The 116,225-nt window shown below is 39.6% G+C and overlaps 1 protein-coding gene across 4 annotated transcripts; it reads left to right on the top strand.

Moving 5' to 3' along the window:
• The first annotated feature begins 39,154 nt into the window (after positions 1-39,154).
• SLC7A2 (solute carrier family 7 member 2) lies at positions 39,155-113,232 on the top strand. Of its 4 annotated transcripts, none has more exons than XM_033848837.2 (12): positions 39,155-39,310; positions 82,648-83,038; positions 83,518-83,673; positions 86,878-87,043; positions 88,202-88,335; positions 89,602-89,824; positions 91,694-91,833; positions 100,982-101,084; positions 103,617-103,822; positions 104,844-105,010; positions 105,736-105,844; positions 107,971-113,232. In XM_033848837.2, the coding sequence occupies exons 2-12, from the start codon at positions 82,663-82,665 to the stop codon at positions 108,165-108,167; spliced, it is 1,977 nt and encodes a 658-aa protein (XP_033704728.1). In that variant the 5' UTR covers positions 39,155-39,310; positions 82,648-82,662; the 3' UTR covers positions 108,168-113,232. The 4 variants fall into 4 exon arrangements, with proteins under 4 accessions (XP_033704728.1, XP_019777190.1, XP_033704730.1 ...); XM_019921631.3 differs by having other exon boundaries at positions 39,159-39,788; XM_033848839.2 differs by lacking the exons at positions 39,155-39,310; positions 91,694-91,833 and adding an exon at positions 92,082-92,218.
• The last annotated feature ends 2,993 nt before the right edge of the window (positions 113,233-116,225 follow it).

Genomic DNA, 116,225 nt, shown 5'->3' with positions numbered 1-116,225 from the left:
TCAAGCAGATTACTCTCCGTAATGTGGGTGGGTCCATCCAATTAATTGAAAGCCTTCAGAGGAAAGACTGAGGTCCCTAAAGAGGAAGGAATTCTGCCTCCAGGCTGTCTTTGAACTCAAGACTGCAAAGACTCCTGCTGGAATTTACAGCCTGCTGGCCTGCCCTGCAGATTTCGGACTTCTAGCCCCCATGATCACATGAGCCAATTCCTCAAAATAAATCAATCCATATCTAGATCTAAAAATAGAGAGAAGATAGATATAGATATGAAAGATAAATAGACTACATATAGGATAGTAGAATGTCCTAACAGGATAATAGGACAGAGGATAATAGAATATATATAGGATATTAGGATGATAAAATAAATATATAATTATAGATCTATATAGTCTATGATGTCTTCTATATATTTTCTGTATATATCTCCTATTGATTCGGTTTCTCTGAAGAACCGTGACTAATACACTTAGCAGCTTACAGACAACCCAAAAGTACTTGATCATAGCAACTTAAACAGATGCTCAGAGAGAGACAGCACCTGCTCGCAAGGTCAGCAAACCAGCATGGATCGATGACCATGCTAAGGTCCTCTGGAACACTATTTTATGTGGTAGGTAATGATTTGTAGGAGATACAAGGTGGGTTAGGGTATTAGTCTCAGTTTCTCTCACCTAGGACTCTAAACAAGCTAAGGGGATACCCACTGCTTTGACCTTGCACCGTGTTGTTCTTTCCCCACCCAACTGGCACAGGGGTATCTGCTTCTTCAAGAACATTCCTACCACCACGATTTCTAATTCCACCACAACTGTAATTAGGTAACCTTTACTGACTGTTTCCTCTTTCACCCAGATGTCAGCTGGGACATACTCACTCTCTGAGATGAAATTAGCTTAAACCCACAGTCCAGGCCCCATGAAAGTCCACATTTCTGCAGAGTTTTACATGAGGAGGAAAGTCAACACAGGTTCTAGGGTCCTGTTGCCTCTCTTCCATGGTTTGTCACCTTAGACTTACAACTCAGTTTTTCCTGTATTTCTACATAAAACAACTCAAACCAAATATTTGAGAAAATGTAGATAATACTGAAGATATATTTTTTTTAATTTTTAGGATTGCTTATGTCACATCACCCAGCACAGTACTACCAATTTGAAAACACCTATTAGTGTAGTGAATATTATTTGAAATATGAATCGAAGTTCCCTTTCCTTACATTTCCTTTTACCATTATCTTTCTTCCAACTACTCAGGCAGCTATAATATCTTTTATGTGCTCTTAAGAGGAGGTCAGATAAAAGCTAGACCCCAAAAGCCCTTGCGTAGCAGAGAGTTGAGCTGAGAGCCACAATACCTGGGAAAAAAATGTTTTCTCAATTCCAAAAACTTAGCTTTAATTGTTAAGATCCAAAGCCTGAGGGAGGAAGACATAAAGTTTACCCTCAAACAATATATGGGGAGAAGAAAGATGCAGAGTCCGTATTCAGCCACACAAGAAGAGGATGAAAGACTTTTCTTGTCGAGGGAAAGAACTTCAAAGGGGAGAGAAGAGCGGGAGTGTGAGTTTGTGAGTATTTGGTGCTCCTGGACCCTGGCCTCACTCCCTGCCTAGGCTGAGTCCAGGTGGCGAAGACAACTGGAAATCCAAGATGGGTTTAGAGAACCCAAGGCAGGAAAGGACTAGACCTTCCCTCTCAAAGCATACTATGGGAAGTCTGCGAGTCTCTTAGAGAAACTGGCACCAGCAAAATCTGAAAAATGCCCAGACAGCTGGCCCAAGGGCAGCCTCAGGGGCCGCCAGGGTGATATGGGGACAACAACACAAATTTACTGTAGCCCCTGAAAGGGGGGTGGGAGTGACACTCAGGTCAGGGGGCGTGGACGAATCTGGGATCTACGCCCCAGTGAGCAGGACCCGGAGTGGCCTGCATTGAACAGATCATCAGGAGGGTTATTGGGAGGACAGTGGTCACTTCAGCACAAGCAGTAGAAGGTGCATCCGGAGGCTGGTGGGAGAAGGTGCAGCTCAGGGGCTGCCAGAGATGGATACGGGATGATTGAGGACCAGACATCCTCTTCCCCTGACCTGGATGATTGTTAAAGTCACTTCATTCTGGAACTTAGCTTACCTCCTGGGCAGAAAGGAGGAAAGAGTTGAGGAAGAATAGGAAATGATTGAAGTGACAGCCGTAATCTATGGAGTTTCAACCCTAAGTATCTGAGCTAACACTAAATCAGAAGATTATCTTGTCGCTATCCATTAAAAAGGGGACTCAAAATTTAGTTCAGGTATAGAGAAATGAAGAAAGTTCCAATTTTGCGTATCTGTGCAATATATGAGGAAGGTGTATACAATTTTTACTCAAAACATCAGGCATTCCTGCTGTTGAAGTACCACGGCATTCACTCTGGGGTTTCACTGGCCCTTCACCCAGTCTTTCTTCTTCCTTCTGGATTTCTCTACTCACCTTCACTTCTCTGTTCCTTTCCACCCAGTTTGCCTTGGGAACTCCAAGTTCTGCTTCCGCAACGCGCAGAGCAAGTCAACACCAGCTCCTAATCTCATCACACACAAGCCAGTTAAGTCTCAGGTAACATGAAGCATCTTTCCATGGAGCAAAATCCGTCCCTAGAAGTCACCTAGGTTATGAATGGCATCTTTCTCCTTTTACAACTATGTACCAGTAACGAGCTCGTTGCCTTATGTATGTCACCCAACGATAACACAAGAAAACTGAAGGAGGCCCCGAAAGAAAATAGAAGGAAACATAGGTCGGAAACTGTACGGGCAATATTTGCACCCTGCTTCCCTGTTCTGAAATCCTGCCATTGTATTGCCAATATTCCTAGTCTTTGCTTAAGAAGTTGCTTAACTTCCTTGAGGATGAAGTCTTGATCACGCCATTGCTTCCAAAGGCTTGGATTCCTTCCAGCCTGCCCCACCTGATTTACTGGTTAATGAAACGGCAGATGGGCTCTGTGTCTCCAGCCAGAGGCTCATTATCTGCCTTCTCACTGTGGCAACTTGCTCAGTGGTACAATCAACCTCACTGCCTTTGAGGCCTGAGGGAATCTTTTAATTCCCCTCTAATGGGAACAGTCATTTCCTGCTCTGAGTTTCAAGTGAAATTTGATCAGGAACATTTCCTGTGCATCTCTCTGGGAGCAGTAGCTGATGGGTGGTATTATTGTTTAATTCTTTCATGTTCCCCCTCTGTGGACTACCAGGGTCACCCGGAGCAGTGTTCCTGCAACCTCCTCTGAGAAAAATGACTCCAAAAGGGAGTTGATTTATGATAGTTCCCAACCAATGTTCTCACAAAATAGAGAGGGGGAAAGAGAGTTGTGTAAATGGATGGAACCACACAAAACACTTCACCCTACACTGAAAAATAATGTGTTTGGAAATGCCTAACAGCTCATGAAAAGTAGACACTTTGAATATTTTCTCATTTCTAAAAAGACTAAAGAATAGAACACATTGCATTTAATCTTGGTAATCCAATTAGCATTACAAATTTTATCTATTTCAAGATTATTTCACTCTGAAAATTAACAATTTTTGAGAGTTTTTGAACACAATCATAAAGACTAAAGATGGCTTCCCTGGTGGCACAGTGGTTGAGAGTCCGCCTGCCGATGCAGGGGACACGGGTTCGTGCCCCGGTTCGGGAAGATCCCATATGCCGCGGAGTGGCTGGGCCTGTGAGCCATGGCCGCTGAGCCTGCACGTCCGGAGACTGTGCTCCGCGACAGGAGAGGCCTCAACAGTGAGAGACCCACGTAACGCAAAAAAAAAAGATGCCCAGATTGAAAAGGAAGAAGTTAACTTATTTATTTGCAACCAACATGATTTTATACACAGAAAATCCTATGGAACCTACAAAAAACTATAAGAACTAACAAGTAAGCTTAGCAATTATGCTAAGGGTACTTAGTACAAGTATCCTTAGCAAGGATAGAAGATCAATACAAAAATCAATTGTATTTCTACATGCTAGCAACCAATAATTGGAAATTAAAAATAATACCATTTAAAATACATTTAAAATGTTAAATAGGGATAAATCTAACCAAAAAAATGTGCAACCCCTGTACACTGTGAACTATAAACATTGCTGAAGGAAATTAAAGAAGACCTAGATAAATGGAGGGTTATACTGTCTTCATGGATTGGAGGACTTGATATTATTATAATGTTTCTCCCCAAATGTATTTACAGGTTCAGAGCAATCCCAGTCAAAATTCTAGCAGGTTGTTTTTGTATAATTCACAAACTGCTTTTACAATTTACATGGAAATGCAAAGGACCTAGAGCAGCCAAAACAATTTTAAAAAATAAGAACCAGTTTGGAGGATTTATAGTATTTAACTTCAAAATTGTAAAACCGCAAGTAATCAAAACAATGTATCAGTTTAAGAATAGACAAATAGAGTAAACAAAATACAGGGTCCAGAAATAGACCCACACATATATAGTCAGTTGATTTTCAACAAAAGAACAAAATTCTGTGGCGAAAGGATAATCTTCAACAAATGGTGCTAGAAAAATTGGATATCCACATGCAAAAATAAACTGATTCATATTTCACATCATTCACCTCAAAATGGATCGTAGATTTAAATGTAAAACGTAAAACTATAAAACTTCTAGTAGAAAACATAGGAGAAAATCTTTGTGACCTCAGGTTGAGCAAAAGTTTTCTTACAGATAACACCAAAAGCACAACAATCCATTAAAAAAAAAACAAACATAAATTGGACTTTATCAAAAATCAAGAAACTTCTGCTCATTGAAAGACATCTCAAGAGGGTGAAAAGACAAGCCACTGACTGGAAGAAAATATTTACAAATCATATATCTGATAAAGGATTTGTATCTAGGACTTCTATATAAGACACTCTCAAAACTCAGTATTATGAAAACAAACCAAGCAATGTTTTAAAATGGGCAAACAAGACATGGAAACAACCTAAATGTCCATTCATAAATGAATAGGTAAAGAAAACGTGGTACATAGACACAGTAGAATATTACTCATCCATAATAAAGAAGGAAATCCTGCCATTTGAGACAACATAGATGGACCTTGAGGGCATTGTAGTAAGTGAAATAAGTCAGACAGAAAAAGACAAATACTGTATGATCTCACTTCTTTGTGAAATCAAAAACATCAAACTCATAGAAACACTGAGTAGTTGCCAGAAGCTGAAGGGTGGAGAAATGGGGAGATGTTAGTCAAACGGCACATACTTCTGGTTATAAGACGAGCAAGTTCTGTGTGTCTAAGTTACAGCTTGGTAGCTACAGCTAACAGCACTGTATTGTATACTTGAAAGTTGCTGTGAGAGGAGAGCTTTAATACTCTCACCGTGACAACAAGATGGTAACTATGTGAGGTAAAGAATATGTTAACTATCCTTATAATGGTAAGCATTTCACAATATAGGCATGGAGCGAACCATCACATTGAACACCTTAAACTTACACAATGTTGTATGTAAATTATATCTCAATAAAAAAGAAAAAGATTCAATGGGAAGGCTGGCCATGGGGTCAGTGGGAAGGAGCAAACTGCTTTGGCTCCAGCCAGACATGTGCAAGAGGGCGGCTGCAGCCAGCACACGAGTAACTGCACTGAGGCTGAGGGCATGCTCTATTCCAGTAGGAGACGGAGCTGACTGAATACTGACTACTCACTGGAGACTCTACGGTCTAGCCACGAAGGACTCAACTGTCGCACTGGGATGGGACAGTTAACAATAGCCACTGAAGGGCATCCAGCCAACCTCATAAAACTGGGAGTCATCTAGACATTAAGGACAGAAAGGTGAAAGGCATGAGGCGTTCTTTGTAACTCCCTCAGAATTTGCTTTTACCTGTCTAATTAAGTTTTCCTATGTGAGATGGTTTCAAAAATCTGATCTGTGATAAAATTCTGGAAATAAATATCATAGTTTAAATCATTGCTGCACATAGAATGTCCTGCCACCATGGAAATAGTCTTCATCTGCACTGTCCAACCTGTTAGCCATACGTGACCACTGAACACCTGCACTGTGACAAATGTGAATGTTATTGAACTTTTAACTGTATTTAATTTTAATTCGAATAGTAACATGTGGCTAATGGCTATGGTATCAAATTTTTTTTAACCTATCCTGAAACAATCTGCATTTCCATTGGTGGTAGTGTTTTGCCCTGACTGAAGTTTAAGAAACAAATTAAATTGCTACAAAAAGAAGCACCAATAGTTTTGTATTCTGTATTTGAGAGCATCTCAAAACTGGCACATTTTTTTTTATTCCTGTTGTGGGATTTTTTTGGTGAGGACTAAGACAAAATTTAGAAAAGAAAATTCTTTTTAAAGGAAATCAATTAATTTCATTATATTAGAGATTCGTTTCTATCAACTTTTATATAGTGAGCAAGAAAGTTACAGCCGATATATGTTCTTTTGTTACTCAACATTCACTTACTTTTGTCCTGGTAACAGAACAATGGTTTGTTTTTCTGTCAACACCGCCCTAACCCATCCACTTTCATCCTGTCCCATCACTCATACATGGGGCGGGAGGTTGGGTGGGGGAGTAGAAACTTTCTCATCAGCCAATCAGAACCAACTAAGTGAAATAAGATTTTTGTAGGGACTGTAGAGAAAAGACTGCTAAGGTCAGCAGGACTGCTGGGAAATTAGAATAATGTGAACCTGGAGGGTCCATGTGAGGCCCAAGGGAGTCACCAACGAAAAAGAAGTCTGGACCCTGACTTAATAACTTATAGAAATTAGCGACTCATCTACAGATGGGCTGAAGATTTTTACATTTTATTGACTCTAGATGTACTGTTAGCCTTCGTGACTAACTACTGTTAGCCTTAGTTCATTTCACATGGTGGCTGCCTCGTAAATGTTTGTTGAATTAACCAATTACACAAATCACCAAATATTTACCGAACTCAACTCTGTAAAGACACCAAGAAGAAAAGGTCTCTGTCCTCAAGGAACAATGATTTTGTTGAGGAGGTTAGGCACAAACACCTGCTCCTACTGAGAGTCAACAATACGAGATTCAGGATAATAATGGGATTATCCTAAATTAGCATGGTTGCTTGTTTAGCTAGCAGGGGATTAATTGGCAGTTAAGTGATGGGTAATAGGTTGTGAAGAATTTCTGAGCAGAAAGCAACTATTCAAGCAGAGATGATCAAATGGACATTTTACAGGGGAGATGGTTTGAATTTGATCTTAAAAGTGGCTAAGCTTTGGGTGGATGAAGATGTGAAGGAAGGCTTCTCTGAAAGGCATGAGAACAGGGAAATGCAAAGGTTTCCTGTCTGAGAGTACAAGCATATTGGGGCCAAGCTACTTATGTCAGAGCAATCAGTAGTCTTTAACTACCAATCTCAAAGTAGCAAAACAGCTCAAGTACTCTTTAGGACTTTGGATATTAAAATAAAAGAAATTAGCTAAAATTCAAGCTTTAAAAAAATCAGAATATTTTTTTCTGATTTCCTTTACTTGTAAAACTACACTCTCAGAGAGTATCATTTGGAGAAGTAATCATCCTTTCCTAGTGTTTAAATTTAAACTAAGTCTCTGTGTTCTTGAGTTAAATTTCAGTTATTTAAATAAACAACACATTCATTTCTTTCCCCATGAATATAAATGCTCATGGTAATTTTCAATAGAATGTGTGAGGAAAATCCCATGTCTTTGTCTTTTATAAGACACCTTATTTTTTCAACTTCTATGTTTTTAATTGAGATTATGTACCACATGGGAAATAGTTTTCTGTTTCTCTTTCATTTGTCAACAGCCCATCAGGTTTACAGGTTGTTTCTCTCATCCCAGTAACCTGAGGTTCAGTTTTGGTGTCTGAAGTCTGCAAAGAACACCATTACAGGGCAGCTCTGCCCAGAACTTAGACCCTGGTTCCCTGCACATGTGCCTATCTGTAAATGACAACAAACTGGTTCTTAGACATAGATTGCCTAGTTTTAAAATACATGCTTTTCTGTCTAAGAACAAGACCAGGACAAAAACTTTCCATTTGCCGAGGGAGTCTAATAAAAGAAAATGAAAAAAGAAGTATTTGTTATTGGGAAGAAAAATTGTCATCTTCTTTCCAAATAGTGCTAGAGGCACATGTCAAAATGTACTAAGAATAGAAAAAAAAGTCTTTTTTTTCCTTTTTTCTCTTTATTCAGTGTAACTTGTGTGAAGCAGCTGCAAATCTTCACTTTCATAGAAACAATCCCACACCCTTGTTCACCCCCAAGCTCTTTTTTCCAACTCAGATCAGAATTTTTTCCCTTTCATAGGATCATAAAATTTTGAACCTTAAGGATCATTCAGTCTTATTTTATAAAGTGAATGAACAGGCAAGGATGATACAGGAAAACCATGGGAGAATTTACCCATGTGTCCTATACCCTGCCCTTGTACTCATGTACAAGCTCAAAACACTCTAGCAACATTCAGCTTTCTTAAAAGAGCTGCTAAATTTAGGACTCTGCATCTTGGTACAGGCAGTTCCCTTGCCTGGAATGACCAGCTCCTCCCACGTCAGAAACACACCTGCTCATCCTCCAAGACCCAACTCAGAGGTCACCTCATCCTTGAAGCCTTTCCCAGTTCTTTGAGGCAATCGCTGTCTTATGACCCCCATGTTTTCTTAGAACGCCCAGCACTTAGAGTGACATGGCCCTTGTCATGGTATATTACAATAATCTATTACACATTCAGATACTCACTGGACCATGAGTGACTCAGTTTTTTTTTTTGTTTTTTTTTTTTAGTGACTCAGTTTTGATTCTTCATTTCTATATATCCATTGCCTAGCATGGTACTTGCCATAGAAATAGATAACTAATAGCTGATGATCGAATGATTGGCCGGAACTTCTGTGCAGCTCCCTTCACCTCTAGTAGATGGGTTACACATTCTCAGATCTGATTCTTAGCTAAATTGAAAGCATTACTTGAATACTGAACCCCACACTTTTTGGATAATAAACTAAATTAGCATGGTTGCTTGTTTTCAAACTTCTTTGATATATTTGTTGAATAAATTATTAACCATAACATACTATTCATTGACTTCAAGAAGTAAAGGGTCTTTTTGACTTCTCCCTAGAAAAATTGCATCACTGGACTCAGCAAATTTAAAATAAAATAAAATTAGAGCTTGATTATTTTTGCCTTTTCGTAAGAAATTTCTTTGTCCTCCATTAACTAGATATGATTAGGCTTCATAATCAAGTTTTTGTAATCTCTTATCCTCATGCTTGGCCCTGGGGAGTTTTCTTTTACTCGTAAGATCTCTCCCTACCCCAAGTATTTTAGGGACTAGGAAGAATAAAGTTTAATATATATGTATTTCTAAGATATTACCAAATAAAAGATGTCAGAAATTTTAAACTTAATTTTTTTTTTAAAGACAGCTCTATCCTTATCTTCTAGTCCAGTGGTAAAATGGAAATCATTTACCCTGGGAACTCTGACTGCCTTACTGATGAATCATTCCTGCTGTGACATGAGGTCCCAGCACTGGGTTCCTGTGTATTGTCTCCATTACCATCATTGGTTTTATATGTTTATTTAAAATGAGCCAAATTGGTGCAAACATTTCAGCCCCTATAGAAAGGCCACTAACCTGCCTGAAAAGGAAGCTCATTAGGGGTGTTGAACAAATCTTTTGGATAAAAATCAAAGGCTACATAAAACTTGGTATAAGCAAACTCTGTAAGCATGGAGACAAAAATAAATGTTGTATATTGGCAAAGGCTCAGCACTCAGAAGTTGGGCTTTGAAACTTCTAGTATAAGTTTCGAACTTTCCCTGTAAACTGCAAATATTAGTATTTGTAATTTTCTATAGTTCTAAGCATTTGCTCCCTACTACAGAAAAATACAGAAATTTAAAATGTTACTACAGAAAAATACAGAAATTTAAAATGTTATTTTTATCTACTTTTTCCTCTATTAAGCCAGTTGATATATTTGGGTTTTGGGTACAGAGGAAAAATAGTCTTTAAAATTTGCCTTATAATTTCCTATAGAGAATTTTACTAAAGATAAAATCATATTTCCTCATACATTGTGCTACCACATTTTTCTCCTGAAACACAAAAAAGGATTGTAGCACTTGTGTATCTATGTCTCTGAACACCAGAACGCCATGTCTTGCTCTCTTATTTTTCATAAACAAACAAGTAAATATGTGTGTGTTTGTGTGTATATGTATATATGTGTGTTTATATATGTATATATATATTTGTGTGTGTAAATACACACATACATATATATGTAGAAATATAGACATAAGTAGCGAGATTAAAATTACATTTTAAACAAATTACCAGATAGATCTTATTGACTACTAAAGACCTATGATAGAAGCTATGGAAACAATCCTCCATTAATAAAATATGTGAAATATGTTTTCTCATTTTGCATTCTGATCACATCTACACATCCCATTTCACCTGGAAACAAAAGTGGAGACATACTGGGAAAAGATATTTATACATGTACATCCTGATTAGAGCAGGAAGTAACTCTGAAAAATCTCGTGAGAGCCTTTCTTGCGACCAAGCCAGGCCAGTTTGGGAGATTCCAGATGTTTATGAACTTACCATGAACTTTGAAATATTATCTGAACCCTGACACTAAGCATGGACTCACCGTTATTTCATGCCTCCCCACCCCCACCCGCTAAGATTTGAGATAATGTGTCTTTATACCTTGAACTTAAAAAAGCGCGGGGGAGGGGGTCGGGGGGCCTGTTACCCCAGCAAAACCCTTAACCAACACCCTCCCGTCAATCTCCTCACCTTCTCTCTAAACCACCAAAGGAAGGCACCAGATCACTTTCTAAAGCTTTCAGAATGTAAACCCTCGTTTTCAAATATTATGTCGCTATGAATTCAGCTCTTTGGGGAATTGCTTTTATTATTAGAGCACTGATTTATTTTCTCTCCGGGACAGAACACTAGGGCTGAGGGAAAACACCAGGAACCAGGCTCTGTATTATCTACGTCAGATCCCTAGCCTTCCGCTGCTCTAGCTCCCTTAACCCAGGCTACCACAGTGGGCAACAGCAATTAAATATTTTCCAAATTATCTGAGTAAGAGAAGGAGATACAGATATAGATTTGGTTTTGCAAGTAAAAGAGAAATTCTTTTTCAACCGGAGGTGTTCTTTGGGTAACTTTGAATACAAGGAGGCAGGTAGACAGGAAAATAGTGCCTGGAGATAAAACACCATTTGGCAATTGGCATAAGTTTGTCCCCTTCCTTTGATGACAATGACACACCTTGTCTGGACATAGCCTAATCTTCCTCTCCCTCTGTGAAGTCACCACCTAGCTGGTGTGTCATTCCAGTCACGTGAGTCAGTTACTTTACCATGTGTGGAACGTTGCCTACCATCAGATGGTTTTGTTTCAAGAGGAGATTTCACTTTATTGATTTCCATGGCCAAGGCCACTGAAAGTGCATCATTAGCAAACCTTTTTAGGGTATTTGTATCACAAGATGTTTGACATCGTTAAGTAGAGTTTGCAACGATGACTCAAACCCAGTCAAGTCACATGGAAAATCAGCAGCCATGCATCCATAACCCAGTTTTCTGGGGGCAAATTCTTGGGGGACATGAATTGCTTTATAAGACTAAAACTTCACTTTGCATTATTAAATAAAATGGTGTGCTTCATTAATAACATTTCATAAATAAAATGAGTATCCTTTCACTTTCAGAACTGGTCATTTTCTAATGATCATAGACTAACAACAAGTCATAGGTGGATCTAATCCTTGTGGCACGATACTAGCTTTTAGGAAAAATTGGTTGCAGTTGTGTTTTTTGCCTCCCAATCAACGATTTCCCCCAAATCAAGGTTCTTTTACCCCTTGGGAAGCTATTTTTTAAAGCTTAAAAAATGGTGATTTTTGATCTGCTACAATGTTATTTATGACTCTTGTTATGTGAAGTCAAGCGAAACCACATTAAAGACCGTCACTCTTAATGGAAGGGTCTTCCTTCCGGAACTCATCTAATAGAATCATCTGAATTCTGGGGTGGGAGGAGCCTGGTTACCGTGGCAGCAGCAGTAACCAATAATACAGAGAAGGAATCTGAGACTAGGAAAGGCACCCTTTGTGTCTTAAAGTGGGTAGACTTACTAGCACTTATAGCCATTCACTGCTTTAGAAGGCAGGGATCAAGAAAAAATATTCGGATAAAGTTTTTTTTTTTTCCAAAGAGCAGGGACTTGCATTTATTTATTATTTATTTCTTTACATCCTTGGCTGCGTTGTGTCTCCGTTGCTGCACGCGGGCCCTCCCCAGCCGTGGTGAACCGTGGCCTCTCCCGCTGCGGAGCACGGGCTCCAGGCGCCCGGGCTTCAGCAGCTGTGGCGCTCGGGCCCAGCCGTCCCGCGGCATGCGGGATCCCCCCGGACCGGGGATCAAACCTGCGTCCCCTACACCGGCAGGCAGATCCCCAACCACTGCGCCACCAGGGAAGCCCCTCGGATACAGATTTTTAAAAATTCTAACATTAGAAAATATTCTAAGAAAGCGGGAAGCAGAATTTAAATCACTATGTAAGGTTTACCCGCAAATATGAAGTTGCTTAAGTTTTTTCAGACTTATTGAGATATGATGGACATATGACAGTGTATAAATTTAAGGTGTACAGCATGAAGATTTGACTTACATATTCTATGAAATGATCACCACAATAGTTTTCATTAACATCCATTACCTCATATTGTTACCAAAAAAAAGGTTTTCTTTCCTTGTCCTGAGAACTTTTAAGGTCTACTCTCTTAGCAACTTTCAAATATGCCATATAGCAGGGTTAACTAAGATGAACCTTGGGGGCATTATGCTTAGTGAAATAAGTCAGACAGAGAAAGACAAATACTGTATGATCTCACTTACATATGGACTCTTAAAAAAAACAAAACAACCGGTTTGCAGGGCAGAAATAGAGACACAGATGTAGAGAACAAATGTATGGACACCAAGGGGGGAAAGCGGTGGGGGAGGGGTGGGGGGGATGAATTGAGAGATTGGGATTGACATGTAGACACTGATGTGTATAAAATGGATAACGAATAAGAACCTGCTGTATAAAAATTAAATTAAATTTAAAAATTCAAAACAATGAAAAAAGATACCACCTGTGATGGTCAATAAATAAATAAATAAAATTGGGGGGAAAAAAACAAAACAAAGCAAAAAACAAAACCCAGAAAAAGAGACCAAATTTGTGGTTACCTGAGGTAGAGGGTGGAGGAATTTGATGAAGGTGGTCAAATGTACAAACTTCTAGTTATAAGATAAATAAGGACTGGGGAAGTTGATTAAGTTTTGTGGTGATTTTCATTTTGTCCTCTCTCCTGTGTCTCATTTCACTAAGCTTTAAATCAGAGACTATCTTGTGAAATGCAGTGAATAAAATTAATGCAACAGCAGCCAATCACAGGACTAAATAAAAAAGTAAATAAAAACCAATTCAATAACATCTGTTCCCAGACATCCAAACCTGAGTAGCTCCTACCAGCTTGATCGATTGTGGTTATCCAAAGAAGCTGTTTGGTTTATCCCACAGGAAGGAAACCAGCACGTCCAGAGGGAACTTCTCTGGTGCTGAGTTTACATGAGGCTGAGCACTGTGGGTGGATAGCAGCCAATCAGGTGGTGAGAAGGAAGAGCTGCAGAGAATCAAGGAGTGGAAAGCAACGCGGCAGGAATCAGATGAAATATCAGAGGAGACTGGTTCAGGGACCTTGCAAAATTTGTAGAGAATAGAGACAAATTTTCAAATGAGTTGCAGTACAATTGAAACATGAAGAATAGAGTCCAATAAAGCGTGGAAACTAAGAGGAAAATGAGGGTGACACAGGTGTTGGGTTAACACAACAATGCAAGTCAGGGTAGTGGTGGTTGAGCTCCAGTGGTGGAAATCATAATTTGGGTATGCAGTGTTTATTATAAGTTGGCTCTGGATTCAAAGGTATTAGGAGTTGGTAAAGAGCCTTTGGGCCAAGGAGCTGAGGTCCTCAAAAATTAGAGATTAAAGAATACAGAGCCACATCTATCAAAGAGATTGCTATTTGAGTTTGGGTCTAAGCTGTTGGTGGTTCTCCAACTTTTATACGTACTAGAGTCAAAGTGGTGGGAAGTGGGGGAGCTTGTTTAAAATACAACCCAATCCAGAGATCCTTTTTCAATAGGTATTAGGTAAGAATCCAGGAATCTGTATATATAACCAGCGTTCTCGGCCATTCTGATGAGAGTCAGCTGCTAGCACAGGTGCAATGTGGTGCCAATTAGAAAAATCGCCTCCTCTGGGGGGACAAATTTAACAAGCTCTCCTTTCTCAGATCCCACACATTCCTGCCAGAGAGCGCCTCCTAGCCAGCAGGGCTGGTGGAGAACAAATTGCACAGCCTCCTTCAGTGGCCCTGATTCTTTAAAGGGGGTCCTTGAAATGCAATGTTAAAAAAAACCTACTTTAATTCAACATTTCCTAAACTGCCCTGATAGTAACAGCGTCCTGGGAACTTATTAAAATGAGAGCTCCCTGGGTCCCACCCTAAGCCTACTGAATTAGACTCTTCAAAGGCAAAGGTTGAGAATTAGTGTTTTTAACAAGTGCCTTGGTCATTGTTATCCTCATAGACGTTGGGAAGCACTGATTTAGGGGAAAATAAAACACCAGAACAACCTTTGTCATTGGCGTGTTCTCTCACCTGGGGAAATCAGAGGCATCTTTCCACTCCACATCTTATTGCTTCTCAGAATGAAATAGAAAGGCATCACAATATGGACAGAAGGGCAGACTTGAAAAAGGTTCGGGAAGTTCAAAATGAAGGATGATAACAAGCTACATGTTTTCATGGAAGAAGAAATTGGGACCATTTCCTTGTAGTTTGGGGCTTAAGCAGCTGTAATCATGGGGTTTGCTCCCACCCACAATGTTTCTTTCCAGTTTTCATATTCTGCAAAATGAAGTGAATGCAATGTTATCATGTCATCACTCCTACATATTTTTAATACTTTAAGTTGTTGTAAGCTTATTTGATAAAATTTATTCATAAAATTAGATGACATATGTCTCACTGTTTTCACTTTCATTTTATAAAACAATACCAAAATACAGGCAGGCATACCTCAGAGATATTGTGGGTTCATTCAGTTCCAGGCTACCGCAATAAAGCGAGTCCCATGAATTTTTGGTTTCCCAGTTCATATAAAAGTTATGTTTACACTATACGGTAGTCTATTAAGTATGCAATAGCATTGTCTAAAAAAACAATGTGCATTCTTTAATTTAAAAAATACTTTGTTGCTAAAAAATGCTATCATCTGAGCCTTCAGTGAGTCATAATCTTTTTGCAATAGTAACATCAAAGATCACTGATCACAGATCATTATAAAAAATATAATAACAATGAAAAAGTTTGAAATAGTGCAAGAATTACCAAAATGTTACACAGAGACATGAAGTGAGCAAGGGCTATTGAAAAGATGGCACTGATAGACATGCTTGACTCAGGGTTGCCACTAGACTTGAATTTCTAAAAAAAAAAGAAAAGAAAAAAGCAATATCTGTGAAACACAGTAAAGCAAAGTACAATAAAATGAGGTATGCCTGTAATCCGTCTGTCCAGAAAAGAACAAAAGATTGTCTAAATAAAAATGTTAGAAGTGAATCTCTGATTTAAGTATTCTTATTTCTTAAATATTTTAAATACAACAGCAGATATGTAAATAAAATACGTGCTTTAAGAGACCGGTAATTTTCATATGGTGACCAAATCCCTATAGTGTGAAACTTTATAGGATAAAAATCCTACAATGTGTGTAGTCTGGAGTTACAGTACTCATCAGTGTCTTATTCTTCTGAAACTGAAAAAATAAATCTCCACTATGGTGACCTAGGAAAGTTAGAGTCTGTCCTTAAAGATATTCTGGCCAAGAACTGGATTAGTAATGGGTAGATGGTTGTAACATGAGTCAGGATAACTTTGGGATGTTTCTGGCTTCTATTTGTGATCATAGGGTCCCTGATTATTTGATGGTCTAATGACCACTCCTAACCAGGCCTGGGGATTTGGTTAACATCCTCAGGTCTTGTGTCCTTCCAGCAGACTTAACAAATTGATTCCTCGTGAATGTAGATGTTCAGATCTGTTTTTGAAGGGGGTACCCATGCTGTGACTATTTGCTAAAAAGTGATAAACACGAAAATCCAACATGAAAAGACCATCCTAAGTCAACAGATGTGCTTTTCAAAAAGACAGAATTCTTTGTGAGCAGCCAATAGCAACCTTGCCAACTATATGATTAAAAAGCCACAGGTTTGAGTGACTAAACTCTGTTTCTAGAATACGGGTGCCATAGAGACTGGAGACATTGGAAAAACCTCAGTCATGGTTCCTAGGGCGTGGTGCTAAGAAACTTGTCCACGATCTCTGACACAGCTGGAAGGAGGAAACAGAACAGGGACTTGCTTCTCCCCATACTCAGCAGCAGTTTCCTTAACATTTAGATCAGTTTCTCTGAGAAATAAATTTAAACCTTTTTTCTTTTTTTTTCATAATCAATATTCTCAAATTGAAAATAAAGAGCATTTACGCTAGAGTTGGTTTTTAAGGCATGTATTTGTTTCAAAGGCACTTGGGGGTGCTCTACCTTAACTCATTGTGTCGCAGGGGCTTGGGTGTTCTGTCACTGCCCCGTGTCTGTATATGACTCAGTTTACATGTGCCTTGGAGTGTGTACTGCCACAAAACCAGTAGTGGGCCTGAATCAGCACATATTATACTTGTAAAAATGGAGACTGACTTCTGAACTACACATAGAGACGAATAGCTACTGTCACAGTTACCGCTCTAAACAAGTTGCATATGCTGTTAAAACAATAAATCAAAGCTGGATCCTTTAGAAAGTCTGTGAGCTTTGGAGCTCTATTAGTGAGAAAAGTAACAAGTAGTATCTGTTAGGGAGTATTTAGGTTTGGGCTGACTTTTAGGTGTAGTTTGCCTTACATTGTGGGAACACAGTGTTTACCCAAATACTTTCCCCTTCCCCGTTTTACGCACTCCACAAACTACCAAAATTCACGCAAGACGAAACAGGTAACCTGAATAATGCTGTAAGTATTCAAGAAAGTGAATTGGTAACTTTCATCCTCCTGAGAAAGAACTATCCAGACCCAGATATTTTCACTGTAAAATTTTACCAAACATTCAAATAATGAACACTGACTTTATACAATCTCTTTCAGAAAGAGGAGGGAATACTTCCCAATTCCTTTTACAAGGCCATTATTACTCTGATGCTCAAACCAGATAAAGACAACACACACACACACAACTGCAGACAAATAGTTCTTATGCAGTTAGATGCAAAAATCCTCATCATAATTTTAGCAATTCAACAAGGTATAAAAAGACTAACACACCAAGACTAAGTAGAATTAATTCCAAGAACATAAAGCTGGTTCAATATTTGAAAATCAATCAATGTAACCTACCATATCAATAAGCTAAAGAAGAAAAATCATATGGTCATATCAATTGATGCAAAAAAAAATCACTTGAGAAAATTCAACTTTGACTCATGGTAAAAACTCTCAGTACAATGAGAATAGAGGGAAACGTCCTCAACCTCATAAGGAGCCTCTGCAAGAAATCTACAGCTAACATTATATTTAATGATGAAAGACCTATTGCTTTCCCTATAAGATCAAGAACTGGCAAGGATGCACACTCTCACATTGTTACTCCACATTGTACTGGAAGTTCTAGCTATGATAATAATACAAGTAAGAGGAATAAAAAGCAAGCAGATTAGAAGCGAAGAAATGAAACTATCTCTATTTGTAGACAACAGAATTGTCTACATAGAAAATGCCAAGGAATCTACAAAAAAACTCCTAGAACTTAAAAGTGAGTTAAGTAGAGTCACATGATACAAATCAACATACAGAAATTGTTTCTATACACTAAGAACAAACAAGTGAAAACTAAACTAAAAAATGCAATACCGTTTACAATTGCACCCCCCAAAATGAAATACTTAGGTATAAGTCTAAGAAAACATGTATTAGATCTAGATAATGAAAATTACAAAATGCTGAATAAAGAAATCAAAGGAGACTTCAGTACTTGGAGAGACATACATGTTCAAAGATTGGAAGACTCAAAGTAATAAAGATGTCAATTCTTACAAATGGACCTATAGGTTCAACACAACTCCTATCAAAATCTCAGCAAGGTTTCTTATAGACACAGAGAAGCTTATTCTAAAATTTACATGGAAAGGGGAAAAGCCCTAGAATGGCCAAAACAATTTTGAGAAAGAACATATTGGGAAAAATAACTTCCCAAGATTAAGGCTGACTACATAGCTACAGTAACCAAGACTGTGGTACTGGCAGATACAAAGACACATATAAATCAGTGCAACAGAATAGGGACCCAGAAATAGATCTACACAAATATGGATTCAATTTATTTTTGACAAAGGGGCAAGAACAATTCAATGGAGGAGATACAGCCTTCTCAATAAATGGTACTGGAGCAGTTGGACACTCATAGGCAAAAAAACAAAACAAATGAAAAAACCTATATCTTAAACCTCACACCTTATACAGAATTTGACTCAATATGAATCCTGGAGTTAAATGTAAAATGTAAAACTATAACACTTCCAAGGGGGAGAAAAGGCAAACTTTGGGAATGAGGACTAGATGAAGAGTTCTAGACTAAATAATAAATGCATAATTCATAAAAGGAAAATTAATAAGTTGGACCTCATCAAAATTAAAATGTTTTCTTCTGTGACAGATTCTGTTAAAAAGATGAGAAATAAAAATTATCAACTAGAGAAAATATTTCTAATCACACATCCAACAAAGGACTTGCATCTAGAATAAATAACTCTCAAAACTGAACATTAAAAAAATCCAATTAGAAAATGGGCAAAAGAAATAACTAGACATTTCACCAAAGAGGATATACAGATGGCAAATAAGAACATGAAAAGATGTTCAATATTATTACTTATTAGAAAAATGCAAAGTAAAACCATAATGAGATATCACTTATCAGAAAGGCTAAAAGTTTTCAATGGTGATAACACAAAATTCTGGAGAGGACGCAGAGACACTGTATCACTCGTACATTGATTGCTGATGGAAAAGTTAAATGCCACAGCCACTCTGGAAAACAGTTTGTCAGTGTTTTATAAAACTAATCATGCAAATACCCTGCAGGCCAGCAATTATTCTCAAGAACAGAAACTTATTTTCACGAAGAACTTCAAACATGTTTACAGCAGTTTTATTCATAGTAGTCAAAAGCTGGAAATTAACCAAATGTCCTTCACTGACTGAATGGGTAAACAAACTGGTGCATGCATGCCATGAAATAAAAGTTATAAACTATTGATACATGAAGTAAGTTGGACGAACTTCAAAGAAGTTTTGCAGAGTGGAAGAAAATCTCAAAAGGATACATATTGTAAGATACTGTTTATGTAACATTGGGGAAATAATATAACTGTAGGGATGGAGAACAAATTTGGAGTCACCAGGGATTAGGGATGGGGGAGGAAAGATAGGTGTGGCCATAAAGGGGTAATATAAGGGAGTCTTGTGGTGATAGTAAAGTATCTTCTTCCCCTCCCCTCCCCCTCCCAAAGAGTATGCATTACATTTATGCAAAAAAGAGGAAATGGAAATATAGAAGAATGATATATATGTTGGTATGATGAAAATTTGGGACTTCTTGCTTTTCTGTATTTTCTATGCTTTTAAAATACAGTTTTATTTTTTAACTCAAAATAAACAAATAAAATTTCACCCCACCCCCAATTTTTAGACTATTTATCACTTAGAGCAAGCTCAAGGGCGTAGTTTTTGGATAACACCACGGCTCTGGGCTTGGTAGGAGGAGTAGAGGGGGCAAGCTGGAAAGTGCACCTTTCACAGTTGCCTGTTTTTAAATTTGGTCTGGGATCAGACCTACATCAGAAGGAAGATGCTATCTTCTACTTCTCATTTCACAGGGCTCAGACTCAATTTACAGCTATTAAAAATCATGATTCAGCTATGCAATGGGTAATCTATGCCATGTGAGCTGTTCTGGGTCCCTCATCATCACTCATTACATTGTTTCTGAATTCTAAATCACTGTCAACAAAATCGGAAAGAATCTTTGTGACCCTGTTGATGGGAATGTAAAATGGTGCAACCACTATGGAAAACAGTATGGAGCTTCCTCAAAAAATTGAAAATAGAACTACCACATGATCCAGCAATCCCACTTCTGGGTATATATCCTAAGGAGATGATTCACTATCTCGAAGGTATATCTACATCCCCATGTTCACTGCAGCATTTTTTACAATAGCAAAGATATGGAAACAACCCAAATATCCCTCAACAGATGAATAGATAGGGAAATGGTATATACATACAACGGAATCTTATTCAACCTTAAAAAAGGAAATCCTACCATTTGCAACAGCATGGAGGACATTAAGCTAAGTGAAATAAGTCAGTCACAGAAAGACAAATACTGATAATGCCACTATATGAGGTATCTAAATAGTCAAATTCATGGAAGCAGAGAATAAAAAGGCGGTGGGGTGGGGAGGGGAAATGGAAAGTTGTTCAAACTTTTGGTTACATTAAGATGAATAGGGCTTCCCTGGTGGCGCAGTGGTTGAGAGTCTGCCTGCTGATGCAGGGGACACGGGTTCGTGCCCCGGTCCGGGAAGATCCCACATGCCGCAGAGCGGCTGGGCCCGTGAGCCATGGCCGCTGAGCCTGCGCGTCCGGAGCCTGTGCTCTGCAACAGGAGAGGCCGCAACAGTGAGAGGCCCGCGTAACGCAAAAAAAAAAAAAAAAAAAAGATGAATAAATTCTGGAGATCCGCTGTACAACCTAGTGCCTATGCTTAACATGTGGTGCTGTGCACTTAGAAACTTATCAAGAAGGCAGATCTCTTGCTAAGTGTTCTTGCTACCACGAAACAAAACAAAATGAAACAAACAAAAAACAAGCAAGGGGACACAAGAAAACTTTTGGAGGTGATGGCTATGTTTATTATCTTGATTGTAGTGATGGTATCACAGATGTATGCATATGTCCAAACTCATCAAAATGTATACATTAAATATGTGCACTTTTTAATATGTAAAGTAACCTCAAGAAATTGAAAAAAGAAGAATAGAGCACTCCCTTTCCTGGGCAATAACATATGATGGCTACTTTCTGTTCTATGTTGGCAATAAGAATCTTGCCTATAGGATATCGCTAGTGTAAGCAGATGTGTCATACAGTCTTCCGGATGCAAATCTACTGATGATTTATAATAAATAAACATTAATGATAATGTTAGCCTCTCTTTATATTAATGCTTTAACATGAATCCCACACTCTTTTTTATGTGTTTTTATATGTCTGATAAACACAAGTATTGATCCCTCCCAACGCTATAAAAATCAAATACGGGGCTTCCCTGGTGGCGCAGTGGTTGAGAGTCCGCCTGCCGATGCAGGAGACATGGGTTCGTGACCCGGTCCGGGAAGATCCCACGTGCCACAGAGCGGCTGGGCCCGAGAGCCATGGCCACTGAGCCTGTGCGTCCGGAGCCTGTGCTCCACAACGGGAGAGGCCACAACAGTGAGAGGCCCGCCTATCGCCAAAAAAAAAAAAAAAAAAAAATCTAATACGATTGGAAAGCATCACATGTGACTGCAGCTAGGACCATGAAAATTCACTGGGTGTTATAAATCTCGATATTTGCCTGGAAACAAGTCAGTTGAGTAGGAGTGGATGCCTGGCAGCATCAGTGCCTACAGTACTCTACTTTTGCTTCACAGAATGTTGCAATTTGTAAATACATCTTCATTTGTGTAATTGTTTAATGTCTCCCTCCCACTCAATTTGAAACCCCAAGAGGACATGGTCACATCCCTTTCCTTCACTCCAATGGCCAAGTTACTTAACAGACTGCCTGGCTCATGGTACCTGATGAATATGAGCTGAAATAATAAGTGTGAGGGTACAAGTAGGCATGATATTCTTCAGGCTATCAGAGTAGAGAGGAAAAAAAGAATATTTATAAGAACCAGTCATGTGCTAGGCACTGTGTATAATTCTTATTACAATCCTCAAGCTAGTTATTATAATTGCTTTTGAAATAACCAAACTGGAGCTCAGAGAGGTTGAACCACTTACCCAGGGTTACACAGCTTAAGGTTTGTTGACCTTAAATACTTTTTTTTTCTATATCTCACTGCCTTCTTAAGCCCTGCTGAGAGGAGAGGATGTAATGACAAAATCCCCTTTAGAAGGGACTGGAAAATAATTGCAGGGTCATCTGTGGAATAAGCTTAATGGAGAAAAGAGACCAACCTAGTAAATATATATTTTACGAATTCCTTGCCTACAAGGTCCACGTATCAGGGGAGCAATTGCTGTGTTGAGGCTGGACTCCAACCCCACCAGGTAGGTGAAGAAGTGACAGAGAAACCCATAGCCTTAGAAGCACTGTCTCTGGAGAAGACCTTCTCTCATGGGGTAGCATGGAATGTTACTGACCCCACAGTAAAGTTGTTCACTGGATTTTTTGTTTGGTGACTCTCCTGAATCCCATTTTGGTTATAACATAGCAGCTTTAAAGGCTGCCTGAGGAATTCTTGATGATCTGAGCAGCTAAAATATTTCAAATCTTCTGTAAAACCCAATATCAGATTTACTGTTACATCTCTATATTATCCCCAAGCACATCTACTTAAAATAAATTGATTGTAGTGCCACTTATATTCTATTAAGGAACAAGGAACAAAGGACCAGTCGCCTCGACAAGACCTGCCATGATCATTCCTTCAACCAAGTCTTCTGTGCCAGGTGTTGTGCCAGATGTGGGAACGCAAGGCTAAAGAACACAGTCACTGTCTTTGTGGAGCTAACACTTCAAGTCGTTATAAACAATAATCAAACTCTGATCAAAATTCTCTGAATAAAAGTCCAACCAAGAGGGCTTCCCTGGTGGCGCAGTGGTTAAGAATCTGCCTGCCAATGCAGGGGACTTGGGTTCGAGCCCTGGTCCAGGAAGATCCCACATGCCACGGAGCCACTAACCGAGTGCACCACAACTACTGACCCTGTGCTCCAGAGCCCACGAGCCACAACTATTGAGCCCAAAGTGCTGCAACTTCTGAAGCCTCCCACCTAAAGCCCGTGCTCCACAACAAAAGAAGCCACCGCAATGAGAAGCCTGAGCACCACAATGAAGACTAGCCCCCGCTCGCCGCAACTAGAGAAAGCCCGCTCGCAGCAACGAAGACCAAGCGCAGCCAAAAATAAATAAATATTAAAAAAAAAAAAAAAAGTCCAACCAAGAACTAGGAATGAGAATTACTTAACTCCATAGTTGACAAACTTTTTTTTTTTTTTTTTTTTTGGCTGTGCTGTGTCATCGTTGCAGTGAGAGTGCTCTTCATTGCAGCGCATGGGTTTCTCTAACTGTGGCTTAGTTGCCCCTTGGCATGTGGGATCTGAGTTCCCCGACCAGGGGTCGAACCCTTATGCCCTGCATTGGAAGGCGGATTCTTAACCACTGGACCACCATGGAAGTCCTTTTTCTTTTTTTTTTTTTTTCGTTATTGTTTACATGAAGAATTAGAGAGAAGATTAATAGAATATATTATGTTCCTTGAGGAGAGAACAGATTTCTCTTGGCAGGCTAAATTCCTTCTGTTTCCCTTGAAAACCAATGGAAGCAAAAAGGCAATGGGAAGAAGGGATAATAAGGATTTATTTGGCTAAACATCCTGTACTGCTTGTTCATTTCCAAGAGATAGCACAATATGTATTAAACCACATGGGTTGAACAAAATTCCTCAGATAGTTTTTAGATAATTATATGTTAAATGCAAACCAATTCTGTCTTTGAGTTCTATTTCATAAGGGCAAAGTATGGTTTATAAGCTGCTCAGACATCAAGAAGCTCCTACAACTACATTTTGATGAGTTGAGTGTAAGTGAATCAGAAACATATGGATTTCATTTGCTTTGTAATGCATATGAGCTCAAAAACCAAGTGCGACCATGGTTGTCAAAACATGTTCTGGGAAGAACTTGGTACAGTGTTTCTCTCAACCAAACCCGGTGAAATTCTTTTCATTTGTATTCTTAATGACTTCTACTAAAAACGTGGCACAGCACTGACTTTTATTTTCCCCTTTTTAATGTCTCGTTTGAGGATATCCCTTATTTTAAACTTCGGGCTTTATGGATGACGATTGCATTGCTTATGATTTTCTACTGAATACATGAAACTAAAAAACAGATTCTGTGTTCAGATTTGCTAATTTATGTGGAAGTGAAGTTGACTATATTTCATTTAGGGGTTAATGGGTGGGTGGGAAAATAAAATTTTATTTATATAAAAGCAACTATTGTGTTGAAAAAAGGAGGTTCAATAATGTGGATTTTGCTCTATTATCCCTAAGTTTGCTATACACTTACATATCTGAATTTTTCCTACATATTGATTTAATTGACTATTCTTTCCAACTGAAAGCTCTTGGAGAGCAGACTGTGTACATTTTATCTGCTTATATGGTGTTTAAAAAGCTCCATATTTCTCTGTGAACTGGCTGATGACCAATGCAATTGTATTAAGAGAATTTTCAAAGCATTATAAGGCTTACTGAAGGAAAAAAAACCCTCGAAGCTCAAATAATTATTCATTTATTACAAAGTTAGTTTTATTAAGTGCCAAATATATGTCAGCTGTGCTTCAAATTGCATAGCATTACTCCTTTTTATTAACTGAAAGGAAAAAAATTTGCCTGTGTGTATATCCTTTATTATTTTTAGAAAGGTCTACTTTTTTCCCAGAGAAGTGTAAAAACACAATGTTCTTTTTTTTTCAGTTTTATTGAGATATAATTGACATTCAGTGCTATATAAATTTAAGGTGTACAGCACAATGATCTGATTTACATACATCATAAAGTGATTATCACAATAAATCTAGTGAATACCCATCATCTCATATAGGTTCTAAATTAAAGAAATAGAATTTTTTTTTCTGTGATGAAAACTCAGGATTTACTAGTCTCAACTTCCATATGTAACATACAGCTGTATTAATTATATTTGTACATTACATCACAACACAATGCCCTTGAAATGATTTTTATAGCTAAATCTATGGTAACAGCAGATTAAACATAATTTTTATATTCAAACCCATGTAGAGGTGTCATAGCATTCCCTTTTGCACTCACAAAATCAAGTTACCACTATTAAGATTTAATTTAAGGAAAGTGGTTTAGCCCCTTATATATTTCCCTAGAAACATTATTTAATGTTAGCCTAACATTTATTTTCAGGATCTCATTAAACTAGAGCTAACGGTGTAAAGGAGAGAATTTGTCATCGGTGGGTCTCTGAATAAGAAAGCATGTATCACCCTGCACCACCACATCTTGACCATCTGCTGGGATGAAGTGTATACTGTACATGGAGCAAAACCAGATTAGCCTCTGGGCATTCCAGCTAGTGGGTATTTACAGTCTGTTTTTCACTTACGTGTTTGCCTAAGAGCAGAAGCTTGAACTAAGTTATCACAAGAATTGCCCAACATATCAAGCATGTCAACCAGTTTTTGACACCTACGTCAACACCAGAGAGAAAGCAATGATTGCAGCTTTCCAGCTACACCCCTCCACACACCCCTCCACACACCCCCTCCACACACCCCTTGATACCACTAATCACAGGGCTGCCAGATGGGAAAGACAAGCCAACAATTCAGCCTTGCTTCATTTTCACTTAAGTTTTATTAAAAACTTTGCCTTTTGTATAATATTCTCTATTAACCTCACCTAACCATAGAGACATAACCTAACCTCTCCCAACCACTGAGAAGACATCGTTTTAATCCCTTAGAGAAAAATTAAGCGGTACATTGGAGATGGATAAAGCAATGTTTGAAAATTGGTCTTTTCTAATAACGTACCCCATGTACTTTATCTTTTGTGTTTGTACAGGTTTTTGATACATTTCATTTAGTTGACAGATGGTTTTAGCAAATGCCTAGTCATTGTCTTTCTGTCTCTCTACCTACACTTCCACTCACATCTCTGTTTGAAATCACAAGGTTACAGGACAAGTTGTCCTAAGTATTGAAATCCTGTATTTGTCTAGTGGTGAAGCGTGTTTGAGGCAAGTACTACTCTCCTGCCAAGTGCTTCAGCCTTGACCCCAGGACACCTGCCCCCTTTATTACGAGAGCAGTGATGCATTGGTGGTGGACCTCTCCTGACATTTGCATTCTTCCCTGAAGTCAAGACGTCCAGTTGACTGGGGAAATTCCAGAGAATTTTCCTACATTACTTATAGGCACCGTCATGGGATTTGCTTTGAGAAGCAAAATGATAGCGAAAAAATTATAACATTCAGTTTGGGTATCTCCCCACCCCCAGCTCTACCACTAACTAGGGCTATGAGTTTAGGAAAAGACATTTAAATTACCTAGGTCCCCACTTTCGTGAAGAATGGAATAGCTGTGCTGGGTCATGCCAGAAACCCACTTCAACTCTAGCTTTCAATGGTTCTATGACGACAGTATAATTTACCAATGAACAGCAAAAATATAAATCCCAGGTTCTCCACTGTCCTGTAATACATTTGGTTGCATTTGCTTTCTTTTCCTGGAGGTAATAGTAGAACCACAGCATAAAAATAATCTTAAGATGTTATCTAACTCATGCTTGGGAATATCCACTCACCTTCTCGCATACTTGTAAGCACATTGAAAATGCTGCAGATTTCATTTGTTTTATCACCAGTGAAGTTCTATGGGAGAGTATGGGTCAGATAAAAATGTGCATATAGGCTTTTCTCCTTTGATCATTTTATTTCTTCTTACAATCAATCCTAAAAATTGATTGACTGCCCAAGAATGATTTATTTTAAAATAAAATAAGCAAAACATCTAATTGCAAGCCATATGTGTAGAAAGGGAACACAACACATGAACATGAATATAGAATATCAACCAGTATGTGTTGGAACAAATGAATCTGAAAGGTGATTTTGTATAAGCAGCTACAAAAGAGAAGGAAATAAGAAAGATACTGAAGAATATCTGAAAATGCTTTTATTAGACCAGCAATCCCATCACCACTAGTGCCCAGGACACTGTTTATCAGAAAACATTGCCAAAGAGTAAAAGAAAGCCATGGAAGCTCTCACATCATTAAAAAGAAAAAAAAAAAAGAAAAAGTGCAATAACACTTCTGGTGAACCTATTTCCAGAACAAGCACAAAATAATACCTTCTAGTATAAAATTGATTCATTTTATTGCTAAAGACAGAGAAGAGAACAAAATAAAAAATATTAAAAGTTGTACTTCTTAGAGAGAAAAAAATAGGCAAGCCTCAGAGATATGTCAACAAGCTTAGCAAACCAGCTACAAAATTGGAAGTAAATATTACACTCAAAGAGAAAACAGAATTAGCTCCTCCCCAAATCTCTTTACTAAATGACACCAGTGAAGGGCAGACATTACAAGGGACTGTATCTTATTCAGGGGTTAGATTAAATAGGGTAGCGTGAAGGCAAAGGAAAAGCATGACCCTTGGAAATCTCTTAGGATGGTGGTGGATGCCAAGAGTCACCTCATATGAGACAAACTATCTCTTACTTATTTCACGATTGGTTTTCCTCCAGCACTGGAACAGATCGCTACTTTGCTTGGCATTGGATGAGTTACGGATTGCATTTAGAGACCATGTCGTACAAAGCATATGTACCTTCAAATCACAGAGTCGTAACTGGTGCAGTGGAACGACAGATAACGTGGGATCTGAAAGCAGCTAAGGAATGACAAACAGACTCACAGTCCCTGTCTCATGCTTAATTGGGGGCATAAACACACTGAATGGAAGAATAGATGGAACTGTACTGTGTACTCCTATATTTCCTCAGCAGAATTAAGTTCCAGTTGTGAGATGCAGGATACTCATCCTGGTGGCTGTAAGCCAACCCCGTGGCCCCTTTTTAGAGTGGGGGCTACTCAGAGGCTAGAGAATAAATGGAGTCTGGAGTCCTGGCCCAAGTTCATCTGACAAGAGATCCAGTGCATCTATGGACACCCAGGTAGAAATGTCTGTGTTGCCCAAGGGCATAATCAAAATGACTATGCTTAGAGCTGGCAAAACCTCACCCCGCACAGGTTCTTTGACCTGCAGAGTAAATCATCTGTTAAGAAAGGCCAAATGGAAGTCTCCTAAAGGTGCCTCTACTGGCCATGGTAAGAAATCAAGAACAATGTCATGTCTTGAACAGAACTGTAGGATGCAGGGGCTGTGAGCTCTGATATACCCTAATTTAATTTAACAAGTTAGCCTGCAGCAGGGTTCATGTTTAAAATACATGGGTCAGGGAATGACTTGGAAATTTGTGCTTCCCATTCCCTCCACTTTGCCTATGCTGGGTCCTGGTTCCTGGGAGGGAGAGGGATCCTTCTATAAGGGGACAGAGCAAGTTTCCACTGAACCTTAAGTTACATCTTCTCCCTTGGCATTTTCAGCTTCTTATTCCAGGTGACCAATAAGCAAAGAAAGAAGTTCTGATTAACATGAGGATCCAGGGCTGCTATGACATATTGAGGACGGAGATGACAAGGTCCTTCATGTGCCTTTGTAGGGCTTCCTCTGGCTAGTTCAGCCTGTTTGTCCATGTTCGAGGAGAGTTAATAGCCCCCAGGAGAAGCCCTGCATCAAAGGTGATGGAATTGATGTGTAAGTGTCCGATTTCCCTCTCCCTCAATGAGAATTCTGAGACACAACATCTACACTGTCTCCCAAAGGGTTAAGCGCCACTTGTCAACATGCTTTTGATAACACCCTTTATTAGTTTACTTCCCTCCCCCATCTTAATTCCCTATTTCCTTATTCCTCTCATATAAATTTCTTGCAGTCAAATCCTTGTCTCATGTTGGTTTCTGGGGAAATCCAAGCTAAGATAGAGTCCTTGAATATTGTCTTTTCTTTAAAGACATATTCATAACATTTTAAAAATACTATGCACACTTCAAAACCACGGGGGTAACACACATTACAAACAGTGTTCTCATTATTTGCACCCTCATAATCGTGACCCAAAGGTACAAGAAAATTTCATCTGCATCATCTCTTTAAGGATCCAGGAAGTTGTACACTGATTTAAAAAAACCATTTAAAGTGCTTATTTACAATTATGTACATACACACAGATGTTTTTTGTTTGTTTGTTTGTTTTTGCGGTACGCGGGCCTCTCACCGTTGTGGCCTCTCCTGTTGCGGAGCACAGGCTCCAGACGCGCAGGCTCCGGACGCGCAGGCTCAGCGGCCATGGCTCACGGGCCCAGCCGCTCTGCGGCATGTGGAATCCTCCCGGACAGAGGCACGAACCCGTGTCACGCTGCATCGGCAGGCGGACTCTCAACCACTGCGCCACCAGGGAAGCCTCACACAGATGTTTTAAATTTGGGTACTTAAGTGGACAAATTTCTGCTCTTTGAGAAACATGCCTATGCAGAACAGCTTGTTTATCCCTTGAGTCTTCAGTGAGGTTGCTTTAAGGCTGTGTACATTGTACTTTGCCTGAATCCCAGGAATGCTTTTCACATTGTTGTCCATAAGAATGGCACCTCCTGGGGTCATGCAGGGCACAACCGGCTGGAACTTAAGGGTATAAAACATACAGTTGTAAAATGAATGTTTACCCCCTTGGATATTACTGTCAAACTTTCATAAAAATAAAATGATGTGAAACAGCCTATCAAATTGAACCCCTCCCCCCAAAAAGGAAACGTTACACTGTGGGTGTTGAAGTTACTTTTATTCAATGCAGGGTTCATTGTCCTGAGTTGCTTTATCTAATGCTGGAATGTACTCATTGCACCATATTTTAAAGCAGTATCCTCTATGATTCTATATGCACCCCATAGTCTAATCACATTGGAACTAGATAAAGGGGCACTGTCAAATTCAATTTAGCCAAGATTGCCTCCTCAACAATTCTTCAAAGATTTTATTCACATAATTCATACAGGAGGATTAGAATATGCACTCAGTTCAAAATGATTACTTTGCTATTCTGATGATCATGCACAATTTATTGCTAATAAACTCCTTTGTATAGTTTCCCACACGAACAAGTGGAGTTTCTCATGGGAAATATGCTTATGTAACTTTTTGAAAGAAATTTACACTAAATTTTGTATTTCCTTAAAAAAAAATGTGAAACTGTACCTTAAAGGGAATAACGTACTAGAATCGTACAGACAATTAAATATCCACTATGCCTATAGTGAATGTGGTTTAAAAAATAATTTTAATAAATAATTTCAGTTGACTGCACGGTTATATGAGTAACCTTTTAGAACAGATGTGGAAAATTGGCATCCCTGCCTGGGAACTAATTCAGCCTGTATTTGTGTGTTGCCTATCTGGCTCAGTGTTTAAATTTTTGTATTTCAATGTTTTCTCAGTTCTATAGCCTCCTTCCCCCCACCCCACTATCGTCTGATGCCCAGCTAGCCTCAAAGTTTGATGTTACCTGCCTGGCCTTGCTGGGAGGTTGAGATTGCAGCGTTAGAAGTGGGGCCCCAGTAGATTTTCCTAAGACTCATCCTTAGATGCATTTAATAATAAATGGGAACGTATTTTTGTATACTTTTAATGATTATCACTTACCTACATAGGCTGTGAAATGACTGAGAATTTAAAATTAAAATGTTGTAATTTCAAGATTTTTTTTCTTCTCTCCTATTTTTCTTCTGCTCATTATTTTTTGCTCTAAGTTTCCCTGAACTGTAAGAAGGCTAGAAAGAAGGTCAACACAGGGGCCAACAGAAGGGAAAGCAGTATGACCATCAGGCTGAGGTCCTTTCGGCCAGTTAACAGGTCATGGGTCACACTCTGGCGATGACTGCTGCTGACACAGGCAAGATGACCCCAAAGATAGAACTATTGTTGGAAGATTGCTTGGACAGATCAACCTGGCTTAAAAGTATCAGTTATTTAAAACTTTATTTGTTTCAATGTAATGTTAAAGATAATGCTACATTATGTGGTTTACATGCACAGCCTGAGAAATGAGTTAGATTTTTAACTTGAAATTGTATTTGGAACTGAATTTTAGACTGATGGGGTATGAACCATGCCAAACCTTAATGAGTGACTTAACTGGTTCGCAGTGTTTTTGCTTACCTGTGTATCACTCTCACAATCTTTTGGAGAAGTTAAAGGGAGTATTATTATCCTCACTTCACAGGAAAAAGAAAGTGAAAAAAATGCAGTTGAGAACTTTTTGCTCAAAATCATACATTTAGCTAACTTAGCAACCAGTAGGATTAGTTTGTGTTTTTTACTGCACATCTGAATGTAATTATATCTTTTTAGTTCATGATTTCTTCCCCAGAATTAAATTTTGGGAAAGATGAAAATGAAAACCCAGGCAGAACTGAAGTGCCTTCCAAATTAGGCCAGGATCCTACTCAGGTTTAGCCTGGCTGTACAAGCTCTCTCCCCAGATGCAGAAGCACAAAAGCGCAATTTCCCCTAAAGCTTCTGGAGAAAATGCACACAGTTTCTAGTGCGGTCAGATTTGACAGTAGAGACTAGGGAACAAGCCACATGAGAGCCAGCACTCTGAACTCTTCTATGTAACCGAGGAAGAACTCAGGTGTTCTCCCTGGGACGGAGTAAACCAACATTGACTTGTATGAAGAAACTCGGCGTACCAGACTGCTCGTCATTAAAACAGACTCTGCCTCTCTGTCTAGGATACAAAAGGCACAAAAGACTGCTTAATTTGCTGAGAGGCATCAATTCGTGCCAATCCAAATATAAAAGTAAAAGAGGTGGGAGCTTTAAAAGTATATTCTCTGGGGCTTCCCTGGTGGCGCCGTGGTTGAGAGTCCGCCTGCCGATGCAGGGGACACGGGTTCGTGCCCCGGTCCGGGAAGATCCCATATGCCGCGGGGCGGCTGGGCCCGTGAGCCATGGCCGCTGAGCCTGCGCGTCCGGAGCCTGTGCTCCGCAACGGGAGAGGCCGCAAGAGTGAGAGGCCAGCGTACCGCAAAAAAAAAAAAAAAAAAAAATGTATACTCTCTGAAGCTCTCATCCCCTGAGGTCCTTAAGGACAGGTTACCAACTCAGAGCTTTTTAAGGGAAGGATCTTTTAAGGGATGGAGCCCAAGCCAGACAGTAAAACATCAAAGTCATGCTAAACAAGGAACCAACTGTCCCTCTCCCTTCCCCCCACCACCAGAGGTTAATTTGCTTTTCATTGTTTGACCTCCAAGTATTTAATTTTTTGATGAGGCTACACAGAAGCCCTGGAAGGTGGTAGACAGTAACATTTTCCACATGAGCATTTTCAGACCGAAGTTTTGCAACTTGGAATTCACAGCGCCGTGCAAGAGGTGGTTGCTAAGTGGAAATTGGGATTTGGATATTTTTTCAGACTTGTGCAAGAACTTTTGGGTAAGTGATTCTACTGCGGCTAAGCTTTATGAATATATGGTGTTGATGATCTGAAAGGTTTCAGGTCAGTATCTTAAAAGTCCAAACCTATCACCTACCCATTCACCATTGCTGCTTCATTCCTTTGGGACCAGGAGACTTCTTAAATCAGGTAAGCCTTTTCCTGCCAGAACTTGGAATTGCATTTGCTTCTCGAATTTCTCATCTAGGTGTTTTCTCTTCATATTGATGACGTCCTTTAGCTATCAGGCCTTGAGAACAAGAATGGGACTTACAAGAGGAGCGGGACTTCCCAGGGCCCAGAAAGAGGCTCAGGAGGAAGTAACAGGGAACTGACGGGGATGATTAGGCTCCAATGAAGAGGTAAGGTTACTTGCAGGTAGGATTCTGTCTATTCCCACTTTTGGGAACTGAAGTATCCCCCTTCTATTTGATTGGGTGTATCCAGTGACACATTTTTAAAATGGAAGTTGAATGAATTTAACATGAAGAATTGTGACCCCCCCAGGACATCACAAAACCAAGGCTGAGAAAAAATGCTGTCAAGTCAGCACTGCTGTGACCAGAGAAAGCAACCACACTCCTTTTCAACACAATTGTACTATCTGTCATTTTGTCTTAGAAATCACAGTAGTGACTAAAAAGGAAAAACAAAGTCAGAACCTGGAACATGGCAGAGTAAGTAAAATGAACCAACCATCCCAGTTTCCCTGGGACTGAAGGGTTTCCTGGGTCCTGGGGCTTTTAGTGCTAAAACTGGAACACTCCTGGGCAAATCAGAATGGTTGGCCAACGTAGATAGGAGGCAATTTAAATAAACACTGAGTTCTGTTCTTTATTTGGGTCAGACCCTCCATTCAAAGGTTTCCCCAGTGCGGGAGAACATTTCCTCAGCAAAAACACCATGCGGTGTCACTGTCTGGGAGCATACATTGGATCACGCTTTCTGGAAACTTCGTCAGAAGCAGGGCTGGCAACGTGCATGTAACTTTTATCCTAGCTTCAGGTCCTGGATATGGTAAAGCCTGGAAGGAAGCAATGGGACAGAGAATGATGAGAAAAGTAGGCAAGAGGTCATCCTAGAGGTGAATGAGCACATAGAGGCACGGGAGATGCGTCGACCTGAGTCCCTTCCAGCGCATGGCACTCACCCCAGCCAATGGTCTACACGTCTACCCCAAGCCTCCTCAGTGCTTTCCCACCTCCTGTGTCCCAGAATGGCTTTATCTTTCTTCCACAGCTGCAGAAAAGCAAGCTATCTGTCCTTCAAGGATCTTTTGAAATGCCACTTCTTCAGGAAAGGCTTCCTGACCACTTCTCTCCTTTAAGCTTCCACAGGGCTAATTTTCTTCTTCAGTCGTTTGGCGTTTTCCTACCGTGGTGTCAATAATTGATTTTCAATGTCTTATCCCCCTAGCTGGGTTGTGAAGGGGTGGATCATTCGTGCTTTTTAAAAAATTTGTTGCATCTTGCTTAGCCCAGGACAGGCTTGTTGATTGTCTAAAGCAGCGCTGTCCAGTAAAATACAAGGTGAGCCACGTTTGTAACTTAACATTCTCTAGCAGTCACATAGAAAAAGAAGTCAAAAGAAACAGGTGAAAATAATTCCAATGATGTAGATGGCCTAGCCCAAACATTACTTCAACATGTAATCCATGTGAAAGAATTATTAGTGAGCCATTTTTACATGACTTTGATTGTATGGTCTTTGAAATTCAGGGTATATTTTACTCTTCAGCACATCTCCGTTCAGGTTAGTCATGAATCAAACGCTCAAGAGGTGCACGTGACAAGTGGCTACCATCTTGGACACATGATAAGTCAAGAAGATATACTGATGGGGTCTGTACAAGATAGGAGTTTAGTTTGATTCTATAATCGATGAGAAGACACCATGAGTTGTTGAGAAGACTGCAGTAACTTGTCTTAACATGATAAGGATAATATGGAATCTAAAAAAAAGAAAAAGGTTCTGAAGAACCTAGGGGCAGGACAGGAGAAAAGACACAGATGTAGAGAATGGACTTGAGGACGTGGGGAGGGGGGAGGGGAAGCTGGGACGAAGTGAGAGAGTGACATGGACATATATACGCTACCAAATGTAAAATAGATAGCTAGTGGGAAGCAGCTGCATAGCACAGGGAGATCAGCTCGGTGCTCTGTGACCACCTAGAAGGGTGGGATAGGAGGGCGGGTGGGAGGGAGACGTAAGAGTGAGGGGATATGGGGATATAGGTATAGGTATAGCTGATTCACTTTGTTATACGGCAGAAACTAACACACCATTGTAAAGCAATTATACTCCAATAAAGATGTTAAAAAAAAAACATGATCAGGATAGAGATTAGGGAGACAGAGATTAGAAATCAAGAGAAAAAATTGTTTCTGTAATACAGAATCAACGGAGGAAGAGTAGCAGCACTTCGTGACTGATGGAACATAAAAAAAAGTAAAGGAGGGCTTCCCTGGTGGCAGTGGTTGAGAGTCCGCCTGCCGATGCAGGGGACACGGGTTCGTGCCCCGGTCTGGGAAGATCGCACATGCCGTGGAGCGGCTGGGCCCGTGAGCCATAGCCGCAGAGCCTGCGCGTCCAGAGCCTGTGCTCCGCAACGGGAGAGGCCACAACAGTGAGAGGCCCGCGTACCGCAAAAAAAAAAAAAAAGTAAAGGAGAGAGCTGTAAATAACAATTTAAGGTTATTACCAGGAGAATGTATAACTTAAAGAGTACCAGAAAAATAGTAAGAAGAAAGCTGGAGAGAGATATCAGTCTAAGGAAGAGATGGATTTTTCTTCAATCATATAATTTCAAGTACTTGCAAGTTTATCTCCCCAGAGACACAGTTTGGAGCAAAGACAAGGTCTAACAAAGTAGTTTTGGGAGAGATGCCATCAAGTTGGCTGAGCCTTAGGGATGGATAACAGCTAAGATTGTGAAGGTGGATGAAGATAAAATGATTCAAGAATTTATTCTTAGGAGTTCCATAGTTAGCAAGGAGGACAAAAAGTTGTCAGGATGGTAGGAAGAAAATGAAGAGATCACGAAAGCCAAGGGGGAAAACAATTTCCAGACAAAAGGATAGAAAGCCGGAGAGAATTTGAGGCAGTTGAAGACTGAGAAAAGTCCACTGGACATGGTTAGGAAGCCATCGCCGGAGCAGTGAGAACCTTTGACAAGGTGGAGGGACAGAGAAGGATTTACATCAGCTGAGCTCTCTCCTGACCCCCTCCCTGGTTTTCAGTCCTTAGAGCAACAGGCTGACTGAAGATGTTTGGATTGAGAAGGCTGACTTTTTTCAGCAGATACAGTCCCAGCAGGAATCCTGGCCGAAGGAAACAGAGACCAGCACGGAACGGGTGGAGCTCTGGGCGATTCTTGATTAATGGCCAATGTAAAGAAAACCCAGAAACTAGCTGAGTGGCAGGATGTAGGGAAATTCATAGGGAGAGCAGTGCAGAACTGAAAACCATTGCGAAACCATTATTTGGTCTTTGTTAAAAGACAAGTCGAAAAATACAAATTTAAAAGATAATTTGTCTTATAAGCGCTTATTGTATTTTTTTCAATATTTTATTGTTTATCTTAAGGGATGGGTAAATATGGAATGTGTGGAAAATCACCTTTCATTTTTTACATGTTTTTGAAAGGGAAATGGAGAACAACAGTGGCCTGAAAGCACTTGAAACTCTAGTGGTCTGAACTCTGATCCAAGACTTTTTTCTCCTTCAAGCCTATTTATTCAACTATAAAACAAGCTTCAATATCTAGTATCCAACCATTTAAAAAAAACTGGTGGATTTTAGCTTTGTCTTTGCTGAAATAGCTTGGGGATAATAGAGTCAAAATTAGAACTAATAAGAATCAACTCATTCAGCCTTGATAGTTAAAGTAAGTCCCTTATTCGTGGATATGAGACTTACTCTGGGTTGTGTTTGGCAAGTGTAGGATACAGGGTGTGTAATTTATTGAGCTACAAAAGTCCCTTGAACTTTCCTGTAATTTCATAAAACCTTAGGAGTTCAGACATGCACAAATGTTTCTGAAATCTTTGGAAGACAACAACCTAGATTACTCCTTCTGCTGAAAATGACTAACTTGGATTTTCTGTTTCATTTCTAAGCAGGAAGTTTGACAGATGAAAATGAAAAGTGATTACTGTACAGTACTCCACACAGGAGAGGCAGAGGTGGATGAAAGGATTAATCAAATAGGGAGAAGACAATAATTCTGTTTCTGTAGCAGGAATAGAGTAGTGCTAAAGGAAATGCAAATGAAGATGTCAAAATAGCTTAGTCCATGTCAAACATTTTACTTCTAAATATTCTATTCTAATATCCTTTGTCTCTCAGAGTCAGTCTTAAAGACTCATACTAGATCTGTGGATCTTCTATTCTTTCTACATCTAAATACATTTTAACATTTGAGAGATAACCAAAGATGAGATACGGGGTTCACAGTTAACAAATAATTGCAAACAGGAAAAGGAATCTATAAATCAAAACTTTTAGTGTGGGACTTTCTTGGTGGCACAGTTGTTAAGAATCCGCCTGCCAATGCGGGGGACATTGGTTCGATCCCTGGTCCAGGAGGATCCCACATGCCGTGGGGCAACTAAGCACGTGCACCACAACTACTGAGCCTGTGCTCTAGAGCCCGCGAGCCACAACTACTGAGCCCACGAGCCACAACTACTGAAGCCCACGCGCCTAGAGCCCGTGCTCCACAACAAGAGAAGCCACCGCAATGAGAAGCCCGTGCACCACAACGAAGAGTAGCCCCTGCTCGCTGCAACTAGAGAAAGCCCGCGCGCAGCAGCGAAGACCCAACGCAGACAAAAATAAAATAAATTAATTAAAAAAAAAACCTTCTACTGTGTCAAGATATTCATCAAACATTGTGCTTGTTGGAAAGGACTTGTTCGTTTTTGCTTAGAGATGAAATAGCTTTTATTATTGACACACATGGACACATGTATTGTTTCAGGAAGTACCAAAATCAGATGGGCAGATTACTAGATAAACTCAAAGATTGGTATTTTGACTAAATTGGCAGTTTCTAAATGTCAAATAGATTAGTTTATCCCCAATCATTGTTCTGCAACCTAATAACAGACTGTCCCTTCACGATGTTTAAATAAAAATATGCGGGGAAATAATCTCATAAATTAAAAAATAGCAATCTCTATTAAAGAAAAAAAAACAGGTAAAAACATTTAGATTGTGTTCTTAACCTTTAGAAGTTAGACAAATACTCTTGCGTCTTGAGTCTTCACCCCCCTGTACAATGCCTCTTAGCCTTTGCGGGACTGAATGAATTTGGTGTCAGAGTCTATACGTATCATTTTCCTCAATGTCATTAATAATTATTTGCATAAGGAATCTGTTTTATACTATAAAAGTAAGTTTATATTAACAGTGTCTCTATTACTTAGGACATTTACTGGAACAGATAATACTCTTGTAGCCATGTTGCTATTTAGATTTCCAGTTCTTTAATGGGGTTCTTAACGGCTTCATGAGGTACATGGGCTTCTGAAATAGTCATTGAGATTTTGTACATGGACCAGTTTCTGGAGTGAAGCCCTAGATCTTTAATCAGATTCTCTTGGGAACACATGTCTTAGAGAAGTTAAGAATGATTTAGAACATCACATGAAAAATGTACATATAATTCTTCAATATGAATTTGGCGCTTTGCCAAAGAGACGAGCATTACTGGTAGATGAATAAAGATGTTTACCACAACACTAAACAAAATAAGGTAGATCTTTCCAGCAAACAAAAACAATAATATACACTCACTGCTCAATTCAGTGCCAGCGTTGGCCTCCTTTTGGATTAAAATGAACAGTTTCATATTGTGTCTTTAATCTTATCAGAGACCCCTAAAGTAAACAACAGCACAGCATGAGAAACCTTGGTCATGTAACTCTTACTACTCTCTCAGAAACAGCAAATGTCACTTTCTTATAAGCCCACCCCTAAATCATCAGGACTACCTATTCACATTACCGGGATTTTCAAACTAGCAACTAAACATTGTAACAAACGGTTTACGGTTTTTACTGGTGAAGTAGTACTATTTGACAAAGCACGCCCATCTGGGTTCTATTTATTACGGTCCTTGACATATTTTATTATCATTACTTTCTTACTTGCAAATTCTTCTCAGAATAAAAAATAAATCGGGGACAAAAATCCCACTTAGAGGAACTCTACTTAGAAGCAGCCTCGGAGATGCGCCTGAGGCTGGGACCTCCAGGGAGAGCAAGAATTCGCCGCCCGGCAGAGCTCGGCCTCCCCGCCCGCCGGCGCCCACGGGCCTAGCCCCGGCCGAGCGCACGGCCAAGTGCACCGGGCCGTAGACAGACTCCGCGGCGCTGCAGCCCGACCCTCCTACCCCGAGGGCTGGCAGAGTGGCCTGGACTGTCGGGGCGGGAGGCGGGCTCGGGTGGGGGGTCGGCGAGCGCGGGGGCCGGAGGGGGAGGAAGGGGGGAGGGGGAGGCGGTGCCCCCCGGCCAGGCCCCGCCCCCGGCGCGGCTACACAAGCTGCGCCCACCTGCCCAGCCCGCCTTCTGCAGCGCGGCGGCCCCGGCGCTAGTCTCGGCGCGGACCAGCGAGGCGGCGGCCGCTCCAGCAGCCTCCCCGAGCCGCGAGCCCTGACACTCTCCTGCCACTCGCCTATCCCCGGCCCCTCGTCGCGGCCCTCGCGCTGCCCCAGTAAGTTGCCGAGGGTCGGGCGGCGCGGAGGGGCCGCAGGCGAGGGGCGGCCTGGGCGCCGAGCCGGAGGGATAGGGCTGGGGCGGAGGCGCCCGGGGCCGCGTCCAGCTGCGCGCAGCTGCCCGGAGGCCGCGCTCCGGCCCCTCGGAGACGGAGAGTCCCGGGGCCGCACTCCGGGCTTCGCCTCGCCCCGTGCGGCCCCCAGGGCGTCGGGATCCGCGGCCGCCGTGCGGGTCGTGGGGGCCGGTAGGCGGCCTGGCACGGCGACGCCGCGGTTCCCTTTGGCCGCCCTGGTCCCGAGGGGCCCTGGGCACCCTCGTGCGGGAGGACCGGCCGGGCCTCCCCACCCCGCCCTGCGCACTGGCGGGTCCCCGAAGTCGCCTGCCGCTCGCTTGAGGCTGTTGGGTTACATATAGGACACCGCTCGGAGCTCTGGAAGTCTTTTCACACCCCGACCTGCCCGGGACTGGTAGGACAGGTAAAATGGCTCGTCGTGCTGTCTGTTTGGGGTATTTTTTAAGTAATGGGGTGCAGTTTTAAACCCTTTTGAGATGGGCTATATACTCTTCTAAGCCTATTTCATGCCGCCTTCAACCTTGAACTCCAAATACCATTCTTGACGTTTAGGAACTCTGCCGGTCAACCCCAGAGTACCCGTTCCTCCGGAGAGCTTTGCAAGTTCTGGGTATGCGTATATCCAATCCAAGGACTAACATTTTCAGAGATTGTATCTTAAAGATATTGAAAAGAAATCCGCTCACAGAGTTATATAAGTCTTTTGAAGTGCAAACAGTACCCAGATTTCAGGAGTAAAAATGTTCAAATATTCAAACTCTCAAATATTTATGCAGAACTGCCTAAAAAAGCAGTTTTTAGACTGGGGATAAGATTTATCTAGTCGTTTCTACAGAAACACTCATCCTTTTAACTAGGGGATATCGTCAGATTTTATTCAAGTAGAGCTATCTGAATCCCGGCGGGACTTGAGATACGAAGTCAGTGTGTCTGTGGCTTCCCACTTGATGCTTTTTTACTCTTGCCCTAGGCAGTCTTTAGAACCTCTGTCACTTCTCTTCCCCCTCAGCATTAATAATAATTATTTCCTCAGGAAATTGCAAACATTTGTGCTTGTGATCTTCTTCTAGAAGATGTACAGGGTAAGAATATGCTAATTATATGTTTATGGTTGCTTTTTCCTTTTTGTAATATTAAATCCTTTTTTTCTTTTAATCTCACTAAAGCTGGACATGGAATGATTTCTCAGTGAAATAGAACATATGCATTTTTATTTCTCCCTGAAAAGCTGCTAGTTAGCTACTCTGGATGACTCTGGAAGCCACATTATTTATTAGGAGTTTTCAGGTTTCCTCCCTTGCCCCTCATTTGGTTTCTGCACTGTGCCTTGATTAGGGGAATGTCATTTACCTTACTTAGTCTTTTTGGGTGTGCCGTGGCCTTGGAAACCAGAGTAAAACTCTGCATGGTATCTGCAAGGATTCAATTCACAGAATCCTTGGCCTCGTTTAGCTTAACCTGTTACTAAAGCCCTTTTGATTCCAAAGTCTCTAATCATTATCCCTGGATTTAGAGGCTGGAAGGGAAGACATGGTACCTGTTGGAGTTTTAAAAGTCTGAAAATACTCTGGAGTTTTTCGTCTTGTACACTCATATGTTTTTGTCATTGGGACATATGTGTCCGAAGGATTTTAAAGTTCATGTTTCTTGCTTTCTACTGCAAACCTGCTCACCTTCTCAGAGTGGAGGTGCCTAGTCTCCTTTCTAGGTGGCCTACCTTGTTCTCTTCTCAGGCTGCCTTGCGTAATTTATCATTGGTTCGCCTGGCTCTTCTGGCCAGACCTGGAGCACTTGTCTGTGGCCATTTCTTCTCTTTTTTGGCCCTACTTTTTCAAATGGACTCTCCCTCATAGTTTTTCTTTGTGATTTCTCTATTTAGCTTAGTTTCTGTCTTCCCTTCTGTTTTGTTATATTTGCTTGCTGCTCCATATATCCATATCTGTCTCTCTATACATGTATGTATTTTTTAAGTGTTCAGAGCCATCTGCTTGTTTTCTTTTGATGCCCTTCAGTGACCAACTTTCAAAACAGAACCTTGAAGATACTGGTAGGTTGCTGTTTGTTTTATTATTTCCCCAAACAGGATATGAACACATCGATTTCATGGACTGGCTTCTTGTAGACTTACTGCATGTCAGACATTTAGAACAAAAGCAACATTTTCAGTTGAGTATATTTCTGAATATTCACATACTTAGTAACATGTGCCCATTTGGATGTTTTGTCACCCAACTGAACACTGAAAAGCTCAGTTAACTAAGATTTCAGTTACATGATACCTCTTGTCTAAATGATTTTGAGGACTTAAGTGGTTAACTTATTCCTACACCTTTATCTGAATATTCAAAACCGTGTAAATATAGCCTGGATAAGAAAAAAAAAATAATGATATTGTTCTTTTCATTGTTTTCTGTTTTAATAGCTTTTCATTCTACAGGCTAACACAATGTCTGGCACATAACATGTGCTCCTTATTGTTGAGTGAACGCCACTGATTTTAATACTTTAAGAAAGGGTGTATGTCTGTCTTCAAAGGTATATTCCTTCATTGGAAAGTACTGAGTCCCTACTCTGTACTCAGCATTAGACATCGAAAAGTAGTGTGCAGCTCCAATTTTGGAGAGATTCTACAATTATTTTTATATTCCGGAAACCCTCCATTGATGGATTTTAAGAGTAGTTATTTATTTTGTTGTAATTTTATGTAAAGTAACAACACCTATAAACAGATGACTTCAGTACTCTCTACACCAGGAAGCAAACAAGGAACACATTCTCTGAAATGTGAAGATGATGTTACTTTCTGTTCCATCATCAAAAGCACATGTGCTTTGGCATTTCTGTTTTACTGGTAGTAACAAATTTGTCCTGACTCTTATATTTTCCTTTCATTGCATTTCTGGCTATTTTCTAAGAAGTGGTGTCTGTGGAAATGCTGTAGATGCTATGGACAAACCCAAAGCAACGACTGGGGGTTCATTTCCACCGGACTCTAACTAGTTGATCAGGCTCTAACTAGCTGAGTTAAGATAATCAGAGCATGATTTACCTACTAATTTTTTTTGTCCAATTTGGTAAAAGTAACTGTTATATATTAATCTGTGGAAACAAGCAGTATGCTATTATTTTTCAAGTGCTTGTGGACTCTTTTAAACCTTAAATGTTTCTGAGAATGGCCTCTGCTGCCATTGTTAACCTTCTCATTGGTAAGTACAATTAGTGTTGACTTAAGATTTGAGTTAATGTGGTTTTTGTTTAAAAGTCTGGATTTGAATATGTGGGTCACATCTCTTCTATTCATATTTAGACTTTTACTTCCAATATCTCTCCTCCGAAAAGTCTGTGGTTCTCGGTTTTTCTGGGTGTGTACGAACATGAATGGTTTGTTGAAAATCTTGAAGTTTCTTACATCCAAGATTGAAACATCAGCTGGGTGTCCTATGTGATGACTTAGTACTGCAAATGTCATGTATTGAATTTTATGTCTTCTCCTTATCCCACTACAAAAATAAAATAAAAAATACAAAAATAAAACCCATACGTTCACACCTATTCTAGTACTGCATACTAACTAGCGCCTCTGTTCAGAACTTGTATCATCTGGGATTCGGCAGTGAGGTGGATGAGATAAGAATATTTCATAACCTTTCTTCTAGGAGTTTAAAAAAGAAAAAAAGCCCTGACTATGTTATATTCATTTTTGGAATATTTTATGAACAATACACAACAAAGAATTTTTATGTTCCTTGTTGATTCTTGCTAGTTTTTCCCACAGTTGTGGGGAAAATTCTTTTCTTTCCTTCGCCCACTCTGGTTTCATCAAAGGCTTTTAAGTGTTCATACAGTCATACCTAATACAATGCTGTTTATGCCATCAAAGCCCACTTCCTTCCAGTGGAGACCTAGTGATCACCGTGGATAGAGCTTGATGTCGCCAGGGATGCTGAACAGTACTGTAATTAAGATGCTCATTTTATGCTTCTACTGTTGCCCATCTTTTTTTTGATTTTAATGGATCTTGCCATTTAAAAACAGATGCTTGTCTTTTCAAAAAGTCAAGTTTAACATAAACCTTCAAGCTCACTTCTTATTCATTCTACTCCTTTGTGGGCAGGGAGATGTTATCTGAGTTGGTAACTTATAATTAGAAGATAAAAGTTGACGGGTTAGGCTCTTTTCTTCACTTGGCTCTGGATATCCAGCTGTCATCTGGTAAACGATGATAATGGTGATAGTTACTAGTGGAATTAACAGTCATTATATATTGAACCGTAAGGAAAAAATTGGTTCTCTTTGCATGTTCAGCCTTATTTGTTTACTTCCTCAATGTGAACTCGGGGAAGATTTTTCAGAATGCAATTCGATTTCTACTTTAAAAAAATCACACTAAAATCTCTAGAATTTGAAATATATTTGAGTGGTGGGGTGGGAAGTCATCTCTGTATCACATGCAAATTGTATTTTTCCAAAGTATCTGTATCCTTTGGATTTTCTCCCTCACCAGCCCCCATTCATCCTGCTGGTTTCTTAAAAAAAAAAAAAAAAAAAAAATGCATCCATTTGGTGGAAACAGCTGAATTTGATTTTTGTGAAACTAGCATGCGAAATCATAGTTTTTAGCAATTGTATGTACAAACAAATTACTGAAATACTGTTTTGATACATTGGGATTCCCTTGGAATAGGAAATATGACTTTGATTCTAAGAATATCCTAGGAGATGATCCATTTGGAGTCTTCCATGATCGGAGGTTAGCTAATCCATTTTGGATGAATATGTGTTATAAATATATACAGCCCAGATCGAGAGTCTGTAGAGAAGCGAAGAATAAATCAATGACTTTGTCTCTGTGGGCTTTGACCACCAGTGAAGGAGTTAACGAGTACACACACAGTAGGAAGAGAATGATAAAGCTGCCATTTGATTGAGCCATACACAAAGCTGAAGGTATCAGAAGGAGAAGTAACAGTCTGTTCTAAACTTTTTTTTTTGCGGTACGTGGGCCTCTCACTGTTGTGGCCTCTCCCATTGCGGAGCACAGGTTCCGGACGCACAGGCTCAGCGGCCATGGCTGACAAGCCCAGCCGCTCTGCGGCATGTGGGACCTTCCCGAACCTGGGCACGAACCCGTGTCCCCTGCATCGGCAGGCGGACTCCCAACCACTGTGCCACCAGGGAAGCCCTAAACTTCTCTTTTTATAATGTGTGTTGTGTTCCTGACATAGACTAAATGCTCCATCAATTTAAGGTACTGTTGTCATCACCATTACAGTTACTATTATTGGTGTTAAAACCACTATCACTCTTCCTCCTCCAGTTGCTCTTTGGTGAAACTTGGGTCACTTAGACTTGAGTTCTGACTGAGCATTTATTCACAAAAATTTGCATTTGGGAGGGGGCAGTAATACTTATTAATCATTTGGCAGAACTGTCTGCCATTTATTACCCTGACACTCAAGAAAATTATGATGTTTAACTGAGAATTCAAACTATTCTGAAAGGTCTTAGAGGAAAGTTAAAACACATTAGGAGATTATATTTTAGGTGGAAAGTTTGAAGAATAAAGTCATTCCAAAAGTGCAGTCAAATTAAGAACATGAGATTATCTTAACTTCTCACTCTGACAGTTGAGTGTTATGTTGGTTAAGTTTAGTGCATTCATACAAACTTAGTGCGTTTAAAACCCATAAGGGACCTTGTCAGGAATGTAAAAATCGTAAGAGGTCTTCAGCCGTCCCTCCCACTTTTGCTTCTCCTGCAGGAGTCCCTCTGAAATCCAGGAAAGCAGTCCCCAGCTACAGTTTAGTGTTGGTTCTAGTCTTGGCTTTCAGTTTAGAATGGACAAAGGACTAATAAAAAAAATGCTGGTTGCTGAAGAGATACTTTTCTGTTACTTGTTAGAGAGGGGAAAGTTCTTTTGTTAGAAGGAAACACATTTGGTTCAGTTCCTACCATTGACCTAGAAGAAGAAAAAAATGTTCTAAAATAAATTATTTAACCAAAAATATATTTACTGTCATATTCAACATAGCTCTTCTATTGTACAAGGAGGGTTTTTAATGAAGACATGCAACTGGGTACCACTGCTTCACCTTCCAGGTTTCAGGCTCTTGTGAATGTACCTTTAAAAAAAAAAATCTGATAATTGTTCCCAAGAGGTGGTGTGTGTGTGGGGGAACAGGGAATTGATTTACATTCTCAGTGTAATAGGCAAATCTTTATTTAAAGGACTCCTGGGGTGAATCCATTTCTACTAGGTAAAAATCACTTCATAGGGTTTTTGTTTAATGGACCTCAGATGCTCAGAATTCCTTTAATCATAATTCTTTGTTTGCAGTACACTTTGTCATGCCATTATTGGCTCATGTATGGCCAATAAATATTACCCATTTTAGATTCTTGGGTTGGGTGGTGGGTGGATATTCACTATATTATGATTTTAAAATGATATATGAATAAATAAAATTTTAAATTTCCCCTAAATAAATTAGTAAATAAAATTTTCACAAATGTCTCCTTTGTGTTTTTCCTTCAAGTAGAGAACATCTGTACTGAATGAAATTTTCCTTTCGTTCAGAAGGACAGCTTTCTTTAGACAGTGATTTTTTTTCCTCCTAAAATTCCTTTATATTCACTTCCATAACATTCCTGGTATCTTTTTTTTTTTTTGGCGGTACGCGGGCCTCTCACTGTTGTGGCCTCTCCCGTTGCAGAGCACAGGCTGCGGACGCGCAGGCTCAGCGGCCACGGCTCACGGGCCCAGCCGCTCTGTGGCATGTGGGATCTTCCCGGACCGGGGCACGAACCCGTGTCCCCTGCATCGGCAGGCAGACTCTCAACCACTGTGCCACCAGGGAAGCCCCATTCCTGGTATCTTGAAGCAAAGGATACTTATTATTTTTCAATGGGGCTCATAGTACACAGGATATTTGCAATTTGCTTAGGTGCTTGTCCTGATAAAAATCCAAATGAAAACTTCCTTGTAGTTTGTATCAACTTGGACATGAATAACTCTGGGAAAAGCCTGTGTCCAAAAAAATTCAGGCTACTCTGTATAGATTTTTTATGTGCTTTAATTATCATGTTAAACAACACAATTTTATACTTGTATTTCAATCCAACACAAAGATTTAAGTGGTTTATTTAATTCCGTTGTAATCTGAGCAATTGTTTGGGAGATATTTTCGTGAGACTTAGAAGGAGCCTGGGGTGAGCTTTGACACTCCATCCTAAGGGCTTAATAACATTCTGGAGTGTTTCGGCGACATTAGGAATTTACCTTTGTTCCAAGGCAGCCCATGCTAGAAAACGAAGTCAAATTGACTATGATTAATCAGGCGAAGTGAGATTGCTGTTTCAGCTTTTAGTTTTTGACATTTTGCAGCGATCTGGACTTTCAGGAAGGAGTTGACAGAAGGACTAACAACCTTCATCCAAGTGTAAAACTTACTGAGAGTTCAGTTTTTTCATCCCTTTGAAATTAGAGGGCACTGCTGAGTTTTTAGTGCATCTCAGCACTTGGAGTAAGTATTGAGCACCAGCTCCGTGCCGTGTGAGCATGTGTCTGAAGAGGTGAATGAGAGAGGCCGGTGGGGCTCCCGCTTTAGTCTCTATGGAGCTTCATGGTGTTCAGAGTGAATAGTTTCCTCTCTTTGGCTTTTTAACCTATACTATGAATTTACATAGACACATTTGGAGCAGAAATTCAAGGTCATATTCTTTTTCGTAGAATCATATTAATGTTTACAACATGGGGTCCATGCTGTTTAAGCAGTCTGTGAAATGTAACTGTGTATCTCCTAAAAGACTGGACAAGTGAATCAGGTGGGAGAACTAAAGAGATTCAGGTTGAAAAAGAAAAGATTACATTGACGTATGTCTTTTCTAACGAAAGGCTTCATGACAAGTTTCATACAGTTTTGATCAACTGTATTTGAACTAATGGCACTTAACAGTTCTTTGGTATAAGTCCTGTAGTACTTAGAATTCTTTGATATACAAAGATATCAAAGATGTCAAATTCTTTTGATTCTAATAATGTCTATACTTAAATAGAAGAAAGAAGAACCACACATATGCATGTAAAATGCCCCTACCCCATGGGAGTTCAAGAATCCCTGAATTCCAACCAGTGGACACCTAGGGTCTCTGGAACCCAGAATAAGAAAGAACCCTGCAACTCAGAAGCCATTTCAACCTGTGGGAAAACTGTCTTAGGAGAGAACACTTTGGGGCAGGATGGGGCCGTCCCGGTCATACGTCCTTTCCCCTTGTTGATATAACATTGCTTGTGGCCTCCGAGGACGACGAGCTGAGGATGGGCTCAGAGGCGGGTGGGGCAGTGGGGGGCTCCGAGTTAAAGAGCCCGGACAATGACGCAGTGATGACCATTCCCGTTTGTGCCATGGTGGAAGCAGTTCCCTGGCCTTGAAGGGATACTTTGGACTTTAATTGTCACCAGCATCAAATTCCTCCAAAATTCTCAGAATTCTTTCCTCCAAATTCTGAGATTCACAGATGTCTATGTCTACCTGTGGGCCAGGAAATAAATTTGATTCTAAGTTAAACTGAGATCATTGAGTATGTATACACAATGGGAAGTATACACAAATGGGAAGAAAAAGAAAGAATGGATAAGAATAATCAGTGCTCTCTTTTCTTATCTAAAATTGGAATACCTTTCGAGTGACATTAGAAATCCAACCTTATGGCTCAATGTCAGTCTGACATGGATCTTCTTGTAGAAATCTCTGAAATGTAATAAACTTATAGTTTAATAGAACTAAAGAGGTCATAATAAAGACGTAAGCATCACCGCAGAGCCTTGTCAGTTTTCAAAGTATAAAATAACTAACTGAAGGCTTCCCTGGTGGCGCAGTGGTTGGGAGTCCGCCTGCCGATGCAGGGGACACGGGTTTATGCCCTGGTCCAGGAAGACCCCACATGCCGTAGGGCGGCTGGGCCCGTGAGCCATGGCCGCTGAGCCTGCGCGTCCGGAGCCTGTGCTCCGCAACGGGAGAGGCCACAACAGTGAGAGGCCCGCGTACTGCAAAAAAATAAAATAAAATAACTAACTGAAAGCTTTTCCTTTTACTTGTCATGTTTGTTTAATAGCATGCCTAATGAATAATAGCAAAGCAGAGTGAAGAATTTTTAAGTTGGTTTCTCTACTGAAATTCTTATCCATTGCCAAACTTGTTTGGTAAGTGGTTAAGATCTGTAAGGTTTTGTTGCAAAAAGGCCCTCTTTTACATGCATTACATTTGTGACATGGTGGTTGTGTAGGTGGAGTCGGGTCTGTGTGCAGTATTCATCAAGAAAACAGCACAAAGCGCATTTGCAGGCCGTGGAGAAACAACAGTGGGTGTTGATAAAATTTGTAGTACTAGAGCTTCGAAAACGTGCCTGTTGTAAACTCTCCTGAAGCTTAGAGTTCCACCTTTAAAACAAAATCATTTTTTCATTAGATGATAGTACATGAATAAGGCACTGCATCCTGGAAGTTTGGTTCTACCGTTGTAAGGATGGTGACACACTGTCGTGCCGGCAGGTTTTGTATTCCATTCCCTAAGCTTAACAATATACCGAAAGCTGTCTTGTGGGCAGTTTCTCAAGTTTGGAAGCTTTCACCTCCAGCCCCCGTGGTCATGGACAGTTACTGAGTTCTTGGCTCTAAGTGTACCAAGCACGGTGCTAGGCAGGTTTGTAAAGGAAGTAGCCTCCTGAGAATGACATTTTAGAGCTCTCTTTTAACAGTTAAGAAAGTGAGATCTTAAGAGCTGTAACTCATCTGAGGTCAGGACAGCTAGGAGCAGAGTGAAGACGTGATTTCAAGCTTTTTGACTTAGCAAAAGCGCTCATTTATACCAGGCCATTCCGTTTGTGTAAAAGCAAATCCTAATCACTATAATACACTACTTAGGTGGTAGGAATTTTATAAGTGGGGATCAAAAGACAATTTTAACGTGAAAGTTTTTCATCTTAAAATTTCTTGGAAATTAACATATTTGAATAAGACATTTTAGTAATAGCGACAAGCTCGTGATGTGAACAGTTTTTATTAAATAGCATATTTTAGCCCCCAAAATGGAAAAATGTAATCTTAACCTAAAAATAAAAAGACTTTACACATGGATTCTAAGCCATCTAAAGTCATTAGGATTTATACCTCGTAAGTGGTGCTTTTAAACAAGTTCTGTTTGGAGTGCTGTTGTGCTATCTTTCAAAAAAAAACCTGTTTGAATTTTTGCTTTTTCTGATTATCATAGCTAACAGATGGTTTGCACTTAGTTCAGTGAACCAAACAAAAAAAGAACAGACTTTGCATAAAATTTCTGTTGATGGTGCATTTTATCTCACTGAAATGGATCACATGAACTTTCTGAATAATGAATAGCATATTTACATTATTCTGATCTTTTTTGCTACAGAGTAAGAAAGAAATGTGAAGGACAAACAGCCTAGTATTATCATTTTAAAAGTTATTCTGGTGAATTAAAGTATTTTTCTATTCTTGACTGCATTGCTAATGCTGGGTATGTTCCATGAGCTGCTTGCAAAAAAATTGTTCCAGTGACTTTGAAAACATAAGGAACTGTTTATCTCATTGAACTACTAGAACTGGTAGTAAATTAATTTTTATAAGGATTTTAAGCCTTAAAGTTTCAAGAACCCACATCATTTTGCTAATCCCAATTTTGAAAGAATTTAGTAGAGTTGCAATCCAATATTTGTCTTTGTATTGATTCACCATCACCGCCTGTTCATAGTTGTTGGTCGATGCTTGTGTGTGGTGGGAAATGTGTACATGATGGTGGCCTAAGGTGGGCAGGATGGTATTACCGAAGTGGAGGTAACTTGACTAGTGAGGAGTGCAGGTAGCAGCTTAGTAGTTGGTACCAATGGTAATTGAAAATTCAAGAGTCTTGTTTTAGGAATGGGGCTTTACTTCATCACATACAATTTTAATTCATTACATATTAGACCAGAGAAATCAGTAAAGTGGAGCTATATAATTTCACTTCTAATTTTGTATACATGAATCAGAATTCAGACTGTTTTCAAGAATTGGAAGAAAGGTGCTCATTTTATTGAACTAAGTATAATTTCTGTTGAGTGAAATAAAAGGGGAAAAAAGAATGCAAAAATCTTGATTTTTTTGCCCTCCCCAAAATGATGTATGTAGAATAATATTTGTTTGTTTTTTGTGGTACACGGGCCTCTCACTGTTGTGGCCTCTCCCGTTGCAGAGCACAGGCTCCAGACGTGCAGGCTCAGCGGCCATGGCTCACGGGCCCAGCCGCTTCACGGCATGTGGGATCTTCCCGGACCGGGACACGAACCCATGTCCCCTGCATTGGCAGGCAGACTCTCTACCACTGCGCCACCAGTGAAGCCCTAGAATAATGTTTTAAGGCAGAGAAAGTAATGTTTCTCTAGTATTCTTGTCAACAGAACTTCTACTGCAATTATTTTCTGAATTGGATTTTCCATGTCTTTAAAGGCATAATATATGCATTGCTAGTTTAATAAATCATGAGATTCTAGGCTCAGAAGAAGCCTATACATTTCATTTTAAGCAGAACCATGCCTAACCATTCCTCATAGGCGTGTGGACTATGTAAGAGTGAGCTGGAGATTGTACATGTGCAGACATAGCTGCAGGAGGGTCAAAATTTCCTAACTAGTATCATAAATAATAATATTTTCATATTTAAAAACAAAATGTTGAGACTATCTATAACTGAAGAAAACAATCAGCATTTTGTCCTTAATTTCTTAATCCCCCAAACGTCTATGTAACAGTGTAGGTCAAAAAGGAAAATCCTGGGCTTCCCTCAACCCACAAACAGCATGTAAATATCAAAGGCACGTAATAATCTTGATTCTTCCCTGCAAGAGTCCATGCTCTGCCCTTACAGGATTGCTTGGGAGCAAAGTAGCTGAGCACATTCATGAGGCTTCCTTTACCTCACAGAGTCTCCCGTTGATTTGCTCCCAATTCCCTGGGTACAGGCATGTGATACAAATGAGTGAAACAGGTTAGTGCAAAATAGTAAGGAATGGTTGGGAACTGTGAACCAGAGAGCAATCCATTTTAAAATACCATGTGTCCCAAAAACATACACTGGGAGTTGGGAAGAGTGACTGATGAAAGATTTACACAGAACCAAGCAGAGTTCCTGACATTCTGAGAATGTCGCATTGTGGAATGAGACTGCAGCCCAGAAAACCCATATGTGTATCCTAGATCCCTTTAAATATGTCAGAACACACTGGCAAATGAAGCAATTCCAAATCTATTTTCCTTTCTTAAAAAGACACATAGAAAGAAAGAGGTTGGGAAATATCCATATAGTAGCTATTGATGGGAGTTGACGCCCATCAATTTTCAGGTTTTCCGGATTTCCCTATTCTCTTAAGGATACTCTGAGTGGAAGCAAAATTCAATCTTGGCAGAATGTCCTCTCCCTGCTTCTTAGAGCTCGTATTTGTCTCGTAGGCTAGCTTCGTTATCCTTTCATTCAGCCAAAAATGTTCTCTTGTAAAAATGGTCAACTAAAGCCTCATCTCCAAACAGATTCTACTTTTTCAAATTGTGAATCACAACTTCTGTAGGTCTTGGAAGCATTCAGTAGTGAGGATAAAGGCAGTGGAGACTGATAAGTTTTGCTGAAATGAGAAAGGTAAAATCTCCTGATTGTGTATGATCTGAATATTCCCAGCATTTAATATTGTGATTTTCTAGGCTATGTGGGTGAATGATAGAGCTTTTCTTTTCTGGTCTTGTAGAAGATTGTTTCATGTGTGATAGGTAGGTACATTGGTAGAGGTTTTTATTACCCGCTACTCAGAGTTAAATATTCCATACAGGGGTACATGGGGAAGGGGAGAGACAGAGGAATTACAGTTGCGAATACTAAAATAGGCTTGTTGCATAAGGTGAACCTTTAAACTTGAGAAAGGTTTACCAAATCAATATCTATTTGATCTGAATAGGGGATATGTAATGGTGTAATACCTTGTGGGTTTTTAAAATTTTCTAGTCACCGTGAACTTACGTGATTATCACTTTTTTGGGAAGATGAGGATGTTGAGTGGGGTGGGAGGTTTTTGGCAATATGGACTTTGGTGTAAACGAACTACCTGTTCTCTGACTATTGGTTTATATCTGCAGAGAATCATGACAAACTTAGTTTATCAGCCACAAAAAAGAAGTTGTATCATTAAATCATAGAATCTGAGCTGGCAGATAATTTAGCTAATAATCTTTTTTTTTTTTTTTTTTTTTTGCGGTACGCGGGCCTCTCACTGTTGCGGCCTTTCCCGTTGCGGAGCACAGGCTCCGGACGCGCAGGCCCAGCGACCACGGCTCACGCGCCCAGCCGCTCCGTGGCACGCGGGATCCTCCCGGACCGGGGCACGAACCCGCGTCCCTTGCCTCGGCAGGCGGACTCTCAACCACTACGCCACCAGGGAAGCCCGCTAATACCCTTTTAACTAGACCTGGTTCCTCACATTTCTGAATCATTCTGAATCACCTGTCCTCTCTTTAAAATGACAGAAATCTGACACCTTTCTTGGAAGGCAGCTTCTAATGGACAGGAACACTCTTTATTAGGGTGTGATGCATTGTACTGGGTCAGTGTCTTACTCTTTTTTATATTATATCCTTTTTTTGTAGTTTTATCTTCTAGTATAATATGGAGTCATTGTCGTCTTACACATTGCCATTCACATATTTAAAGAAAGCTATCATCTCTTCGCTAAGGCTTTCCCCCACCCCAAGAGTGAAAAGAAGCAAAATGTAGAAATATGAGCAACTTGTCTTTCTAAAGCTCTTTGCCCAGCACTTTTCTTGTTCACTTAACCCTTATATCACTTCTGTAACATCTCTTTCCAAGATGGGAAGACTGAGAGTCCAGTGACTTGCCCAGACACATGGCCGGTAACTCTCAGAGCTGATTGGCTAGACTCAGAGCAGGGTTCCCTCTCTGGGGCCCAGCTGCCTCCCTGCTTATCGTACCTGAACACCTGCATTGTCTTTAATTGCCTTCAAGTAATGACGTGGCTTCCAGACCCCTCACCCTACCCTGGTCACTCTTTACTGGACATACTTGGTCAGCATTTAAGAAAAAGACGGCAGCTACAGCCAAGCATCCATCCATGCAGGAGATATTTGAGTGGCTGCTATGTGCCAGACATTCTCTAGGTATTTGGGATATACCAGTAAACAAAGCAGTCAAACGAAGTTCTTGCCCTCATGAAGCTTACATTCGGAGGGTTTCCAACAGGGCTCAGACCCCTTCCCCCACAGCAACACCCAAGAGGAGTTTGAAACAGGGGACTGAAGAATTGGAGTAGCGGGTTCTGTGCTCTTAAGAAGTTAAGATGGGGGACTTCCCTGGTGGCACAGTGGATAAGACTCTGCGCTCCCAGTGCAGGGGGCCCGGGTTCTATCCCTGGTCAGGGAACTAGATCCCACATGCATGCCACGACTAAGAGTTCCCATGCCACAACTAAGGAGCCCGCCTGCCACAGCTAAGACCTGGTACAACCAAAAGAAAAAAAAAAGTTAAGATGGGAATTCTATATGGAAACTTAAAATAATGTATTAAAAAATATAATATCTCTGCTCATTTCCCCCTTTTCATCCCTTCAAACAGATTCCTTCTCTGGATTGAGAGAATAATGCTGACTTCTATTGAATTATACCAATTTATTTCCGGGCACAAAATGAGGCCACAGAAAAACTTTTGGTAATAGAAGAGAAAGGTCTCTGATATTATCAGAAGCCATTTGAAATAAAATCTAAGCAAAATGAAAGCATGTAACATGTGATTTGCTGGGCCCAAGACTTTATTTGTTCTGGGGTATGTTCTGAATTCAGACATGTGGGGAGGACTAAGAATACGAGATATTTGAGAACCCAAGAGATGGATAAGGAATGAACTAGATAAATTGTAAATTGAATACAGTGTTTCAGAAAATGGTATATGTTTTTGTAAAAGTAGTAAAAGTCTTCAGTTTTTTATTGCAGGAAGCCTTTTATGAAATTCTTTGAAATTTTTGTAGCTAGAAGAAATGAGTTTTAATATATGTTAGAATTTTTAATACAGACATCAGTTATGATACTTATCTAGTTAATCAATTGGTCCTTAAAAATTTTTCCCCATTGCCTATATATATATATATATATATATATATATATATATTTTTTTTTTTGCGATACGCAGGCCTCTCACTGCTGTGGCCTCTCCCGTTGCAGCGCACAGGCTCCGGACGCGCAGGCACAGCGGCCATGGCTCACGGGCCCAGCCGCTCCGCGGCATGTGGGATCTTCCCAGACCGGGGCACGAACCCGTGTCCCCTGCATCGGCAGGCGGACTCTCAACCACTGCGCCACCAGGGAAGTCCCTCCATTGCTTATATTTTAATAACTATTATACTTTCAATCTTAAGGTAATAGTGGTTCATGAGTTTGGAAGGTTAGACTCTGTTGGAGATGAGGTTTTAAAGTTCCAAAGTCTGCCGAATATATTTTTGGTGTCTGGGTGATGCCTTTCATCATCAGCTGGGTCTTAGATGGGCTGCCAGGAGCCTGGGAACAGCTAGAATTCTGCATTTCTTTGTGCTGAAATGGTTATGTGGCATAGAGGAAAGGGCATGGACTTTGAAGCTACACAGACCTTGGGTTCAAATCTAGGTCTGTGATTTTGGGCAAGTTCCCTAACATCCTTGAGCCTCAGTTTTGTCAACTGAGGATTGGACAACATTTCCGCTGAGGTGTGTGAGGAGTAAATAATGTATATCAAGTGCCCAGAACATAATACAAGAGCAGTGAATGACCCCAATGATTACTTTTTATTTTCATATCCCTAAGCCTGTGGTAAGTGGCCTTGCTTATGAATGGAATCCTTTCAGTTTTTTTCTCCCCAGAGGATAGTCTCAAGTATTTATAACTTTTTTCTTTCTTTCCTTTTCCCCCCCACCATATCCAAAACTAAAGGAACAGTACCCTGCAGCTCCGTTGGTTCTGAGTTTCTCTTCAGCAAGCTATCTTGAGCTCCATGACGTAATTGTTAGCTAACATTGGCTTTGAACCAAGCTGTGGCGACAAGTTTCTTTCCTTAAGGCATGCTCTGGATAGTATTTCATCTCAGTTTAGAATCTGTACTTCATAACCGGACTATTTATTGGCAAAGGAGTGCCTGTGCTTCACTTGCAGGACGTGGTGGTGAGCGCTTTGCTCGTCCCAGCGCTGTCCCCTTGGTCCAGGGTTCATCATGGGAACGCTGACCTCTGAAAGACACACTTCATGCTTGTATCTTTAGGTGGCACAAACCAGTAAAAACCTTCAGTGACTGTAACCAAATAGAAACATTGTGAGACTTCACTCCATTGCTTCCACGAGGTCAATAACAGTATCATATCTTACTGTGGTGAGTCAGACTTGATTTTGTGTCCTGACTTTGATGCATACTAGCTAATACTTCACCTCTCTAAGCTTTGGTTTTCTCATGTGTAGGCTAGGGATAGGGATAGTACGTACCTAATTGGGTTGTTGGGTAATTTAGTTGGGTTAACATATGTAATGCACTTAGCCTACCTCCTAAAACCTAGGGTGTTTTGATAAACGTTAGCTCTCAGTAGTAGCAGCAGAAGAAAAAGTCTTAGTGGTGTCAGTTTGTGTATATTTTATGAACATATCTCATTTCAGGAATTCCCAGAACTCTCCTTAAGTTTTAAATTGATGGTCGAATTGTCTTTAAGCAATATCTTAAAGAAATATCTTTAAGAAAGTCTCGCTCTTCTTTTTTATAATGCTGCGTTTTTCCTTCCCTGGATAATTCCAAGTTGCCTGTCTCTGAATCCTGTCTCCTCCAGCTCTGTGCCCCCAGGCCAGCCTCCATGGAGGATGTGGAGTTATGGGCTCTTCTTTTGCCTCTGACACCGCCTTGTATGTAAGTGCTTGTTTCCGATTGCCTTGTGGATTTCTCATCTCTGCTCCATACCCTTCACCCTGTTTCTCTTACTTTTCCCTCTGCAGCTCCATCTTGTCCCCTTCATTCATTCAAACGTCACTTATATAAAGAAGATGTGAGTTTCTCAGTTCTTCTGAATAGGGGTGGCCAGGTTCCTAAAACCAGCGTTCACACTTACTTTGCCAAGCTGACTCTTTCTGATTGCTTAAAATATTCTCTTCTCCCTCTTCTCTATAAGGCCTTCTAGACTGATCCAGGAAGAGCACCCTGCTTCTTCTATGAACCTTGGTAATGGATCCATCGTCACTGTCTACCAGCAGAGCAGTTGATAGATTGAAATGTCTTATTCTCCAACAGTGAATAGGGGAAAAGAAGAGTTTTCTATAAGAAGGAATTATTAATGATTATTCTAGTGAAACACATATATTAAAGCTGTAGTATATTTAGTTTTGAATGCTATTTGGCACTGATTTTAGAATTTGGGACATTCTGAGACTATGATAAATGACAAATATGTTTCAAATGTTAAACACATTTTGTGTAAAAAATAGTAAATGTGTTTTAGCAAAGAATCATCAGTAGTAGAAAGTTTCTTCTTGTGGCATACATTCCATCAAAATATATTTCAAAGCCGAGTCATATCAAGCTTAGGGATTTATGAGAATGTATTTTTGGCTCTAATAGATAATACACACACACACACACACACACACACACACACACACACATCCTTTAGTTCTTTAAGTAAAAAGGCCAGTACTTTTTCAACACAAAAATTACTTTCACCTCAAAAAATTAAACACATTTTAGCGTCTTGTTCAGTTCAAGGGTGTGTGGTTATTTCCAAAGGGGTTAGATGATGACACATAGAACAGAGTTTCTGCCTTGCAGCTTATCAGATAGATCTGTACTGGGGACGGGGTGATAAGGCAAATATATGTGATGCTCCAGTCCAGGGCACAGGTGATGAATGCCGTCCAGGGATGTGGGTTCTGTTTGAGGGATCATGCGGAAGTTTCATGGAGAAGGTGGGATTTGAAAAGGATCTTGAAAAAGGAGTAAAGAGGTATCTACAAATAGAGGTTGAGGTTTAAAAGACATTCTTGATGGGGAAACAGTGTGAGCAAAGGACCCTGAAAAGTATGAGACCTGTTGGCAAAAGAGCACACGCTTCTCTTTGACCAAAGTAAGGTGGAATGTAAGGGAATTGGAGGGAGGGGAAGGGAAGGGGAAGAGAAGAGGAATAATAGTAAGAGCTAATGTTTGTGGAGTACCTACTATGTGCCAGGCATTGTTTTAAGCACTTTACTTGCATTGACTGATTTAATCCTAAGGAAGAGAAGGCCGGAGGCACAGATTGGCTCAGTTCAGACTTTGGATAATGAGGTAATGAGTGTGTCATTCGGTTGGCAGTGAGGAGTCTGAATTGCCACAAGGAATAACTGAGCTCCTGTGAAGTGAGGACCATGGATGAACTGAGGTTACAGCAATAAAAAGGGTGTTCACAGGAAGTTTTAACCCAGGTAACTGGGCATATTAGAAGTTCCCCTGCCCCTGCACACACACACACACAAACAATGAAGTCCCCATGGGCAGCAGTGTTAGTGTTTTCATATTTGCAAATTCCAAGTCTTCAAAAAAAGAGAATATTTTTTTTAGTAGAGTAGGATGTTAGTTTATTTTATACTCCATTATTGATTTGTGACCACAGAACTGCTATTTGTATCTTAAAAGCAAATCAATTCTGTTACCTGCCTTAAGGTTACTTACATTTTTAACCTTGAGCTAAAATGCATGTTACTGAAATGATCTTCTGTAAACCTATTTCAGGCTTGGCGTTTTTCAGATACAGTTTGATTTTGAAAGAAAACACATAGTACCATAATGATATTTACTCTCGCTGGTTTGTTGACATTATTGATTAGGCTAATATATGCCAGGTGACTACATTTTTTCCCCTATTCATCTTTTTTGTACTCTTTGAGCTTTTACAGTACTTGCCTTCTAGGAAAACTATATTCCAAAGATGAAATTGTATATTTTGATAGAGGGAGGTCAAAGATATGTTTACACTTCAGAAAAGTGCAGAGAAATCCCCTTAGAATTTAGGCAACATTTGGCATGCTTTGTGTTTTTCCCACACACAAAAGAGCTTGTAAAATGGCCTGTGTTTGTTCTTTGTGATTGATGGGAAAGGGATAGTGTAGGACTGGAATAATTTATATCAGATTAATTTGGCAGGATGCCGATAGTTTCTTGATGTTTAATTCTAGGCACATTGTTTCCATCCTGTTCGTTTGGGTAACCTTCTTGGTTAAGGACTCACACCGAGGGAATTCTGCTGTCTGACCCACACGGAATTGCCATCCATCCAGTGTTTCTGGAATCCTGGGTCAGACCTTGCTCGCTGTGAAGACAGCCATGGCAAAACCCAGCCCAGAGGTGGTGCCGGTAGGAAGAAGTGGCCTCTCTTTGGCTTTCTGGCAGCATGTCTCTCATTAGCACAGGGCGCTAAGGAGGAGCACTTGAGGAGAAGCCTTGAAGAAAGCCTCGCTTTTTACTTGTGTCCCTGCCCGGAATGATGCACTGCTAGCATGTAGCCAGTTGTGAAAGGGAGAAATCAAACCCGAACGTGAGGGCAAGTTTCTTAATGCTTTCATTTCCCACTTTAAAATTTTCTGTCAGGCAACTTCTTTAGGGAGATAGGACCCAGTGGCCATGCTTAGGAAACTGTATTTGGAATTTCTTCTAACTGAAGCCTCAGAATATCATTGAGACTGTGCCTTAAAGACTATCATGGCTGCAGCAACACAACCTCTCAGGCAAGGGGAGGAAAATGATCCAGGATACACTTGGGGCCTAAGAGACTAAAAACCTTACTGGCCACAGAGAAGCAGGGCTGAGCACGTGGCCTGGGACCCAAGTGTACTGTGCACTCATTTGACCCCCCTGGTAGCTGGCCGAGAGGACTGGGCAGGATTCTTCCTATATCTTGTCACATTTTCTCAGATGTTTGTCCTCAACATCTACTTCCCATACATGGACCCGTACATGAACACCTGAAATAAAGACTATGTTCTCAGCTTCTCTTGAAGCATTCTGTGGTGTTGGACTAATTCTAGCTAATATCAAGTAAGGAAAAGTGACCTCTGTGACTTCTAGGAAGTATCCTTTAAAAAAGGGTTCTCTCTTCACCCCTTCTGCTATGGACAGTGTTTGTGCCCCCCCACCAAAATTCATATGTTGAGAACCTAACCCTCAAGGTGATGGTATTAGGAAGTGGGCCTTTGGAAGGTGATGAGGTCATGCAGATGGAATCTTTATGAATGGGATTAATGCCCTTATAGAAGAGTTTCCAGAGAGCTCCCTTGTCCCTTCTGCCATGTGAGGGCAAGAAGATGGCCATGGATGAACCAGAAGGCTGGAATCCCTCTCCAGACACCGAATCTGCAGGCACCTTGATCTTAGACCTCCCAGCCTCCAGACTGTGAGAAAGAAATGTTTGTTGTGTAAGCCATCCAGTCTATGGTATTTTTGGTATGCAGCCCAAGCTGACTGGGACACTTCCCACTTCCTACTTCTCACTGACTAGAAGGCAGATGTGGCGGCTGGAGTTTGATGATCGCCTTTAGACCATGAGGTGAATGCTGTATAGCAAGGATGCCAGGGGAACAAGCTAGAAGCAGCTTGTGCCCTTGATCCAGTGGGGCCCAGGCAGTCAGCCTGTAGACCTACTATACACAACAGTGAAATGAGCTTCCGGTCCAAACCATTGTTATCTGGGGTTTTCTGTCAGTGCCAGCTGAACCTAAATCATAATGAATACAGGGACTTTGTGGTAGTAGGAGTAGAAATGAAGACAGGCAAAAGAGATTTAAAATTTCAACATAGGATAGTTTTTTTTTTTTTTTTAAATGGTGAAGAGTGTTATAAAAACAGAATAAAACCTAGAAGGAACTGATAAGTTCTGGGATGAAGATATTTTAAAATTCAGTCCAGTTATACTAGAGTAGCTTATATGTAGTTCTTTTGCATAAAAATGGGACATTTGATAGTTGCAAGATTTTTCTAAACCTGTAGTTCTATGAAAGCTATAAAGTTTTATTCTAAATTTCTTCAGTATACTGTTAAATTTCATAAGCTTTGGTTTTGAAATGGCTTTGTGATTGATTTAACTGACCAATCTGCGTTGTGGTCGGACTTGTATGATTTGGTTTTCTTTGAAATTTGTTGAGATTTACTTCAGGGTCTAAGTTATATCAGTTTTTATATATGTTTCTTATGGACTTGAAAAGAGTGTGGATTCTCTACTTGTTAGATGGAGTGTTCTGTGTGTGTGAGTACCCTACATTTCTTTCTGTATTTTTTATTGTTTGTCTCCCCATCTAAGTTGTGCTTTCCATTAGGGTAAGGACTGTATTCTGTTCATGGCTCTTTCTCCGGTGCCTGGAACAGTGGCTGACACTTAACAGATTCTGATTACAGTTTATATGTTAATTAAGTCAAATTAATTGTGATGTTCAAATCACTTGTAGTAATGATCATTTTTTTTGTATATCTAACGTCAATAATTGAGGGAGGTAAGTTGAAATCTCCTACCAAAGGTGTGCATTTTTCAATTTCTCTCTATAGTTCTCTCCCTTTTTGCTTCATGTATTTTGAGGCTATTTTATTAGTGTATACAAATTCAAAATAATTTCTCCCTCGTCAATTGAATCTATTCACATTGTGTAATGGCCCTAATAAGGCTTTTAGTCTTAATGTTTATTGTATCTTATGTTAATATAACTACGTTGGCTTTCTTTTTTACTAGTATTTATTTGCTTGTTTTTTCTGTCTCTATTTATTATTGGCACTTGCATGGTTGTTCTTTCTCTGTCTACTTTCAACACTTCCAGGTTCTTTTGATTTGATGTATCTCTGTGATAACTCATATTACTGGAATTTTAAAAATCCCATCAGATACTCTTTGACTTTTAACTGTAAAATTAGCCAATCATATTTACTATAAATTCTTGATCTTTTAGACATGTTTCTATCATCTTAATTTATGTTTTATATATGTTCTATATTTTTTATTATTTCTTGCATTTGGGGGATTTTTATTTGTTATTCCGTTTATTTCCTCTACTTATTTAGATGATATGCACTCTATTTCTGTTCTTTTAGTAGACCATATGAAATTTTACCATGCATACTTTTAAAATGTCTCCCAGATCTCTTCCCTAATAATACAAAAAACTTAGAATTTATGATCTACAACTTACATGTAATTATTGCCTTGCATTTTAGTTCATGAATTCTCTCTTTTGCTAATTCTTTCTCTTTCTAATATGCTGTTTAACTCATATGCTGAGTTTTTAATTTCTACCATTATATTTTTATTTATGTAAGTTTTATTTAGTTCTTTCAAAAATCTGCCTTTTTATTTTGGTGGTCTCTTGTTTTGATTCATTTTAAAAATTTAATCTTTTAATTTTTTAAACTTTTTCTGCATAGTTATTCCATACGCTTGTCTGGTATTTCTCGTATCTGAAGACTTAGGGGGGTTAAATCTGTTGGTTGTTTTCACTGACTATTAAAAGTAGTGGCTTAAGCCTGCTGGCACTTTGCTCTTGGAATTCTAGTCTCACAATTGTGAAAAAATTAATTTCTGTTGTTTGAACCACCCCCTCCCCCCAAAAAAGTAGTGGTTTATTTTATTGCATGTATTGGGGAATTTTTGATTGTGAACACATATTACGTTGAATTTAATCTGTGAGAACCCTGAAGACGTAAACAGGGTGGGTTTTCCTTTGGAAAACCAGGGTGGGTTTTGCATTTATATATACAAATAAGCTAGGAGACTGTTTGATTAGGTGCATAAAACTGCTGCTGAGCTGGGCTACTTTAACTCCCTTTGTCCTACCCAAGAGGTAGGGTGGAATGGGGAAGCCTGAGCCAGTCTCCTTAGCTATCTGTGTGCCCAGAAAAAGTCCTTGGGCCTCAGTTTTCTCCTTTAAATCTAGAGCACTGGATTGGCAATCAGTTTCATTCTAAATCCTAATTTCTATGTACCTACAAATATTTTAAAATAAAAGTAAGTGGCTTTTATAAACGGACACTTTTTGGTGTTCCAAGACATGAATGTCAAACACATGTCTTTGGGTCCTTCATTTATATTATAATAATAAATTAACAACAGCCTCTGCTGTCCACTGAGTGCTCTGTAGTGGGCCCTTCACATGCATTATCTCATTTGATCCTCAAAACCATCTTATGAGAATATCTTCATTTTACCAGAGAGGAGATGAGGGCTAAGAAGTAAACACTGGTCCACCTGCCTCTAAAACCCCAAGGTCTTCCCTCTGGGTGGTTTTTAGGAGTCTGCTTTTGTCACTTAGCTATAGGATCAAATGAGTGTGGATGGTAATATTATCATTACACTTGATCTCATTAGAATTTTTAAAGTGTTTAATTTTACATGAGGGCAAAATAATCTCAAATTTCTATTTGATGCCTGGAAGGGGGGAATCCTAGTTGCTGTTTTGTGGTTATTGCCATTGAAAAGAGGCAAATGAAAAGCATTTTGTCTGCCCCTTCTCCCTTCAATCCCTGCTTCAGGAATGAGTACAATAATTGGCTAAAGTGTTTATGCATTTATGTACATAGTTGTGACGTTCACATCTAGTCCTGACTTTTTTTTTCTAGTTTGTTTGCAGCAGGGAAAAATCCAGAGCCATGATATGCCACTAGAAACAAGTTCTTAGCACACATGGTTAGTTGCCCTGTGTCTCCTCGGCTGTGCACAGTGATAGCACTTTAACTTTTGGAAGTGGAGAAATTACCAAAAATTATTGATTGGGGCAAGAGTCAAAGATGACTCAGAACTAGACTCTATCCCTGCACCTAGATAAAGTTGTAATGCAGCGTGGAACCATGTTTCTATGTATTTTCCCCATATTTTGGCTACAGTTGTGTTATTATCCTTTCAGCCCACCAGAGGAGTTTGCCTTGACTTTTCAAGTTGAATAATAGCCTTCACTGGGTGTCCTAAATGTGCTGGACCCTTAGTCTGCCCCATTAGAGATAACATTTTGCTTATAAGTATTTCTCTATTTGAAGAAAAAGGAAGTATTTGGAAGTCTTTTCGAAAACCAAGTAAGTAAGCTCTGGAATATGAAGCAAGAAAGTGGCCAAAAATCATAGTTGTAATTGTTAGTATTTGTTGCATTTTCTTCTGATTCCTCAATAAATTATCTTTACACTCCCAGAAAGCTGTCCTAGAAACAGGACACTACACAGATACGGGTTTGGAGAACTGCAGGCAAGTCCTGAGGGAGGCACAAGTGATAACCCAGGAGGGTTTGTTTGCCAGAGTTTTAATTCGACAGTGAGCTGCTTACCTTCAAATGACCACGGTAGAACCCTGCCTTCTACACCTCTGTTCGTGGCTGGGTGCCTGTGAGGTTGCGCTCAGAGTACATTAAGCAACTGGATGGTGTGAGGGCCGTAGATGATGAAACGTTGTTTTGCTGCTGGCAAACAACGACCTTCCCGCAAGCGGGATTCGTTGAAACCTTCCTGTGAAAGATTCTTAAACAAACTTGGTCTTTGTTGACCAAAGATAAATGAAATAGGGAGGCCAAGTAGTAGCTTAGGCGGTTCACAGAATTTGCACAAGCTCTACTTTTTGGAGATATTCACAAAATGTTTGTCTCTTGGTGACAAGGAAATTATTTGTTTAAACCTTAGAATGTTCCCTAACGGCCATCTGGCAGACTCAGTCTACGTACTCTAGATTTTTAAAAGTTAGACTTTTAAATACTCAGAGAAAATACGGATATAATTTCATGGACTGTATGTAATAATGTTTGGAAAGAAGAAAAGACAAATAGAGCTGGCCCTCCGTGTCTGCGGATGCGGAACCCGCAAATAGGGAACCTGTGAATACGTAGGGCTGATCATGGGGCTTGCGCATCAGTGGATTTGGGTAACCACGGCCGGTCCTGGAACCAGCCCCCCGCGGATACCGAGGGACAATTGTATAATCAAAATCCTAATCAGATAGTGAATGCTCAGAGTGAGGAATGAGAAGGGCACACACCAGAAAGGTTCATTGTGGCTGTCACAGGAATTCATTTGAGGGACTCAGACTTCAAAGGTGGAAGAATAAAGTATGAATCTATTTAAAGGAGCAAAGGAATGTTTGAGTTGAATCTTTATGAAATATTTAATCAGGAAGGAGAAATAAGGGCGACCTTAGAGTGGTAGCAATAGATGACTGAGGGAAGGCAGAACTGCTCTTGTATTTAGGAGAAGGGTGGCTCTCTGACCAGAAGGATAGAACACATAATTGAAAGGGAAGCTGAGGTCCAAATTGGTGAGAGAGAATGCAGCTGCTTTAAACTATCTCACAATTTCAGGCCTGGATGAATTACATCTTGCAATATTAAAATAATTTGTAGATATGAGTGTAGCGGGACCATCTGTCATCTTGGAGGTGCCCTGAAGTACAAGAAAGGGAGCAGCAAGAAAGAGACAGTAACCCTTGTCTTCAAAACGGAGGCCAATGTAGATCCTGGAAACCACAGATCAGGGGGCTGGATACAGTTCACCAGAAAAATTCTAGGACTGTGTGGTGTGGTTTGGAGAAGAAGTGACCAGTCCCCAAAAGGCATCGTGAGTTCATAAAGAACAGTTATGCCTAACGAACTGCGTACCCTCTTTGTTACGTAGTTATCAGAATGGTGGAATTCAAAGGTTTAAACATAACAGTTAGCATTTCGGCAAAGCATTTAATACCATGTGTTGTGATAACCTTGGGATAAGCAGGAGAGAAATGTGGGTCTCTAGTTGTTTGCACGATATACTTAGAGTGTTGATTAATGGGTCGATACCAGCTTGGAGGGACATTCTTGGTGGCATGCCATGGTACTCTGTCCTTTGCCCTGTCACATTTTTATCATTTACTTGGATTAAGGTAGAAGTCATTCTTGTTAAATTTGCAGTGACATAAAGATAGGTAAGATGCTTAATACACTGATGGATGGATTTATGTTACACATAATCTCAAATAATATGAAACTTAAAATTCTGAATTTAGGTTTGAAAATAATCAATGAAATAAAATGAAATCAAGAAGACCAGTCTATGTTGATGTCTTTGAGAAAAAAAGACCTCAAGGTTTTAGTTAACTAGAAACCAAGTATGAGTCATTCATTCACGGAACAAATGTGTACTGCACTCCTCTCTATATTTTAATCACTATGAGTACAGTGAGAATGCAGCAAATGAAGAAAATATAGAGCTTCCTTTCCAGAAACTTAGAGTAAAAGAGTGTATTCATTTCCGAGGGTTGCCATTACAAAAGCACCACAAACTGGGTGGCTTAAAATAACAAAAATGTATCATTGCACAGCTCTGGAAACTTAGAAGCCCAGAATCAAGGTGGCAGCAGGGCCACGCTCCTCTGAAGTGTGGAGGGAAAAATCCCTTCTTTCCCCCTCTGGCTGCTGGTGGTGGTCCTCAATTGTAGGTGTTCCTTGGCTTGCAGCTACGTCACTCCAATTTCTGCCTCTGTCATCACATGGCATTCTTCCCATCTGTCTGTGTCTTCACACAGCATTTTCCTCTTCTTATAAGGACACCAGTCATATTGGATTAAGACTCACCCTAATGATCTAATCTTAATCTGGTAACACCAGCAAAGACCCTGTTTTCAAATAATGTCACCAAATAAGGTATAAGGGTTTAGGACTTCAGCATCTCTCTCTCTTCTTTTTAAATGGGTTCAACCCATAACAAGGAGTAAAACATGTTCCTCCAGGTAGCTGAGTATGATTGTGATAAAGAAAAAGTGTCGTAAAAGTACAGAGTGCTTACGTTTTCCTTTGCTGCGCAAAAGCTCTTAAGTTTAAGTAGGTCCCATTCATTTATTTTTGTTTTTATTCTCATTACTCTAGGAGGTGAGTCAAAAAAGATCTTGCTGCAATTTATGTCAAAGAGTGTTCTGCCTATGTTTTCCTTTAAGAGTTTTATAGTGTCTGGCCTTACATTAAGTAAGTCAGAAAGAGAAAAACAGATACAGGATATTAACGCATGTATGTGGAATCTGAAAAAAATTGGTATAGACGATCTTATTTACAAAGCAGAAATAGAGACACAGACATAGAGACAAACGTATGGATACCAAGGGGGAAAGGGGTGGGGTGGGATGAATTGGTAGATGGAGACTGACATATATACACTATTGATACTGTGTATAAAATAGATAACTAATGAGAACCTACTGTGTAGCACAGGGAACTGTACTCAATGCTCTGTGGTGACCTAAATGGAAAGGAAATCCAAAAAAGAGGGGGATATATGTATGTGTATAGCTGATTCACTTTGCTGTACGGCAGAAACTAACACAGCATTGTAAAGCAACTATACTCCAATAAAAATTTTTTAAAAAAGGGCTTCCCTGGTGGCACAGTTGTTGAGAGTCCGCCTGCCGATGCAGGGGATGCGGGTTCGTGCCCCGGTCTGGGAAGATCCCACGTGCAGCGGAGCGGCTGGGCCCGTGAGCCATGGCCACTGAGCCTGCGTGTCCGGAGCCTGTGCTCCGCAACGGGAGAGGCCACAACAGTGAGAGGCCCGCGTACCGCAAAAAAAAAAAAAAAACAAAACTACGGAGTGCTGTGAGCACAAGCAATAGCGTGACCTAATTTAGCTTGGGGGAGGGTGTCAGGGAGGATTGGGAGGTCTCCAGGAGAAGAGGAGAAAGAGTAACTTTCCAGAAAGGAGCAGCGACTATGCAGAAAGCCTGGACGCAGTAAGAGGCTCAGAGTTCTGAGGACATTAAAGGGAAAGCCCCGCGTAGCACAAGGGTATGAGGAAGAGGCAGGAGATGTCCCGAGGAGATGGCGAGGCGCCAGACCCAGAGGAGCTCTGCGCACTGTGTTGCCATGGTTTGAGGTGACTAATAAAAAAACAGAAAGAATGATAGAAGTAGATAGAATGGAGAAGGTAATAAATTAGACTCTGTACTTGCTTGACCACATATGGAATGCTTTGACTTGCTGGGAGTGTCGTACTTTAATAAGTTAGTGTTTATCAGTGTTGTACTTTGAATGAATGTATTTATCTGCGTGGAGAGGAATCTTGGGATGACAGCCATTTGGAATTATTTGAATGGCAGGACTTTCTGCCTTTATTCTTAGGGCAGAATTAGGCCAATGGGTAGGAGTTACAGGAGGGCTCTGTAAAAGAAGGGTCTTCTAGCAGTGGGAGCTACACAAGTTGAGAGCAGGAGCCTTGAGAAGTGTTTGCCCGTGGAGGATGGCCACCCGTCCGAGATGCAAGGGATACTGCAGTGAACGTGGAGTGAGGGGTGTTTGCCTCTAAGGTCCTCTGTGCAGGAAGCCAGGAGGCGGGGAGAGACCAGGAGCTCTGAAGACATTAAAAGGAAACTCAGTGTAGTATCCACTAGGGGTTCAAGTGTGATGTTAAGATTTCTAAAATACATTTCCTCGTACTTTATAATTAAAAAGTAAGAGCATTAAAAGGGCTTTAAAATTAAATATCATTGGGAGATTACTAAGTAACTGAATTCATTTAAAACATCTTTGTAATACAATGTTATAGGTCAGTTATATCTCAAAGAAGACTGCAGAATTATTTAGATGCATTTGTCTTTCCTGACCCTCTGCTGTAATTACAGCAATTATCCTTAACCTCACATCTTTGGTACAACTCTCTCATTCCTTTTCTGACGTTCTCTCAGCTGCCCTTACTTGACTTGTTCTATTAAATTTGTTTCCAGGGATCTGTTGCCAGTCATTTCTGTTAAGCTGAATAAATCCTATTTAGAAGTGATGGTATGTAAATGTGTACATTTTGTTTTATACCAAACCAGCAATTTTACCTTCTCTGGCAGGGAGAGAGCAGGAGGGCGCATAGGAGGGCACGTAGCATAAACCAAGTGTCCCTCCTACCCGAGTGCCACGGGAGCCATACTCTTTTGTGGGGGAGGTTGGTCATATTCAGAGAAACGCTGACCAGCTGCCCAAAGTATATTTGAAAGGAATTTCCACATGCACTTGTATCTCCTGAAGGACATCCAACTCATACTCCGTACCAGCACTTCTCCAAACCCTCCTTTCCTCTCCTCCCCACTTCTCTCTGCCAGGTGGATTCTCTCTAGGCGTGGATTCTCCTCTCACCCCCAGCCCTTTATTATATAAATCAGCCTGCTTCTTGGCTTTATATTTGCTAAGCATAAGGTGGGTTTTTTCTTCCTTGAGTCAAAGGAAAGCTCAGGAGCTGGCTGACAGGCAAGAAAGAACCTTCCTGCTGTCCCTGCAGTAGCTCAGAAGGCCTGGGAACCGAACCCTCCCTAGAGGACAAGGGGGCAACCAGAATCAGACAGGTCCATAAATCTTGTCACCTGTGTGTGTGTGTGGACAAGAGGGCAGTATTCTAGGGGCAGTTGATGGACAAATTGGATTACAGTATTCATGTGGAGGGTAGCAAAGGATAAGGCTAGGAAGGCAGGCTGAGATCAGATGACAGAGGGGTGGTTTTGAAACCCAGGCTGGATTGTTCCAGTTGGAGAAGTTGGCAGGAGGCCGATTAGATACGGTAGATTAGATATGATAGGTTTGAAGCATTAACATTCAGCTCATGCTGCATATTTCATAATTCTCTGTTACTTAGGAGTGTGCTGATACTTATAAACCTTTCCAAGCATATTTTAAAATTATGGACACTAAGCCCTGATTGACCAAAATAATTCATCTACAAGTCTCTGCATGGTATGGTTTCATTTAAAGTCAGGGTTGGGAAATAACAGTGCTGGTTTCCTGGACAGAGCAGGAATCAGAGCCCCACGGGAGATATTTCTCTCTCTGCATCTTGGTGCTGAATACTGTGAAGATCAGATGAAACAGCTCTTTGCTTTGCAGAGAAGCAGCAGGAGAGTGCCGCCTTCTTCTTACTTTAATACTTCAGGGACATCATTGCCAGACTGTAGTACAGAGCCATTAGAGAGGCCAAGTTACAGTTTTATTTTTTAGTAACAAAAAGATTAAAGATGAATGTTTTAGATGAGTGCTAGGGATGTGATGTACAACATGATTAATATCTGAAAGTTGCTAAGAGTAAATCCTGAGTTCGCATCACAAGGAGAACATATTTTTTTTCTTTTTCTTTAAAGGAAAAACAAAATTTGAGTAACCTGATGAGTCGTAGTTATCTGTGTATACATATTTTAAATTTCTGCTTAAATAGCAGGAGGTTTTGCAATGCTTTATATATTTTGTTTTTATAAATCCTATTCCTTATAGAGCCCGTTCTTCACACATTATTTAAATACTTTGTTTGTTTAGAAAACTCTTATTAATCATTGATTACCAAATAGAGTTTTTAGAAGATTATGAAATAACAGGAATATTAAATTATATAGTAATTTAAGGTATTGCTATTCAAAATTAAAAATCAAGATAGATATTTCCAGGAACTTCTGATTAAGAATTTGCAAATTAATATGATTATTTTAAGGATTGGTTACTATTTATTAGGGAAGTAACTTTAGTTGTTATTAAGTATTTATATAAAATTCAGTATCTTTTTCCAAGAAATTTTTTTTTGTTTTTAAAATATTTTTATTGAAGTGTAGTTGATTTACAATGTTGTGTTAGTTTCAGGTGTACAGCAAAATGATTCAGTTATATGTGTATTCTTTTTCAGATTCTTTTCCATTATAGGTTATCATAAGATATTGAATATAGTTCCGTGTGCTCTATAGTAGGTCCTTGTTTATCTGTTTTATATATAGTAATGTGTATCTGTTAATCTCAAACTCCTAATTTATCCCTCCCACCCACCAAAAGGGTTTTTTCAAATAAAGTAAGAGAAGAAAAATTGAAGTTTTAAATAACTGACTTTAAGAAATGGCTGATTGTATAAATTGTCAATTTCAAAATGAATATTAAAGATTTTGGATACTGCTTCTTTATTAGAAAAATTCAATATTGATTTTCATATTTGTATTCTTTGTTCTAAGGACTCCTTAAGCGGTATTCAGCCTTTTTTAAAAAAAATAAATTCTGGAATGGAAGAATGGATAAGGAATCAGATCAGTCATGGCTTCCCCAGGAAGACTCCCCTGCTGACACCCACCCCAGCCCCCTGAACAGGGCACTCCCTTCTGTGTGTTCTGGTAGTGCCCTGGACTTCCCTTACCCACAAGCACACTATATGATAACGGTCTGTTGTATTTGTCTTTCTCCCTCTGCCTGTATCTCCCCTGCCCCCTGGAATATTATTTAGAAATTGCCTTTTTTTTTTTAATTTCTAAGGCTTGATTTTTTTAGAGAAATTGACAGTCATTAAGCAACTGATCAGTTGAGTTCAGTCTATGCAATGATATAAAAATAGAAAAATCTGGTGAAAGCTTAAGTTGGAGAAGTTGTTTGTAGTTACTGCATATTAATAAGTAGAATATAAATGTGACAAGACTATCAGACTTCAGTTTTAAGGACCTCGCCATTTCAAGTTATTTTAATTTTTAAAATTCTTCTTAGTTTGCATATTCTAAACTTGAATTTAGAGGCTTTGAATCATGATGATGAAGAGCTGGCACTGTTTTAATTACTTTCTCTGAGCACATAATAGAAAGGTTTTATTCAGATTTATTGGAAGCCAACATGAATTTCCAAACCTCTCAGCCAATAACAGTGTTTCAGCAATCTGCCAAGATGCTAAGGATAAAAATCTCTGGTGATATATTGTTTCTGTATTTTAAGAAGTACCAAATCAGAACATGCTTTTCAAAATTAAAAATACAGTTTCAAAAATGACTGTTTTTCGAGAAATGACTTTACAGCAAAACCATAAACCATAAGTATACTCGACATGGTATCCATCTAAATTTCTTGAACATGAATTAAAAACGAATGTGAATTCTGGTTGAATTCCTTTTCTGCCACAGTTTGATGGAAGGAATTTTGCCTAGCATTGAAACAAAAGTGGCTGCATTCTAACAACTAAATTAGGTAGCCTTTTGAGGAGGGTGTGGGGTAAGTGAATTAAGAGGGATACTTTGGCTCTGGAAAGAGAATGATTAGAAGAAATCAGAGTGTTCTAAAGGACTTCTCAGTTTTTGCCTTCAGACAAAAAGAGCTTTCTTGTACTTTTAACACACCTCCTAGTCCATGAATGTACTTCTAGCATCTTTAATCTGAAATTCAGCTACTAATCCAGAAATAAGTAAAAATAAACTTCTTGAGCAGTGGCTCTTTGTTGACAGCATGGGTTCGTCCAGGTCATCTGGATTTCCTTGGCATCCTTGAGTTGATTCTAATTTGTGTGGACGGTGGATTAAAATTGGAATTAAGGTAATAGCGAGTATTTATTTGTTTGTTTTTAAAACAGTTCTGTCAGTCTTATTAAACAGCTTTTTAAGAAGTAATACGGAATGAATCACCTGCCTGTAAAGACGGGCAGCTTGCATGCCTGGTACCGTAGCAGACAGCCGTCATCAAATTCAGTAGTGTTTAGGAGGATCACTGAATTGTGGCAAGATTTGATCAACAATCATCAAAGATATACAGATTTAAACGTCAGTAATCTAGAGAGCCCATTCATCTAGAATACCTTGTTTCGGGAAAACGTCATGCCAAAAACTCCTGTGTTTAGTTTTCTGACAGTTCAAAGAGATTGACATGGAAATTTTAACTATGTCGTAGAAGCATATATTTAAAGTTACTATCTGTTTATTTTTTTGTGTTTAGAATGGGAGTGCAAGTTTTAAATGGTGAAAACACAAACAAAACTGTCCTTGAATAAGTTATACTGAACTCATTCGGACATGATTCCTTCATCCCTTCTTATTGTTATCTATAAAATACATGCCTTATAAGGTTTGGATTTCTGGAGCTTGCAAATAGAATAAGAGCTCAACAGCCGATCGCCTAGCCTACAAACTTGTCTGGCCCGTCCCGCACTGTTCTCCTTCTTGACTCTTAAGGTGGCGATGCCATTTCTCCTTCTACCTAATTTCAGCTCTTGAACCCAGCACCGATCTCAGTCTTCCACATCTCAAGAGCCTTGCTTTATCCATTCTCCCTTTTGGATTTTCAACCTCTCTCTCTTGGCACTTTCCCATTGGTATCTAAACAGATTAAGTTTCTTCTGTATAAAACGCTCTTCCTTGATTCCATGGACCCCTCAGGGCATTGGCTTGAAAAAGGCACCTGAACGTATTGCTTTCATTTCCGCACTGCCCATAATTTTGCAGTGTTCAAACATTGTCCTTTCATTTCGAGCACCATCTGACACTGATGACCACTCCTTCTTTCTTGAAAGCTCACTCCTTTTTTGGGTCAGAACTTTTCCTGGTTCCTTCCGTCACTCCTGCCTCTCCTTTCCAGCTCCTCTGTGGGGGATGGTAGTGGTTCTTCTCCTTCTCCGTCTCCTTCTTCTTCTTCTCCTTCTTCTTCCCCTCCATCCCCCTCCCCCTCCCCCTCCCCCTCCTCATCCTCCTTCCCATTCCTTAAATGTGTGCATCTCGGGGCTTCCCTGGTGGCGAAGTGGTTGAGAGTCCGCCTGCCGATGCAGGGGACACGGGTTCGTGCCCCGGGTCTGGGAAGATCCCACATGCCGCGGAGCGGCTAGGCCCGTGAGCCATGGCTGCTGAGCCTGCGCGTCCAGAGCCTGTGCTCTGCAACGGGAGAGGCCACAGCAGTGAGAGGCCTGCGTACCGCAAAAAAAAAAAAAAAAAAAGTGTACGTCTTTGGTATTTCCTTTCCTTCCCTTCTCCTGTACAGTCTCTCCCTGGGTGATACTGTCTATTTAACTATCATCTCTATGCTGATCATTCTCAGATTTCTTGTCTTCTGTGCTCTCCTGAGCTTTGCTGAAACCACATGGCAATTCCACACATTCCTTAAAATCAGAGTGGTCAGAAAGAACCTCCTTCTTGCTAATTCCTCATAAAAGGCACACAAACCATCCAGCAGCTCTGGGTCCCAGATCCACACAGTCATCAACCCCTATATCCTCCACCTCCTAAAGGGCACTGTAGCCCATCCGTTTCTCTTCACCCCACTGCCTTTACCCTAGAAAAGGGTACAGATCACAGTCCCTCGTGCCCAGATTATCCCAGTAGCCTGTTTACCCTTCCCCTTAACTCCAGTCTTGATCTTTCTCATCCCTTCCGTATAACACAATCAGAACAATAATTGTCAAGTTGTGTATCTGGTTTATAGTCCTTCAGGGATTCCCCACTGCCCTCAGGGTCAAGTCCAAGCCCCCTGCATGGCCTGGGGACGCCTCTGCTTACCCCTACTTCCCTCTAGCTTTTCCCCCAGCCCCTGAGCTCTATATGCATGAAACTACTTTCTGTGCCTCTGCATTTGCTGTTCCCTCAGCTCAGAGCACTCGTCATCCCACCACTCCCCCCCAGCCTCCTTCCCCCCCCCCAGCCTCCTTCCCATTGCACCTTCAGATGGCTAAATCCAACTCATCATTTCCAAGGCCTCAGATTAGACATAGCTCTCTCTAGGAAAGTTCCTCTGACCACCTGAACCCCAGTCAGAGTCTGAGTGAGGAGCCCCTCCTGTTGAAACAAGAGGGAAGGGGGCAGAGCACAACGTTTAAAAGAATGACGTAGCCCTTGAGGATGTGACGTAAATGGGTTAGAACCAACCAGGTCCAAGATGACAGAAGATTTGACTTCTAGTGGACCTTGAGCATCATTATATGCTCGTTGTAACACACTAGCCAAGTGACACACCCACCAGCGCCATGACAGTTCCAAGGCCAACCAGAAAAGGGCAAAAAGTGGGCAGTGGCCCAATTCCTGGAAATCCCCTCCCGTTCCCCAAAATAGTTGGAATAATCTCCCACTCATTAGCCTATGAAATTACCCAGTCCATGAAAACTAACCACCTGTATTTCAGGCCCTCTTGCCTTCTGAGATGAAAATGGCCCACACTCTGTCTGTGGAGTGTGTTTCTCCCAAGGCCATTCTCACCTTTTGAGACAGACCTCATTCTCTCTATGGAATGTGTGTGTATCTCTCTAAATAAATCCACTTCTTATCTATCACTTTGTCTCTCACTGAATTCTTTCTGCGATGAGACATAAAGAACCTGAGCTTCAGTCAGTCCTAAGATGAGGTGTGTGATCTCGGTGCTTTGTGACCGCCTGGAGGGGTGGGATAGGGAGCGTGGGAGGGAGGGAGACACAAGAGGGAAGAGATATGGGAACATATGTATATGTATAACTGATTCACTTCGTTATAAAGCAGAAACTAACACACCATTGTAAAGCAATTATACCCCAATAAAGATGTTAAAAAAAAAAAAAAAAGACCGTGGGTTCAAGTCTCAGTCTGAATTCTGGCTGGGTTCAAGTCCCAATCTGAGTTGTGTGGTTTCACTGTGGGCCCCTCTCGCCTTCCCTTGTGCAGAAGCATTTGCTTCATGATATTGAACTGGCCGCTGTCTGCGCCGCCCACTCCACTGTAAGTGCCGTGAGGGGAGAAATTTTGGCAGCCTGTTCATGGCTGTTTCAGTGCCTAGTGGTGTGCACCGAAGTATTTGTGGAACTAATAAAAGGGTGAAAAGTGCTTTTAGGAAATCTGCAATTTTTAACAAAAAATAACCCACTAATGTTAAGGTCTACAGGCAGGGCTGTGGAGAAACTTCTCTTCTGTGACTCAGGAAACTCTTAAAAACCCTCTCGAGTACGATAAAATATTTCCAGTGCTTCCTTTATTTTCCCTCCCTTCATTAGGTGAATAATGGCTCTGCTACTGGTTTACTACTATAATTCATTGGTAAACAAAATGTTTTAAACATCTTTAGTAAGCGCTATAGAGCCTCTGTTTGCTATTTCTGGGTCTTTGACAAGGTGGAGGATGTTCCTGGCTCAGTAGTGGGCATTGGAGAAATAGTGGTACCAGGAACCCAGGTTGGATGTATGTCTAAGAATAGATTTTCTCTGCCCTATATAAAGTCACCTTTCTCAGGTAGAGGGTATATATGTCTGTGTGTGTGCATAAAGGACAGACCTAATGCATATTAAACTCTATGGGTACCTTATTGGAGAAATATATAAACAAATTCAAGTTATTCCATCAGGACACCTGCTCTAGAAAGAAGAGGAATTATCAGGAAACCCACCAGATATGGCAGGAAGTAGCAGAAGATTTGAAGGGTTGAAATCAGGAGAAAGGTTGCTGGAGCCAGCCCTACTGATACCACCTTGACCTTCATCAGTTGCCTCTGGTTTCAGGGAACAGAGATCACTCAAAATAGAGTAAGTGAACAGGAAGTTTGTTGAATGGATACAGAGGGCTCACACACTCAACAACAGGAAGGACCTGACCCATTCAATGGTGTCATTCAGATTTTCAAGAATATTGAATGAGTGTACCTGGCCTTTGGCTATTAAACCCAGAGTCAGGTGTCTGGTCCGGTTACCTGTGGCTTGGGGGATGGGAGGAGAGTGCTATGAGGAGAGCAGATTCTCTTCCAAGGAGGTGTGGGCAGGTGGGCAATGACTAAGCTGTCTGGCGAGATGGCAGCTCAACCTAGTGGCTGTGAATAAAGGATCCAAAGTCATGCCTGCTGGGTTCATCCCTGGCTCCACGTCTACCTGTGACGTTGGCTGACCTCTGTCTGCCTCAGTTTCCTCATCGATACTATGTGAGTCCTGATCTTATAGGGATATTGTGAAGGTTCATGAAAGAATAAATTAAAGGGGCTTAGTAAGCACACAGTAAGTGGTCAACAAACATCAGCCATCTTTATTAGCCTAGCACTTCGCAGAGTAGTGACGGGTGTGAAATACCTTTGCAAAGCGTATCTCTTGATGTTTGAAATGGCATGTAAAGGGTGACTGGGCTCAGCCAAGGACACTTCCTTCAGTTGCTGCTTGGAGCATGGGAACAGGTGGTACCCTCTGGCATTTGGAGTGATTTATTAGCCGGAGACTGCTCAGCCTAAATGGGAACGGGCGTCTGCCCGGGGCTGAAGCGAGCCACCAAGATCGTTGACTGTGAGTGGGTCGCTGACTGGGCAGATACTCTGATTACCCAGCTGCTGGGGGCTCTGTTTGTTCTTTTCTTTTTTTTTTACTTCCTCTCTTCTCCAACCCTAAAACAAAAGTTGGACGCTTAATTTTTTAAATTGCTCTGCATCTATTTGAATGAGACAGCTAGGTATGCCTTATTCCTGTAATTTGGCCTTTAGTAAAGCTAAATGGATTGACGTGTTTTGAAGCACCAGCTGCCTGTACAAACTAGAATTCTCCATCAGCTGTTTGCTTCCGATGTCCTTAGAAAGATGCTTGTCTGTGTCTGGATTCTGTGTCAGAAATCTTGAAATAGTTTAACTTCCTGGTAGTACCGATTTGATATAAAAGGGGAGGAAACATAAATATTATTGCCACAATGATTGTGACTTCATAGTGGTCTCAGTTGTGTCCTTCACTTTTACTTATTTCTGCATTTGTGTTCACCTATCTGGGGAAAACTTTGGAGGATGATACTGTTCAGAAATGTTGCTGTGGTGAAAAGATAAGTTTTGGACCAAATATAAGTGAAATGTATGTGAAAGGGTATTTTGTTTTCCAGAAAAATAAAGGTTTTAGGTTTGAATGCAAAAGTTTGTTGTTGTTTGTTTTTGTTTTTTACCTACCAAAGTGAACAGTTACCATTTCTGATTATCTTTTATCCTGCATTGTACTTCTGGTGTATTTTATGAGAAATTAATCTCTTAAAAGTAAGAGGAATGAAAGAAAGATCAATAATTCCATGGTATTATGTCCATATCTTTTTTCCCCTTTCACTAAATTATTTAGCCTACAGTAAAATTTGAAAATATTCTCTGAACTTTAAAGTTATAGAAATGTCATTGCAGCTCTATTTACAATAGGCAGGACATGGAAGCAACCTGAGTGTCCATCGACAGATGAATGCATGAAGAAGATGTGGCACATATATACAATGGAATATTACTCAGCCATAAAAAGAAATGAAATTGAGTTATTTGTAGTGAGGTGGATGGACCTAGAGTCTGTCATACAGAGTGAAGTAAGTCAGAAAGCGAAAAACAAATACCGTATGCTGACACATATATATGGAATCTAAAAAAATTGTTCTGAGGAACCTAGGGGCAGGACAGGAATAAAGATGCAGACGTAGAGAATGGACTTGAGGACACGGGCAGGGGGAAGGGTAAGCTGGGATGAAGTGAGAGAGTGGCATGGACATATATACACTACCAAATGTAAAACAGATAGCTAGTGGGAAGCAGCTGCATAGCACAGGAAGATCAGCTCGGTGCTTTGTGACCACCTAGAGGAGTGGGATAGGGAGGGTTGGAGGGAGGGAGACGCAATAGGGAGGAGATATGGGGATATATGTTTATGTATAACTGATTCACTTTGTTATACAGCAGCAACTAACACACCCTTTACATAATTGTAAAGCAATTATGCTCCAATAAAGATGTTAAAAAAAAAAGTTATAGAAATGTAATTGATGTTGAGTTTGGAGATTGCAAACCCCAAAGCTCTAGTTCAGAGAAAACACACACACACAATGGGGCAAAGTTCCCAGGCTTAACATGGTTTAATCCCTTTTTCCCTATCAGGCCCAAAACAGAAAGTGCAAATATCTCACCATGAAACCAGCAATCACATGAGAAAGGAAAGTTGGTTATAGGGTTCGGAGGAGAGCACCCAGTGAGGGTTTGTTGGAATGCCTGCCCCCGCAGCTCCTATCTCCCGTAAGATTTGTTGTCAGGGCCTGTGATACTGATACCGAGGATTACGTTTGAAATTTCAGCCTTTATGTAGGGGAGGAGCTGCATTTCTGTGCAGCTAAATGCTACGTCCAACTTTCGAACCGAAGTGAAAATCCAGGATCAACTTTTGACTGTAATTAGCAGATTTTGCAAGATTTCTGTGGTTAGTGGAAAAGAGGTCTGCTCTCTATATAGTGTTGTTATATCATCAGGCCTAGGGATTTATTTGACCTAAAACTCTACATGGCCAGGTTTACAACCTGGATTGAAGAAGTTTGAGAAGGGGGTAATTCCAAGTTGCTGAGGAGGGAATTTAGCTTTCTGGCAAGAATTAATAAGGGCTCCATCGGGGAGTTAGATGTCTTAAAACTGTTACACTTAGGGTTGGGGATGGGGGAAGGGACTCAGAAAGATCTATCACCAGACTCATTAAATCCACTCCCAGACTTTACTGCTGCCTGAGCTGTTGCAGACCCCTCTGAGGCTTTCTGTTGGCTAACTACATTTTCAGATCTAAGCAAATATGCACATATTTTACGCCTCAGTAGAGAGGCCACTGTCTTAGCAATTAGTAAAATAACTGTTTATTGAAAAAGGATACGTGTCTGTTTCTAGTATCACCAGAATCATTTGTGACCTCATAGGAATGTTGATTAGAGTTTTATATTTTAAGGTTCAGGTCATGGGTATGAATGTTGCATGGGCCTCTTCCCAAAGTCTAACATCATTGTCCTTTACTTACATTTATGTAGGGTTCATACTCAGTACCAATCCTTGGTCATGGTGGCAACAGCTGACAGCGGGTATGATGGTTTGGATCATTGTCTGCTCTTGGGAAAACAGTCTCTGTCCTCCAGACCAAATAGAATCACCTTCAAAATCCTTGCATATTTTCACTGCATAGTCGTTTGCTGATGAGACAACACACCAGAGCCCAGGCAGGGACAGCAAATGCAGACATGTGTCAAAGAATAAGTATGAGTGGATTTTTTTCAGCAATGAAAGGACCTTCTAGAAATGAGAGTAAGGTTGTCATAACCACTTACATAAGGAACATATCTTTTTAAATGCTTTAAAGGAAAAGTTACTAAATTTTAAAAAAGTAAATATCAAATTATATTACATTAGACACAAATATCTTATTTTTTCTCATTCTCCTGTTGCCACTCTACTTCCATATATCAGTGTATCTCCACAAAAACATATTTAACAAAAGCACGGGATTCTTTTTTCTTTATTGACTATATGATACACCTGCTAGGATTTAATAAATGTTTATTTAACAACGATTCATTAAATTGACCCAGTATTTTTTTACATTGCTTTTTCCCATCTCATTATATTTCTGCAAAGTTGTTTTGTATCATAGCTTTTGCAATCAGTATTTTATCAGTTGTGCGTAGTTAAGGCTGTTTGCCAAGGACATTGCCTAACCTGTCAATTCAGAGAAGCGTTTCTGACGTCTGCATTTCTGTTACTCAAAAGCAAATGAATGCTTGACAAGTGGCAGCTTTGACTTATTTGCTCAGGGTAACGCAGAAAAACTGAACATAAAATACTTTCCATTTTTAATAGGAAAGAGGCAGTAGCAATCAGATCTTCTCTGATTACATGCTTCCCATGTAATCTGGAGTGAATTAAATTCACTTTTCTATTGACAGGATGAGGGTCACTCATTTATTCATTTTGGGTAAATGTTACTAAGAAAACTTTTCACTATTTTTAGCATTTCAAAGAAGGTTGTTTATCGGTTGGCTTGCTTATTCTTTTTTATTTTTATGCTATCTTGTGTTTGTGTGTGTGGGGCTTAGAAACTTCGAAAACAACATGGTGACCATAATACCAAAAAAAGGATTAAAAAAATAAATAAAAGCTCACCCACAGTCATATCACTCTCCTTTCTTCTTAGTTTTCCTTGCTTCCTTCCAGATTCCTTTGCAATAGTTGTAGAATTTGTCTTTTATTCATAACACGTGAGGTTAATCATCACTTTACCAAGAGTGTTTTATTTCATTAATGACTAACAGGTGTGCCTCATTCTGTACATCAGTTGTCTCCTAAAGTTGTGTATGACATGTTCCATTTTCCTCTGATCTTAAATCATTACTAAAATTCAGTGGGTCTTCATTTCTTAGCATTTTTCAGTTGGCAGTTATCCCTAATTCTTGATCTTTGCACATCTCTGTTGTATAAAAATGCTTAAATATTATTGAAGGTCAGCATTTATAAATCCCTTCAACTGCCATCCTCCCACCTCAGTTGGCCTTTGTATAACTCCAACTTTTCACTTGATTCTTTTTTAAGCAAAACACTTCTCTCCCTTATCTTCTAGATGTGTTATATGAGAAATAGCTATTTAAGGGCTAGGTAAGGGTAGAAATTGATACACATTTGATTTATGGAAGTTTGATAGATTTTGACTTTGGAAGCGCAAGTATGGGCACAATGGGAGATGTCGTCTGTTTCTGCAAATTTTTCAACAAGTATCTGTGAAGTGGTGTGCTTGGCACTGTGCCAGGTGGTGTGGCCGATAATGATGTGCAAAACTTTATTTTTATTATCAAGGAACTTTTCATTCATTTTCATTTTTCTTTAGGATTTTTCTCTATATTCTTTGAATCAGCTGCTTTCAACATCAAGGACTTGCATTTATATTGATGTGTGAATAATGTTGAGTGAGTTAGCTTTATATACTAAGGTTAGCATGAAACTGGATTATGCATATCCCAGAAATGTTTTTCTCTTATGAGCAGTAAGTCATTGAGATTCAGTATAGAAAATTTATTATACTACTATTTTTATTTATTTATTTATTGTTTGTTTGTTTTGTTTTGTTTTTTTTTGCGGTACGCGGACCTCTCACTGTGGTGGCCTCTCCCGTTGCGGAGCACAGGCTCCGGACGCACAGGCTGAGCGGCCATGGCTCATGGGCCCCGCCGCTCCGCGCGGCATGTGGGATCTTCCCGGACCAGGGCACGAATCCGTGTACCCCTGCATCGGCAGGCGGACTCTCAACCACTGTGCCACCAGGGAAGCCCTATACTATTGTTTTTAAATGAAATAAGTTTTAATAATAGTTTTCTTTTATAGAGATTAAGGTCGAGAAATGTTCAAGGATTTATTTCATAGGATAGAAAGCCCTAAGTTCTTCAGAGAAGATGTCAAGCTGTGATTTCATGAGTTTAAGCTATTGATAATGAGTATAACAAGATTGAAGGGATAACAGTCAGCCTCTGTAGATCATTGTGCAATCAGGGTAAACATGACTCTGAACTTCTAAAAGTTAAATACATTTAACTTTATTGACTGAGAAGCTGCATATACTATTATATTCCCTATTCCTCAGTTATTTCTTAGTCTTCTGAATTATATGTCTCCGTAGACAAGGCCATATAGTGCCTTTTCATTTTTATATTTCTTTTGTATATAAGTTGTACATAGTCATTGGAGGTAAATTTAGAAACATATTAGCTATATAATATATATTGTATATTACCAGTATTACTGTTAATATTTTGGTATATTTTGCTTCAGACTTTTTACTGTAATATGTGTATTTTTTCCTTACTAAATCCACGTTTTATAACCGGACGAATTTTTTTTTTCAGTGTTAGGTTGTTTGGGCCTGTAAGGTATGGGGAGTGAGACCTTCTGTCTACCTTATTCATTCCATTTAAAAAAGAATATATCAAACTTGGCATGGACTTTGACTTTATTTATTTATTTAGAAATTGCAAGTAAATACGAATAAGCATGTGTGTTTTATTACAAATGCATACTTAAAGCATAAGTGAATAGCAGTTTTATTTAGAAAATTCTAAGCATGTTTTGGGGGGAATTCTTTTAATTCTAAAAGGTTCAAGTGGCTCCACATTAAAATGAAACAATGAAATGAAAGCAGAGCTCACACATATTTGATAAAGCTGTAGACCACATAACGATGGCGTTTTTACCTGCTTTTAGGCAACACCTAGAATGTAAGTCTGGTAAAGCTGGAGGCCATACCAGCGTTCCACACCATACTAGACATAATCTTGGCACAATCCCTGGCGTGTAATAAGGCTTAAAAAAATATGAATTCAAGGAATGATTGAAGAAAAGAGACAGAGAGAGAACCAGAAAGATGAGGTGATTTACCCCTTTGCCTGAAGCAACGACAAATAAGCCATCTCTTGGAATATATTTCTATGGGCATATCCTTAAAAATTGCAACAACAAGCAAAAATGGCAAATCTTTTTAATCCCCCAAGGCTCCTATTCCTTTGCTCCCTAAATAAGTCATTTGTGGCAGATCCTTCTAAAAGGCCACATCAGAGTGAGCTCTGAGAAAATCACAGCTTTGGCTCATTCAGCCCTCCTTCTGATTGCTCCGGGCCGCACCTCCAGCAAGGAGTAAAAGCAATCAGGTGGCACAGCTGTGCGGAGAAGCTGGGAGGGTAACTGGACGGATGACAGTTCCAGATCAGCTTTTAACCCCCTCCCTTCTCTTCTTCAGGTTGCCATCTTCAGAATGATTCCCTGCAGAGCAGCACTGTCTTTTGCGCGATGTCTGATCCGGAGAAAAATCGTCACTCTGGACAGTCTAGAAGATACCAAACTGTGCCGCTGCTTATCCACCATGGACCTCATTGCGCTGGGCGTTGGAAGCACTCTGGGTGCCGGGGTTTACGTCCTCGCTGGCGAGGTTGCCAAAGCGGATTCTGGCCCCAGCATCGTGGTCTCCTTCCTCATCGCTGCGCTGGCTTCCGTGATGGCAGGCCTATGCTATGCTGAATTTGGGGCCCGAGTTCCCAAGACTGGGTCTGCCTATTTGTACACTTACGTTACTGTCGGAGAACTGTGGGCCTTCATCACTGGCTGGAACCTCATTTTATCTTATGTGATAGGTATGTTTGAAAAAAATCAACCAAATTGGGTAAAATGGTAGAAATGGCACTCCTGAGTCAGCGGCCTTAGGGTTCTGTGATAGGTCTGCATTAATTAGCGACTAGGTGATCAGAATGTATCTGTTGATCCCTGCGTGTCTCATTTTTCTCATCTCTAAATAAAGTGTCTCCTTCTAGTTGCAAAATTCGGTGATTCTGCTTCATCTCTGAATATGCCATCACTTAGTGGGTTTGAAAACCTTTCTTAAAAAACGATAGCTCTTTAATGCAAATAAAATTGCCTGATTCCACAGTTATGGACTTGAGCATTTCATTGCTATTGTGTAATTATAAAGTTATCAAGATAATTTTATATGTGATTAAAATGTTCAATTCTGTCTGAACTAACCCATGATTATCCTAGAATAGAGTAGCAAAAGATGTTATGTTAATTTTCTCCCACTGACCTTGTATTCTCTGAACGTTCTGTGTTTTGGAAGGAACGTCAAGTGTTGCAAGGGCTTGGAGTGGCACCTTTGATGAACTTCTTAGTAAACAGATTGGTCAGTTTTTCAGGACATACTTCAAAATGAATTATACTGGCCTTGCAGAGTATCCTGACTTTTTTGCTGTGTGCCTTATATTACTTCTAGCAGGTAAGAAAACCAATTACATTTCTCCCTAAGATGAGCCGGGCTAGTTGTCCCAGGAAAATAGGTTACCACTGAATTTGGGACCTGAGTTCGAAGGTTAGGCAGCATACTTATACACATAAGTTACTATTGGACATCTGTGGGCCTTGTGACTAGCCAGAATCCCATTTTATCTTCTGTGATAAGTATGTTTCAAAAATAAATCTAAATTACATGGAATGGTAGAAATAGTACTTCTGAGTCCGTGACACCTGGAATGCACTAAATAATCAGATACGGTACATAAATTTTATAATACTAATTGGAGATTTGCAGGAATGGCAACAAAGCTTCAATAAGGAAGGATATAAAATTTTTGGCCTTATTTCATCTTGTTAGTTACAACTAAGGATATTTGCAAGCATACTGTTTCTAGAAGAAATTCTGTCTTTCTATTTATGCCTATATAATGTAGACATCTGGCTGAAAAAGGGAACATATTCAAACCACCCGTCATTTTTTTAATGTAGACATTATGGAGACAAACATACTTGATACTAGAATTTTCCTGGTTTCATCAGTTGTGTAGCATAATAGTTTAGAAAGGCATAGGAATTAGAGTGACCAGGTTTTCAATTCTACTCTGCCACTTACTATCTTTAGAACATTGAGTGACGTAATCTTTCCATGACTCAGTTTGTTCATCCATAAAATGAGGACGTCAATGTTTATCTTGTGCAGGCTTTTTGCTTGATGCATGGTAAGCTCTTAGATGGCCGGCAGTTTTATTTTGTAGGCATAGCTCATCCCTGCTGTCCCCTAATATTTGTTTTAATTATTTGAACGTTTTCAATTTTGATTGTCATCCTACATGGCACTCCTGCTTAAATCCATCAAGGATTGCACTATGAATAAAGTCCATGTTTGTTCCCATTTCCTGGTTGATAGACCCTTGCTTTCCTGTCCAACCTTATCACTAGCTACTTTCTCCCTATCTTTCTATAATTTTTCCTTATAAAATTACATAATTAAAAAAATAACTTTACCCTTTAAAATGTTAGCCATTAATTTAATGTTTTAGGTAGGGATATGGGTAGGGACATGAACACAATTTATAGGTCCAAGTTATTTGGCATTTTCCTTCTAATGTCAAGAAAAATTGCATGAATTGTTTTTCAACAGGTGATGGGTTTTATTTGTTTCGGTTTCTCAACCGCCTAGCTAACATTAAATTAGTTACATCACATTTTATTTAAGGATGGTTTCAGTGACCTTAAATATTCAGCTTTAATCTCTAAACGATGAGAAGCATGTAGTTATGGCACAGTTTCAGTCATTAAATTCCATGGCAAGACTCAGGCCTTGGCCTGTATTTTATGTCCCATGTTCATCAACCATCATGTCTTTTCTTTCAGGACAGGCTAAGATTACATGACAACTTTGTTCTTAGAAACTTCAAAGACCAAAACCTCCTGTTGTAATCTTTATTCATATTGTAATGCCAAATGTCTTGTCAACTGAGGCTGTTGTTTTATTAAAGATACAAGGGAAGTGTATGCAGCATTTAGATGAGAAGGCTAATTTACTGGTGGGAGTTGGGGATCTCAGAATGGAGAGTGCACTTGGGGTATTGGGAAACTTTTATAAAACTTGGCGGTGGCTTTGTTATTTTCCCACATGTGTAGTAGTATAGTGTATATTTCCAAGGTGTAGAGTTACATAGTGTTTCCTAATCTGACAGATAGTCACAGAGTCAGTAATTGTACTGACAGAGTCAATAATTGTACTGACCATACAGTTTTCCTTTATATTAGTATAGTTGTATTCTTGTATAATTCTGGGAATTATACAGGTAGGAGAATGAAATTCAGCTTTTCTCATCTCTACTTGGATAATTTTGCTTATTTGATCATGGGTGGTACAGATACGGGGAAGAAGCAAGTATGTATGTGATATAAGCCTTTCATCACAGTTATTTCCCCAACAGTAAAAAGTAAACTTTCTTCGATCCATAATTCATATCTTATACAAGATGTATTAAAGATATAGATATGATAGATATAATCATGAAAGTACTGGAAGGAAACAAAAGTGAATGTTTTGGGGTTAATATTAGGGAAAATCTTTCTAGAGGTAGAAACTAAAGAGGAAAAATTTATATTCTAAAACTTTCTTACATGTTTAATCAACACTAAGATTAAAAGTGCATGATAAATTGGAGAAACCATGCTCTATACATATACAGTGAGAGAGCTTATAGCATTATTGTATAAATAAGTCTTATACATCAATATGAATAAGAATAGCCTAATGGGAAAAAATGGACAATTTAAATTGGGCCAAACTTTCTGGAGACTGTTTTGATGGTGTGAACCAAAAGTCTTACATAAAGTGTATCCCGTTGATATGGTATTACCTTATAGAAAATTATTGTAAAGAAATAATTAGAAAGTGTAAAAAGATGTTTATAAAAGGATGATTAGGTCAGTACTGTTTATAGTTGTAAGAAACTAACAGTGACCTGATTGTCTGTAAATATAGGAGTAAAATGTAGTGTCTCCATATAGTAGAAGAGTCTGTGATGGTTAAATATGAGGTTATATGTTTGTTGACATGTAAATGTGTGCCTGTGTGTCTTTGTGTGTGTGTGTGCAAAATTCTGGAAAGGAAATTACGCTTGATCTTTATTTCGTTTCTTTTTTTTTCTTTTCTGTATCTTCAGGTTACTTGAATAGGAAATTGATTACATTTACAATCAGAATATAAAAATAAAACTGTTAACGTGAATAGATTTAACAAAATATTTTTTGTCATGACCATTGAATCATTATTTTGTTTAATGTATTCTGTAAATATGAGGCAGACAATATGATTGAGCTTGTACTTTAAAAATGTTTCAGCCATTAACCTTGAAATGGCTTTTTAGAACAGCATTTCATTAAAATTAAGTTACTTTACCTACCCATTGATAATAAAAGCCAGTTACTAAATTGATTCATTTATCAGAGAGTTTGGGATCTCCTGGCTATGAGAACAGTCTGCATTCTGAAATCAAGTTAGTTTTATTCACAGTTAGGTGACTAAGAACTCTCAATAGAAAGGGGTAAATGTCAGTTAAATACATGAATGCTGATGAAAGGATATCCTAAAGCTCGTAACTGTCTCAGAATGCTGTTGCCTTTTCCTAAAGGTTAGGTAAACACTAAAATACCCTTTCTTTTTCCATAGGTCTTTTATCTTTTGGAGTAAAAGAGTCTGCTTGGGTGAATAAAGTCTTCACAGCCATCAATATCCTGGTCCTTCTCTTTGTTATGGTCGCTGGGTTTGTGAAAGGAAACGTGGCAAACTGGAAGATTAGTGAAGAGTTTCTCAAAAATATATCTGCAAGTGCCAGGTTAAATATTCGGGTTTTTCCTCTCCTATTTTGAGGTTTTTAAAAATATTTGCTTGCTTTTGTCTTATGTTACATTTTCCTCTAGAAAAACTGTTCTCAGACTTTTTGCTTCAGAGAACTTTCTGAAGGTCTGTTCTATTTCAAGACTGTTCTTCCTGAATGCATAGGTGTGCTCACTACGGAGCAGCTGCTTAAAGCCATGCAGTTGCTGGTTCTTAATCTCAAGCCTGGCTCCAGTTTTAAAGAAGAGCAAGGACAAGTCCTAACCATTGGAAGGATGGTTTTTTCCCTCCAAAGATTTGTCACCTCAAAATAACAAAGAGCATTTCTGAGTCATGCATCCTTTAGTTTTTCCTTTGGGGACACTCTTTGGTTCCATTGCATCCTTTCAACCTTGTAGTAATTTTCACGCCTGCTGGTTTTTTTGAGAATGTTATTGATTGCATAAGCAGAATTGTCTATGTATTTCACTTTAAACCTGATAATCTCAAATATTAAATTAATTATATATGAAAGGTTTCATCCTAAGATTTAGTTAAGCATAATATTCCTATGTGTAAATAAGATTACAAAAATGTCTATTACATGAAGTCATGTACATGTACATGTTTTTCTTTACATATGTTGTTTGTAGCCATTCTGATGAGGCAAAAATTTAGTATCCTCTGGTTTTATATAATTTTTCACATGTAATAGAATATTCAACTTCAGTATTATTAATCAAGATTAGAGAATTTTATTTCACTTTGTCAAAAGTCCTCTTAGTAAATTTTTCAGATGTACAGTCTGCCGCACTGTCCACAAGAAGAGAAAGTTTCTTGTCTTTATTTCAGATCATGGCCCATATATGGGGTCTCTGTTCTCAAAATCCTGCCTGGCTGTGAGTTCCAGCCAGAGTGGATCTGAGTCTTCTGCTTATGCTAATGCTCAGCCTCTAGCTGAGTGCTGGTAACCGGAGAGGGGTGCCATTATTGAGAACACCACCCCATCCTCTAGGATAGGGTGAAAAAAATCAGAGTTTACCTTCAGTTTTGTACACATCAGCTTCCAAGGGCTGATGAACACAATAACCTTCCGAGGCTGTAGTTTGAGACAAATTGCTTGAAGAAGCAGTTTTCTAGGAAAATGACTTTCCAATGTGCTTCTTCTCTTCCTTAGGGAGCCACCTTCTGAAAATGGAACAAGTATCTATGGGGCTGGTGGCTTTATGCCTTATGGCTTTGCAGGAACTTTGGCTGGGGCTGCAACCTGCTTTTATGCCTTTGTGGGATTTGACTGCATTGCAACAACTGGTAAGAGCAAACTCTTAGCTCTATGTCGAAGGAAAAATTATTCTTTGAACCACATGAGTACCCATAGGTGACAACAGAGGTTCAAGGGAAGAGAGTGGAATTTGGGATAATAAGGGCTGGTTCCAGACCCAGAAGTAACACCTGCTGTATAAAAAGAAACTTAGTGAAACTCTCTGAGCTTTGGTTTCCATATTGGTAAAATCAGGAGAGCAATACCTACCTCTCAGATGTTATGAAGGGTACCTAAGATTATGAAAAATACTTTGCAAGTTGTCAACTACTTTGTAAGTGTTGGTCATAATTACTACCCTTAACCTTTGGTCTGAAAGTGCTTTGGTCTGAAAGTGCTATCACAGTGAGTAACAACGATGATCATGCTCTTAAATTGTTTCTTCTTTAACAGGACAAAATACGTTGTGGTAATTCTTTTCTCTTTATCCTGTACAACAAAGTAATCATGCTACAATTAGTCTCTAAATGCTTCCTCTGGGTTCACATTATTGCATGGCCTTATAATTGACCATATTTTGGGTGTTTCAACTGCCAAATTGTATTAGAAAGATTGAAAAAGTGCTGTTTTTTATTAAAACTAAAATTTAATATAAATCAATGCACTGAGTAGAAGTTTGTCTTCATATATATGGAAGCCTTCATAATTAAGGGCCTGAAGAATGCCATGATGTGTAATCTCTGTGGAGGAATCATTTTCCAAATGGATTAAGACTTCTGTTCTATCCCTAAACATTTAATAGTGCTGGGATAACATATTTTTTCTTTCTGGAAATGGGAAACTGACTTGCAGGATTTCTTGCTTTCTCTTCTTGCCTCTGGGCTTTGATCTTTTTTATTTTATTTTATTTTCTTTTTTCTTTTTTTTTTTTTTTCCGGTACGCGGGCCTCTCACTGTTGTGGCCTCTCCTGCTGCGGAGCAGAGGCTCCGGACGCTCAGGCTCAGCGGCCATGGCTCACGGGCCCAGCCGCTCCGCGGCATGTGGGATCCTCCCGGACCGGGGCACGAACCCGCGTCCCTTGCATCGGCAGGCGGACTCTCAACCACTGCGCCACCAGGGAAGCCCGGGCTTTGATCTTTATGTGACAGCACAGGACCCTCAAGAAGAGAAGAAACGTCATGTAGCATAGATGGAGCAAGCTGAGAAAACAGAAGGGACAGAGCTGAGTAGAATTACTATGAAGGAGAAGAAGAATTCATGTTTTACCTCTTCCTGTTTTATTAACTATGCAAATCTTTCGTTTATGTTTCCTTAGGTGAGGAAGTCCGGAATCCTCAGAAAGCTATTCCTATTGGAATTGTGACTTCTCTGCTCGTTTGCTTTATGGCCTATTTTGGGGTCTCAGCAGCTTTAACACTGATGATGCCATACTACCTCCTCGATGAGAAAAGCCCCCTTCCTGTAGCGTTTGAGTATGTTGGATGGGGTCCAGCCAAATATGTCGTTGCAGCAGGCTCCCTCTGTGCTTTGTCAACAAGGTACATTGCATTGCCTTTGGGGCAGGGCTGTCTGGGCTACTGCAAGTGTAGTCAGTGCCTAAAGAACTGCTTGTGTATGTTTTAAAAATAATCCTAATAGGAGGAACACATTATACAACTGTATTCTCTGAATAGTTCGCCCAAATTGCCATATCAAAATCTTAAGTGATAAAAATGTTTCCCCCGTCAGTTAAAACTCAGTTTTTCAAGATAATGATGATCCAAGCTTCTGTGGATATATATGGCATTAATACACACTTATTATATATTTCATACATATTCATATATATATATATGTACTGTAAAACTTTACAATGCTTATACTAGTATGTTCCCCTGCTGGCTTTGGTGTTACTTGTAGTGCTACAGACAATTGAGACCTTATGTGCAGACTTGACATTTTCTGCTGTCTTTTAAAATAATATCAAGTCTGTAATGAGTGGAAGCTATATGCTGTGGCATTGTTAAGTATAATGTGCTTTTTATTATGAAGCACTGAGACTTTTTCCTGTCAGCACTGATCAGAGTGAATTTGGTGTAGAAATGGAAATTACTGTTCTCAAGTTAATGGTGGAAATTTGTATAAATCTATGCGAAAAGAATAGTTGAATCTCAAGTATTCAGATTTTCAGTAGCTGCTTATTTTATTTTATTTATTTTTTTTCAGTAGCTGCTTATTTTAATATTTTATGATTCGTTTCTCAAGTTTCCTGAGCTACTTATATTTTAATTTAACATGTGATCATAAGATATTTCATTTGAGTTTTATAGTGTGCTATACTTAGAGCATTCTTACGAAGAGGAAAATTAATCTCTGCTTGATTACTAATTTTTTGAAGTGAAAATAATTTTCTAAAAGTCTGAAATTGGAAAAAGAATTTTTTTTGTATAATTCATCAGCCTAGCTTTTTTTCCCCTCAAACTCTCTTTTATTTTGTATTCAAGATAATATTAAGCAGCAATTAGAAATTACCCCTGTCGGTTTCTTAGCCATCTGCCAGTGTTGAGGTTTATTCTAAATAGTTTCAGAAATCTGAACTGTGGTGATACCTTGCCACCATGGTCTTAGAAGAGAGATGGACAAAGATTTATTTGTGGCCAACTCAACCCAGCTTTATTAAAAGATAAAGAAGACGGATTTAAAAAATATATTTTACTTACTTTCTCTTTCAGTGGTTATTTTTTACAACTAATTCATGTATGGAATGATGCAGCCAGTAAACACACAAGTAATTCAAAACATCTAAAGCAAAAAATCATTTTCTTAAACTGCACTGTTACTAACGTTTAATTGCGGCTGTTTTTATGTACTAAATATACAGTGAGTTGATTTTTTATGTGTCTTTTTCTGTCTTGATTATCTTATGATGCTAAGAATTATTAATTTGATCAAAGATCACACTATATGAGGAAAAATAATGGTAAAATAAATATGAAAAATGTGTAGTTATTGAATAAATGAAGTGACTATACTATAAAATCAAATTACTTAATCTTTTCTGTAATTACATATCAATTTATAAATTTTATTTTCTAAGTTAAAAATGTCTTAATGATATAATTGGGGTTTTTTTGGTCTTAATTCCTTAGTTTTAATCTAGTAGTAATCATGGGCCTGCACAAATTATTTGCAGTATTGTTTTTAGTCTGATAATTGTGCTGGGCAAATATCTGTAAGAGAATAATAAGTAGCACAATGGTTAATTGGTATCTATTTTTAAATGCCCAATCATAATACATTTTAAAAATAACAAAACTTCATAATCACAGCTGTGATGCTGAGTTTTATGCGATTACTTAATTTCAGTTCTGGGATGTAATCTTGCATGAATGTGTTTGCCATACTGCATGTGTTTGCTTTTTATTCAGTCTTCTTGGATCCATTTTCCCAATGCCTCGTGTAATCTATGCTATGGCGGAGGATGGGTTGCTTTTCAAATGTCTAGCTCAAATCAATTCCAAAACGAAGACACCAATAATTGCTACTTTATCATCGGGTGCGGTGGCAGGTGAGAGAGTTGACTTTTATTAAGTAAAGGGGGATCTTTTTTCATCGAGGATTCTGGAAAAAAAATTAGGTCGTTTTCTGTTTTTATGTATATAAAGATTAATAACTTCTTTGTGAATATTTCCGATTTTGAATTTCTTTTTTGCTGTAGGTTCTGTACTTTAGTGTGTCCAGTCTTTACCAGTATATACTCATCTAGAATAATACTTGTAATAACTCACATGTGGATTATGAATTTTTCTGTTCTAGTCTTCTGGGTTCCATGTTTCCTTTGCCCCGAATTCTGTTTGCCATGGCCCGGGATGGTTTACTGTTTAGATTTCTTGCCAGAGTGAGTAAGAGGCAGTCACCAGTAGCTGCCACATTGACTGCAGGGGTCATCTCTGGTAAGCTTTACAAACATAGGATTCTTCAACATTGGACTTGAGCATTTTATGCGCATGCATGGACTTATAAAGAGGGTCTGCTTGCTGTGCATGTAAGTTAAGAACAAAATCACTGATAAATTAGGGTATAAACATTGGAATCACATCTGCAAATTGTGGTGGCGGTGCTCTACCGAAATTCATAACTGACCCTTTGGGATTTGGTCCTATTTCGTTATCTTAACCTTTGGGGCTTCTAACAAATGCGCAAAGGTTTGTGATGGTTCTTCACTATATATCAGCTATCAAATGCTTTTCAGATCGATGAATGACCACATAAAATTATTTATTGACACACGAAATGTTAATTAAAGAATGATTACTTAATACTTGAATTGTTAATTAAAAATAATGATTCAATATTTTCTTTTTCGTCCAGGATTTAAGTTGACTATTGCTAAACGACCATAGGATTTTTGAAAAGCTAAAGTTTACCCATTCTTAATTAAATATAAGAAATGTCAAAGATAATTTATACTTGGTCATTGTTATCACTGCCCTCAGTATGGTGGCTAACCCCACTTCCTGGGCCATCATGGTTCTCTAAGAGTTACTAATACCTATACGGTCATAAACCCCATTAGGAATCTATTTTCCCTTTCAACAGTTTTGATATTAAGTCATGTTAAAAAAAAAACAACACAAACTCCATTTGCCTACCTTTTGGCATGTCATAATATCCACGTAAAATGTTTTTGGACAGATCCTTTTTTTTTTCTCACAGTTCTTTTTAAATTTTTTTAATATGTCTTTATTGGAGTATAATTACTTCACAATGCTGTGTTAGTTTCTGTTGTACAACAGAGTGAGTCAGCCATATGCATACATATATCCCCATATCCCCTCCCTCTTGAGCTTCCTTCGCACCCTCCCTATCCCACCCCTCTAGGTACTCGCAAAGCACCGAGCTGATCTCTCTGTGCTATGCCACTGCTTCCCACTAGCTATCAGTTTTACATTTGGTAGTGTATATATGTTGATGCTTCTCTCACTTCACCCCAGTTTCCCCCGCTCCCCGTGTCCTCAAGTCCATTCTCTATGTCTGTGTCTTTATTCCTGCCCTGCCACTAGGTTCATCAGCACCATTTTTTTTTAGATTCCATATACGTGCGTTAGCATAAGGTATATGTTTTTCTCTTTCTGACTTACTTCACTCTGTATGACAGACTCTAGATCCATCCACCTCACTACAAATAACTCAATTTCGTTTATTTTTATAGCTGAGTAATATTCCATTGTATATATGTGCCCCATCTTCTTTATCCATTCATCTGTTGATGGACATTTAGGTTGCTTCCATGTCCTGGTTATTGTAAATAGTGCTGCGATGAACATAGTGATACATGACTCTTTTTGAATTATGGTTTTCTCAGGGTATGTGCCCAGTAGTGGGATTGCTGGGTCATATGGTAGTTCTATTTTTAGTTTTTTAAGGAACCTCCATACTGTTCTCCCTAGTGATTTTATCAATTTACATTCCCACCAACAGTGCAGGAGGGTTCCCTTTTCACCACATCCTTTCCAGCATTTATTGTTTCTAGATTTTTTGATAATGGCCATTCTGACTGGTGTGAGGTGATACCTCATTGTAGTTTTGATATTTCTCTAATAATTAGCAATGTTGAGCATCTTTTCACATGCCTCTTGGCCATCTGTATGTCTTCTTTGATGAAATGTCTATTTAGGTCTTCTTCCCATTTTTTGATTGGGTTGTTTTTTTTTTTGATATTGAACTCCATGAACTGTTTGTATATTTTGGAGATTAATCCTTTTTCTGTTGTTTCATTTGCAAATATTTTCTCCCATTCTGAGGGTTGTCCTTTTGTCTTGTTTATCGTTTCCTTTGCTGTGCAAAAGCTTTTAAGTTTCATTAGGTCCCATTTGTTTATTTTTGTTTTTATTTCCATTATTCTAGGAGGTGGGTCAAAAAAGATCTTGCTGTGGTTTATGTCAAAGAGTGTTTTTGCTATGTTTTCCTCTAAGAGTTTTATAGTGTCTGGTCTTACATTTAAGTCTTTAATCCATTTTGAGTTTATTTTTGTGTATGGTGTTAGGGAGCATTCTAATTTCATTCTTTTACATGTGGCTGTCCAGTTTTCCAAGCATCACTTATTGAAGAGGCTGCCTTCCCTCCATTGTATGATCTTGTCTCCTTTGTTGTAAATTAGGTGACCATATTTGCATGGGTTTACCTCTGGGCTTTCTATCCTGATCTATATTTCTGTTTTTGTGCCTGTACCATATTGTCTTGATTACTGTAGCTTTGTAGTATAGTTTTAAGTCAGGGAGCCTGATTCCTCCAACTCAGTTTTCTTTCCCAAGATTGCGTTAGCTATTTGGGGTCTTTTGTGTTTCCGTACAAATTGTAAAATTTTTTGTTCTAATTCTGCGAAGAATGCCATTGGTAGTTTGATAGGGATTGCATTGAATCTGTAGGTTGCTTTGGGTAGTATAGTCATTTTCACAATATTGATTCTTCCAATCCAAGAACATGTTATTTCTCTCCATCTATTTGTATCATCTTTAATTTCTTTCATCAGTGTCTTATAGTTTTCTGCGTACATGTCTTTTGTCTCCCTAGGTAGGTTTATTCCTAGGTATTTTATTCTTTTTGTTGCAATGGTAAATGGGAGTGTTTCCTTAATTTCTCTTTCAGATTTTTCACCATTAGTGTATAGGAATGCAAGAGATTTCTGTGCATTAATTTTGTATCCTGCAACTTTACGAAATTCATTGATTAGCTCTAGTAGTTTTCTGGTAGCATCTTTAGGATTCTCTATGTATAGTGTCATGTCACCGGCAAACAGTGACAGTTTTGCTTCTTCTTTTCCAATTTGTATTCCTTTTATTTCTTTTTCTTCTCTGATTGCTGTGGCTAGGACTTCCAAAACTGTGTTGACTAAGAGTGGCAAGAATGGACATCCTTGTCTTGTTCCTGATCTTAATGGAAATGTTTTCAGTTTTTCACCATTGAGTGTGATGTTTGCTGTGTGTTTGTCCTATATGGCCTTTATTATGTTGAGGTAGGTTCCCTCTATGCCCATTTTCTGGAGAGTTTTTTATCATAAATGGGTGTTGAATTTTGTCAAAAGCTTTTTCTGCATCTATTGAAATGATCATATGGTTTTTGTTCCTTAATTTGTTAATGTGGTCTATCCCATTGATTGATTTGTGTTTATTGAAGAATCCTTGCATTTCTGGGATAAATCCCACTTGATCATGGTGTATGATCCTTTTAATATGTTGTTGGATTCTGTTTGCTAGTATTTTGTTCCAGATTTTTGCATCTATGTTCATCAGTGATATTGCTCTATAATTTTCTTTTTTTGTGATATCTTTTTCTGGTTTTGGTATCAGGGTTATGGTGGCTTCGTAGAAAGAATTTAGGAGTGTTCCTCCCTCTGCAATTTTTTGGAAGAGTTTGAGAAGGATCGGTGTTAGCTCTTCTCTAAATGTTTGATAGAATTCACCTGTGAAGCCATCTGGTCCTGGACTTTTGTTTGTTGGAAGATTTTTAATTACAGTTTCAATTTCATTACTTGTGATAGGTCTGTTTATAGTTTCTAATTCTTCCTGGTTCAGTACCTTTCCAAGAATTTGTCCATTTCTTCGTGACTGCCCATTTTATTGGCATATAGTTGTTTGTAGTAGTCTCTTATAGTCCTTTGTATTTCTGCGGTGTCAGTTGTGATTTCTCCTTTTCCATTTCTAATTTTATTGAATTGTGTCTTCTCCCTTTTTTTCTTGATAGCTCTACTAAGGGTTTATCAATTTTGTTTATCTTCTCAAAGAACCAACTTTCAGGTTTATTGATCTTTGTTATTGTTTCCTTCATTTCTAGTCCATTTATTTCTGCTCTGATCTTTATGATTTCTTTCCTTCTACTGACTTTGCGTTTTCTTTGTTCTTCTTTCTCTAGTTGCTTTAGGTGTAGGGTTAGATTGTTTATTTGAGATTTTCCTTGTTTCTTGAGGTGAGATTGAACTGCTATAAACTTCCTCTCAGAACTGCTTTTGCTGTGTTCCATAGGTTTTGAGTCATTGTGTTTCTGTTGTCATTTGTTTCTATGTATTTTTTTATTTCTTTGATTCCTTCAGTGCTCTCTTGGTTATTTAGTAGTGCACTGTTTAGCCTCCATGTATTTTACAGTTTTTTTCCTGTAATTGATTTCCAATCTCATAGTATTATGGTCAGAAAAGATGCTTGATATGATTTCAGTTTTCTTAAATTTTCCAAGGCTTGATTTGTTACCCAAGATATGATCTATCCTGGAGAATATTCCATGTACACTTGAGAAGAAAATGTATTCTGCCACTTTTGGGTGGAATGTTCTATAAATATCAATTCAATCTATCCGCTCTGTTGTGTCATTTAAAGCTTGTGTTTCCTTAGTTATTTTCTGTTTGGATGATCTGTCCATTGGTGTAAGTGGGAGGTGTTAAAGTCCCCTACTATTATTGTGTTACTGTCGATTTCCTCTTTCATGGTTGTTAGCATTTGCCTTATGTATTGAGGTGGTCCTATGTTGGGTGCATAAACATTTATAATTGTTATATCTTCTTCTTGGATTGATCCCTTGATCATTGTGCAGTGTCCTTCCTTATCTCTTATAACAGTCTTTATTTTAAAGTCTATTTTATCTGCTATGAGTATTGCTACTCCAGCTTTCATTTGATTTCCATTTGCATGGAATATCTTTTTCCATCCCTTCACTTTCAGTCTATGTGTGTCCCTAGGTCTGAAATGGGTCTCTTGTAGACAGCATATATATGGGTCTTGTTTTTGTATCCATTCAGCCAGTCTGTGTCTTTTGGTTAGGGCATTTAATCCATTTACATTCAAGGTTATTACCGATATGTATGTTCCTATTACATTTTCTTAATTGTTTTGGGTTTGTTTTTGTGGGTCTTTTTCTTCTCTTGTTCTTCCCGCCTAGAGAAGTTTCTTTAGCATTTGTTGTAAAGCTGGTTTGGTGGTGCTGAATTCTCTTAGCTTTTGCTTGTCTGAAAAGCTTTTGATTTCTCCATTCAATCTGAATGATTGCTGGGTAGAGTAATCTTGGTTGTAGATTTTTCTGTTTCATCACTTTAAGTATATCCTGCCACTCCCTTCTGGCCTGCAGGGTTTCTGCTGAAAAATCAGCTGATAACCTTATGGGGATTCTTTTTATGTTATTTTTTGCTTTTCCCTTGCTGATTTTAATATTTTCTCTTTGAATTTAATTTTTGTCAGTTTGATTAATATGTGTCTTGGTGTGTTTCTCCTAGGGTTTATCCTGTATGGGACTCTCTGTGCTTCCTGGACTTGGGTGACTATTTCCATTCCTACGTTAGGGAAGTTTTCCACTATAATCTCTTCAAATACTTTCTCAGACCCTTTTTTTTCCTCTTCTTCTGGGACCCCTATAATTTGAACGTTCATGCATTTAGTGTTGTCCCAGAAGTCTCTGAGATTGTCTTCAATTCTTTTCATTCTTTTTTCTTTATTCTGCTCCTCAGCAGTTATTTCTACCATTCTGTCTTCAAGCTCACTTATTCATTCTTCTGCCTCAGTTATTCTCTTATTGATTCCTTCAGTGTATTTTTCATTTCAGTTATTGCATTGTTCATCGCTGTTTGTTTGTTCTTTAGTTCTTCTAGATCTTTGTTAAACCTTTCTTGTATTTTCTCAATCTGTGCCTCCATTCTATTTCCGAGATTCTGGATCATCTTTACTCTCATTACTCTGAATTCTTTTTCAAGTAGATTGCCTATTTCCTCTTCATTTATTTGGTCCTGTAGGTTTTTACCTTGCTCCTTCATCTGTGACATACTTTTTTGCTGTCTCATTTTTTTTTTTTTTTTTTTGATAGGTGGGATTGTGTTCTTGTCTTACTGGTTGTTTGGCCTGAGGCTTCCAACACTGGTGTTTGTAGGCTGTTGGATAGAGCTGGGTCTTGGTGCTGAGATGAGGACCTCCGGGAGACCTCACTCTGATGAATATTCCCTGGGGTCTGAGGTTCTCTGTTAGTTCAGTGGTTCAGACTTGGAGCTCCCACCACAGGCGCTTCAGCCCAACCCCCGCTCATGAACCAAGATCCCACAAGCTGCATGGGGTGGCAATAAAAAGAAAAAGGAGAACAATAACAAAGAGTAAAAAATAAAATTAGACTAGGAAACTAACAGATATGTTAGAAAGAATATAAAAATAAAAATATAGGTGAAACAACTTTTGAAAGGTAAAACAGAACCACAATAGTAAAAAAGAGGAGAAAAAAAAAGGTGGAAAAGGCCTTGGCTGTGGGGGCGGGACTTAGGCAGGGGCCGGGTTTTGGCAGTGGGTGGGGCCTATGCTTAGGACCCACAGAGCTGGAAAAGGCCCTTGGGGGGGTGGGGCTTAGGCTCAACAGAAGAGGTCCTGGCTGTGCCTGTGGTCTCAGAGGGTGGGGGACCCAGCCTGAGAGCACAGCAGGCTTCTTGGTCTGAGTCGGAGGGGCAAACACCCTCCGCTCCTCTCCTGCTCCTCTGGTCCTGGAGGGCCCCTCCCGCCTGCCTCTCCTGTTCTCCCCCAACCTCCCTCCTAGCCCCCAGGAGCAACACAGCCTGGAGGGGCCCTCTGAGGGTGTAGGACCTGCCTGAGAGCCGGGCCAGTTGGGCAGGGGAAATGCTTAGCGCATTCCCCCTTGATCCGAGTCCCTGAGGGTCCCTCCAGGTGTGGGAACCCCGCCCCCTTCCAGCCACCCCTCCAGGGCACTGGTCCTGTCCGGCCTCCACTTCTCTTCCCCCCTCAGTCCCCCTACGTCCTACCGGTTCACGTGGGGTTTCCGCCCATCTCCTTGGGCGTCAAGGTCTCCCACCAGCATCCAGCAGGCACCCTAGTTGTCCAGATTCTTATTCCATGTGGAAATTTTCAAAGAGATTTCACAGATCAAGAGAATGGCCTAAAGCCCCTGTTATATGGAGGAAGAGAAAGACTTTAGCCAGCTTTATAGATAAAACAATAAACACTCTTGGTAGTAGAAATTCAAACCAAAAAATGATAATTTTGTTGAGGCTCTGAGTTTTGGGGAAATTAGAGAACACTAATGCTTAATTATGTATGAAATGGGATTCTTTCAGAGTCAGAAAGTATTTGCCTAAACAACTGCACTTTATAATGTTTTGTAATAAATTTGGCACTTTATTAGATGTATGTTGGGAGGTCAAATCACTTATTTTCTCAGTGCTTAGATTTCTGCCCCCATAAAATGAAGGTTGCACTAGATGATTTAAGGCCCACTTTATGATTAAACAGTGCATTATGATATTAAAGATAGTTCATAAATCTTGACAAAGAACAACATATTTTATTTACTCCATAAAAGCTTTTTTTTCCCAGTAAAATCTTGCCCATTAATTCTCTACTATGTATTCAGAATTTTTTTAAATGTACTCTTCTTCCTTCAGGAAGAATTTAATTTGCCAGCATAATAAGATATTGAAATTAATAATTAAAAGAAGATAATTGTAGCATTTTTAATGCTCTAAAATATTATATTTTGTTATTCTGTAGTCCCTCATCTTGCTTTGCTTGTTTTTAACTTAAATCAGAGAGCTTGTATGGATAATTAATCATTTTCTTCTGTTTTGGCTACCTTGTTTTGGTTATCTGTGGTTCTTACAAAACATATTAAAATTTTCATCTGATGTATAACTATACTAGCAATGGAGATTTTTCAAAGTAAGGCATGGGGTGTATTTAAAGAAACAGTGTGCTATGATAGAAGGGGCACGGGCATGTTGGTTTAGCTGGAACCCCGCTTCTACCTACTAGTTGTAACCTTGTTAAGTCAGCCTGTCTGTAAAAAAGAGGATAATAATCCTGTTACGTTAAACCATGTGAAATTGCTGGGGTTTTGTTTAAAAACAGTCAAATGCTGCGCTATAAAGCTGAATCTAAATAATTTCCCCTGTCTCACAGGATTATTGAATTGAAGATAAATGGAGATCATAGAGATAGAAAGCTTGCTGAGGTGTCTGGAACACCCCATGAGTGGAATGTGGTGTTTTCTACTTATTATGATAGGGACAACTATTTGGTAAATTCAAGTTAATATCATCACTATTTTGATGTTTCAATGGAGAAAAAACGTTGCTAAGTGCAAGTTGACTATTCAACTGTATAAAATTATACTTTGCCTCTTAACATTATTGGGGCCTGGGGATGGGTCACAGATCGCTCAAATTTAGTCAGATTGTGTGGTTTTAATCAGAGTAGAATTTAGCTACTATCAGAAACATAATTTAATTGGACATTATTTTATTCTGTAGAAGATATAACTCAGAATGCAGATGGGAATTTAAATGATTATATAACATCTATAATGAAAGCTCTTCTGTTCAAATTCTTTTATGTTTTTTTAAAAAGGAGCCGGCCAGTATTTCCTAGCAGTGTTTTCCTTCTGAAACATCAAAGGAGAGTATTCTGTCATATAATATTTTCACTCTTTGTCAGGCCAATATTTTTTAAGTAATCAAAGTAGATGTGTTTTGTTAGATAGACAGCCGAGGGTTTTTGAAGTTCTATTAGCAGTTTGTATGACCTCAAGAACATCTCATTAACTGAGAAATACGCTTTCTACACTTTGACTTACCATTGGCACTAAAACAAAAAAGTGCCCATCACTTATCCCTGACTTGAAAGTTATCAACTGTGTGGAGTTTTCTCACAGGCTGTTTTCTTCCCTGTTCTCTCTTTTCCCAATAGCTGTGATGGCATTTCTGTTTGACCTGAAGGCCCTCGTGGACATGATGTCCATCGGCACCCTTCTGGCCTACTCTCTGGTCGCAGCCTGTGTTCTCATCCTCAGGTGAGTTGTCCTCATTGCCAGGTGGTTCTGAAGAGTGTGTGTCATGTGGGGCCCGGGGAAAATTAGGGCTCACTGACCTTGCTTTCAAGGAGCCAGCTGTCTCACAGAGGTGAGAGGCCGTAGACATACAAACGTGAGTACAAAGCATAATTAGCATACTTGGTCCGTAAGCAAAGAATCAACTAAAATTGAGAATGACCAAAGGTAGGCCTGATCTGTGTGAACAACAAGTTCTCATAATGTATAAAAACACTTAAGAATACTATATTTTTAATCCCAGTGATCCAGCTGCTAAGCTTTTATGCTAAAGATTTAATCAAAGAGGCACACACAGATATATGCAATAGTGAAAAAATCGAACTAAGCTGAATATCAATAGTAGAATAGTTAATAAAATAGATAATCGACAAGGTCCTACTGTGTAGCACAGGGAACTATATTCAATATCCTAAAATAACCATAATGGAAAAGAATATGAAAAAGAGAATATATATATATATATATATATATATATATATATATACACACACACACACACACACACACACACACAGACACTTTGCTGTATACCAGAAACTAACACAACATTGTAAATCAACTACACTTCAATAAAAAAAAGAATAGTTAAATAAAGAAGGGTACATTTATCATTTGACTCTTCTAACAGCAAATAAAATGATATTTAATTATATGGAGAAATATATTATCTGGAGAAATATATCAGTTTCTGGATGCAAAGCTATATGTAGCATCTGAATTTATATATAATTAAATATATTTAATTATATGGAGAAATATATCAGTTTCTGGATGCAAAGCTATATGTAGCATCTGAATTTATTTATAACATACATTTACACGAAGAAATGATTTTTGCATATATATACACATATTTGCATTTATACCTGGCTGAAATTGTACCAAAATGCTAGCAGTGATTCATACTGAGTTGTGGTGTAATGGGTGGCTTCACTTTTCTTCTGCGTACCCCTTTTTGTGTATTTTTTTCTCAGTGAGCATATTTCTTCTTTGGATGGGGGACAAATGTTACTTTTAAGTTTAACCAAAGGCTGCTCAGAGGGAAAAGACCACACTGGGGAGACTGGGCAGATACTAGGAATTGAAGCAGGCTGATATCTTGATGCCAGCTAAAGGGGAAGGGGATCAGTGATAGAGGAGAATGGGTGGGAGGTGGCTGTATGAGATGAGGGAGATGAGGCCAGAGAGACAGGTTGCAGTGAGGCCTTTGAAGGCCAAACCGAAGGCTGTATGTTACTCTGTAGCTGATATTTAACCAGAGTTTCTGTGCTGTTTTTGTGAACTGCATCTCCTTTGGACATAGATATTTCCAGAATAATTATCCTGTTGTCACACTTGCCTCATTTTAAAATGTAACTCTCAACGAGATATCATCTCACACCAGTCAGAATGGCCATCATCAAAAAATCTAGAAACAATAAATGCTGGAAAGGATGTGGTGAAAAGGGAACACTCTTGCACTGCTGGTGGGAATGTGAATTGGTTCAGCCACGATGGAGAACAGTATGGAAGTTCCTTAAAAAACTACAAATAGAACTACCATATGACCCAGCAATCCCACTACTGGGCATATACCCTGAGAAAACCAAAATTCAAAAAGAGTCATGTACCAAAATGTTCATTGCAGCTCTATTTACAATAGCCAGCAGATGGAAACAACCTAAGTGCCCATCATCGGATGAATGGATAAAGAAGAGTGGCACATATATACAATGGAATATTAGCCATAAAAAGAAACGAAATTGAGCTATTTGTAATGAGGTGGATAGACCTAGAGTCTGTCATACAGAGTGAAGTAAGTCAGAAAGAGAAAGACAAATACCGTATACTAACACTTCTATATGGGATTTAAGAAAAAAAAGTGTCATGAAGAACCTAGGGGTAAGACAGGAATAAAGACACAGACCTACTGGAGAACAGACTTGAGGATATGGGGAGGCGGAAGCGTGAGCTGTGACAAAGCGAGAGAGAGGCATGGACATATATACACTAACAAACGTAAGGTAGATAGCTAGTGGGAAGCAGCTGCATAGCACAGGGAGATCAGCTAGGTGCTTTGTGACTGCCTGGAGGGGTGGGATACGGAGGGTGGGAGGGAGGGAGACGCAAGAGGGAAGAGATATGGGAACATATGTATATGTATAACTGATTCACTTTGTTATAAAGCAGAAACTAACACACCATTGTAAAGCAATTATACCCCAATAAAGATGTTTAAAAAAATAAAATAAAATAAAATGTAACTCTCTTCGGCATCTAATGTACATAACTTTCTAATCAAGTGGCTATCAGAGGAAATTCAGAGTTGCTGCAGATATTCTACTGAGCAGGTGTGTGGCTTGCGTCAGTACATTCTGGGGCTGCAGCCACAAGACGTGTGGATTTACTGCACCAGCTGTGAATGGAAATGTCTCTCTTAGAGTTTCAGATGCTCGTTTCATTTGGACCAAGTGTCCGTTGAGAATAAAGACACATGCCTTTATTTGGGAATAGGTACCAGCCTGGCTTATCTTACGAGCAACCCAAATATTGTCCTGAGAAAGAAGCTCTGGGATCGTGTGCCAACACTGCCTCCAAAAGCGAGTCCCAGGTCACTGGGCCGCCAGGACAGGGCTTCAGCCTGCGAACCCTCTTCAGCCCCTCGCTTCTGCCCACAAAACAGTCGGCTTCTCTCGTGAGCTTTCTGGTAGGATTCCTTGGTAAGTCCCCTTCAACTGTGTACATTATAAAGACCCAGCAGGTATATGTAGGTAGAGCAGGTATGATGTGAAAGAGGATGAAAGAATATGTTAGCACTACCCTCAGTCCTGAGATTTGAACCTAACTGGTCACTGGTCATTGAGCTCATCTCTATATTAGCAGGATAAATTGCTTATATCTTGGTAATTGAAGAAGAAAGGAAGAAATTCCCTAAGGCGAGAGTGGCAGAAGTACAAAATGGGTCCATTTTGTCAGCTGCGAGGGTGCTTCCTGTGTGAAGCAAAGTACACCTGGCAGTAACTGAACGGAGACCCAAGGAGACTGCGAGGCAATGTAGCAGATCCTGTTTGCTCACCCACAGTTACGTAATCATGCATATTTTCAGAAGCACTTATTGAGCATCATTAGTGTGGCCAGAACTCTGCTGGGTACTTGGGATATCAAGAGGGATGGTCCTTGCTCTCACTGGGTTTTGCAGAACAGGACTGTTGGTGGCAAGCTAAGAGCAGTACAGGTTTCTCTGAGAGCACATAGGAGGGACCCCTAATGCAGACTTGATGGTCAGAGAAGGGTGGGTGGGCGGTGATGTCGCTCTCTGAAATAGGGAGAAAAGGTGCAGATCATATATTATTTGTTTACATAAACAGTCAGTGTTTACAACAGCTGAACATGAACAGACCTGCTTTTCCCATTTGAAAAAAGGGAAGTAGCCACCCCGGACAACATCCCATCAATCCACGTGATCTCATCTGAGATTGTAGCCCATGAGCCGAAAGGCAAGATGGTAGTGCCCAGAGGGGAGGCTGGCTTCTAAGGGGAGACAGTCATGAGTAAGCGAGCTGTGTTTCTTAAATCAGAGAAATTAGCCATTTCTTCCCAGAATAAAAATGAAGAATTTTAGTATTTGGCAGAGCAGATCTAGAAAGAACTTGATGTCTTATCAAAATAGACTCTTTGAACATAGGGGTCTGAGTGAAGGGCGTGTGCTGATTTTGTTTCCCGAACATGTCACCTCTGCAGCATTTCTCATTTTGGGCCTGAGTATTTTGACCACGCACGGAGTCCACACGATTGCCAGGCTGGAAGCGTGGAGCCTCGCTCTTCTTGTGCTGTTGCTTGTTCTCTGCGTTGCCATCGTGCTCATCATTTGGAGGCAGCCTCAGAATCAGCAAAAAGTAGCCTTTATGGTACGTGTCGTGAGGATTGCCTAAATATTATGCACATTTTCTCTTGTACATTAGTTTTTGTGAATTGTTTCTTTAAAAAAAAAAAGCACTTCTGATGACGTTAACCAATGAACAAGAGTGTCACAATTCTTTGAGATGCTCCTTTTTGTCTAAAATATTCTTTTCAAAAACTTGAATGTGCCCCTATCACATTATTCTATATAATAGTAAACAAATTTCTTGTCCGATATTCTGAAGTATCAGAGGAATAACTAGAATATTTTATTTTGGAAATTCAGTACCCTCCCAGGAAGATTATTTCCACCAAAAGCCCTTCCACTGCAAGTGAAATTATCTTGTCCCATTTGAACTAAGAGTAGGATCCCCCTGAGATACCATGAGTAGCCAGTTCCAGAGGCATGCCCTGTTGATATCTGAACTAAACCGGTACACCCTAAAGTAAACTAAACCTTGAAGCCAATCGCATCTTGGTGATGATGCAGGTGGTAGCGGGCTGGATAAATCCTCTGTTGCTTTGGGCTGCAGTAAACAATGTGAAATATGGTGCTCCTTTTAGTATTCTCAAGATGAGTGGCCTTTATTCAGGTTGTCCTTTTTGTGAGAATATAAACTTACTGACGCAGTGTGAAAGTATGTATGTCAAATTAGTTGCCACCATGTCGAAATAATTTGGGGAATGTGCTTTCAAAATTTGAGTATATTTAAGAAGATATTTCCCCCCTTAGGTTCCATTCTTACCATTTTTGCCAGCCTTCAGCATCCTGGTGAACATTTACTTGATGGTCCAGTTGAGTGCAGACACCTGGATCAGATTTAGCATTTGGATGGCGCTTGGTAGGTCTTTTGATGTTTTTGCTTTCTGAACGTGGGCTCTCTTTTTCCAATGTCATGCACTGTGATTAGAGAAATGCATCTACTCCCCCTTCCTAGAAATAAAGACTTTTTTTTCAGTTTCTTCCTTTCCCAATTTTTAGAACATCTGAGTGCTTACTTTTCCAGATACTTTTGGAAAATTCAGTTCTCCCAGTAGCCCTGTAAAACTCTATAGGTCCTATTTTTTCTAACTTCTTGAGTGAGAAAAATGAAGCCCCTAAAAGTCAAGGGATCTAAATTGCAAATGGCAGCCCTAGAGTCTGATTCCAAAGCCAGTTCCTTCCAGAGTACCAGTGGATTTCTGGCAACATTTTGAATGTGCTTATATCAAGAAATTTCTTTTCTGATATCAGAATGCCTTGGGGTGGAATTTGGCATTAAACAACATAAGTGAGCTTATTTATATCTATTCTGCACTGTTCTCCATCATGACTTCTTCAGTTTCCTATGTGAAAATTGACTTAGAAATGAAGAGTTTAACTTTGTTGTAACTAAAGCACTGAGCACCAACTGTCTTTAAAAATATGAACTGAAGTGGCTGAAAGGTGAAGCAGTGAGGAATGAGAGCTAAGTCTGCGTTGGTTTTGGTGGCCTGAGGAGTTTGAGAGTTGATGCTTTTTGACAGTCCTCCCATTGGCTTAATAAGAATGAATCTCTTATTATGAACGAATGAATCTCTTTTGTGGCTGTAAATTAACTTACTTTCAGTCTCAAGCCACCAACCCACTTGAGTTGATAGGAGATTTAACCTAGTCAGTTTTGCCCATCCCCACCCATCCCCACACTAGAGTTTTGCCCATATTTGGGGGATCTGACACTGTGTCAAGGAATTGGGGTGCATCAAAGGCTATCCCTCCACGCAGGTTACTCTGGAGTATTCTCTCTGTCACTGTGGCCGCTTCTGATAGGTGGCTCTGTTGCATCAGGGCCAGGATCCTGACGGGAATCACTTGCCCGTCGGCTCTGCCCTCCATAATGTACCACAAAGCCATTCCTTTGTGATCGCGCCACCTCCCCAGGTGCTGCCAGGAAGCTGAGCCCAAAGCCCCGGGGAACAGGACCATAGAACTCTCTCCCCTACTCTGAGCCCAGAAGAATCTCTTTGTAATCTGGTGGAGAGCTTCTCTACCCGTCCTGCCTTTCCAAAAGCCACTGCTTCTTTCTTCAAGTTGTAGCTCACTGAGGTTTAATCATGTACTTGACCTTGGTGAAGAGCATGAACTACAGAGCCAGGCTCTCCACGTTTCAATCCACCCCTGCCATGTATTAGCTGTGTCACCTAGGCCATGTTATACCCCTGCTTCTGTGCCTCAGTTTCTTTGTAAAATGGTGATAACAGTACCTTTATTTGAGGACAAGGAGGGTTGGATCTTCAAACCTCGAAGGACACGAGAGGAAATAGAATCACTCCTAATAACTGGACTTACCGAAATACTCATTGGTAGCCTGCTTCCCATGATTTTACATGGGAAAATTATAATGCATTTCACATCAACCCAAAACGCTCAACCAATTTTTTAAAATATAGCTACAATACAGCAAAATGCCTACATATCTTGTGAGAATACTTCAAACGTTTCCCTCTGATCCCCAGTCAGCATGGCTGATAATAAACAGTCGGCTTAGTACACAGTTTTTCATCCTCTCCTGGTGACAGTAACGTGTGTAAGGCACACCCGTGTTTCCTGTTCACACAGGGCATGCTTTCCAAAATATCCGACTGTGTCTTTGTTAACCCGCCACTTGTTTTGGGGGATGTATATGAGATTTTTCCCCACAGATCCTTTTGTTTAGTGTAGTGTTGAGTGTTGAGAAAGTAAAAAAAATTTTTTTCTACATAAACATCTGAAAAATATTTATTGAAAAAACCACGCATATAAAGATTGCAGGTTAAAAGGAAGAAGCACATTCTATTGGGAAGATGTTTGTCAGGGACCTTTTATGGGATATCCTGTACTTGCATTCTGTCCTTCTGAAACAGCACAGAAAGAGAAGGCAAAAGGCACTATTAAGTTCTGTATTAAATTTTCCATATACAAACAGCCATTTTCTGACACACCTAAGACACTGATTTTTTTTTTTTAAAGGTTTCCTGATTTACTTCGCTTATGGCATTAGACACAGCCTGGAGGGTAATTCGAGGGATGACGATGACGATGAAGATATTTATTCAGACAACATTAATGCAGCAACAGAAGAAAAATCTGCCATTCAAGCAAATGACCATCACCAAAGAAACCTGAGTTTACCTTTCATATTCCATGAAAAGACAAGTGAATGCTAGTACCTGCACGAGCAGAACTGGTCCACAGTCTTCACGTACATATCCTACATGGAGTGAACCATGACGGACGTCATCGTCATGCTAGGTTGTCATCGGTTTGCTGCAGACACAGTTCACCCTAATTTATACTTACTCACCTGGACAGCACCTCCTCAGATGGTGAATTATGCATCCAGGGAAAACACCCTGAGCTCGCTCCTCGGTGATGAATGTCCCCCAAATAGTGGGATTGTGGGAGTGTGTGTGTGTATGTTTGTATATGTTGGGGAATATCAATGTTAAAAGTTGTTGGTGTTTTACTATTATTGTATTGCATTTTTCCAGTGTTGTCATTAATCGGTAGCATATACTGCACATACTGAAATGGAGATAATCACGGAATAGAAAAATATTTTGTATGTGCTGGGTGTGGTTGGGGAAATAGCTGTTGCTTTTCCTTGTTAGGCTTTATTAATGTCAAGTTAGAACATGCTAAAAATGCATTTACCCATCACAGTGTCTGTCATTGGTCTGGAGTAAGAGGAGGGGATAGGAAATGAGCCTTTTCTACAACTTACAAATGCCAGCAGTGGGTTTAGTACAGATTTTTCTTCCGTGAGGTGTGACAGTTTGCTAAAACCTTCGCCAATAGGAGTGTTCGTGTCTGCCGGGCTGCGCAGGGCAGGAGTGGCCCTCTGTGTCATCAGATGTCAGGCACCCCTTTGAACTGCTGTCTTCTTTGAGAACAGTGGTCCTTAAATGTGAGGCCTTCACCTTCTGTGAATGATATATTCCCCCCTGCCCTGTCCCAGTCCAGTCAGAGGCTTGGGAGAGGTAGTGTGATCCACTTGGGACCCTTTGTGCTAGAGAGTGAGCGTGGTCCCCATGGGCAGGAAGCTCATGTAAGTGGCAGAGATAAGGATATGTTTGAAGATCAGAGTAGACTTGTGCTTGGACAAGTAGACCCCAAGCACCCCTGTTTTAAAAGTCAGTTAAAATAAGCCAGTAGAATCTCCCAGATCACACAATTGGTGGAATGATTCATACTTTTTTCCATTACTTAATAAACAATCACAGTTCAACTTTTTTTTCTAACTCAGTAGCAAATTCTCTTTCTACTATATGCAAAAAAGAAGGAAAAAATGAAGGGATACAAGGAACGAAAATTCCCCTATTCTGATTTTAAAGTGCCTATTCGGTTATTTAAGGGCATTTGACCCAATTTTAGGGGTTCAGATCTAATTTGCCTCTGATGTTTCTTTTGGAAACAGGGATGTTTTTCTTCCCCCATCCCATAAATTGTTTAGCACTTTTTATTTCATTTATTTTGAAATGACCACACTAAACCAATTGATACAAGCTCTAGTATTCTACAAAAACCCATCAGTGGTCGGGGAATAGAATATTTTGGTAAAATACATGATCGTTTAAAACGTCAAGCTGAAAAATTAACCAAATTGAATTAAAGCCATAGAAACACAATAACCTTTGTATGAGTAAATAGTTTGTTTTTAAATGTAAGATTCTATAATTACTGTATTTTACTTTATAGGGTTCTCTAATAGTGGACTACTTATCTGCAGTGTGTTTTGCTTCTCATTAATTATTTTTCTTACAAATAATTATATGGTTCACTAGATGAGACTGAGTCTAAACACTTACATATGTATGGGTTCTATTTCCAGGAAGAACATCATCAAGCCCAGGTGACCCGCTTACTCCAAAGGCAAGGAAAACATTTATTTTCTGACAGCTTTTCCAAGAGATGTCACTTTATTTTTTTCATTAAAAAGAAAGTTATGATTGTTGAGGAGTTTATTGTGATTAAATATCCAATAAACAGGTAGAAGGCCTGGGTTTCTGGCTGCTAGTGTTGTAGCATCTCTGACATAGGACTCAGTACTAACATTCCACAATTTCCAGGGTGCACACGGTAAAATCTGAAGCCCAGAATTCTTTTAAGCTGCATGTTTTACTGGAGAGGAAGAGTTGGCTATGCAAGGGGTAGAGTATTTCTGTAAGCACTGTGGGCCTAATCATAAGTCCTTGCTGTTATTTGCCGTATCCTGAGAAGCCTTTTTTTCTGAAATCATCCTAGAACAGGCCCTTCACACAGGGAACATGAAGAATTTCATATGTGAATATTAAAACTTTTACTGTAACAATATCAAGAAATTTGTTTAGAACATGACAGGCAGCTAAAACTATTATGCCCACTGTGTTCAATTAGGAGCAGAATTTAGTTAAAAATTATTTTTCTACCTTGAAACACTTTACAAATACAAATATCTATGAAAAGATGCTTTGTCAGTGACTATGCTTTTTTTCTGTGAAAACTCAAATGTATGTTCGTATGTATGTGAGTGTGTACAGATACACGTATATATATGTGTGTGTATATTTCAAACGTCAGTGTAGAAGTCAGCTGGGTTTAGGATGGGGTTTGGAAATAATACTGTTGTCTAGATTTTAAAAACCCAACTGATGGAGGAAAAATAATGTTTTATATTGATAGGTATGCTTATGCAAAATTTTTAGGTTTTAAACTATTTTGAAATATATAGCGATTTTATATGTGTAATATTTTCTATAGATAGATTCTTTAAGAAAGATATATTTATAATGTTTCTAATATGAAATCACTGAAGTCTGGTACATTATACCGGGAGCGTTATAATCTGAAATGGAGTTGGGGGCGGGGGCATTGGGGGATTTCTGTTTATTGCTTCTGCTGCACCTTTTCTGACATTTCTGTCTTGGTTTGTGCTTATTAGGAAAAGCCAGTACTACCAGGTCTTTTATCACCTCTCTGTCCCTGCATTTGAATTTATAACCTTTTGAACAAAATTTTGTTTTTACTTCCCTAGGATTGCCAAAATGTTCTGTACAGGTTTTACTAGTAATCAGTCACACTTATATAAAGTCCTTTTCAGAAATTAAAAAATACATATACGTTCTCTTAATTGTGACTGAGTAAAAACAGCTTGAATTACCTTTCTTTTTTGCCCTAGGAAATATGCTCTCTGAATATTCTCAGTGAAAGACTTTAATAATAGCACCTTTATTTTATACTCTTAAAAAAGAAAGATGATTTGTGAATAACATACAAAGGCCATGCCTACCCTACATTTAACTAGGTAGCTATGCAAATCCAAGTTTAAAAAGTATTTATGAGAAAACTTAGAACTTCTGATGTATACTGAAACAGAGTACTGCTTAATCACATTTTCCCCAGAGATGACTATCAAGAAAAGACCAAAACATCATTTGAGGTATTATATACATTAATGAAAAACTAATGATGATATCTATAAAACTTTACTGTCATCAACCACACTTGGTAGAAAATATGTTTCAGAACTACCTTCCTTTAAAAGACAAGGGCCTGTCTTCTTCAAATTTTTCTGAATAAAAGATTTTTAAACTTCTTTTATTTTAAATATTAGCCAAAATATCTTCTAAGTCCTGGGTATTTACAGGTAGACGTTAAAATCTTTTGAATTAGAATTTGTATTTACCAAACTATTTTCGAAACATATTTGAATGCAGGGAGAATAAGGAAAAGTAATCGCCCGCCAATGCTGGTAGTGCCAGAGGGAGCAGTTTAGTCTTAGCTTTTTTTTCCTCTTAGATCAGCACATTCTGAGATTATAAACCACATGATAAAATTGTGCCAAGATTCCAACTCTGACTTACCTGTGATGTTGCTTCTGATGTTCTCTGTCTGGGCTTCTCCTGATGTGCTTCAAGCGACAGTACAATTCAAACTAAAAACACAATGTCCACAGAATTTTAAAGGATTGGGTTTAGAGTGTGCATCATGGACTATTAATATTCACATGATTAGTGTGAATTTCTTGGGGGGTTGTGATTAACTGGGTTTTTTGGTTTGTTTTTGGTTTTTGACTAGTGCCAAAATAGTGCCTTCTCTGTATATTTTCTACCTACGTTTTCTAACTTGTCCTAAAATATCAAGGGAAGAAGTACCAAAGTTCATGTAGGAACTAATGCCATCACAGGTCATTTTTCAGACACGTAGATGTGAAAATGAGGTTGCTTGACTTTGTTGTTTAGCTGAGTTTTTTTTTTATCTCCTTGTATATCATATTTAAACATTTTTTAATGGCTTTCTGGTTTCTGAATTTTGAGAGGCCTGATCTGTTACTGTTGTGGTTGTTGGTTTAGTGGTTGGTTTTCATAACATTCATTATTGTTCGTATGTACACAGTTTAGTCATGTTCATTTCAAATGCATTTTGTTATGGCTCAACCCAATGGCAACCCTGTTTGCTGGGAGCACTGTCTTCGCTTTTATTCATCACGGCTGAAGCCACTGCCATAATCTCTGGCCTTAAAGAGCCTTCACTGACCACTGACAGCAGCTCCATGGGGTTCATAACCAAGACCCTGGGTCAGGCAGACTGCAAAGTATGAGCGTCTATAGCTACCCCGTTGGTGGGGGCTTGTGATGACAGGGTAGGATAGGAAGTGAAAGACTTCACATGAAACTAAGGTAGTCTGGGGTCCTTAATTTCAGCCCCAAATAGCCCATGAGTACAAGGTAAATGATAAGGACCAAGGAACCTCTATGACTCATGGAAAGGATGGCTGCTTCCCGGAACTGGCACCACTGCAGTTTCTGCACCAGCACTAAGAGCCTTGGGCAGGAAAGTGCGTGGGCCTCGGCTCAGTTGGTCAAGAACCTTGTGTTGCCAACAGGACAGGTTTCTCTGGCCCGTGCCTGGTTAACAGGCTCTTCATCTTTGGTGCCCAATTGTTTCATTGCTTTATTTTGTTATCATTGTACTTAATAGAAGCTGTTGATAGGGCCTAAAGCCCTGCAGAAATTCTATGTCTGTAAAAACCAACAGATACATTGGTCTTGGGCGAATATAGAGATTTTTTTGTGTAGTAGGTAACTTTAAATTTAAATGTCTTTAATGATAATCAGTGTTCCTTATTACTTATAAAGTTGGATTATTTTTTAGAATTTGTAATGAATACAAACTGCTGCTGCTTTACCACTGTAAAATATGCTTTCTAACATGACCATGTATTTTTAAAATAAATTTTAATACGACTTATAATAGTGTGGTATGCATATGTATCTCACCTACCAAAAGCATACATTTCACACTTACCTAATTTAAACTGCCTTTTTATTTAGGAAGCTTTACAGCTCAGAAATATATCAATAGTACAATCTAAATGGAAACAAATCTACTGTTGAGGATATTCACCTGGCAGCCTACCGTATGAATACCGTCCTATAAAATAAAAGAGATGTCTCCACATATACTCAATCCTCATGGCACATTCCAAATAATATCAGTTGCGCCTGAAGCATGCCACCCCAGGACCACACACCTGAGATCCTACCACTTCAACTGCCATTTATTTAATGGACCAATCTCTTTGACATTGCTTTTGTCTGCAAGAAGCCCCTTGAGGGGCTTCCCTGGTGGCGCCGTGGTTGAGAGTCCGCCTGCCGATGCAGGGGACACGGGTTCGTGCCCTGGTCCGGGAGGAGCCCACATGCCGCAGAGCGGCTGGGCCCGTGAGCCATGGCCGCTGAGCCTGCGCGTCCGGAGCCTGTGCTCCGCAACGGGAGAGGCCGCAACAGTGAGAGGCCCGCGTACCGCAAAAAAAAAAAAAAAAAAAAAAAAAAAGAAGCCCATTGATATTCTTCCGACCAAATCATAGCTTTTAGTAATTGGCGATCAGTTACGTATAACTAACAGAAATTTTGTACGGTATAGTGAATAAATATTTACCAACTTCAGCCCTCTTTACCCTTTGATGGGGAGGGAGGAGTCAAAGAGTTTTCTAACGTGGCTCTAAGTTACTTAAAATTGCACATCTCCTAAATTAGCTTGTTTAATTTTGAAATGTCATTGTGTACACACTTAATTGCTATTGGCTTTTATAAATTGGAGGGAACACCATGGTGAATTGAATAAGCTTTAGTATCAATTTAGCCTGCATTGAAAACCAAGCTAACACGGCAAAGTAGTTCCCAAATAGAAGCCTAAAACCTAATTTAGCTACTTGTTGGCTTGATTAGTACTGTTAACTAGGTTTTGAGGCCCCGCCTCTGTGCTGGCACCATGGGATCAGGCTGCAAAGTGTGAGCAACTATAGCTGCCTCTGTTGAGTGGGGTCTTGGGATGACAAGACCCCAGTTGTCGGGCTGTGGGTCCAGCCAGGAACTTCTGGAGATAGGACCACCATCTCCTTAGTGTTCTTTAAAGAAGGCCACTGATAGACTTCCAGTTTAGGAAGCCAGTAGATTGCTGACTGTGCTGGTAAGTCCCCATCTGTCTGTGTGGAAAGAGTGATTCATTCATCCCAGAAAATATCTCCAAAAAATTCTCAAAGGACATAAAATAACCATTATCACATTATCTCAACTTGTCTTTTAAAGTAGGTCAAAGTATGGGTGAAACAGTCTGGAAAGAAACTCAGCTCAATACTGATTTACTTACCTGAACCTTTCTTAGTAACAGATTCACAGCCAACTCTTTGATATTTTTAGGTATCAGAGATTCCAAAAGTCAGAGTCTCTGGTAAAGAATCCCTGTTACTCTCTACTAAGACTGGAGCAGTCAACATGAAGATAGAAACACAAGACAGAGACTTCCCTACCCAGGAGAACCATACAGCTCAGGGTAGGGCCAAATCTCCATGATGGGGAGCAAGCTCATTTCTGGGCTCTGCATTCCCTAACCTACAAGGACCACAGCATCCTCCTGATTCAGGTTTCTGGGGTTCCCCAGAGGCTGAGTCTCCAGGTCTCCAGGATCTTCCCCCATCCACTCACTAATGCCTGATATTTCTTCAAGCAAAAACCAAGAGCTTCACTGCCCTGGAAGAAATCAGACTTAAAATGTCAATATTCTTGGAACATTGACTAAAATTGGCCCAACTTGTGAATGACTGACAGCAGATGCTTTTCAAAAAGTGAGCATTTAGAGCAAGTAAGCAGGAGAAAGCAAATAGGCACAGGACTGTTGAAGCAGGAAGGAGGACACCACTGAGTAAAGAAAGGAGAGGAGGGAGGTTTTCGAGTCATTTACATTTTAGCTGATAGTTGTCTGTCTTCCCCTAGCCATTTAGAGGTTCTCGTAACTAGCCAACAGGTGGAACGTCTTTACAGCATGCCATATCCTGGAGCTAGGAGAGTAATTTCTCTTGGCCCATTTTAAGTAGACCAGGGGTCTGGGATCCTTACCTTACTCCATGGTGTCTCTTGATGAGTGGATCTGAGAGCATCGAAAATGTCTAGCATTTATACTAGAATGAGATTCTCAGAGCTATATTTAAAACCACTAACGTTAGCGCCTGCTCAAACCTTAAAACGCTAATTTAAAAAATCACCTTAGGGCTTCCCTGGTGGCGCAGTGGTTGGGAGTCCGCCTGCCAATGCAGGGGACACGGGTTCGGGCCCCGGTCCGGGAAGATCCCACATGCCGCGGAGCGGCTGGGCCCGTGAGCCATGGCCGCTGAGCCTGCACGTCCGGAGCCTGTGCTCTGCAACGGGAGAGGCCACAGCAGCGAGAGGCCCGCGTACCACACACACACACACACACACACACACACACACACACACAAAGAAATGTGTTTCTACAGACGTAAGTCTATAAGCGCAGCCTGCTCCCCACCCCTGGATCACACCGGGAGATCTCACTCTCCCATTTCCTGATTTTTGCTTCTCCTTCTGCTATTTTCCCCTTTTCTCTCCAAGTCTCCATTTGTTAAGCCAATGCCAGGGGCTGCTGCCCTTGCTCTTTGGAGAGAGGTGATGACGCACTGTCGCTAGGATAAAGCTGTGCCCTCCCAAGTACGACAGTGGTTCCCTGGACACAGTTTTATTTTCATTTTCAATTATTTATTTTTTTGACACATACTATTATGTTCGTTTCAGGTACACAACATAATGATTCAACACTTAAAGGCTGTTTTTAAGAGGCTGGTTCTGTGTCGTCAGGCTCCTCTTTTCCAGCATCAGGAAGTTGCTGATGATTCACGGGAGGCTTGGACCCCCTGCTTTGTTCCATCGCTGAGCCATCCCACGCTTCAT

The sequence above is a fragment of the Tursiops truncatus genome, chromosome 21 (genome assembly GCF_011762595.2).
Source record: "Tursiops truncatus isolate mTurTru1 chromosome 21, mTurTru1.mat.Y, whole genome shotgun sequence".
NCBI classification, from domain to species: Eukaryota; Metazoa; Chordata; class Mammalia; order Artiodactyla; family Delphinidae; genus Tursiops; species Tursiops truncatus.
Note: the sequence above shows the minus strand (reverse complement) of the source record. Positions and strands in the feature narration are given on the sequence as shown.

Excerpts from the sequence above, each read along its gene's own strand:
- SLC7A2 (XM_033848837.2), top strand. The coding sequence starts at position 82,663 with ATGATTCCCTGCAGAGCAGCACTGTCTTTTGCGCGATGTCTGATCCGG. Across the intron at positions 87,044-88,201 it reads AATATATCTGCAAGTGCCAG|GGAGCCACCTTCTGAAAATG; the intron begins GTTAAATATTCG and ends TCTCTTCCTTAG. Across the intron at positions 101,085-103,616 it reads GCCTGTGTTCTCATCCTCAG|GTACCAGCCTGGCTTATCTT; the intron begins GTGAGTTGTCCT and ends ATTTGGGAATAG.